Genomic DNA, 142,661 nt, shown 5'->3' with positions numbered 1-142,661 from the left:
CGTCCTTATGGTTTAGTTTCTCTAGGATAGTGGATAGGGTCTTTTCTAGTTTCTAATGCTAACTTTACTTTAGTAAGGAACTAAAGAGGAGCTAATATAGAGGTATACTAATAGATAAATATAGAAGAGTACTTTAGGCACAGTCTATTATAGGTAGTAGGTCGCTCTAGTTATCTTAGTAATAGGATACAAAAGGCCTTAGTCTCTAATTAATATACTTATTTATAATCTTAGTTTGTCTATTAGTTTGTTTATAGTAGGTAGTAGAGAGCTTAACTTTAGTGCCTATAATCTAATAGAACTTAGACTAGAAACTAGATATAAACTAAGGGCCTTAATTAGAAATAATAGTATCTAGAGTGTGTCTGAATTTGTACACCCACTAAACAAATAAGGTAGCTATACCTTAGGCGTCTATAGTTTTGTGGCAAGGGATAGTAATAGCTTGCTTTAATAGGCAATTAATAATAACTATAATCTAATTATAACCACGTTAATCCTAGGGAAAATCCTTAAAATTAATATACAAGTGTTGCATTAGTAGACTAGGGATAGGAAGGGGATAGAGTATGCCAGGGAGTTAGTGCTGTCTTAGGTGCCCTCTCCTGCATAGGATACAGTTCTAAACGTAGCGTTTACAGGTAGTCTCTATACCTTTCTAGTAGTAATGTTAGGCTAGAATCTAATAGGTTTTAGTGGCTAATAGGTAGGTAGTAGATACTTAATTATAAGCCTCACGAATTAGTCTAGTACATAGGACTAATCTAGTAGGCACGTAAAGTTAATCCTAGTAGAGAAAGAGTCTGTTTTCTATCTAATAGTGCTTAGGCAACTCTAATCTTTCTATTAGGAATAAGGACCTATTTTCTTAGAGAAGAGTTTTAATAAGTTCTAGGGATCTAAGAGTTATAGGGTTCTAAACTACTATAATTAAAGCTAGGATTAGTAAGGAACGCTTAGCTAGGTAGTCTTGCGCTAAGTTAGAGTTAATTTAGGGGTATAACCTATCTAGGGCGATTATTACTTATAAACAATTATCCCTCTAAGTAGTCTTAAGGTTAACTATATCCTGTTCCCTTCTACTTAGGATATTAGCTTAGGCGTTATAAGATCTAGGAGTATACTTAATTTAGAAGTTAAAGGGACTTATAAGCTCTAGCTATCTAGCTTGCCTAGCACTAAGGACTTTAGTAGATATAAAGTACTCTAGTGCTCTGTAGTCTGTGTATACTCTAATAAGGTGCTAAGTACTTATTAGGTTAGCACGCTATTTCTTAAAGGCGCAGATTATAGTAAATAATTCTTTGTTATAGATTTCCTAGTTAAGTTTAGAACTAGTAAGGGTCTAACTAAAGAAGGATACAGGGTACTATTTCCTATTAGGATGCTTCTATAAGAGGATAGCTACAATAACCCTATTAGAGGCGTCTATTACTAGTTTTCGAGGGTACTTAGGATAGAAGTAAGCTAAGCTTAGGATTGCTAGCAGGGCATTTCTAAGCTAGTTAAAGGCTTGTTAGCATTCTAAAGTCTATACAAATAGGGTAGCAGGGCTCTAGAGAGTGGTTAAGGGCTTAGCTATCTTAGTAAAATTTTCCACAAATTGCTAGTAGAATCTAGCAAATCCTAGGAAGGACTTTACTCTAGTTATTGTCTTAGGAGCAGACTAGTTTTAGAGTACTTTAACTTTATTAGGATCCACCTCTAAGCCTTTGTTAGTAAGGATATATCTAAGGTAATAGGTACAGGTTGTATAGAATTCGCTTTTCTTAATATTAGCCTATAATCTAGCAGAACAAAGACGCTTAAGGACTTTCTAAACATAGTCCTTATAAGTAGCAAGGTTTTTAGAGTAGATAAGGATATTATCTATATAGGCGATGCAGAAGCTATCTAAATAATCTATTAGTATATTATTTATATAACGCTAATAGGTTGCAGGTCTATTATATAGCCTAAATAGTAGGACTTTGTATTTATAGGCACTATACCTAGTGCAGAAAGTAGTGTACTCCTCTAAGTTAGGGTCTATTTAGATCTTATTAAAGGCAGCGCAAATATCTAGCTTAGTAAAGATTTTTACTTTAGCTAGCTAGGATAATAGATTATCTATGCGGGGTATTAGATACGCGTTCTTTTGCGTTAAGCTATTAAGCTTATAGTAATCTACACAGATCCTAAGGCCTCTATTTAGCTTCTTAACACACAGGATAGGAGAGGCAAATAGGCTCTAACTAGTCTTAATAAAACCTTTCTACAGGTGCTCTTGTATATATTCCTTAGTAGCCTAGAGTTCCTTAGTATTTTAATAATAGAGGGGACTCTAGTAGTTTAGAAGGGGTTCCTCTAGGACTATCTTATAGTTGTAAGGCTAGTAGATTAGAAGTTTGTTAGCCTTAGCCTTGTTAAAGACGTCCTAATAGGAGTTATAGTTAGATAGGAGCTTCTAATCTAACAAGCTATGTTTAAGAGTATCCTGTTTAGATAGGGTTTAGATCCTACGCTTAATCTTATACAGGCTAGTAGTAAAGAATTTATTAGAAGATTTTTTTATATTAAAATAGAAAGTATTTGTAGAAATAGTAGCAATTTAAAATTTTATAGGTAGGGTAATAGTTAGCAATTAGACTAGGGTAGGTAGCGTAATAGGTTTGGTAGCAGCCCTATAAGCAGCTAGAATTTTAAGTATACCACGTATCCTGTTAATTAAACTAGGACTATTTTAGTTCTAGTTCTCCTCTTGATCCTAAAGGGCGTCTCTTTGCAAGATGTCGTGGGTAACTAGAGTAGACAGCACTTCCTAGTAGAGTCGTACTAGAATAGGAGGTGCGGGGTTGTAGGTTAGAGGATATTTCTCTAGCTAGATTAGTCAAGATTTATCTATATTAATTAGGATTTAGAACTATTTTAGCTAGTGTTATCTAATAACACAATCCTAAGAACCTAAGTCTACTATTACAAAGGGGCAGTTATAAACCTTTTAGCTACTAACTATTATATAAAGCTAAATATAGTAGGCAACTAGGGAGGTAATCTAATCCTAGAACCCTTTAATAGTAAGCTTGTATAGTAGCTTTTAGATAGGTACCCTAAGCGTAGAAGAGATATTATAAGCAATTTTTAAATTAAGAAATAAGTAACCTTAGGCCCTAGTATCTACTAAAGCGTTTAGGCAAATACTAGATCTATTAAGGCATAGGGTTATACGTGCAAGTAAATAAGAACTAATAAATAATTTAGTTAAGGAAAGGTTTAATAGGTTATATTAAGTTAGGCCTAGGAAGGAGGATCCTCCTAGGCGTTATTATTTCCTGTCTAATAGCTATCTAAATTAGTTAATTTAGTGGCTTCTTCTTCCTTAGAATTCTTAACAACCTATTCTACATCTATAGCCTAAATCCTAGGGGGTTTAGGGTAGTTACTAGAGAAGTGCCTAGGCTTTCTATAATTATAGCAAGTTACTAGGGTTCCTGTTGTAGTAGCGCTAGGAGTGGCTAGAGTAGTAGATAGGGGTTAATTATTTTAAGGGGTAGTGCCTTATTATTGCAAGTGGGGTATATAAGGTTTAGCTATTAAAGGTCTATTATAGGGTTTCTAATTAGCATTTAAATAGGACTAGTTTCTAGAGTATTAGAAGGGGGTTAGTCCTTTTCTAGATAATAGAGTAGTCTAGGTAGGAGTAGATAAGGTAGGGTATAGGCAGCGTTCTATATTAAAAGCAGTAAGATAATCTACTATAGTCTTGAAATTATTATGCCAATTCTATTAGAAAGTGAGGTTTAGCATCCTTAGGGAAGGTGTAATCTTTATCTAGAGGTAGTAATACTACTCTAATTAGGGTACTTCTCCTCTAATAGCAAGACTCTAGAATTATAACTTAAAAGTAGGGAATATCTCTATATTAGTTATATACAGGCAGTTAAATATAGTCTAATTCTTAGCTATCTTATTTCTAGTAATAAAGTAAGTTTAAAGGAGGGTAATTATTTCCTTAGCTTTTTAGAATTAAAGACTTAGGGAATTAGATAGGTAACGTGGCTCTAAGTATTCTCTTGCTAGTCCTAAGCAGTGTCCCTAGACTAACGCTATCTAAGCTCTAGAAGAGGGGTAGTAATTAGTGTTAATCTCTAGCCTATCCTAAATAGATGCTTGCTATTATCTAAAAGTAGGGTTAGCACTATTACTAAGTATAGAGATATTTAGCGTCTTTTTAGATTATCTCTTAGCTTTTATAGCATATACTATAGGGTTTAATATAGAAGCTAAAGACTAGCTAGGTTAGATAGTACCCTATATCTCCTTATAGAGGGAGGTGTTGTACAACTAATTAGTAAGTTGCTTAACTTATTCCTCTAACCTCTCCTTTTTAGATAGGGTTAATATATATTTATCTTTAAGGGAGGTGTTGCTTTAAGATTTCCTAGAAGCATAAGGTACCTTAAGAGATAGATAGGAAGCGGGTCCTTTAAGGAGGGCGTTGTTAATCAAGTCTTCCTTATCTAATTTCTTTCTATTAGTAAATAGGCTTTTAAAAGTAGCTAAACTAGATACCCTTCCTTTGCCTTTGTCTAATATTTTATAGTTAATAAGAATAACAAATCTTTTCTTTAGGGGGGGTTTAGTTATAGGAGGATATTAGCTTTGCCTCTAATTCCTCTAGGCTTTTAGTAGTCTCTAGGTCTCTACCTTAACGCAATCTAACGCGATTTTTCTAAAGGTAATCTAGCACTACCTATAGGTCTAGAAGTCTAAGCCTATAGGCTTTAGTTATTAGAAGTTCTAATAGCTATTCTAACTATAGAGTTACAGGGTTAGGTAGCTACTAGAACTAAATTAGTAGCTTAAAATAACAATAAGTGCGATATTCTTGAATACTATTACTAGCTAGGATAATATTCTTCTTATAATATAATAACTTAGTGTAAAGGACTTGGGCTTAGGCCTAAGCCTAGGTCTAACACAAGACAGACCAAGTCTAACACCACTACTAAGTGAACACACTAGACACCTATAAAAAGGCGTAGAGGGCTTATCTCTCCTTTAAGATACTAAATACTATTATTAACGCTTATTACATTCTCCCTTAAGGCTAGTCTATAATATCTTAGTATCTTCTTCTAAATATACTATAATAGTAATAAGAGATAGACACGCTAGATGTTTAGAATAACTAGGTGCAACCTAATATAGTAGAAAGGCTAATATAACAGGTCTATAGTTTAATAGAATAATAGGCTTAAGACTCTGCTATAATAGCTATACTACGTTAATAGAACAAGGAAATACGCAATTAGATTCTATCCTAACCCTCCTCTAAGCCTGCTAGGTTTAATAACATGCTACCTCTACCCTCTCCTGCCTTATATTATAAACCCTTCCTAGTTAGCTTGCTATATAATAGCACTAAGGCAAACTTCTCCTCCTAGCAAATAACTATAGAGTTTAAACTGCGTGCAGACAAGGTCTTTATTAGGGATAAGGAGGCAAGGTTTATATATATTTAGTCCTAGTTATTGCCTGCAGTCTAGCGCGCTATAGCACTATACTTTAAGGATAGTGCACGCAAGCGTTAGGATATAAGCAGGTTTCTTAACTACCTAGCGTTCTATTATAGCAACTACTATAGGCAGGAGCGCGCCTAAGTCGCGTTAGAACACTTATATTAGGGCTAAAATTAGCCTTTTATAGAGTTCTTTATAAATTTTGTGCAGCTTCTTATATAGTTAGGAGGTTTACACTAGGACAATAAATAGAAGCTTTTATAACTTTAGCAATCTCTTAATAGCTATATACGCTTAGTTTCCCTTAATAGGGGAGTCTCTAGGACAAACTACAATATAGCTGTAGAGGAATACAAGATAATTATAGTAGATATTAAAATAGCCTCTCTAGAACTAGGGTTTCTTTAGGCTAGTAAGTCTAAGGAACCCTAGTAGAGGTCTACCTTAGATTAGGATAGCAATATAAATATAGTAGAAGTAGCAGCCTTATTAAGTGCACCTACTAAACTGCTAATATTACGTCCTAACTAGATCCTACAGGACCTATTTAATGCACAGAAACTAGCAAGGGTCTATACCTAGTGTAGATAGGGTGGTTATTTTATGCGTGCATGTCCTAATACCCTATTGCTATAACTAGTAGGTGTTAAGACAGTTATAGTATTAGCAAGTGGCCCTAATTTAGGAAACTAGCCGCCCCTAACCCTAGGCCAAGTTAGGGGTATAAGGAGGATACTATAATAGAGGAATTATTAATAGTAGAGGCTATTAAGTGTCCCCTAGATGTTAAGGCTAGGTTAAATAATCCTCCTTTCTTTATTCCCCTCCTCCTAGGTAGAGTAGAGAACGTGCAAGCGATAGTTAATTTAGGGTGCTAGTGTTTTAGTGTAGTTAAGGAAAAGTTAGCAAGATAGATTAGTAGGACCTTTATTAACATTCCCCCGCGACCCTTACAACATACCTAGGGAATTACTAAGGGTACAAGAATTGCATAGTTAGTAGTATTAGACTATAATTTAGATAGTTAGTGGTCTTAGCTTTTAGCTTATATAGTACCTTGTCTTTCCTATTAACTAATACTAGGCAGACTATAGCTTTACAGAGAGGGCGTTGTTATAGATATTCCACAAGGCGAATTAATAATTAGGAAGGCAGGAAATATAGTAGTATAAGAGAGCAGGAGACGCCTATATCCTACCTATATCTCTATTATCTTAGGTTTAGTTATAGCAGGGTTGCTAAATTAAGAACCCTAATAGGAAGATATATAGGTACAAATTTTTGCAATAAATATACTAGATATATTATAGGTAATATATAACTTGCGCCTAATAAAATATCTAGGAAGTATTAATAAGGGAAGTCCTATTAATATACACACTATCTATATTGCTAGTAACACGGTTTCCTATAAACCTAAGCATAAAACTAGAAAGATAAAGTTGCTACTAGAACTTTAAGAGTTTAAGGACCTGTTTAACAAAGAGTTAGCAAGCAGTTTGCTACCTTATTAAGGTAGTATAGATTACTATGTTTAGTTAACAACTCTCCTAGATAGAACGTAGCCTAACCCCCTGTGGGGTCCCCTGTACCCTATGTCGCGTAATTAATTGCTAGAACTAAGAACACAACTTACTAGATTAATAGACAAGGGCTAGATCTAAGCAAGCTCTTCTACAGCTAGAGCTCTAGTATTGCTAGTAAAGAAGCTATTAGGCAGTTAGCGTCTATGTGTGGACTACTAGATACTTAACAGCATAATAACCTTAGACTAATACCTACTACTACTTATTAAGGAAACTTTGCGCATACTATCTAGCGCAAATTAGTTTACAAAAGTAGATATTTACGCCGCCTTTTATAAAGTTAGAATAGTAGAAGGTTATAAGTCCTTAACTGCTTTCCGCACCTAGTTTAGGTTGTATAAATAGTTAGTATATCTATTTAGTCTTAGTAGTGCGCTATCTACTTTCTAACAATATATTAATGCCGCGCTTACAGAGTTACTTAGATTGTATGCAACGGCCTACCTTAATAATATCTTGATTGTTGCAGGAGGGATATTAACTGGATCACGGAGCATCTTGATCCCGATCAATCCCGATCAATCCTAGTCAATACCCCTGTATGACCCACTATCTGATCGACTGCTAGCTTACTGCCAAGTGCCTAACAAAAAGCAGGAGCTCTAGTAAGGAAGGTTTACTAATTATTTACCTTCTAGTAAGGGTAGCTGAAGCTCTATATATATAAGTCTGATTGTAGTAGATACAATCTAATAATCCATCTCCTAAATCATTCCTAACCTTAGTGATCTAAAATTTAATAGTTATAAGCCTGGTTCGCGCTTTACCTTATTAAAGATTGTTCTATCTATTTAAGCGTATTGTTTGACTTGGACACTAAGCTAGCAAAGCTTCACTCTTTCTTTATACCATTTCTTGAGCGAAAAGCTCACTTATTACTCTTCCACTATAAGCAACTAAATCCTAAAGGGGGATATCCTACTTACTAGATTAACTAACTAGCCTACCTAGTACATTTAATTTAGATACCATGCCCTAACTAAAGGGATCTAGGCAGAGGTAGACCCTAAGGCTTAGGATACTAAAAACCACTTTAAGAATAGACCTATTAAGCCTAACATGCTAACAGATATCGCGCTATCTAACAAAACAAGCGAGCAGTACAAACTTAAAATAGCTTAGTACTAAGCCTGCTTATTAGATTAGGCATTAAAGTTATTAGTAATCTAGAACCTTTTTATATAGGTTAATAATATAGTAGATTAAGGGATCCTTACCCTAGCCTATATAGAGCTTGTTAATTAAGGAAGAGTAACCCTCTAAGCACTTATCTAAGTACTCTGCAACAACCTAGCGCTAACTAATTTAAGCGCTGCAATACTAGCAAGATTGCAGTATAAAGCTTATCTTGCTAAGGTAAAGATAAGTAGATAAGACGCTAATTGCTAGCAGAAGGAGTGGACAATCCTATATACGCAAGCTAAGGTATACAACGTACCTAATATTAAAGGATAGCTTGTAGTATAGGATTATCTTAAAGCTCTATCTACTAGGATCTTACTAGATTAGGGTTAAACTATGTTTTAAAGAATTATTAAAAAGTTAGTAATAGGAGAGCTAACTTATAACCTCCCGCAGGTTACTAAGATCTATTTATTACTTCTCTAAGAAAACAATATAAGATTAAGCTCTAAGGGTCCTAGAGTATTTGTAATAATAGGAGCTCCACCTTCTAATTAACCTAAGAAGGAGTCTTTATACCTATGCGGTAGATCTTACCTATAGAAACCTCCTAAATATAAAAATATTATTAAAGCTTAGACTAATATAGGTAACAAGCTCACCACTACTTAATAATTAGAGATTAAGAAAAAGATTAATAGGAATCTGAAATTCAAAGAGTTAAGAAAAGCTCTAATTAAGTCCTATCCTATTAATTAAGATTATAGTAGTGAGGCAAGCACGATTACCTATCTAGGCAGTATCTAGGCGGCACTAATTAACCCTATGTTAATAGCGGAGAAAACAAACGGGATCTATTTAACTATAGACTTTGAAGCTTACGCTCTATTAAAGAGCACTATCTTTAACAATAGGGGTGTAGTGTACCTAGTTAATAATATAAGCTACCTAGAAGAAAGCTTGTTTAGATTAGTTAAATATAAGACGGTTAAAGCAGGAACTTAAGCTTTTCTAATCTTAGGTAGGGGGACTAGAGTAATCCCTAATACTCTTAATAGACTAAGAGGTCTAAAAACAGAAGATTTGGTGCTCACTAACGTGGTGTTAGTAGAAGGTTTTTATGTGAATATTATATTAGAAGCTTAATTGCTTAAAGCAGGAGTTTAGTTCCTTAGGCTAGATGCTACCTTATAGTTTAGATTATTAGGAAAGAGCGTTGTATTAGCCAAGTTACTACGCAAGTTTAACTTAACTTTCCTAGAATACAAGCCCTCTACCCCTTATTAAATAATCTAAAGCATAGTGCCTAAACAACCCTAGCAATCCTGGACGACTTACCTAAGACACGACAGTAAGGAGCTTTAGCACTAATAATTAGGCTATTTAGGACCTAAGGCGCTTAAAGCTCTAGTTAAGTTAGCAATAAACGTTAGGATTAAAGGAACTCCTAGGAGCAAATACAAGCACTGCGCTATTACACATGCCTAATAGGTTATATTAAGATAACTAAGGGAAAGATTACTACGTCTATACTACTAGGTATTATAGGATCTATTTAATATACTAATAGGTATAGCTTACAAGCAATAGATCTTGGTATTAAAGTGCGACTACTTAGGAAAGCTTTATACCTATCTACTACAAGCTAAAAACCTTAATAAGATTATACGGGTGTTTAAAAATTTTAAGAGCTTAATACTTAACTAATATAAGCTTAGCATAGTTAAGATTATACAAGACAACGACGTTGCAATGCTCCCTTAGCGTAGCAAATCTCGCTTTTAGATCTAGGCAGCTAATAATAGTATTAAAATTAAGAGCTTACCTGTATATACCTATAAACCTAATAGAGGAGTAGAAAGAGTAGGGCAGGAGATTATAACGAAATTAATTAAAATAAGGATTAGTGCTAACCTACTAATAAAGCTCTGGCCTAAAATTATTAAAGCAGCGACTTAGCTCTATAATATAAGCCTGTCCTATGCTTATAATATAATATTACCTAACAAAGTGCTAGATTGTTAGTTTACTAGATACTTTAGGTAGTAGCAACTAGAGCAGATAAGGGAGGCAACTACTAATCTCTGCCCTGATTGGAGCGGAATATACGCCTATAGCTATTAAGCTTACCCCCTTAACTAAGATTGAGCAGCTGGGCGTTACAAGAGGGTTTTTAAGGTAAACCCTTAGGGTTATATTAGATATCTAGTAGGATATAGAGCATCTAACATATATAGGATATAGATCCCCTTGCTTAATTAGATTATTATAACGCGGAACGTTACCTTTAATAAGGATCTTTTCTACAAAGAGAAAGATCTAGAGTAGCTTTAATAGTTAGAGGCTTAAAAGATAGTTAACGTTATTAGCAAAGATAAGATCTGTAATGTAGGAGAAGTATATAAAGAGCTTAATATCTTTAATTAGCTTTGTATTGTGGTAGAGCAACATAAGAAGTCTAGTAAGCAAGGAGGACTAAACCTAGCGTAGGAGCTAGGGGGTAGGGTAGAGCTAGAGGAGGTAGATAATTAGGCTAGCTAGCCTAGTGATTTACAACCCCCTAAGCAGACACCTCTAGCGTGGGTACTAAGTACAGCTAGCTTAGTATAAAGGATCTATATAAAGTCCCCTAAGTTAATAGGGCTCTAAACTCCTAAACTAACACTAGAACTAAACTTTAGTATAGGAGATAAAGGATCTATATAGGTTATAGATTAGGGTCTTACTACCTAAGATAGTAGTAATCTAACTTACTTTAACGCCACAATAGGTAGCTCCTAGGAAAGACCTAGAGGGGAGAGTGCTATTAGTAGGTCACTCTATAAGAGCACAGAGATAGGTAAGGGCACCCTATCTAGCTCTTATAGGGGTGGTAAGCAGAGCTCCTACCTACCTGCTTTAGGACTAGATTCTGTATCTCCTGCAGATCCCTTACAAGCGGCACCTAGAGCTCCTAGAAAAAGCAGAAAACCGCAAGTTAAAGGACTACTACTAACGTGTGTTAGTAAGCAATCTTAGGGATAGGACCCTAATAAACCACTAGGAGGCTCTATAAGTGCGGGGATATATATAGTAATAGATCTATTAGATATAGATCTAATTAGAAATCCCTTATATAATCTTTTAGTATATCCTAAACTAAACGCTATAATCCACGCTGTAATCGCAGCAGCGATAGGGAGCAAATCCCCTAAAAACCCTAAAAGAAATACGCACTAGGACGCTCTATAAAAAGAGCTAAAATAATAGAAGGATCTCTATAACCACTAAATAGGACAGCAATTTAGAGACGTAGCATATAAAGAAATTAATACTCTGCTAAAAGCTAGTACCTAGGAGGAGATTAATAGGCTAACTATAGGAGAGCGTCTACTCCTACTTAAATAGGTGTTTACATACAAGTTTAATTAGGATAGTTACCTAATTAAGTGTAAAGCAAGGATAGTAGTAAGAGGAGATCTATAGCTTACTAACTTAATTTATTTAACCTACGCAGCTACCCTAGCAGCTTAAACCTTTAGGACTATAATAGCTATTAGAGCTAAGTTTAACCTTAAGATATATTAATATAACGTTGTTAGAGCTTTCCTTAACGCCTTAAGGGATTATTACCCTATAGTTATCTGCGAGCTACCTAAAGGATATTAAATACCTAGGAAGTGCGTTAAGCTTAAACGAGCTCTATATAGACTAAAAGACTTACTATTATTATAGTATAATAAGCTCTTAACTACACTCTAAGAAAATAAGCTTATTGCTTCTAAAGAGGAGCTATGCCTGTTCTTTAATAGAGATTGTAGTATCTTGTTGATATTCTATATAGACGATATCCTATCGCTCTATTACTAAAACTACGCAAGCTAAGCTCACAAGGTTATCTAAGCTTTAAAGCAAAGATATACTATAGAAGAGAAGGGACCTGTAAGCTGGTTTCTAGGGGTAAGAGTGATCTAGGATAGAAAGAGACAGATAATAACGCTTATTTATAATAAATATATTAACAAGATTGCAAAGAAATTTAATCTAGTAGAGATAGGAAAATTCCCTGCTATACTACTATTAAGTAAAGATATTAAAAAGAGCACTAGAGAAGCTACTAAAAAGGAGATTAAGGACTATCAGGAGCGCGTTAGATTAATCCTTTACACCTTAATTATAGTGCGCCCTAATATTGCCTATGTAGCCTCCTAGCTCTCCTAATACCTTACTAACCTATCTAAACAACACTTTAATGCGGTTAATTAAGTGATTATCTATCTATACTAAACTTAATACTAATTAATCTAATATAGGAATAGGGATCCTAATAAGCTTATAATATGTAGTAATGCGTTATTTACTAATAATATTAATACTTAGCGATTATTATATAGATACCTAATCACGCTCTTTAGAGGACCTATTATTTAGAAGGCAGCTTAACAAGCAACTATTACTACTTTAACTACTAAGGCAGAGCTCCTTGCGCTTAAGCAAGTAAGCAAAGAAGCAATAGCGTTAAAACGCTTTTTAACTAAAATACACCTTACTTTAGATACTACCTAGATAATTAATTATAATAATTAATAAACTATTAGGTTAGTAGTAGGTAATAACAAAAGGATTACTACTAAGCTGCGCTATCTAGATATTTAAAATATATAGCTTAGATAAGAGTATAAAAAGAGATCTTTCTACATTACCTACCTACCTACTAGTAATATACTAGCTAATAGGCTTACTAAAAACCTAACTACACAATAATTTATAAGGTTTAGGGAGCACCTAAAGTTATATAATAGCAGAGTATATATTATATAGTATTAATTAAAGTAAGGTAGTATACAAGATCTATTAATATATAATACAAAAATAACTAACTATAGCCTACCTCTCTATTATTAACTAGGTAGCTTCCCTAAGGAGCTCTATCACGCGTGCAAAGCGTGCCTTAGAGTCTATAGGGGGCCACCTAGGTTACTCTACCCTAGGATCTATAGGGGGAACCTTAGAGGAGCTAGAGTCCTTATCTTCTAATAAGGAGCTCTAGGCGCCCTTAGCTGCAGAAGCAGCCTTGCGCGCAAGCTTAGCAGTAGTAGTAGTAGCTTTTACTAGCTCCTGCTGTTTAGCCTTGCTCTCCTTAAGGAGCACTAAGACCCTTTGCTTCTTATCCTTAAGAAGGTCTTAGCTCTTACCTACCTGCTTCCTTGCTAGGAAGGATAGCGTAGAGCGTTAGGCAAGCTTAGGGCTATTAATTAGTTTATTAGTATAAGATCTTACTAAAAAGTATTATAAAGGAAAAATTCTTGTATAGATTATATATATTAGGACATAGCTATACCTAGAGGAGTACTACTAGTACTAAGTCCCCCTACTAGAAGAGTTATAGCACTTGCTATTAGACTTGTTAAAGAGCGCTAAGTGCAGACAATTTAGACAAGTTTTAGCACGATAAATGCTAGGCTCTCTATAGTAGGAGGATCTTAGGGTCTCCTTAGGAGCTAGAGAGGGAGTAGGCGCAGGAGCGGGGGCCTTAGGCAGGGTCTAGGGGGGAGCGGGAGCTAGAGTTAGAGCTAGAGTAGTAGGAGCTAGAGTAGGAGCGCCTTTCCTTAGTTTCGCGATCTTAGCTATAGTAGTAGTAGCTACACGCTTAGCTGCTATATACTCTGCAATAGCCTTACGCTTAGTAGTAGCGCGCTCTTCTTTAGTAGTAGCGGCTTTAGCAACTATAGCTTTAGCTGCGTAGGAGGCAATAAGGGCAGCGTAGGTAGAGTAAGCGCAAGTAGCAGGTTTTAACTTTAACTAAGATATAGGTTAGCAGGAATATAAGTATAGTTTAAATCTTTAGGGTTATATAATCTTATAACTTAAGCTATAGTAAAAGATTATAGTTAGGTAGATAGAGTTATAGAGCTCTATCTAGACAATATCTACGCGCGTAAGCGCAGGCTAAATAAGGAAGGCGCGCTAGTTAGTATCTAAAGGGTAAGCTAATTTAACCCTTTAGATATACAACACTCTAATTAGCTACACTACCTACTAACTATAAGCGCAACTATAATAATAAAAGATCTACCTACACCTAGGGGGTATGTTGCAGGAGGGATATTAACTAGATTACAGAGCATCTTGATCCTAATTAATCCTAATTAATCCTAGTTAATACCCCTATATAACCTACTATCTAATTAACTGCTAGCTTACTACTAAGTGCCTAATAAAAAGCAGGAGCTCTAGTAAGGAAGGTTTACTAATTATTCACCTTCTAGTAAGGGTAGCTAAAGCTCTATATATATAAGTCTAATCATAGTAGATATAATCTAATAATCCATCTCCTAAATCATTCCTAACCTTAGTGATCTAAAATTTAACATTGATTTATTTAGGAGGAAACTAGTTTAACTATATAGAAAAAGTAAAGTATATACTTATACTATTAAAAGAAGTAGGACTACACCTAGACTTAGAGAAATGTGCTTTTAGTATTAAGGAGGTACGTGTGAAGGGCTTAGGCTTATGCCTAAGCCTAGGTCTAACACAAGACGGACCAAGTCTAACACTACTACTAAGCGAACACACTAGACACCTATAAAAAGGCGTAGAGGGCTTATCTCTCCTTTAAGATACTAAATACTATTATTAACGCTTATTGCATTCTCCCTTAAGGCTAGTCTATAATATTTTAGTATCTTCTTCTAAACATACCATAATAGTAATAAGAGATAGACGCGCTAGATGTTTAGAATAACTAGGTGTAACCTAATATAGTAGAAAGGCTAATATAATAGGTCTATAGATTAATAGAATAATAGGCTTAAGACTCTACTATAATAGCTGTACTACGTTAATAGAACGAGGAAATACGCAATTAGATTCTATCCTAACCCTCCTCTAAGCCCACTAGGTTTAATAACATGCTACCTCCGCCCTCCCCTACCTTATATTACAAACCCTTCCTAGTTAGCTTGCTATATAATAGCACTAAGGCAAACTTCTCCTCCTAGCAAATAACTATAGAGTTTAAACTGCGTGCAGACAAGGTCTTTATTAGGGATAAGGAGGCAAGATTTATATATATTTAGTCCTAGTTATTGCCTATAGTCTAGCGCGCTATAGCACTATACTTTAAGGATAGTGCACGTAAGCATTAGGATATAAGCAGGTTTCTAGACTACCTAGTGTTTTATTACAGCAACTATTATAGGTAGGAGCGCGCCTAAGTTATGTTAGAACACTTATATTAGGGCTAAAATTAGCCTTTTATAGAGTTCTTTGTAAATTTTGTGCAGCTCCTTATATAGTTAGGAGGTTTATACTAGGATAATAAATAGAAGCTTTTATAACTTTAGCAATCTCTTAATATTTACATGCGCTTAGTTTCCCTTAATAGGGGAGTCTCTAGGATAAACTATAACGCAGCTATAGAGGAATATAAGACAATTATGGTAGATATTAAAATTGCCTCTCTAGAACTAGGTTTTCTTTAGGCTAGTAAGTCTAAGGAACCCTAGTAGAAGTCTAACTTAGATTAGGACAGCAACACAAATATAGTAGAAGTAGCAGCCTTATTAAGTATACCTACTAAACTACTAACATTACGTCCTAACTAGATCCTACAGGACCTGTTTAATGTATAGAAACTAGCTAAGGTCTGCACCTAGTGTAGACAGGGCAGTTATTTTGTGCGTGCATGCCCTAATACCCTATTACTACAACTAGTAGGTGTTAAGATAGTTGCAGTATTAGCAAGCAGCCCTAATTTAGGAAACTAGCCGCCTCTAACTTTAGGCTAAGTTAGGGGTATAAGGAGGACACTATAATAGAGGAATTATTAATAGTAGAGGCTATTAAGTGTCCCCTAGATGTTAAGGCTAGGTTAAATAATCCTCCTTTCTTTATTCCCCTCCTCCTAGGTAGAGTAGAGAATGTGCAAGCAATAGTTAATTTAGGGTGCTAGTGTTTTAGTGTAGTTAAGGAAAAGTTAGCAAGATAGATTAGTAGGAACTTTATAGACATTCCCCCGCAACCCTTATAACATACCTAGGGAATTGCTAAGGGTATAAGAATTTTATAGTTAGTGGTATTAGACTATAATTTAGATAGTTAGCGGTCTTAGCTTTTAGCCTATATAGTACCTAGTCTCTCCTATTAACTAATACTAGGCGGACTATAGCTGTGCAGAGAGGGCGTTATTATAGATATTCTATAAGGCAAATTAATAATTAGGAAGGCAGGAAATATAGTAGTACAAGAGAGCAGGAGACGCTTGTATCCTACCTGTATCTCTATTATCTTAGGTTTAGTTATAGTAGGGTTGCTAAATTAAGGACCCTAATAGGAAGATATATAGGTACAAATTTTTGCAATAAATATACTAGATATTTTATAGGTAATATATAACTTGCGCCTAATAAAATATCTAGGAAGTGTTAATAAGGGAAGTCCTATTAACATACACACTATCTATGTTACTAATAGCACAGTTCCCTATAAGCCTAAGTATAAAACTAGAAAGATAAAGTTGCTACTAGAACTGTAAGAGTTTAAGGACCTGTTTAACAAAGAGTTGGCGAGCGGTTTGCCGCCCTATTAGGGCAGTATAGATTACTATGTTTAGTTAACAACTCTTCTAGACAGAACCTAGCCTAACCCTCTATAGGGTCCCCTGTACCCTATATCTTATAATTAATTGCTAGAACTAAGAACACAACTTACTAGATTAATAGACAAGGGCTAGATCTAAGCAAGCTCTTCTATAGCTAGAGCTCTAGTGTTGCTAGTAAAGAAGCTATTAGGCGGTTAGCGCCTTTGTGTGGATTACTAGATGCTTAACAGCATAATAATATTAGACTAATACCTACTACTACTTATTAAGGAAACTTTACGCACACTATCTAGCGCAAATTAGTTTACAAAAGTAGATATTCGCGCTGCCTTTTATAAAGTTAGAATAGTAGAAGGTTATAAGTCCTTAATAGCTTTCTGTACCTAGTTTAGGTTATATAAATAGTTAGTATATCTATTTAGTCTTAGTAGTGCGCTATCTACTTTCTAACAATATATTAATACTGCACTTGCAGAGTTACTTAGATTATATATAATAGCCTACCTTAATAATATCCTAATTTATTTAGGAGGAGACTAGTTTAACTATATAGAAAAAGTAAAGTGTGTACTTACACTATTAAAAGAAGTAGGACTATACCTAGACTTAGAGAAGTGTGCGTTCTATATTAAGGAGGTACGCTACCTAGGCTATATTATTAAGGCAGGCAAATTACTTAGACCTAACCCTAAAAAGCTTAGGGCAGTATAGGAATAGGAATCCCCTAGGAATATAAGAGAGGTAAGGAGTTTTCTAGGTTTTGCTAACTTCTACTATAATTTTATCGCGAAGTTTTCTAAAGTAGTAGCGCCTCTAAACTAACTAACTAGGAAGGACACCCTATTCTAATAAGGAGAGGAAGAATAAAGTACATTTAATACACTAAAAAAGGCATTTATATCTAGACTAGTACTAGCGTAATAGGACCTAGCTAAAGAAATGTTATTAGAAGCAGACTATTTAGGATGCGCTCTTAGGGGTTGCTTATTGCAAAAAGTTAGGGGCGTCTAGCGCCTAGTTGCTTACTACTCTATAGCACTAATACTAGAGAGATAAAACTACACTATATATAATAAGAAATTGCTAGCTATTATTAAGTGTCTTAAAAGTTAGTTAGTAGAGCTATAGAGCGTTTACAAGCTGTTTACAATATTTATAGACTATAAAAACCTAGAGTACTTTACTAGCCTCTAAAGCTTAAGCGAGTAATAGTGCTACTAGGTAGAGGAACTTTTAAAATACTAGTACATCCTATAGTATAGACCTAGCTATCTTGCAGGACAACCTAATACCTTAAGCAGGCGACTATAAGATTTAAACTCCTCTAAAGCAACACTATAGTTAGTAATGCGCCCTAAATTAATCTAGGTTATAGTGTTAGAAGTAGAGGAGGCGTCTAAGTTACTAAAGGGCGCTAGCCTCTTTACTAACCTGCATATATAGATACTATAGGACAAAGCAGTATTAGAAGATAAGATATACTAAGTGCGTCTTAATGCGGTTTAGAAAGGCGCTAGGTCTTTCCTAGTTCTAGCTAATATAAAGCAATAGATTAGGGACTATACAATTAGCGCACACAGCACTTTGCTTTAGAGGGGCGTTATTTAGTTGCTAATATAGGAACCCCTTATAACTACTATTATATAGTAAGCATATAAATTAGGTTTAGTAGGATATCTAGGAAAGAATATAATATTTTAAATATTGCGCCGTAACTATTATTAGGATAGAATGTTAGGAGATATTGCGCAGTATGTCTAGAACTGCTATTATTATAGTGCTTATATCTCCTAGAAACGCTAATAGGGTCTGTTATAACCTATACTAGTTGCGTTACAATACTAGTCCTAAATATCTATAGACTTTATAGTTAACCTACCTATAAAAGATAATAGCAAACCTTAGTTCCTATTAGTTATTACTAATAGATTGTCTAAATACGTTTAGCTTAAAGCAACAGTCTCTATAGTAGCTAATTATTGTGCAAGGATCTTCTAGGACAACTAGTAGTAGTTCTAGGGCTTCCTATCCTCTATTATTACTAACTAAGGCTCTAACTAGTTAGGATCTTTCTAGATAACATTGTGCTAGATAATAAAGATAAACTAGTTACTATCTACTGTATACCACCCTTAGATAGATAGCAGGATAGAGCGGGCAAACCAAGAAGTATAGGTGGTGCTGCGTATAATAGTATGCTTTAAGTAGACTAACTAGCCTAACTACCTGCTAGCCTGCTAACTTACACTTAATAATAGGGACTCTAGTATAACTAGTGTTAGCCTAAATCTTCTTTTAAATAGGTATACTACAGACACTCTATAAAAGCAAATATTACTACTAGTAAAGCCTAAGAATCCTTATAGAGAGGCTGTAGCGTTCTTATTGCACCTGCAGAGGGGTGCAGAGCTAGCGCAAGCTGCTATTACGTTCTAATAGTAATAATAATAGGAAGTAATAAACTAGTCCTAATAGCTAGCTAAAAAGTTCCTAAAAGGTAATATAGTTTAGTTTATAATACGTAATATAAAGATAAACTAACTAAGCAAAAAGTTTAACTAGCTATAGGTAAAGTATAGAGTAATAGAAGTCCCTACTCTACTTATAGTAGTATTAGACTTACTAGGGAACTTGTATAAGACCGTGCATGTAGATCTGCTAGAGAGAGCTACTAATAATCTGCTGCTAAGCTAGAAGCTTTAGGACTTACAACTAGGCCTTATAGTTACTCTAGAAAATAAAGACGCAATACTAGATAAATAGGAAGTAGAAGAGATCCTTTGTGCAAAGAATGCAAGAGGAAAAGGGAAGCGTTAAGTCCTAGTAAAGTAGAAGGGGTATGTTAATCTAATATAGCACCTACTAGAGGTAGTATAGGATACTAAGGCTCTAGATAGGTTTAAGGAATAGTATAGGGATATTGCGTATAATAATAGCCTAATACGCACAAAAGCTAGGAAGCAAGTGTAGAAGAAAACTAGAATAATAACTTAGACCTTTGTTATAATTAAGAAGTAGAAAGGTATTAGAGATATCTTTTATTTATCCTAACAACACTCTAAGCAAGTGCCCTACTACTAAAGTTTTATAATATAGCTAACAATTAGGTAGTAGTATCTATACTATTACTATCTATAACTAACCCCCTTCTAGCCCCCCCTAAACTATTGTTTATGTTATCCTAACGCCTCTATATCTCTTAGCGATAGCAGTAACGCTTGCGCGTAGCATAGGTAGGGGACGACTTAGTTAATAAGTATAAGCAGCAGCGGTAGTAGTAGCAGGAGGAGGGTAGTGCTTTAATAGTTTGCTAACGCGTAGCACCCTAGGCCTAAAGAAAGCTAACGTTAGAATATATACAAAGGGAATAAAGGAAAATTAATACTAATAATAAGAGTCTTAATACTATAGGTGGTGCGCTTAGCAGCGCTCTTAAGCTTATTAATTTAAAGGTTAGTTTAGGCCTAGGTCTTGTTTATATGCTAGTTAATACGCTAGAAGGCAACACTAGTAGCAGCGGCGAGCTGCATAATGTTGTTGTTGCTACAACTACTACGCGAAGGCGTAATAGTAGACTAAAGGGGAAATACTAAAGCACTAGTAGTAGATAGAATAATAGCACTAAGCTAATACTAATTATAGGCGCGCGAGTAGGTAGTAGGGGCGAGTAGAGTAATAGTATTATTAGTTTAAGCCCTTAACATAAGATCCTTAAAATAATAGCAGAGCTAGTAGAACTATAGCACAAACTAGTAGTAAGTGCCTTTAGTAGGTTTTCCTGCAAAGGTTCTAAGGGTCCCTTTCTTTGCAATATAGAGGTAATCCTCCTAGTAACTATAATAAAACTAAAGCTAGTTATAGAGGGCTTAGCGGACGTTAGGATTATTAGCAAGTATAGCCTCTAACCTAGTACAGGTCTTATAACCGCGATAACAAGACTTGTATAAACGCCCTAGACACAGTTAGAACTTACTATAAAGAAAATAAAAATTAAGGGGAACTTACTACTACCCTCCTAATAGTTACACTTGCTAAAAAGACAAAGCTAGTTAATATATTAATTGTAGGGAAGCGGCTTTACAAAGCTACTGTTATACTCTTTATTATCTAAGTTACTAGAAATAATAAAGCCGCTAAGCAGCCGTGTTTAGGGAGACGCGTACTAAGCAAGTTAGTGTAGGAAACATAGGGAGAATAGTAGAAGTACGCACCTTATTTTAGTAGGCCCAGCGTAGGGTCTAACTACCTTATAGTAGATCCCTACTACTAGCACTAGTAGTAGTAGACAAGGATATAATAGAGGCTAAATAGGCGGGATTAACACAAAGAGGGTAGAAAGAGGGCCAATTAGTAGAGAAAATCTGTTGTGTAACAAAGTAAGTTTAGGAAATTTATAGTAGGGTAGGATAGCTATGTTAGAACTTTTATAGTAGGGTGCTAAAACAAGCGCATAGACGCTACGCGCGCGTACCGCTTAATATATAGGCCTGTTACAAATTAGGAAGGAACACAAAGACATAACAATAAAACCAAAAAATATAGTAATAAAGCCTAATATAGATTATAGAGGATAGAGATATAACCCTAGACCCCTAGAAAGACAATTTTACGATAGTTTATAGGGAAGGTTAGGGGTATGTAAAGGGCTTAGGCTTATGCCTAAGCCTAGGTCTAACACAAGACAGACCAAGTCTAACACTACTACTAAGCGAACACACTAGACACCTATAAAAAGGCGTGGAGGGCTTATCTCTCCTTTAAGATACTAAATACTATTATCAACGCTTATTGCATTCTCCCTTAAGGCCAGTCTATAACAGTACGCTACCTAGGCTATATTGTTAAGGCGGGCAAATCACTTAGACCTAACCCTAAAAAGCTTAGGGCGGTATAGGAATAGGAATCCCCTAGGAATATAAGAGAGGTAAGGAGTTTTCTAGGTTTTGCTAACTTTTACTACAATTTTATTGCAAAGTTTTCTAAAGTAGTAGCAACTTTAAACTAACTAACTAGGAAGAACACCCTATTCTAATAGGGAGAGGAAGAACAAAGTATATTTAATACGCTAAAAAAGGCGTTTATATTAGGACTAGTATTAATATAATAGGACCTAGCTAAAGAAACATTATTAAAAGCAGACTATTTAGGATGCGCTCTTAGGGGTTGCTTGTCGCAAAAAGTTAGGGGCGTCTAGCGCCTAGTTGCTTACTACTCTATAGCACTAACGCTAGAGAGACAAAACTACACTATATATAATAAGGAATTACTCACTATTATTAAGTGTCTTAAAAGTTAGTTAGCAGAGTTATAGAGCGTTTACAAGCTATTTACAATATTCACAGACTATAAAAACTTAGAGTACTTTACTAGCCTTTAAAGCTTAAGTAAATAATAGTGCTACTAGGTAGAGGAACTTTTAAAATATTAGTACATCCTACAGTATAGACCTAGCTATCTTATAGGATAACCTAATACCTTAAGTAGATAACTATAAGATTTAAACTCCTCTAAAGTAATACTATAGTTAGTAATACGCCCTAAATTAATTTAGGTTGCAGTGTTAGAAGCAGAGGAGGCGTCTAAGTTACTAAAGGGCGCTAGCCTCTTTGCTAACCTGCATATATAGACACTATAGGACAAAGCAGTACTAGAAGATAAGATATACTAAGTATGTCTTAATGCAGTTTAGAAAGGCGCTAGGTCTTTCCTAGTTTTAGCTAATATAAAGCAATAGATTAGGGACTATGCAATTAGCGCACACGGCACTTTGCTCTAGAGGGGTGTTATTTAGTTACTAATATAGGAACCCCTTATAACTACTATTATATAGTAAGTATATAAATTAGGTTTAGTAGGACACCTAGGAAAGAATACAATATTTTAAATACTACGCCGCAACTATTATTAGGATAGAATATTAGGAGATGTTATATAGTATGTTTAAAACTACTATTATTATAGTGCTTATATCTCCTAGAAGCGCTAATAGGGTCTATTACAACCTATACTACTTGCGTTACAATACTAGTCCTAAATATCTATAGATTTTATAGTTAACCTACTAGTAAAAGAGGATAGCAAACCCTAGTACCTATTAGTTATTACTAATAGATTATCTAAATATGTTTAGCTTAAAGCAATAGTCTCTATAATAGCTAATTATTGTGCAAGAATCTTCTAGGATAACTAGTAGTAGTTTTAGGGCTTCCTATCCTCTATTATTACTAACTAAGGCTTAGACTAGTTAGGATCCTTCTAGATAATGTTATACTAGATAACAAAGATAAACTAGTTACTATCTACTACATACCACCCCTAGATAGATAGCAGGACAGAGCGGGCAAACTAAGAAGTGCAGGTAGTGCTGCGTATAATAGTATGCTTTAAGCAGACTAACTAGCCTAACTACCTTCTAGCCTGCTAACTTGCACTTAATAATAGGGACTCTAGCATAACTAGTGTTAGCCTAAATCTACTTTTAAATAGGTATACTGCAGACACGCTATAAAAGATAATATTACTACTAGTAAAGCCTAAGAATCCTTATAGAGAAGCTATAATATTCTTATTATACCTATAGAGGGGTGTAGAGCTAGCGTAAGCTACTATTACGTTCTAATAGTAATAATAATAGGAAGTAATAAACTAGTCTTAACGCCTAGCTAAAAAGTTCCTAAAAGGTAATATAGTTTAGTTTATAATATATAATATAAAGATAAACTAACTAAGTAAAAAGTTTAACTAGCTATAGGTAAAGTATAAAGTAATATAAGTTCCTACTCTACTTATAGTAGTATTAGACTTACTAGGGAGCTTATATAAGACTGTGTATGTAGATCTGCTAGAGAGAGCTACTAATAACCTACTACTAAGCTAGAAGCTTTAGGACTTATAACTAGGTCTAATAGTTACTCTAGAAAATAAAGATACAACACTAGATAAATAGGAAGTAGATAAGATCCTTTGTGTAAAGAATATAAGAGGAAAAGGAAAGTGTTAAGTCCTAGTAAAATAGAGGGGGTATATTAATCTAACATAGCACCTACTAGAGGTAGTATAGGATACTAAGGCTCTAGATAGGTTTAAGGAATAGTATAGGGATACCGCGTATAATAATAGCCTAATACGTATAAAAGCTAGGAAGTAAGGGTAAAAGAAGACTAGAATAATAACTTAGACCTTTATTACAATTAAGAAGTAGAAAGGTATTAGAGATATCTTTTATTTATCCTAATAACACTCTAAGCAAGTGCCCTACTACTAAAGTTTTATAATATAGCTAACAATTAGGTAGTAGTATCTATACTATTACTATCTATAACTAACCCCCTTCTAGCCCCCCCTAAACTATTATTTATATTATCCTAACGCCTCTACGTCTCTTAGCAATAGTAGTAACGCTTACGCGCAGCGTAGGTAGGGGATAACTTAGTTAACAAGTATAAATAATAGTAGTAGTAGTAGTAGGAGGAGGGTAGTGCTTTAATAGCTTGCTAACGCGTAGCACTCTAGGCCTAAAGAAAATAAACGTTAGAATAGATATAAAGGAAACAAGGGAAATTTAATACTAATAATAAGAGTCTTAATACCTTAGGTAGTGCGCTTAGCAGCGCTCTTAAGCCTATTAATATAAAGGTTAGTTTAGGCCTAGGTCTTGTTTATACGCTAGTTAATACGCTAGAAGGTAATACTAGTAGCAGTAGCAAGCTATATAATATTATTATTGCTATAACTACTATATAAGGGCGTAATAGTAGACTAAAGTAGAAACGCTAGAGTACTAGTAGCAGATAGAATAATAGCACTAAGCTAATACTAATTATAGGCGCGTAAGTATGTAGTAAGGGCGAGCAGAGTAATAGCGTTATTAGTTTAAGCCCTTAATATAAGATCCTTAAAATAATAGTAGAGCTAGTAGAACTTTAGTATAAACTAGTAATAGGTGCCTTTAGTAGGTTTCCCTATAAAAGTGCTAAGGGTCCCCTTCTTTATAATATAAAGGTAATCCTTTTAGTAACTATAATAAAACTAAAGCTAGTTATAGAGGGCTTAGCAAACGTTAGGGTTGTTAGCAAGGATAGCTTCTAACTAAGTGTAAGTCTTATAGCCATAACAATAGGACTTACATAAGCGCCCTAGACACAGTTAGAACTCTCTATAAAGAAAACAAAAATTAAGGGGAACTTACTACTACCCTCCTAATAGTCACACTTGCTAAAAAGATAAAGCTAGTTAATATACTAATTATAGGGAAGTAGCTTTATAAAGCTACTATTATACTCCTTATTATCTAAGTTACTAGAAATAATAAAGCTACTAAGCAGCCGTGTTTAGGGAGACGTGTGCTAAGCAAAAGTTAGTATAGGAAATATAGGGAGAATATTAGAAGTACGCACCTTATCTTAGTAGGCCTAGCGTAGGGTCTAACCGCCTTATAGTAGATCCCTACTACTAGTACTAGTAGTAGTAGATAGAGATATAATAGAGGCTATATAGGCTAGATTAATAGAAAAAGAGTAGAGATAAGACTAATTAGTTAGGAAAGTCTGCTGTATAACTAAGTAAGTTTAGGAAATTTATAGTAGGGTAGGATAGCTATATTAGAACTTTTATAGTAGGGTGCTAAAATAAGCGTATAGACACCACGCGCGCGTACTGCTTAATATACAGGCCTATTACAAATTAGGAAGGAACACAAAGATATAATAATAAAACTAAAAAATATAGTAACAAAGCCTAATACAGATTATAGAGGATAAAGATATAACCCTAGACCCCTAGAAAGACAATTTCACGATAGTTTGTAGGGGAAGGTGAGGGGTATATAAAGGACTTAGGCTTATGCCTAAGCCTAGGTCTAACATAAGACAGACCAAGTCTAACACCACTACTAAGCGAACACACTAGACACCTATAAAAAGGCGTGGAGGGCTTATCTCTCCTTTAAGATACTAAATACTATTATTAACGCTTATTGCATTCTCCCTTAAGGCTAGTCCATAACACTTAGGTAGGTAGGGTATCTAAAAGGTATCCTATACAACTTAAAGGCATATAGGAGTGCGCGTCTGTATAGAAAAGGATAAGATTCCTACACCTATAGGTCTTGTACAAAAGGACAAGAAGAACATGCCTATCCTAACTATAGGCGAGCTGTTCTCTATATACATTAGTAAGTCGGGCCTTTATTAGGCCTGACTTGGCATGGAACAATAGCCAGGCAATTCTGCCTTATTGTTACAGGTTACTCTTCCTTAATTAACAAGCTCTATATAGGCTAGGGTAAGGATCCCTTAATCTACTATATTATTAACCTATATAAAAAGGTTCTAGATTACTAATAACTTTAATACCTAATCTAATAAGCAGGCTTAGTACTAAGCTATTTTAAGTTTATACTGCTTGCTTGTTATGTTAGATAGCGCAATATCTGTTCGCATGTTAGGCTTAATAGGTTTATTCTTAAAGTGGTTTTTAGCATCCTAAGCCTTAGGGTCTACCTCTGCCTAGATCCCTTTAGTTAGGGCATAGTATCTAAATTAAATGTACTAGGTGGGCTAGTTAGTTAATCTAGTAAGTAGGATATCCCCCTTTAGGATTTAGTTACTTATAGTAGAAGAGTAATAAGTAAGCTTCTGCTTAAGAAATAGTATAAAGAAAGAGTGAAGCTTGCTAGCTTAGTGTCTAAGTCAAACAATACGCTTAAATAGATAGGACAATCTTTAATAAGGTAAAGCGCGACCTAGGCTTATAACTATAGAAATTTAGATTACTAAGGTTAGGAATAATTTAGGAGATAGATTATTAGATTATATCTACTACGATCGTACTTATATATATAGAGCTTTAGCTACCCTTACTAGAAGGTGAATAATTAGTAAACCTTCCTTACTAGAGCTCCTGCTTTTTGTTAGGCACTTGGCAGTAAGCTGGCAGTCGATCAGATAGTGGGTCATACAGGGGTATTGATCAGGGTTAATTGGATCAAGATGCTCCGTGATCTAGTTAATATCCCTCCTGCAACAGCTTATATATACTATCCTTAAAGTATAGTGCTATAGCACGCTAGACTATAGGTAATAACTAGGACAAAATATATATAAACCTTACCTCTTTATCCCTTATAAATACTTTATCTACACGCAGTTTAAATTCTATAGGTATTTACTAGAAGAAGAAGTTTACCTTAGTGCTATTATATAGCAAGCTAACTAGGAAAGGTTTATAATATAATGTAGAGAGGGGTAGAGGTAGTAGGTTATTAAAACTAGCAGGCTTAGAGGGGGGTTAGGATAGAATCTAATTACGTATTTCCTTATTCTACTAATATAGTATAGCTATTATAGTAGAGTCTTAAGCCTATTATTCTATTAATCTATAAACCTACTATAGTAGCCTTTTTACTATATTAGATTGCACCTAATTATTCTAAATATCTAGCGCGTCTATCTCTATTACTATTATAGTATATTTAGAAGAAGATACTAAATTATTATAGACTAGCCTTAAAGGAGAATATAATAAGCGTTAATAATAGTATTTAGTATCTTAAAAGAGAGGTAAGCCCTCTACGCCTTTTTATAGGTGTGTAGCGTGTTCGCTTAGTAGTAGTGTTAGACACTATCTATCTAATATTAGGCCTAGGCTTAGGCATAAGCCTAAGCCCTTTACATAGCTCTAGAGCAAATATTAGAGGAATTAGAGGATAGGTTATAGAATAAAGGCGTTGCTAAGGTATAGCATACGTTACACTTAGACAATAATATTAGATACGTAGTAAATAATATAGTAATATTAGATACACGTTAAATACGTAGTAAATAAGGTAATAATATTAGATACACGTTAAATACGAAGTAAATAAGGTAATAATATTAGAGCTAAATCTATAGAAAATCTTTAATACTACCTAATATATAAATACTGTTATAATTAACTATAATATTACACCTACTAGGTTAGCTTAACAAGCTTAATTTAATAATACTAATATTATAGCGTGCATGCTAGTAAAAATAGTCTAGAATAGGGTGTAGAGTCTAGGATAGTACACTATTAGTTTAAGCACAGGCTATACTTAGGCAAATAGCTAGCGCTAGTAACTAGAAAAAATCTATACACTAGAAAGAAATAACAACACCTAAAATCTACCTTACCTACCTACCTTCTACTATTAGCAATTTATAGTATTGCAAACTTTATTGTATACTTTAATTGTTGCAGGAGGGATAACAACCAGATTACGGAGAATCTTAATCCCGATTAATCCTAATTAACCCTAGTTAATACCCTTGTATAACCCAGTATCTAATTAACTGCTAGCTTACTGCCAAGTGCCTAATAAAAGAAGCAGCTATAATAAGGAAGGTTTACTAATTATACACCTTCTAGTAAGGATAGCTAAAGCTCTATATATATAAGTCTAATTATAGTAGAGATAATCTAATAATCTATCTTCTAAATTATTCCTAACCTTAGTAATCTAAATATTCTATAGTTATAAACCTAGGTCGCGCTTTACCTTATTAAAGATTATCCTATCTATTTAAGCGTACTACTTAACTTAATTACTAAGCTAGCAAGCTCTATCTTTTTATACTATTTCTTAAGTAGAAGCTTACTTAATACTCTTTTACTATAAGTAACTAAATTCTAAAGGGGGATATCCTACTTACTAGATTAACTAACTAGCCTACCTAGTGTAACAATAAGGCAGAATTGCCTGCCTATTGTTCTATGCCGAGTCAGGCCCAATAAAGGCCCGACTCACTAATATATATAGAGAACAGCTCGCCTATAGTTAGGATAGGCATGTTCTTCTTATCCTTTTATATAAGACCTATAGGTGTAGGAATCTTATCCTTTTCTATATAGACGCGCACTCCTATATACCTTTAAGTTGTATAGGATACCTTTTAGATGCCCTACCTACCTAAGTTATTATATTATAAGAAGAACATTATCCTAGCTAGTAATAGTATTTAAGAATATCGCACTTATTATTATTTTAAGCTACTAATTTAGTTCTAATAGCTATCTAACCCTGCAACTCTATAGTTAGAATAGCTATTAGAACTTCTAATAACTAAAGCCTATAGGCTTAGACTTCTAGACCTATAGGTAGTGCTAGATTACCTTTAGAAAAATCGCGTTAGATTGCGTTAAGGTAGAGACCTAGAGACTACTAAAAGCCTAGAGGAATTAGAGGCAAAGCTAATATCCTCCTATAACTAAACCCCCTAAAAAGAAAAGATTTGTTATTCTTATTAACTATAAAATATTAGACAAAGGTAAAGGAAGGGTATCTAGTTTAGCTACTTTTAAAAGCCTATTTACTAATAGAAAGAAATTAGATAAGGAAGACTTAATTAACAACGCCCTCCTTAAAGGACCTCCTTCCTATCCCTCTCTTAAGGTACCTTATGCTCCTAGGAAATCTTAAAGTAATACCTCCCTTAAAGATAAATATATATTAACCCTATCTAAAAAGGAGAGGTTAGAGGAATAAGTTAAGTAACTTACTAATTAGTTATACAACACCTCCCTCTATAAGGAGATATAGGGTACTACCTAACTAGGCTAGTCTTTAGCTTCTATATTAAACCCTATAGTATATACTATAAAAGCTAAGAGATAATCTAAAAAGACGCTAAATATCTCTACACTTAGTAATAGTGCTAATCCTACTTTTAGATAATAGCAAGCATCTTTTTAGGATAGGCTAGAGATTAACGCTAATTACTACCCCTCTTCTAGAGCTTAGATAGCGTTAGTCTAGGAACACTGCTTAGGACTAGCAAGAGAATACTTAGAGCTACGTTACCTATCTAATTCCCTAAGTCTTTAATTCTAAAAAGCTAAGGAAATAATTACCCTCCTTTAAACTTACTTTATTACTAGAAATAAGATAGCTAAGAGTTAGACTATATTTAACTGCCTATACATAACTAATATAGAGATATTCCCTGCTTTTAAGTTATAATTCTAGAGTCTTGCTATTAGAGGAGAAGTACCCTAATTAGAGTAGTATTACTACCTCTAGATAAAGATTACACCTTCCCTAAGGATACTAAACCTTGCTTTCTAATAGAATTAGCACAATAATTTTAAGACTATAGTAGATTATCTTACTACTTTTAATATAGAACGCCGCCTATACCCTACCTTATCTACTCCTACCTAGACTACTCTATTATCTAGAAAAGGACTAACCCCCTTCTAACACTTTAGAAACTAGTCCTATTTAGACTCTAATTAGAAACCCTATAATAGACTTTAATAGCTAAACCTTATATGCCCTACTTGTAATAATAAGGCACTACCCCTTAAAATAATTAACCCCTATCTGCTACGCTAGCTACTCCTAGCGCTACTATAATAGGAACCCTAGTAACTTGCTATAATTATAGAAAGCCTAGGCACTTCTCTAGTAACTACCCTAAACCCCCTAGGATTTAGGCTATAGATGTAGAATAGGTTATTAAGAATTCTAAGGAAGAAGAAACTGCTAAATTAACTAATTTAGATAGCTATTAGACAGGAAACAACAACGCCTAGGAGGATCCTCCTTCCTAGGCCTAACTTAATATAACCTATTAAACCTTTCCTTAACTAAATTATTTGTTAGTTCCTATTTACTTCCACGTATAACCCTGTGCCTTAATAGATCTAGTATTTGCCTAAACGCTTTAGTAGATACTAGGGCCTAAGGTTATTTATTTCTTAATTTAAAAATTGCTTATAATATCTCTTCTATACTTAGGGTACCTATCTAAAAGCTACTATACAAGCTTACTATTAAAGGGTTCTAGGATTAGATTACCTCCCTAGTTGCCTACTATATTTAGCTTTATATAATAGTTAGTAGCTAAAAGGTTTATAACTACCCCTTTATAATAGTAGACTTAGGTTCTTAGGATTGTATTATTAGATAACACTAGCTAAAACAGTTCTAAATCTTAATTAATACAGATAAATCTTAACTAATCTAGCTAGAGAAATATCCTCTAACCTATAACCCCGCACCTCTAATTCTAGTACAACTCTACTAGCAAGTGCTGTCTACTCTAGTTACCTACAATATCTTGCAAAGAGACGCCCTATAAGATTAAGAGGAGAACTAGAACTAAAATAGTCCTAGTTTAATTAATAGGATACGTAGTATACTTAAAATTCTAGCAACTTATAGGGCTGCTACTAAACCTATTACGCTACCTACCCTAGTCTAATCGCTAACTATTACCCTACCTGTAAAATTCTAAATTACTACTATTTCTGCTAATACTTTCTATTTTAATATAAAAAAATCTTCTAATAAATTCTTTACTACTAGCCTATATAAGATTAAGCGTAGGATCTAAACCCTATCTAAATAGGACACTCTAGACTATAGCCTATTAAATTAGAAGCTCCTATCTAATAATAACTCCTATTAGGACGTCTTTAATAAGGCTAAGGCTAACAAACTTCTAATCTACTAGCCTTATAACTATAAGATAGTCCTAGAGGAACCCCTTCTAAACTACTAGAGTCCCCTCTATTGTTAAAATACTAAGGAACTCTAGGCTACTAAGGAATATGTACAAGAGCACCTATAGAAAGGTTTTATTAAGACTAGTTAGAGCCTATTTGCCTCTCCTATCCTGTGTGTTAAGAAGCTAAATAGAGGCCTTAGGATCTGTGTAGATTACTGTAAGCTTAACAGCTTAACGCGAAAGGACGCGTATCTAATACCCTATATAGATAATCTATTATCCTAGCTAGCTAAAGTAAAAATCTTTACTAACTTAGATATTTGTGCTGCCTTTAATAAGATCTAAATAAACCCTAACTTAGAGGAGTACACTACTTTCTGCACTAGGTATAGTGCCTATAAATATAAAGTCCTACTATTTAGGCTATATAACAGACCTGCAACCTATTAGCGCTATATAAATAATATACTAATAGATTATTTAGACAACTTCTATATTACCTATCTAGATAATATCCTTATCTACTCTAAAAACCTTGCTACTTATAAGGACTATGTTTAGAAAGTCCTTAAGCGTCTTTGTTCTGCTAGATTATAGGCTAATATTAAGAAAAGCGAATTCTATACAACCTGTACCTATTACCTTAGATATATCCTTACTAACAAAGGCTTAGAGGTGGATCCTAATAAAGTTAAAGTACTCTAAAACTAGTCTGCTCCTAAGACAATAACTAGAGTAAAGTCCTTCCTAGGATTTGCTAGATTCTACTAGCAATTTGTGGAAAATTTTACTAAGATAGCTAAGCCCTTAACCACTCTCTAGAGCCCTGCTACCCTATTTGTATAGACTTTAGAATGCTAACAAGCCTTTAACTAGCTTAGAAATGCCCTGCTAGCAATCCTAAGCTTAGCTTACTTCTATCCTAAGTACCCTCTAAAACTAGAGATAGACGCCTCTAATAGAGTTATTGCATCTATCCTCTTACAGGAGTATCCTAATAGGAAATAGTACCCTATATCCTTCTTTAGTTAGACCCTAACTAGTTCTAAACTTAATTAGGAAATCTATAATAAAGAATTATTTGCAATAATCTGCGCCTTTAAGAAATAGCGTGCTAACCTAGTAAGTACTTAGCACCTTATTAAAGTCTACACAGACTACTAGGCACTAGAGTACTTTATATCTTCTAAAGTCCTTAGTGCTAGGCAAGCTAGATAGCTAGAGGTTATAAGTCCCTTTAACTTCTAAATTAAGTATACTCCTAGATCTTATAACGCCTAAGCTAATATCCTAAGTAGAAGGGAATAGGATATAATTAACCTTAAGACTACTTAAAGGGATAATTGCTTACAAGTAATAATTACCCTAGATAGGTTACACCCCTAAATTAACTCTAACTTAGCGCAAGACTACCTAGCTAAGTATTCCTTACTAATCCTTGCTTTAAATATAGTGGTTTAGAACCCTATAACTCTTAGATCCCTAGAACTTATTAAAACTCTTCTCTAAGAAAATAGGTCCTTATTCCTAATAGAAAGATTAGAGTTGCCTAAGCACTATTATATAGAAAACAGACTCTTTCTCTACTAGGATTAACTTTACGTGCCTACTAGATTAGTCCTATGTACTAGACTAATTCGTGAGGCTTATAATTAAGTATCTACTACCTACCTATTAGCCACTAAAACCTATTAGATTCTAGCCTAACATTACTACTAGAAAGGTATAGAGACTACCTATAAACGCTACGTTTAGAACTGTATCCTATGCAGGAGAGGGCACCTAAGACAGCACTAACTCCCTAGCATACTCTATCCCCTTCCTATCCCTAGTCTACTAATGCAACACTTGTATATTAATTTTAAGGATTTTCCCTAGGATTAACGTGGTTATAATTAGATTATAGTTATTATTAATTGCCTATTAAAGCAAGCTATTACTATCCCTTGCCACAAAACTATAGACGCCTAAGGTATAGCTACCTTATTTGTTTAGTGGGTGTACAAATTCAGACACACTCTAGATACTATTATTTCTAATTAAGGCCCTTAGTTTGTATCTAGTTTCTAGTCTAAGTTCTATTAGATTATAGGCACTAAAGTTAAGCTCTCTACTACCTACTATAAACAAACTAATAGACAAACTAAGATTATAAATAAGTATATTAATTAGAGACTAAGGCCTTTTGTATCCTATTACTAAGATAACTAGAGCGACCTACTACCTATAATAGACTGTGCCTAAAGTACTCTTCTATATTTATCTATTAGTATACCTCTATATTAGCTCCTCTTTAGTTCCTTACTAAAGTAAAGTTAGCATTAGAAACTAGAAAAGACCCTATCCACTATCCTAGAGAAACTAAACCATAAGGACGCCTTATCCCTTGCTACTTAGATGCACGACGCCTAGAAGATTGCTAAAGAAAATATAGAAAGAGCTTAAGACTAAATGCGCTCTACTACTAATTGCTATTACTATCTAGTTAACTAGAAGGTTAGTAACTATATTTATCTATCTACTACTAATCTTGCTATTTCACAACCTAGCTAAAAACTATCTAAATAATAGGAAGGTCCCTTTAAGGTATTAGAACAAGTAGGAAACGCGTATTGCCTCTAATTGCTACCTAGTTCTAAGATCTATAACGTTTTTTCTCCTAATGTACTATATAAAGATCCCTAAGACCTACTACCTAGATAAGAGGCTCTAAAACCCCCTAGTATCCCTATACAAGGTGTAGAGGAATAGGAGGTAGAAGAAATCCTAGCTAGCAAATTATATTAATCTAAGCTAAAATATAAGGTTAAGTAGGTTAGACACAATCCTAATCCTATTTAGTATCCTACCTCTAACTTTATAGGTGCTCCCTATAAATTACAGGCATTCTACTAATAGTATCTAAATTAGCTAGGTCCCCCACGCAGCTTACTAAAATAGATTTAAGCCTAGGAAAAAGGCAAAGAGGATCTAATATTACTTCACGACAATTATGCCTAATACTAGAACTAATTCACATCCTATTTAGCTACGCATTATCTATTAACTACTATCTATTACTATTATTCTTGTTACTATTTATTATTATATCCTATTTAGAATTAACCTAGAACCTTTAAGGTTCCTAAGATACTACCCCTAGGAAACCTCTTTATTCTATGTCTATCTCTCTATTAGAACCTAGTTTAGACTCTATATTAGCTAAGATAGCGCCTAGACTATCCTTCTTAGCTAGCTTCTAGACAACTAGTGCGGGAGCAGGCGCAGGAGCAGGGGTAGGAGCTAGGACTAATTTAGACTCCTTCTCGTGAAACGCTTTTATCTTAGCCTACACTAGGAAGGTTGCCTCCTAATTTAGTGCTAATTCCTCCTTAAGTTTGTTAATAGCCTTTATTAAGCCCCTAACTGCTAAGACTATCTTATAGATACTATTCTAAAGCTAACGTGAATTAGATATAGTAGTATAATAGGTAGCTATAAGGATTTTAGTAGCTTCTATGCCCTTAGTCTAAGTATTAGTAATAGTAACGCACTTAGCTAGGTTTTAGGCAGTTTCTTAAATAGTAGCCTTAAACTACTTAATATCCTTCTAATAAGTAACTACAGCTTCCTTATCCTTATCCCCTTTAGCAGGGTTTGCTACTAGGCTATAGTACTTATCTAGAGCACCCCTAAGGGTAGAGTACTCTTAGCTAATAAAAGAAGGAATCTGCTAGAATTAGTAAAGGAACCCTATTAGACTTAGATACTTACTAGATTGCAATACTTATTCTAGGAGATATAGTACTAGCACTTCTTAGAATTCTTTAACTTAAAATTAAAATTATTAAACCTGCCCCTAGCTAGAGCCCTAACTGCCCTTATATAGAGAGCGCGATAAGCAATAGGGAGGACTCCTAGTGGTACTAGTACTAGCATAGCTAAAGGTTCTAATTTAGATTAGTAACTATTTAATTATATAGATTAAATACTTACTAGATTTTAGATAGATTAGGTTAAATAATTAAAAAATAGGGGATATAGAAATAAGAAAGTTAGTAGGTAGAGGGCTAGTTATATGCAGGCCAGGATAGGGGTCTGTGCCCTAGGAAGAAGAAGTAAAGGTAAAGGTAGAGGTGAAGGTGGATTTATTTTGCAAAAAGCTCTTCTTTAATAAGGGATCTAAACCTAATCCTAAGGATAGGGACTATCCTTTCTCTATAGGAGGGGGTAGTGTAATAATAAGGTAGAATTGCCTGCCTATTGTTCTATACTAAGTTAGGCCTAATAAAGGCCTAACTTACTAATGTATATAGAGAACAGCTCGCCTATAGTTAGGATAGGCATGTTCTTCTTGTCCTTTTGTACAAGACCTATAGGTGTAGGAATCTTATCCTTTTCTGTATAGACGCGCACTCCCATATGCCTTTGAGTCGTATAGGATACCTTTTAGATGCCCTATCTACCTAAGTCGTTACACCTAGTATATTTAATTTAGATACTATGCTATAACTAAATAGATCTAGGTAGAGGTAGACCTTAATACTCTAGATACTAGAAACTACTTTAAGAATAGACCTATTAAGCCTAATATACTAATAGGTATCGTAGTATCTAATATAACAAGCTAGTAGTATAAACTTTAAATACCCTAGTGTCGCAATACAATATCTCATCAATATCCCACCATATATATCAACTTATCGGGGTGGGGTAACAGTGTTCACTTTTGCCCCATTCTCAGTTTGCGACACCTAGTATAGGGCTTGCTTATTAGATTAGGTATTAAAGTTATTAGTAATCTAGAATCTTTTTATATAAGTTAATAATATAGTAGATTAAGGGACCCTTACCCTAGCCTATATAGGGCTTATTAATTAAGGAAAAGTAATACTACAAGCACTAATCTAAGTGCTCTATAATAACGTAGCGCTAACTAATTTAAGCGCTATAATACTAGCAAGATTATAGTATAAAGCTTATCTTGCTAAGGCTAAGATAAGTAGCTAAGACGCTAATTACTAGTAAAAGGAGTAGGCAATCCTATACGCGTAAGCTAAGGTATATAACGTTCCTAATATTAAAGGATAGCTTATAGTATAGGACTATCTTAAAGCTCTATCTACTAGGATCTTACTAGATTAGGGTTAAACTATATTTTAAAAGATTATTAAAAGTTAGTAATAGAAGAGCTAACTTATAACCTTCTATAGGTTACTAAGATCTACTTATTACTACTCTAAGAGAATAATATAAGATTAAGCTCTAAAGGTCCTAGAGTGTTTGCAATAATAGGAGCTTTACCTTCTAATAATTAAACTAAGAAGGAGTTAGAATTATACCTATGCAGTAGATCCTACTAATAGAAACCTATTAAATATAGACACGTTATTAAACCTTAGACTAATATAAGTAATAAGCTTACTACTACTAGATAATTAGAGATTAAGAAAAGGATTACTAGGAATTAAAAATTCAAGGATCTTAGAAAAGCTCTAAGCAGGTCCTATCCTAGCAATTAAAATTATAGTAACAAGGCAAAAGAAAACGCGATTACCTATCTAGGTAGTATTTAGGCAACACTAATTAACTCTATATTAATAGTAGAAAAAACATATAAGATCTATTTAATTATAGACTTTAAAGCTTACGCTCTATTAAAGAGCACTATCTTTAATAACAGGGGTGTAATACACCTAGTTAATAATATAAGCTACCTAGAAGAAAGCTTATTTAAATTAGTTAAATATAAGATAGTTAAAGTAGGAACTTAAGCTTTCCTAATCTTAGGTAGAGGGACAAGAGTAATCCCTAATACTCTTAATAGACTAAGAGGTCTAAAGATAGAAGATTTAGTGCTTACTAACGTGGCGTTAGTTAAAGGTTTTTATATAAATATTATATTAGAAGCTTAATTACTTAAAGTAGGAGTTTAGTTCTTTAGGCTAGATACTACCTTATAGTTTAGATTAAGAGAAAAGAGCGTTATATTAGCTAAGTTACAGCGTAAGTTTAACTTAACCTTCCTAGAATATAAGCCCTTTATACCTTATCTAATAATTAAAGCATAGTGCCTAAATAACCCTAGTAATCCTAGATAACTTACCTAAGATATAATAGTAAGGAGCTTTAGCACTATTAATTAGGCTATTTAGGACCTAAGGCGCTTAAAGCTCTGGTTAAGTTAGTAATAAATATTAGGATTAAAGAAACTCCTAGGAGCTAATACAAGTACTACGCTATTATATATACCTAATAGATTATATTAAGATAACTAAGGGAAAAATCACTACGTCTATACTACTATATATTATAGGATCTATTTAACATGCCTATTGGTATAGCTTATAAGCAATAGATCTTAGTATTAAAGTATAACTACTTAGGAAAGCTTTATATTTATCTACTATAAGCTAAAAACCTTAATAAGATAATATAGGTGTTTAAAAGTTTTAACAGCTTAATACTTAACTAATATAAGCTTAGTATAGTTAAGATTATATAAGATAACAACGTTGCAACGCTCCCTTAGTAAGGTAAGTTATATTTTTAGATCTAGGTAGCTAATAATAGTATTAAGATTAAGAGCTTACCTATATATACCTATAAACCTAATAAAGGAGTAGAAAGAGTAAGGCAGGAGATTATAAGAAAATTAATTAAAATAAGGATTAGTACTAACCTACTAATAAAGCTCTAGCCTAAAATTATTAAAGTAGTAACTTAGCTCTATAATATAAGCCTGTCCTATACTTATAATATAATATTACCTAACAAAGAGCTAGATTATTAGTTTATAGGATACTTTAGGTAGTAGCAACTAGAGTAGATAAGAGAGGCAACTACTAATCTCTACCCTAATTAGAGTAGAATATACGCCTATAGCTATCAAGTCTACCCCCTTAATAGAGATTAAGTAGCTAGGCGTTATAAGAGGGTCTTTAAGGTAAACCCTAGGGGTTATATTAGATATCTAGTAGGATATAGAGCATCTAATATATATAGAATATAGATCCCCTTACTTAATTAGATTATTATAACATAGAATATTACCTTTAATAAAGATCTTTTCTATAAGGAGAAAAATCTAGAGTAGCTTTAATAGTTAGAAGCTTAAAAGATAGTTAATATTATTTGTAAAGATAAAATCTATAATATAAGAGAAGTATATAAAGAGCTTAATATCTTTAATTAGCTTTATATTATAGTAGAGTAATATAAGAAGTCTAGTAAGTAAAGAGGACTAAACCTAGCATAGGAGCTAGGGGGTAGAGTAGAGCTAGAGAAAGTAGATAATTAGGCTAGCTAGCCTAGTAATTTATAACCCCCTAAGTAGACACCTCTAGCGTAGGTACTAAGTATAGCTAGCTTAGTATAAAAGATCTATATAAAGTCCCCTAAGCTAATAGGGCTCTAAACTCCTAAACTAACACTAGAACTAAACTTTAGTATAGAAGATAAAGAATCTATATAGATTATAAATTAGGGTTTTACTACCTAAGATAGTACTAATCTAACTTACTTTAATACTATAATAGTTAGCTCCTAGAAAAGACCTAGAGAGAAGAGTGCTATTAGTAGGTTACTCTATAAGAGTATAGAGATAAGTAAGGGCACTCTATCTAGCTCTTATAGGGGTAGTAAGTAGAGCTCCTACCTACCTACTTTAGGACTAGATTCTATATCTCCTATAAATCCCTTATAAGCAGCACCTAAAGCTTCTAGAAAAAGTATAAAACTATAAGTTAAAGCACTACTACTAACGTATATTAGTAAGCAACCTTAGGGATAGGACCTTAATAAACTACTAGTGTACCGTTAGGGAGAGTAACCTATTCAAACAAGGAGAAGTGGGAGGGGCAAGGTTTAATAGTAGTGATCCTATAGCAGAGGATATAGGTTTAATGCAGAAACATAAGTAAAAAGATAATATTATAGAGTTAAAGTAAAGTCTTGCTAAGTTATGCTTATCCTATCCTCTAATCCTTTATACCTTTATACTATTCTTTCCACCTAACTTTTTAGGCTAAGCCTTGTTTTTCTCCTATACATCCCTTACTATAGCACAAACCTCCCCCTCCTTTAAGCTTAGCCCTATTAAGCTTAGCCCTTACTCTCCTCCTCCTAGTCTGTAACCCTAGTTCCTAGCTTGTTAAGCTTTAGGTGAGGGAGTAGGGGTATCTAGGGTCTCTAATCTTGAACCTAAACTTAACAAGACAGTTCTTCTCTATGCCCTTACTAGGCTTCCTAGATAGCCTAGCCCTAGGCGCCTAGATCCCTCCGCCTTTCGTTCCTCTTTAATAGCTCCTAGATACTTTTTAACTATATCTAGAGTCTCTAATTACTTAATCTGTCTATTATACCTCTACTACTCTCCTACCTTAGTAGGCTGTACCCCCTTTGTGCTAAAATAGGATTAGTCTAGTACCCTAGCTTCCTTATCCTTACTAAATACAAGCTTCTTATTCTTAATGTAGATAGCTTAATTCTTCTTTAACTCCTTTACTATCTTAACCTAACTCTTACTAATCTATACTCTTATCCTTTCTCTATTTAAATCTCCTATTAGGTACTTCTAGATCTCTGCCTTTACTAAAGGGTTATCCTATTAAACCTAACATATAAATGCCTTTAAGACCTAGGTTAGATAGGTAGCCTAGACATCTCTAGGAAATTGCTATTAGACTCTACTATATTTAACTAGGTACCCTAATAGAGTCTTTAGGGCCATACTTATCTATAGGTAGGCTAGTGCAATGTCTATATATATCCCTATCTCTAGTACCTCTATTATTATTATATTGTCCTACACTTTTATATACTATAGTAGAACTATACGCCGCGTTTAAGTAGTATGTCTAGTAGATCTATGCAGTATTACTAGGCTTATAATCCTTGCCTATTCTTTTTAATAGATTTCCTTCTCCTATCTTACTATAGGGCACTTCTCCTTTAGCTCTTTAGGCTAGTGCACCCTATCTTCCTATGCCTAGATATAGGCCCTCTTGTTCCTCCTTAACCCCCTATCTATCTAATTTACCTAATTCTTCTATACTTCTTTAAATCTAATTAGGAGCTTAGTGTAGTTATCTTAGTCCTTATTATTAAAAGAAACTAAGCCTTAGATTATCTTAAGCCCTTGTCCTAACTGCGCTACCTTAGAAAGGTTTACGTCCACGTAATAAAAGAATATCTAGTCTCCTGCCTAGGCGTACTTAGTGTAGTATAGGTATAAGATTAGGTTTATAGTTTCCTAGATTATAGTATATTAGAGCTAGTATCCTATATCCCCTTGCACTAGCTATTAAACAATAGAGTAGTATATAGTCCTGCACTACCCTAAATTAGCTACCTACTTTATCTCCCTTAAGTACTATTTATATATCTTAAAGCACTTATCTACTATCCTTACTAGTTCTAGGTCTTTATAGATCTAGGTAAAGGTGTCTAGGGTTATGCTTCCTTTCTATAAGAAGCCTTAGTAACTCTACTTAAATCTTATTAACTATTATAGTTAGGCCTAGTTAATTATTAGTGCTATCTTCTTTAGCTAGTAGTAATAAGCTTGCAAATCCTTAGAGGTGTAATCTTAGTTAAATAGCTTAGTAAAAGCTACTATAGTAACTAGGTTAGCTTATAAATTTCCCTATTCTCTAGGCTTATAGTATAGCACGTTTAGCTATCTATTACTTGCCTCTACGTTTAGAGTCTAAGTGTAGAGCCCTATCTTGCTAGTAATAAACTTTAAGTAGCTAAAGCATACCTAATTTAAATCCTGCACTATCCTCCCCTTAGCGTCCTAGATAGTGCTATAATTAGTAACTTTGTAGTACTATACTTTAACTAGCTTCCTTTGCTTAGTGTTATTAAGTGCGCTACTCCTAATCCTAGCGGCAATTAATTGTAGTGTAGAGCGTTAGTTTTTGCACTAATAGGGCGCTTTATTCTTAACTATAGTATGCTTATCTTTAGTAATACCCTCTTCTTCTAGTATTATTATCTTAGTGTCTAGAGTCTTGTTAAGTTCCTTAAGTAGTCTAGGTAAAGAGTTGCGTAATTTATTTATTACCTCTATATTAGTATCCTATAGTTATAGGCCTACTACTATATATTAGCTAATAATTCTAAACTCCTAGTAAATGTTCTCTCCTATCCTTTTTAAGAGCTAGGCAGCGTGTCTTCCTTAAGCTCTTGTTATCCTTTATATAGGCGATTCTGCTAGAGATTCTTCCTCTAAGATATAGGCGGCTAATTTAATTTCTCCTAGGGTAGTATCTAGTATATCCTCTATCCTCTTCTTATAACTCTATAACTGTTATGGACTGGCCTTAAGGGAGAATGCAATGAGCGTTGATAATAGTATTTAGTATCTTAAAGGAGAGGTAAGCTCTTAGCGCCTTTTTATGGGTGTGCAATGTGTTCGCTTAGTAGTAGTGTTAGACTTAGTCTATCTTGTGTTAGACCTAGGCTTAGGCATAAGCCTAAGCCCTTTACATACCCCTAACCTTCCCTATAAACTATCATGAAATTATCTTTCTAGGGGTCTAGGGTCATGTCTTTGTACCCTATAATCTGTTTTAGGCTTTATTTCTATATATTCTTAGGTTTTATTATTATATCTTTGTGTTTCTTCCTAATTTATAACAGGCCTGTATGTTAAGTAGTACGCGCGCGTAGCGTCTATGCGCTTGTTTTAGCACCCTACTATAAAAGTTCTAACATAGCTATCCTACCCTACTATAAATTTCCTAAACTTACTTTGTTATACAACAGATTTTCCCTACTAATTAGCCCTTTCTCTAATCTTTTTCTGTTAATCCTGCCCCTCTAGTTCCTATTATATCTTTGTATGCAGCTGCTAGTGCTAGTAGTAGGGATCTACTATAAGGCGGTTAGACCCCGCACTAGGCCTACTAGGATAAGGTGCGTACTTCTAGTATTCTCCCTATATTTCCTACACTAACTTTTGCTTAGCACACGCCTCCCTAAACACGGTTGCTTAGCGGCTTTATTATTTCTAGTAACTTAGATAATAAGGAGTATAATAGTAGCTTTATAAAGCTGCTTCCCTATAATTAGTATATTAACTAGCTTTATCTCTTTAGTAAGTATAACTATTAGGAAGGTAGTAGTAAGTTCCCCTTAATTTTTATTTTCTCTATAGTAAGTTCTAACTATGTCTAGGGCGCTTATGCAAGTCCTGCTATCGCAGCTATAAGACCTGTACTTAATTAGAAGCTATCCTTACTAATAATCCTAACGTTCGCTAAGCCCTTTATAACTAGCTTTAGTTTTATTATAGTTACTAGGAGGATTACCTCTATATTATAAAGAAGGGGACCCTTAGCACCTTTATAGGGAAACCTACTAAAGGCACCTATTACTAGTTTATACTATAGTTCTACTAGCTCTACTATTATTTTAAGGATCTTATATTAAGGGCTTAAACTAATAACACTGTTACTCTGCTTGCCCCTACTACCTACTTACGCGCCTATAATTAGTATTAGCTTAGTGCTATTATTCTATCTACTACTAATACTCTAGCATTTCTACTTTAGTCTACTATTACGCCTTTACATAGTAGTTATAGTAATAATAACGTTATATAGCTTACTACTACTACTAGTATTACCTTCTAGCGTATTAACTAGCGTATAAACAAGACCTAGGCCTAAACTAACCTTTGTATTAATAAGCTTAAGAGCGCTACTAAGCGCACTACCTATAGTATTAAGACCCTTATTATTAGTATTAATTTTCCCTTATTCCCTTTATATCTATTCTAACGTTTACTTCCTTTAGGCCTAGGGTACTGCGCGTTAGTAAGCTGTTAAAGCACTACCCTCCTCCTACTACCGCCACCGCTACTACTTATACTTGTTAACTAAGTCTTCCCCTACCCGCGACACGCGCAAGCGTTACTACTATTACTAAGAGATATAGAGGCGTTAGAATAACATAAATAATAGTTTAGGGGGGGCTAGAGGGGGGTTAGTTATAGATAGTAATAGTATAGACACTACCCCCTAATTATTAGCTATATTATAAAACTTTAGTAGTAGGGCACTTACTTAGAGTGTTATTAGGATAAATAAAAAGATGTCTCTAATACCTTTCTACTTCTTAATTATAACAAAGTTCTAAGTTATTATTCTAGTTTCCTTTTACCCTTACCTCCTAGCTTTTATACGTATTAGGCTATTATTATACGCGGCATCCCTATACTATTCCTTAAACCTATCTAGAGCCTTAGCATCCTATACTACCTCTAGCGGGTGCTATGTTAGATTAACATACCCCTTCTATTTTACTAGGACTTAACGCTTTCCTTTTCCTCTTGTATTCTTTGCACAAAGGATCTCTTCTACTTCTTATTTATCTAGTATTACATCTTTATTTTCTAGAGTAACTATTAGACCTAGTTATAAGTCCTAAAGCCTCTAGCTTAGCAGCGGGTTATTAGCAGCTCTCTCTAGCAGATCTATATGCACGGTCTTATATAAGTTCCCTAGTAAATCTAATACTACTATAAGTAGAGTAGGGATTTCTATTACTCTATACTTTACCTATAGCTAGTTAAACTCTTTACTTAGTTAGTTTATCTTTATATTACGCATTGCAAACTAAACTATATTGCCTTTTAGGAACTTTTTAGCTAGGTATTAGGACTAGTTTGTTGCTTCCTATTATTATTACTATTAGAATATAATAGTAGCTTGCGTTAGCTCTACACCCCTCTATAGGTGCAACAAGAACGCTATAGCCTCTCTACGAGGATTTATAGGCTTTACTAGTAGTAATATTATCTTTTATAGCGTGTCTATAGTATACCTATTTAAAAGCAGATTTAGGCTAATACTAGTTATACTAGAGTCCCTGTTATTAAGTGCAAGTTAGCAGGCTAGTAGGTAGTTAGGCTAGTTAGTCTGCTTAAAGCATACTATTATGTGCAGCACTACCTGCACCTCTTAGTTTGCCTGCTCTGTCCCGCCGTCTATCTAGGGGTGATATGCGGTGGATAGTAACTAGTTTATCTTTATTATCTAGCATAACGTTGTCTAGAAGGATCCTAACTAGTTAGAGCCTTAGTTAGTAATAATAGAGGATAGGAAGCCCTAGAACTGCCACTAGTTGTCCTAGAAGATCCTTGCACAATAATTAGCTGCTATAGAGACTATTGCTTTAAGCTAAATATATTTAGATAATCTATTAGTAATAACTAATAGGAACTAAGGTTTGCTATTATCTTTTATAGGTAGGTTAACTATAAAATCTATAGATATTTAGGACTAGTATTGTGACGTAACTAGTATAGGTTGTAACAGACCCTATTAGCGCTTCTAGGAGATATAAGTACTATAATAATAGCAGTTCTAAATATACTATGTAACGTCTCCTAACATTCTATCCTAATAATAGTCGCGGCGCAGTATTTAAAATATTATATTCTTTCCTAGATATCCTGCTAAACCTAATTTATATGCTTGCTATATAATAGTAGTTATAAGGGGTTCCTGTATTAGTAACTAAATAACGCCCCTCTAAAGCAAAGTGCCGTGTGCGCTAATTGTATAGTCCCTAATCTGTTACTTTGTGTTAGTAGAAACTAGGAAAGACCTAGCGCCTTTCTAAACTACATTAAGACGCACTTAGTATATCTTATCTTCTAATACTGCTTTGTCCTATAGTATCTACATATATAGGTTAGTAAAAAGGCTAGCGCCCTTTAGTAACTTAGACGCCTCCTCTACTTCTAACACTACAACCTAAATTAATTTAGGGCGCATTACTAACTATAGTGTTACTTTAGAGGAGTTTAAGTCTTATAGTTGCCTACTTAAGGTATTAGGTTGTCCTACAAGATAGCTAGGTCTATACTATAGGATGTACTAATATTTTAAAAGTTCCTCTACCTAGCAGCACTATTGCTTGCTTAAGCTTTAAAGGCTAGTAAAGTACTCTAGGTTTTTATAGTCCGTGAATATTGTAAACAGTTTGTAAACGCTCTATAACTCTGCTAACTAGCTTTTAAGACACTTAATAATAGCTAGCAATTCCTTATTATATATAGTGTAGTTTTATTTCTCTAGCGTTAGTGCTATAGAGTAATAAGTAACTAGGCGCTAGACGCCCCTAACTTTTTGCAACAAGCAACCCCTAAGAGCGTATCCTAAATAGTCTGCTTCTAATAATATTTCTTTAGCTAGGTCCTATTACGTTAGTACTAGTCTAGATATAAATGCCTTTTTTAGTGCATTAAATACACTCTATTCTTCCTCTCCCTATTAGAATAGGGTATCCTTCCTAGTTAGTTAGTTTAAAGGCGCTGCTACTTTAGAAAACTTTGCGATAAAATTGCGGTAGAAGTTAGCAAAACCTAGAAAACTCCTTACCTCTCTTATATTCCTAGGGGGTTCCTATTCCTATACTACCCTAAGCTTTTTAGGGTTAGGTCTAAGTAATTTGCCTACCTTAATAATATAGCCTAGGTAGCGTACCTCCTTAACACTAAACGCACACTTCTCTAAGTCTAGGTGTAGTCCTACTTCTTTTAATAGCAAAAGTATATACTTTACTTTTTCTATATAGTTAAACTAGTCTCCTCCTAAATAAATTAGGATATTATTAAGGTAGGCTATTGTATATAATCTAAGTAACTCTATAAGCGTAGTATTAATATATTGTTAGAAAGTGGATGGCGCACTACTAAGACTAAATAGACATACTAACTATTTATACAACCTAAACTAGGTACAGAAAGCTATTAAGGACTTATAACCTTCTACTATTCTAACTTTATAAAAGGCGGCGCAAATATCTACTTTTATAAACTAATTTACGCTAGATAGTGTACGTAAAGTTTCCTTAATAAGTAGTAGTAGGTATTAGTCTAATGTTATTATGCTATTAAGTATCTAGTAATCTATACAAAGGCGCTAACTGCCTAATAGCTTCTTTACTAGTAACACTAGAGCTCTAGCTATAGAAGAGCTTGCTTAGATCTAGCCCTTATCTATTAATCTAGTAAGTTGTGTTCTTAGTTCTAGCAATTAATTATAAGACATAGGGTATAGGGGACCCTATAGGGGGTTAGGCTAGGTTCTATCTAGGAGAGTTATTAACTAAACATAGTAATCTATACTACCCTAATAGGGTAGCAAACTACTTACTAACTCTTTGTTAAACAGGTCCCTAAACTCTTATAGTTCTAGTAGCAACTTTGTCTTTCTAGTTTTATGCTTAGGCTTATAGGGAACTATGCTATTAGTAATATAGATAGTGTGTATATTAATAGGACTTCCCTTATTAATACTTCCTAGATATTTTATTAGGCGTAAGTTATATATTACCTATAAAATATCTAGTATATTTATTGCAAAAATTTATACCTATATATCTTCCTATTAGGGTCCTTAATTTAGCAACCCTGCTATAACTAAACCTAAGATAATAGAGATATAGGTAGGATGTAGGCGTCTCTAACTCTCCTATACTACTATATTTCCTGCCTTCCTAATTATTAATTCGCCTTATAGAATGTCTATAACAACGCCCTCTCTGCATAGCTATAGTCTGCCTAGTATTAGTTAATAGGAGAGACTAGGTACCATATAGGCTAAAAGCTAAGACCACTAACTATCTAAATTATAGTCTAATGCTACTAACTATAAAATTCTTGTACCCTTAGCAATTCCCTAGGCATATTACAAGGGTCGTGGGGGAATATCTATAAAGTTCCTACTAATCTATCTTGCTAACTTTTCCTTAACTGCACTAAAACACTAGCACCCTAAATTAACTATCGCTTGCATATTCTCTACTCTACCTAGGATAAGGGGAATAAAGAAAGGAGGATTATTTAACCTAGCCTTAATATCTAGGGGATACTTAATAGCCTCTACTATTAATAATTCCTCTATTACAGTATCCTCCTTATACCCCTAACTTAGCCTAAAGTTAGGGGCGGCTAGTTTCCTAAATTAGAGCCGCTTGCTAATACTGTAACTGTCTTAACACCTACTAGTTGTAGTAATAAGGTATTAGGGCATACACGCATAAAATAACTGCCCTATCTACACTAGGTATAGACCTTTGCTAGTTTCTATATATTAAACAGGTCCTATAGGATCTAGTTAGGATATAATATTAGTAGTTTAGTAGGTGCACTTAATAAGGCTACTACTTCTACTATATTTATATTGCTGTCCTAATCCACGTTAGACTTCTACTAGGGTTCCTTAGACTTACTAGCCTAAAGAAAACCTAGTTCTAGAGAGGCTATTTTAATATCTACTATAATTATCTTATATTCCTCTATAGCTGCGTTATAGTTTATCCTAGAGACTCCCCTATTAAGGGAAACTAAGCGTATGCAACTATTAAGAGATTGCTAAAGTTATAAAAGCTTCTATTTATTATCCTAGTATAAACCTCCTAACTATATAAGGAGCTGCACAAAATTTACAAAGAACTCTATAAAAGGCTAATTTTAGCCCTAATATAAGTGTTCTAACGCGACTTAGGCGCGCTTCTACCTGTAATAGTTACTATAATAGAACACTAGGTAGTTAAGAAACCTACTTATATCCTAACGCTTACGTGCACTATCCTTAAAGTATAGTGCTATAGCGCGCTAGACTATAGGTAATAACTAGGACTAAATATATATAAACCTTACCTCCTTATCCCTAATAAAGACCTTGTCTGCACGCAGTTTAAACTCTATAGTTATTTGCTAGGAGGAGAAGTTTGCCTTAGTGCTATTATATAGCAAGCTAACTAGGAAGGGTTTGCAATGTAAGGCAGGAGAAGGTAGAGGCAGCATGTTATTAAACCTAGCGGGCTTAGAGGAGGGTTAGGATAGAATCTAATTGTGTATTTCTTTGTTCTGTTAACGTAGTATAGCTATTATAGCAGAGTCTTAAGCCTATTATTCTTTTAATCTATAGACCTATTGTATTAGCCTTTCTACTATATTAGGTTGCACCTAGTTATTCTAAATATCTAGCGTGTCTATCTCTTATTACTATTATAGTATGTTTAGAAGAAGATACTAAAATATTATAGACTAGCCTTAAGGGAGAATGCAATAAGCGTTAATAATAGTATTTAGTATCTTAAAGGAGAGGTAAGCCCTTAGCGCCTTTTTATGGGTGTGTAATGTGTTCGCTTAGTAGTAGTGTTAGACTTAGTCCGTCTTGTGTTAGACCTAGGCTTAGGCATAAGCCTAAGCCCTTTACACTATTGCGGATGCCCCTTATATAGATAGTAGTAGTATAGGAGAGCCAAATAATAGTAATAGTAATAATAGCGTCTAGGTTTATAGACAATTACAACGTAAGAGGGTCCTAACTATATAAGTTAAATAATATATATATATAATATTAGTATATATAAATAATATAATATAATATTACTATATATCCTACACTACACAAGCTTACTATATTATGCTACCCCTTTACTACTATATATAAAATAGTATATACAATAATATATATATATACCTAACTTTAAACTAATATACTACTAAAGAAACCCGTGATATATATAGTGTGAGTAACTAACTTGCCCTAGAATATTTATAACGTAGAGCATAATCTTTAGCAATACTACTACACTATAATATAGGAGTGTCGTTGCAATAGGCGCCTTTATAGAACTTACTAACCTATTATTATAGGATATTTTAGATTGTAATTTTATATACTAGGTATACTGCCTAGTCTCTTAGTTATTATTGCAGCGTACCTAGGCGGCGGTATGCTGCACGCCTATACCGCCTAGGTATCTACTAGTACTACTTCCCGCATGGTAACCCTACTAAATCATGCCTACCACGTGCCCTCTATCTACACTAAATTTTCCCCCTAGGTGCTATATATCTATCTACTATATAACCTATAATTAGGTATATTATATAAACTATGTTTAAATAGACGCTAAAGTTAATACATGTAATACTAATAATGCATAAACTAAAAAGTGGTTTACCTTTATAGAATACATAGTATAGTAAACCCTATTTAGGTTTACTTCTCGTACTTAAACTACTTCGTGGTCTACTTTAGATAAATATGGCTACTGTAAACCGGTTTTGTACCGTAGTGTAGGTTAGTAGTTCTACGTAGAGAGTTGTCTAATTTAATTCCTAGTTAGCGCAAGACTTATCTTTTTCTTCTTGTATAACTAAATCTTTTCTATACCTATCTAAGTTTTATCTAAATTAGAGCCTTACTTAGGTATTAAGTACTTCTAGCATCGCGCGTATATTGCTCTAACCTAGCGTGGGGTTCTTTACCTCTAGCTCCTCTAATTAGTTAACACATCTAAAGGGTGAAATTAGCGCACCCTTTGGATACCTATTTAGGACTAGCGCACTTTCTAGGCCCCCTAGCTCTGCCATGTTTACCCCGCTAAAGTAGTTATTATCTAGCAGAACTTAAGTCTAGGGTTCCTATAATAATATCTTAATTTATTTCTATAGATAATCTTGCTCTAGTAGGTTAGCTACTATAAAACCCTAGACTTCCTACCTAAGAAAAGTAGCTACTATTTAGTTTAGGCTTAGGCGTATTATTCCCTTAAGCTCTTTATTCTTTACTTCTTTAAACTATACTTTTCTTCTTATTATTAGCAGGTCCTAATTAGGCCCTAAATTCGCATAGCCTTTACCTATATTATCTAGTGGCTAGATTATCGCGAAGGGGTCTATATAGGCCTAGGCTAGGTATAGAATCTCTAGGGTCTCTTTAAGTTCTATCTCCTTACTTGCTCCCTCTTCTTAGTTTACTAGGTTTTGTGCTAGTCTTCCTTGCCTGCGCTTCTAGATTAATCCTATCCTTACTTCTTCTAAGACTTAGTCCCTTTGCTTTTCTTTCTCCCTTATAGAGGCGTGGATCCTAGGTGTATTCTTATCTACTAATCCTAGGATAATATATCTTAAGTCTATATAATCTAGCGTTATTACTACTAGGTCTTCCTTATTAGTTTATAGTATTTAATAGTTTAAGAACTACTTATATTCTTTTTAAGTATCTACTAGTTCTAATCCTTAATTCTAGGAAGATATCGTGTTAGCTCTCGCTCTTTTTGCTGCTAGGTAGTCTAGTCCTTAAGTCTGCCTCTACTACTAGCCTCTTAAATCTATTCTATTAAATAGTTCTAGCTTAACCTATAACGCTAGCTAGCTAAGGATATCCTTAGTAACTTTATAGTATTTACGCAACTTTTTCTTTATCTAGTAAAGAGTATAGTTCTATAGTACTAGCTTAGTAACCTGCCCTAGTCTTTTATATAATAGTCTATAGTAAAATATCCTAGTCCTTATTTCTAGATTCTAGGAAGTGCTTACCTACCCTAGCGCTATAAGTTCTAGCTAAGGGGGGTAGTCCCTTGCTAGGTAGGTTTCTAATCTATATATATTACAGTTAGGTAGTTTCTTGTTATACCCCCTATAACTCTATAGCCCTAGCTAAGTAGTTAACGTTTGCGTAGGGCCCTAGGTTCTTAGCTAGTTTATTAGTGACCCTCTAATTACTATAGTATTCTAACATATTCCTTACTCTATCCTAGTGTTAGTTATATATAAAATAAAGTAGAGCTAGTTTACTAGGCTTTTTAGTAGCAGGCCTATTATATAGTGTTCCTATAGCCTATTAGCCTTAGCTAAACTTATCTTTATTTTTCCTAGTGCCCTAATTAACTAGTCTATTTCTAGGTTAACGTTTAGTAGTAGTTAGGTAGTGGCTTGCTCCTTTTTAACGCCTTATACTACCTCTATAATTTCCTCCTTTATAGGTGTAGCTTTTACTAATTCTAATATCTAATATACCTACTAAGCATCTTCCTCTATTTAGCTAGCTAATATATATTTTATTCCCTCTCTTTGCTAATAGATTCTTTTAACGTAGGTATAGATCTTCTCTAGCTTATAGCTTGCTACCTTATTACTATTAAGCCCTCCTAGCATACTAAGCAAGACTAGCTCTTTATCTACCTAGGGTAACCCTCTAAAGAAGAAGAATCTAACTTTGCTTTTATATAGCTATTTAGATACTAGGTAGGTATTGCTATATACTACAAAATTAGTATAGTAGTCTAAGAGACCTAGGAAGTTTCTAGAGGCTTCTTATATATATATATCTAGGAAGGTTTAGGTACCTATCCTTTAGGCTATATCCTAGTCCCTCTAGTGCTCCTTTATAGCTTCCTGTAGCTCCTCCTAATCTTACTTCTAGTAGGGTCTAAGCTTCTTTACAAATATTCTATATATAGCATTATAGAAGTCTAGTAGAATTTTTAGCTAATCTACTTTATCTAGCCCCCTATTTTCTACCTAGTAGTTATAGTTATCTAGGAACTCTATAACCTCCCTTCCCTAGAACTAAAAGTTAGTTTTCCTAGGCCTTATAGGGACAAGGACTCTTCTTAGGGGTCTAGAGGTTTCTATTTTAGTTAACCCTAGGGTAATATTACTTTCTCTAGGTATTATTCCTAGCAAGAAGGATAGGCTTAGTTAAGATAGTAGGCTTCTATAAATATTAAAGGAGGTGTATAAACTAGTAATATTAATTAAAAATTATTAGACAAGTTAGTATCTACTTGCTTATATTACTTCCCCCCTTTCCTATCTCTTACTTTTATAGACTATATTTTGTTTTTAGTAGATTCTTATTATATTAGTAACTTTAGCCTAGCCCTATTTTCCTACTAATAGCGCACACTATCCTATAGCCTTTGCTGTAGCTTTTCTATTAGTAGCAATATTCTAGGTGTTCTAGTACTTCTAGTATTGCTAATGCTTCTTGTAGTTCTAATTATTCTAATAGTTCTAGTTATTCTAGTTCTAGTTATTCTAGTTCTAGTTATTCTAGTTCTAGTTATTCTAGTTCTAGTTATTCTAGTTATTCTAGTTCTAGTTGTTCTAGTTGTTCTAGTTCTAGTTATTCTAGTCGTTCTAGTTCTGGTTGTTCTAGTTCTAGTTATTCTAGTTCTAGTTATTCTAGCTCTGGTTGTTCTAGTTGTTCTAGTGTTTCTAGTTAGCCTCTTAGTGTTGTTACTCTGTTCCTACTAACGCGCATTAGCCACGTCCTAATATAGGCCTACTATTTTTGCCTTAACAATGTTAATTATTAACACTACCTATTTTTTTAAGTTTTCTCTGCCCTCCTTATACTTAGAGAAATGTCCTCTTAGTTACATGCTACTAGGCCCTCCCCTTTACTAAGATAAGATAAGTTCCCCTTAGGCTTTGCTATTTGTACTGTTAGGGAGAGTAACCTATTTAAACAAGGAGAAGTAGGAGGGGCAAGGTTTAATAGTAGTAATCCTATAGTAGAGGATATAGGTTTAATATAGAAATATAAGTAAAAAGATAATATTGTAGAGTTAAAGTAAAGTCTCGCTAAGTTATGCTTATCCTATCCTCTAATCCTTCATGCCTTTATACCATTCTTTCCGCCTAACTTTTTAGGCTAAGCCTTGTTTTTCTCCTATACATCCCTTACTATAGCACACTAGAAGGCTTTATAAATATAAGGATATATATAGTAATAGATCTATTAGATATAAATCTAATTAGAAATCCCTTATATAATCTTTTAGTATATCCTAAACTAAATACTATAATCTACGCTATAATTATAGTAGTAATAGAGAGTAAATCTCCTAAAAACTCTAAAAGGAATACGTACTAGGACGCTCTATAAAAGAAGCTAAAATAATAAAAGAATCTCTATAACTACTAAATAGGATAGCAATTTAGAGACGTAGTATATAAAAAAATTAATACTTTACTAAAAACTAGTACCTAAAAGGAGATTAATAGGCTAAATATAGAAAAGTATCTACTCCTACTTAAATAGGTGTTTATATACAAGCTTAATTAGGATAGTTACCTAATTAAGTATAAAGCAAGGATAGTAGTAAGAGAAGATCTATAGCTTACTAACTTAATTTATTTAACCTACGCAGCTACCCTAGTAGCTTAAACCTTTAGGACTATAATAGCTATTAGAGCTAAGTTTAACCTTAAGATATATTAATATAACATTATTAGAGCTTTCCTTAACACCTTAAGGGATTAACACCCTATAGTTATCTATAAGCTACCTAAAGGATATTAAATACCTAGGAAGTATATTAAGCTTAAACAAGCTCTATATAGATTAAAAGACTTACTATTATTATAATATAATAAGCTCTTAACTACACTCTAAGAAAATAAGCTTATTACTTCTAAAGAGGAGCTATACCTATTCTTTAATAAAGATTATAGTATCTTATTAATATTCTATATAGATAATATCCTATTGCTCTATTATCAAAACTACGCAAGCCAAGCTCACAAAGTTATCTAAGCTCTAAAGCAAAGATATACTATAGAAGAAAAGGGACCTGTAAGCTAGTTTCTAGGGGTAAGAGTAATCTAGGATAGAAAGAGATGGACAATAACACTTATTTATAATAAATATATTAACAAGATTATAAAGAATTTAATCTAGTAGAGATAGGAAAATTCCCTACTACACTACTATTAAGTAAAGATATTAAAAAGAGTATTAGAGAAGCTACTAAAAAGGAGATTAAGGACTATTAGAGCGTGTTAGATTAATCCTTTATACCTTAATTATAGTGTGCCCTAATATTGCCTATATAGCCTCCTAGCTCTGCTAATACCTTACTAACCTATCTAAATAACACTTTAATATAGTTAATTAAGTAATTATCTATCTATACTATACTTAATACTAATTAATCTAATATAAAAATAGAGATCCTAATATGCTTATAATATATAGTAATGCGTTATTTGCTAATAATATTTATACTTAGTAATTATTATATAGATACCTAATTACACTCTTTAGGGGACCTATTATTTAGAAGGCAGCTTAACAAGTAACTATTACTACTTTAACTACTTAAGTAGAGCTCCTTACGCTTAAGCAAGTAAGTAAAGAAGTAATAGTATTAAAATACTTTTTAACTAAAATACACCTTACTTTAAATACTATCTAGATAATTAATTGTAATAATTAATAAACTATTAGGTTAGTAGTAGGTAATTATAAAAGGATTACTACTAAGCTACACTATATAGATATTTAAAATATATAGCTTAGATAAGAATATATAAAGGGATCCTTTTATATTACTTATCTACCTACTAGTAAAATACTAGCTAATAGGCTTACTAAAAACCTAACTATATAATAATTTATAAGGTTTAGAAAGCACCTAAAGTTATATAATAGTAGAGTATATATTATAGAGCGTTAATTAAAGTAAAGGTAGTATATAAGATTTATTAATATATAATATAAGAGTAACTAACTATAGCCTACTTTTTTATTATTAACTAAGTAGCTTTTCTAAGAAGCTTTATTATACGTGTATAGCGTGCCTTAGAGCTTATAAGAAGCTACCTAGGTTATTCTTACTTAGAATCTATAAGGGGAACTTTAAAAGAGCTAGAGTCCTTATCTTTAAATAAAGAGCTTTAGGCGCCTTTAGCTATGGTAGTAGCCTTACACGTAAGCTTAATAGTAGTAGTAGTAGCTTTTACTAGCTTTTACTATTAAGCCTTACTTTTCTTAAGAAGTACTAAGATCTTTTTTTTTTATTTTTAAAAAGATTTTAGCTCTTACCTACCTATTTTTTTACTAGAAAGGATAGTGTAGAGTATTAGGCAAGCTTAGGGCTATTAGTTTATTAGTATAAATCTGTGGAAATTTGGATCACTAAGGTTAGGAATAATTTAGGAGATAGATTATTAGATTGTATCTACTACAATCGGACTCATATATATAGAGCTTTAGCTACCCTTACTAGAAGGTAAATAATTAGTAAACCTTCCTTACTAGAGCTCCTGCTTTTTGTTAGGCACTTAGTAGTAAGCTAGCAGTTAATTAGATAGTGGGTTATACAGGGGTATTAACTAGGATTAATTAGGATTAATTAGGATCAAGATGCTCCGTGATCCAGTTAATATCCCTCCTGCAACACACCCCCTAGGTATAGGTAGATCTTTTGTTGTTATAGTTGCGCTTATAGTTAGTAGGTAGTGTAGCTAATTAGAGCGTTGTATATCTAAAGGGTTAAATTAGCTTACCCTTTAGATACTAACTAGCGCGCCTTCCTTGTTTAGCCTGCGCTTACGCGCGTAGATATTATCTAGACTTAGCTCTATAACTCTATCTACCTAACTATAATCTTTACTATAGCTTAAGTTATAAGATTATGCAACCCTAAAGATCTAAACTATACCTGTATCCCTACTAACCTATATCTTAGTTAAAGTTAAAACCTGCTACTTACGCTTGCTCTACCTGCGCTACCCTTATCGCCTCCTACGCAGCTAAAGCTGTAGTCGCTAAAGCTACTACTACTAAAGAAGAGCGCGCTACTACTAAGCGTAAAGCTGTTGCAGAGTATACAGCAGCTAAGCGCGTAGCTACTACTACTATAGCTAAGATCGCGAAGCTAAGGAAGGGTGCTCCTACTCTAGCTCCTACCACTCTAGCTCTAACTCTAGCTCTAACTCTAGCTCCCGCTCCCCCCTAGACCCTGCCTAAGGCCCCCGCTCCCACGCCTGCTCCCGCTCCCTCTCTAGCTCCTAAGGAGACCCTAAGATCCTCCTACTATAGAGAGCCTAGTATTTATTATGCTAAAACTTATCTAAATTATCTATACTTAGCGCTCTTTAACAAGTTAAATAGCAAGTGCTATAACTCTTCTAGTAGGGGGACTTAGTGCTAGTAGTGCTCCTCTAGGTATAGCTATATCCTAATATATATAATCTATACAAGAATTTTTCCTTTATAGCGCTTAGTAAGATCTTATACTAATAAACTAATAGCCCTAAGCTTACCTAACGCTCTACGCTGTCCTTCCTAGCAAGGAAGTAGGTAGGTAAGAGCTAAGACCTTCTTAAGGATAAGAAGAGGAGGGTCTTAGTGCTCCTTAAGGAGAGCGAGGCTAAGCAGCAGGAGCTAGTAAAAGCTGCTGCTGCTGCTGCCAAGCTTGCGCGCAAGGCTGCTTCTGCAGCTAAGGGCGCCTAGAGCTCCTTATTAGAAGATAAGGACTCTAGCTCCTCTAAGGTTCCCCCTATAGATCCTAGGATAGGGCAACCTAGGCAGCTCCCTATAGACTCTAAGGCACGCTTTGCGCGCGTAATAGAGCTCCTTAGGGAAGCTACCTAGTTAATAATAGAGAGGTAGGCTATAGTTAGTTATTCTTATATTATATATTAATAGATCTTATATACTACCTTACTTTAATTAATATTATATAATCTATACTCTACTATTATATAACTTTAGGTGCTCCCTAAACCTTATAAATTATTATACTATTAGGTTTTTAGTAAGCCTATTAGCTAGTATATTACTAGTAGGTAGGTAGGCAATATAGAAAGATCCCTTTACATACTCTTGCCTAAGCTATATGTTTTAAATATCTATATAGCGCAGCTTAGTAGTGATCCTTTTATTATTACCTACTACTAACCTAATAGTTTGTTAATTATTATAATTAATTATCTAGGTAGTATCTAAAGTAAGGTGTATTTTAGTTAAAAAGCGTTTTAACGCTATTGCTTCTTTACTTACTTGCTTAAGCGCAAGGAGCTCTGCCTTAGTAGTTAAAGTGGTAATAGTTAATTGTCAAGCTACCTTCTAAATAATAGGTCCTCTAAAGAGCGTGATTAGGTATCTATGTAATAATCGCTAAGTATTAGTATTATTAGTAAATAACGCATCACTATATATTATAAGCTTATTAGGATCCCTATTCCTATATTAGATTAATTAGTATTAAGTTTAGTATAGATAGACGATTACTTAATTAACCGCATTAAAGTGTTGTTTAGATAGGTTAGTAAGGTATTAGGAGAGCTAGGAGGCTGCATAGGCAATATTAGGGCGCACTATAATTAAGGTGTAAAGGATTAATCTAACGCGCTCCTAATAGTCCTTGATCTCCTTTTTAGTAGCTTCTCTAGTGCTCTTTTTAATGTCTTCACTTAATAGTAGTGTAGCAGGGAATTTTCCTGTCTCTACTAGATTGAATTTCTTTGCAATCTTATTAATGTATTTATTATAAATAAGCGTTATTGTCTGTCTCTTTCTATCCTAGATTACTCCTACCCCTAGAAACCAGCTCACAGGTCCCTTCTCTTCTATAGTATATCTTTGCTTTAGAGCTTGGATAACTTTGTGAGCTTAGCTTGCGTAGTTTTAGTAATAGAGCAATAGGATATCGTCCACATAGAATATTAACAAGATACTGCAATCTCTATTAAAGAACAGGCATGGCTCCTCTTTAGAAGCAATAAGCTTATTTTCTTAGAGTTTAGTTAAGAGCTTATTATACTATAATAATAGTAAGTCTTTTAATCTATATAGAGCTCGTTTAAGCTTAACGCACTTTCTAGGTATTTAATATCCTTTAGGTAGCTCGCAGATAACTATAGGGTGTTAATCCCTTAAGGCGTTAAGGAAAGCTCTAACAACATTATATTAATATATCTTAAGGTTAAACTTAGCTCTAATAGCTATTATAGTCCTAAAGGTTTAAGCTGCTAGGGTAGCTGCGTAGGTTAAATAAATTAAGTTAGTAAGCTATAGATCTCCTCTTACTACTATCCTTGCTTTGCACTTAATTAGGTAACTATCCTAATCAAGCTTATATATAAATACCTATTTAAGTAGGAGTAGACACTCTCCTATATTTAGCCTATTAATCTCCTCCTAGGTACTAGCTTTTAGCAGAGTATTAATTTCTTTATATGCTGCGTCTCTAAATTGCTGTCCTATTTAGTGGTTATAGAGATCCTTCTATTATTTTAGCTCTTTTTGTAGAGCGTCCTAGTGCGTATTCCTTGTTAGGTTTTTAGGAGATTTGCTCCCTATTACTACTACGATCATAGCGTGGATTATAGCGTTTAGTTTAGGATATACTAAAAGATTATGCAAGGGATTTCTAATTAGATCTATATCTAATAGATCTATCACCATGTATATCCCTATACTTGTGGAGCCTCCTAGTGGTTTATTAGGGTCCTGTCCCTAAGCTTGCTTACTAACACACGTTAGTAGTAGTCCTTTAACTTGCAGTTTTCTGCGTCTTCTAGGAGCTCTAGGTGCCGCTTGTAAGGGATCTGCAGGAGATACAGAATCTAGTCCTAAAGCAGGTAGGTAGGAGCTCTACTTACCACCCCTATAAGAGCTAGATAGGGTGCCCTTACCCATCTCCGTGCTCTTATAGAGTGACCTACTAATAGCACTCTCTCCTCTAGGTCTTTCCTAGGAGCTACCTATTGTGGCGTTAAAGTAAGTTAGATTACTACTATCTTAGGTAGTAAGACCCTAATTTATAACCTGCATAGATCCTTTATCTCCTATACTAAAGTTTAGTTCTAGTGTTAGTTTAGGAGTTTAGAGCCCTATTAGCTTAGGGGACTTTGTATAGATCCTTTGTGCTAAGCTAGCTATGCTTAGTACCCACGCTAGAGGTGTCTGCTTAGGGGGTTGTGAATTACTAGGCTAGCTAGCCTAATTATCTACCTCCTCTAGCTCTACCCTACCCCCTAGCTCCTGCGCTAGGTTTAGTCCTTCTTGCTTACTAGACTCCTTATATTGCTCTACCGCAATATAAAGCTAATTAAAGATATTAAGCTCTTTATATACTTCTCCTGTATTATAGATCTTATCTTTGCTAATAATATTAACTATCTTTTAAGCCTCTAACTATTAAAGCTACTCTAGATCTTTCTCTTTATAGAAAAGATCCTTATTAAAGGTAACGTTCCGCGTTATAATAATTTAATTAAGCAAGGGGATCTATATCCTATATATATTAGATGCTCTATATCCTACTAGATATCTAATATAACCCTAAGGGTTTACCTTAAAAACCCTCTTGTAACGCCTAGCTACTTAATCTCTGTTAAGGGGGTAAGCTTAACAGCCATAGGCGTATATTCCGCTCTAATCAGGGCGGAGATTAGTAGTTACCTCCCTTATCTGCTCTAGTTGCCACTACCTAAAGTATCTAGTAAACTAACAATCTAGTACTTTGTTAGGTGATATTATATTATAAGCATAGGATAGGCTTATATTATAGAGCTAAGTCGCTACTTTAATAATTTTAGGCTAGAGCTTTATTAGTAGGTTAGCACTAATCCTTATTTTGATTAATTTCGTTATAATCTCCTGCCCTACTCTTTCTACTCCTCTATTAGGTTTATAGGTATATACAGGTAAGCTCTTAATTTTAATACTATTGTTAGCTGCCTAGACCTAAAAGCGAGATTCGCCACGCTAAGGGAGCGTTGCAACGTTATTATCTTGTATAATCTTAACTATGCTAAGCTTATATTAGTTAAGTATTAAGCTCTTAAAATTTTTAAACACCTATATAATCTTATTAAGGTTTTTAGCTTATAGTAGATAGGTATAAAGCTTTCCTAAGTAGTTGCACTTTAATACTAAGATCTATTACTTGTAAGCTATACCTGTTAGTATGTTAAATAGATCCTATAATACCTAGTAGTATAGACGTAGTAATCTTTCCCTTAGTCTTCTTAATATAACCTATTAGGCATGTGTAATAGCGTAGTGCTCGCATTTGCTCCTAGGAGTTCCTTTAATCCTAACGTTTATTACTAACTTAACTAGAGCTTTAAGCGCCTTAGGTCCTAAATAGCCTAATTATTAGTGCTAAAGCTCCTCACTGTCGTGTCTTAGGTGAGTTGTCTAGGATTGTTAGGGTTGTTTAGGCACTATGCTTTAGATTATTTAATAAGGGGTAGAGGGTTTATATTCTAGGAAAGTTAAGTTAAACTTGCGTAGTAACTTAGCTAATACAACGCTCTTTTCTAATAATCCAAACTACAAGGTAGCATCTAGCCTAAGGAACTAAACTCCTACTTTAAGCAATTAAGCTTCTAATATAATATTCACATAAAAACCTTCTACTAACACCACGTTAGTGAGCACTAAATCTTCTGTTTTTGGACCTCTTGGTCTATTAAGAGTATTAGGGATTACTCTTGTCCCTCTGCCTAAGATTAGAAAAGCTTAAGTTCCTGCTTTAACCGTCTTATATTTAACTAATCTAAATAAGCTTTCTTCTAGGTAGCTTATATTATTAACTAGGTGCACTGCACCCCTATTGTTAAAGATAGTGCTCTTTAATAGAGCGTAAGCTTTAAAGTCTATAGTTAAATAGATCCTGTTCGTTTTCTCCGCTATTAACATAAGGTTAATTAGTGCCGCCTAGATACTGCCTAGATAGGTAATCATGCTTGCCTTACTACTATAATCTTAATTAATAGGATAGGACTTAATTAGAGCTTTTCTTAACTCTTTAAATTTTGGATTCCTATTAATCTTTTTCTTAATCTCTAATTATTAAGTAGTAGTAAGCTTGTCACCTATATTAGTCTAAGCTTTAATAACGTTTTTGCATTTAGGAGGTTTCTATAGGTAGGATCTACTACATAGGCATAAAGACTCCTTCTTAGGTTAATTAGAAGGTAGAGCTCCTATTGTTGCAAATACTCCAGGACCCTTAGAGCTTAATCTTATATTGTTCTCTTAGAGCAGTAATAAATAGATCTTAGCAACCTGCGGGAGGTTATAAGTTAGCTCTCCTATTACTAACTTTTTAATAATCCTTTAAAACATGTTTTAACCCTAATCTAGTAAGATCCTAGTAGATAGAGCTTTAAGGTAATCCTATACTACAAGCTATCCTTTAATATTAGGAACGTTGTATACCTTAGCTTACGTATATAGGATTGTCTACTCCTTCTACTAGCAATTAGCGTCTTAGCTACTTATCTTTACCTTAGCAACATAAGCTTTATACTGCGATCTCGCTAGTGTTGCAGCGCTTAAGTTAGTTAGCGCTAGGTTGTTGCAGAGCACTTAGATTAGTGCTTAGAGGGTTACTCTTCCTTAATTAACAAGCTCTATATAGGCTAGGGTAAGGATCCCTTAATCTACTATATTGTTAACCTATATAAAGAGGTTCTAGATTGCTAATAACTTTAATACCTAATCTAATAAGCAAGCTTAGTACTACGCTATTTAGAGTTTGTACTGCTCGCTTGTTGTGTTAGATAGCGCGATATCTATTAGTATGCTAGGCTTGATTAGTTTATTCTTAAAGTGGTTCTTAGCATCTAGAGCCTTAGGGTCTACCTCTGCCTAGATCCCTTTAGTTAGGGCATAGTATCTGAATTGAATGTACTAGGTAGGCTAGTTAGTTAATCTAGTAAGTAGGATATCCCCCTTTAGGATTTAGTCGCTTATAGTAGAAGAGTAATAAGTAAGCTTCTACTTAAGAAATAGTATAAAGAGTAAAGCTTGCTAGCTTAGTGTCCAAGTTAAACAATACGCTTAAATAGATAGGACGATCTTTAATAAGGTAAAGCGCGAGCTAGGCTTATAACTATGGAAATTTAGATCACTAAGGTTAGGAATAATTTAGGAGATAGATTATTAGATTATATCTACTATGATTAGACTTATATATATAGAGCTTTAGCTACCCTTACTAGAAGGTAAATAATTAGTAAACCTTCCTTACTAGAGCTCCTGCTTTTTATTAGGCACTTGGCAGTGAGCTGGCAGTTAATTAGATAGTGGGTCATACAGGGGTATTAGCCAGGATTGATCGGGATTGATTAGGATCAAGATGCTCCGTGATCTAGTTGATATCCCTCCTGCAACAAAATCTTATTAAGTATTATAAAGGAAAAATTCTTATGTAGATTATATATATTAGGATATAGCTATACCTAGAGAAGTACTACTAGTACTAAGTCTTTTTACTAGAAAAGTTATAGTATTTACTATTAGACTTATTAAAAAGTATAAAATATAAACAGTTTAAATAAATTTTAGTATAATAAATACTAGGCTCTTTATAGTAAAAGGATTTTAAAGTCTTCTTAGAAGCTAGAAAAGGAGTAAAAGTAGAAGTAGGGGCCTTAATTAAGGTCTAAAAGGAAGTAGGAGCTAGGAAAAAAGTAGGTAACTAAAGTAGAGCTAGAGGAGTAAAAGCTAAAGTTAGGATATACTTTTTTCTTAGCCTCTTAATCTTATTTAAATATAACTATATATATTTTTATAAGTAGCTTTAATTAAAAACTTTTTAATAGTAGTAGTAGCTATAAGCTTAGTTACTATACGCTTTATAATAGCTTTACGCTTAGTAGCTATATACTTAGCCTCTTTAGTAGCTTTAGTAGTAGCTACTTTAGTAGCGTAGGAGGTATTAAGGGTAGTATAGGTAGTATAAGTATAAGTAGTAGATTTTAACTTTAACTAAGATATAGATTAGTAGGAATATAAGTATAGTTTAGATTTTTAATTATATAATCTTATAATTTAAGCTATAGTAAAGATTATAGTTAGGTAAATAAAGCCTAGAGCTTAGTTTAGATAATATTAGCGCGTAAGCACGTAGGGCTAATAAGAAAAGAGCGCTAGCCCTAATTTAGTATTTAAAAGGTAAGCTAATTTAACCCTTTAGATATATAATACTCTAATTAGCTATACTAACTACTAATTACGCGTAGATAACTGTTACAGGAGGGATATTAACTGGATCACGGAGCATCTTGATCCTAATCAATCCTAATTAATCCTGGTCAATACCCCTGTATAACCCACTATCTGATTAACTACCAGCTTACTGCCAAGTGACCAATAAAAAGCAGGAGCTCTAGTAAGGAAGGTTTACCAATTATTCACTTTCTAGTAAGGGTAGCTAAAGCTTAATATATATAAGTCCGATCGTAGTAGATATAATCTAATAATCTATCTCCTAAATTATTCCTAACCTTAGTAATCTAAATTTCCATAGTTATAAGCCTAGTTCGCGCTTTACCTTATTAAAGATCGTCCTATCTATTTAAGCGTATTGTTCAACTTAGACACTAAGATAGAAAGCTTTACTCTTTATACTATTTCTTAAGCAAAAGCTTACTTATTACTGTTCTACTATAAGTGACTAAATCCTAAAGGGGGATATCCTACTTACTAGATTAACCAACTAGCCCACCTAGTACATTTAATTTAGATACCATGCCCTAACTAAAGGGATCTAGGCAGAGGTAGACCCTAAGGCTCTAGATACTAAAAACTACTTTAAAAATAAACCTATTAAGCCTAACATGCCAATAGATATCGCGCTATCTAACACAACAAGCGAGCAGTACAAGCTCTAAATAGCTTAGTACCAAGCCCGCTTATTAGATTAGGTATTAAAGTTATTAGTAATCTAGAACCTCTTTACATAGGTTAACAATATAGTAGATTAAGGGATCCTTACCCTAGCCTATATAGAGCTTGTTAATTAAGGAAGAGTAACCCTCTAAGCACTTATCTAAGTGCTCTATAATAACCTAGCGCTAACTAACTTAAGCGCTGCAACACTAGCAAGATCGCAGTATAAAGCTTATCTTGCTAAGGCAAGAATAAGTAGCTAAGACGCTAATTACTAGCAGAAGGAGTAGATAATCCTATATACGCAAGCTAAGGTATATAACGTTCCTAATATTAAAGGATAGCTTGTAGTATAGGATTATCTTAAAGCTTTATCTACTAGGATCTTACTAGATTAGGGTTAAACTATGTTTTAAAGGATTATTAAAAAGTTAGTAATAGGAGAGCTAACTTACAACCTCCTACAGGTTACTAAGATCTATTTATTACTACTCTAAAAGAACAATATAAGATTAAGCTCTAAGGGTCCTAGAGTGTTTGCAACAATAGGAGCTCCACCTTCTAACTAACCTAAGAAGGAGTCTTTATGTCCATATAGTAGATCTTACCTATAGAAACCTCCTAAATGCAAAAACGTTATTAAAGCTTGGATTAATACAGGTAACAAGCTCACCACTACTTAATAATTAGAGATTAAGAAAAAGATTAATAGGAATCTAAAATTTAAAGAGTTAAGAAAAGCTCTAATTAAGTCCTATCCTATTAATCAAGATTATAGTAGTAAGGCAAGCACGATCACCTATCTAGGTAGTATCTAGGCGGCACTAATTAACCCTATATTAATAGCGGAGAAAACGAACAGGATCTATTTAACTATAGACTTTAAAGCTTACGCTCTATTAAAGAGCACTATCTTTAATAACAGGGGTGTAATACACCTAGTTAATAATATAAGGTACCTAGAAGAAAGCTTATTTAAATTAGTTAAATATAAGACAGTTAAAGCAGGAACTTAAGCTTTTCTAATCTTAGGCAGAGGGACTAGAGTGATCCCTAATGCTCTTAATAGACCAAGAGGTCTAAAAATAGAAGATTTGGTGCTTACTAACGTGGTGTTAGTAGAAGGTTTTTATGTGAATATTATATTAGAAGCTTAATTGCTTAAAGCAGGAGTTTAGTTCCTTAGGCTAGATGCCACCTTATAGTTTAGATTATTAGAAAAGAGCGTTGTATTAGCCAAGTTACTGCGCAAGTTTAACTTAACTTTCCTAGAATACAAGCCCTCTACCCCTTATTAAATAATCCAAAGCATGGTGCCTAAACAACCCTAACAATCCTAGACAACTCACCTAAGACACAACAGTAAGGAGCTTTAGCACTAATAATTAGGCTATCTAGGACCTAAGGCGCTTAAAGCTCTAGTTAAGTTAGCAATAAACATTAGGATTAAAGGAACTCCTAGGAGCAAATGCAAGCACTACGCTATTACACATGCCTAACAGGTTATATTAAGATAACTAAGGGAAAGATCACTACGTCTATACTACTAGGTATTATAGGATCTATTTAATATGCTAATAGATATAGCTTATAAGTAATAGATCTTAGTATTAAAATGCAACTACTTAGGAAAGCTTTATACCTATCTACTGCAAGCTAAAAACCTTAATAAGATTATGCAGGTGTTTAAAAATTTTAAGAGCTTAATACTTAACTAATACAAGCTTAGCATAGTTAAGATTATGCAAGATAACAACGTTGCAACGCTCCCCTAGCGTAGCAAATCTCGCTTTTAGATCTAGGTAGCTAATAATAGTATTAAAATTAAGAGCTTACCTGTATATACCTATAAACCTAATAGAGGAGCAGAAAGAGTAGGGCAGGAGATTATAACAAAATTAATTAAAATAAGGATTAGTGCTAACCTACTAATAAAGCTCTGGCCTAAAATTGTTAAAGTAGCAACTTGGCTCTATAATATAAGCCTGTCCTATGCTTATAATATAATATTACCTAACAAAGTGCTAGATTATTAGTTTACTAGATACTTTAGGTAGTGGCAACTAGAGCAGATAAGGGAGGCAACTACTAATCTCCGCCCTGATTAGAGCGGAATATACGCCTATAGCTGTCAAGCTTACCCCCTTAACTAAGATTAAGTAGCTAGGCGTTACAAGAGGGTTTTTAAGGTGAACCCTTAGGGTTATATTAGATATCTAGTAGGATACAGAGCATCTAATATATATAGGATATAGATCCCCTTGCTTAATTAAATTATTATAACGCGGAATGTTACCTTTAATAAGGATCTTTTCTATAAAGAGAAAGATCTAGAGTAGCTTTAATAGTTAGAGGCTTAAAAGATAGTTAATATTATTAGCAAAGATAAGATCTATAATACAGGAGAAGCATATAAAGAGCTTAATATCTTTAATTAGCTTTATATTGCGGTAGAGCAATATAAGGAGTCTAGTAAGCAAGAAGGACTAAACCTAGCGCAGGAGCTAGGGGGTAGGGTAGAGCTAGAGGAGGTAGATAATTAGGCTAGCTAGCCTAGTGATTCACAACCCCCTAAGCAGACACCTCTAGCGTGGGTACTAAGCATAGCTAGCTTAGCACAAAGGATCTATGCAAAGTCCCCTAAGCTAATAGGGCTCTAAACTCCTAAACTAACACTAGAACTAAACTTTAGTATAGGAGATAAAGGATCTATGCAGGTTATAGATTAGGGTCTTACTACCTAAGATAGTAGTAATCTAACTTACTTTAACGCCATAATAGGTAGCTCCTAGGAAAGACCTAGAGAGGAGAGTGCTATTAGTGGGTTACTCTATAAGAGCACGGAGATAGGTAAGGGTACCCTATCTAGCTCTTATAGGGGTGGTGAGCAGAGCTCCTACCTACCCGCTTTAGGACTAGATTCTGTATCTCCTGCAGATCCCTTACAAGTGGCACCTAGAGCTCCTAGAAAAAGTAGAAAACTACAAGTTAAAGGACTGCTACTAACGCGTGTTAGTAAGCAAGCTTAGGGACAGGACCCTAATAAACTACTAGGAGGCTCTATAAGTGCGGGGATATATATAGTAATAGATCTATTAGATATAGATCTAATTAGAAATCCCTTGCACAATCTTTTAGTATATCCTAAACTAAACGCTATAATCCACGCTGTGATTGCAGTAGTAATAGGGAGCAAATCTCCTAAAAACCCTAAAAGGAATACGCACTAGGATACTCTATAAAAAGAGCTAAAATAATAGAAGGATCTCTATAACTACTAAATAGGACAGTAATTTAGAGACGCAGTATATAAAGAAATTAATACTCTGCTAAAAGCTAGTACCTAGGAGGAGATTAATAGGCTAACTAAAGGAGAGCGTCTACTCCTACTTAAATAGGTGTTTATATATAAGCTTAATTAGGATAGTTACCTAATTAAGTGTAAAGTAAGGATAGTAGTAAGAGGAGATCTATAGCTTACTAACTTAATTTATTTAACCTACGTAGCTACCCTAGCAGCTTAAACCTTTAGGACTGTAATAGCTATTAGAGCTAAGTTTAACCTTAAGATATATTAATATAACGTTATTAGAGCTTTCCTTAACGCCTTAAGGGATTAACACCCTATAGTTATCTACAAGCTACCTAAAGGATATTAAATACCTAGGAAGTGCGTTAAGCTTAAATAAGCTCTATATAGATTAAAAGACTTACTATTATTATAGTATAACAAGCTCTTAACTACACTCTAAGAAAATAAGCTTATTACTTCTAAAGAGGAGCCATGCCTATTCTTTAATAGAGATTGTAGTATCTTGTTAATATTCTATATAGACAATATCCTATCGCTCTATTACTAAAACTACGCAAGCTAAGCTTATAAGGTTATCTAAGCTCTAAAGCAAAGATATACTATAGAAGAGAAGGGACCTGTAAGCTAGTTTCTAGGGGTAAGAGTAATCTAGGATAGAAAGAGACAGATAATAACGCTTGTTTATAATAAATATATTAACAAGATTACAAAGAAATTTAATCTAGTAGAGACAGGAAAATTCCCTACTACACTACTATTAAGTAAAGATATTAAAAAGAGCACTAGAGAAGCCACTAAAAAGGAGATTAAGGACTATTAGGAGCGCGTTAGATTAATCCTTTATACCTTAATTATAGTGCGCCCTAATATTACCTATATAGCCTCCTAGCTCTCCTAATACCTTACTAACCTATCTAAATAACACTTTAATACAGTTAATTAAGTAATTATCTATCTATACTAAACTTAATACTAATTAATCTAATATAGGAATAGGGATCCTAATAAGCTTATAATATATAGTAATGTGTTATTTGCTAATAATATTAATACTTAGTGATTATTATATAGATACCTAATTATGCTCTTTAGAGGACCTATTATTTAGAAGGTAGCTTAATAATTAACTGTTACTACTTTAACTACTAAGGCAGAGCTCCTTGCACTTAAGCAAGTAAGTAAAGAAGCAATAGCGTTAAAACGCTTTTTAACTAAAATACACCTTACTTTAGATACTACCTAGATAATTAATTGTAATAATTAATAAACTATTAGGTTAGTAGTAGGCAATAATAAAAGGATTACTACTAAGCTGCGCTATATAGATATTTAAAACATGTAGCTTAGGTAAGAGTATATAAAGGGATCTTTCTATATTACCTACCTACCTACTAGCAATATACTAGCTAATAGGCTTACTAAAAACCTAATAGTATAATAATTTATAAGGTTTAGGGAGCACCTAAAGTTATATAATAGTAGAGTATATATTATATAATATTAATTAAAGTAAGGTAGTATATAAGATCTATTAATATATAATATAAGAATAACTAACTATAGCCTACCTCTCTATTATTAACTAGGTAGCTTCCCTAAGGAGCTCTATTACGCGCGCAAAGCGTGCCTTAGAGTCTATAGGGAGCTACCTAGGTTACCCTATCCTAGGATCTATAGGGGGAACCTTAGAGGAGCTAGAGTCCTTATCTTCTAATAAGGAGCTCTAGGCGCCCTTAGCTGCAGAAGCAGCCTTGCGCGCAAGCTTAGCGGCAGCAGTAGTAGCTTTTACTAGCTCCTGCTACTTAGCCTCGCTCTCCTTAAGGAGCACTAAGACCCTCCTCTTCTTATCCTTAAGAAGGTCTTAGCTCTTACCTACCTACTTCCTTGCTAGGAAGGATAGCGTAGAGTGTTAGGTAAGCTTAGGGCTATTAGTTTATTAGTATAAGATCTTACTAAGTATTATAAAGGAAAAATTCTTATATAGATTATATATATTAGGATATAGCTATACCTAAAGGAGTACTACTAGCACTAAGTCCCTCTACTAGAAAAGTTATAGCACTTGCTATTAGACTTGTTAAAGAGCGCTAAGTATAGATAATTTAGATAAGTTTTAGTATAATAAATACTAGGCTCTCTATAGTAGGAGGATCTTAGTGTCTCCTTAGGAGCTAGAGAGGGAGCAGGAGTAGGAGCAGGGGCCTTAGGAGGGGTCTAGGGAGGAACAGGAGCTAGAGTTAGAGTTAGAGCTAGAGTAGTAGAAGCTAGAGTAGGAGCACCCTTCTTTAGCTTTATAATCTTAGCTATAGTAGTAGTAGCTACGCACTTAGCTACTACACACTCTGCTATAGCCTTACGCTTAGTAGTAGCGCGCTCTTCTTTAGTAGTAGCAGCTTTAGTAACTATAGCTTTAGCTACGTAGGAGGTAATAAGGGTAGCGTAGGTAGAGTAAGCATAAGTAGTAGGTTTTAACTTTAACTAAGATAGGTTAGTAGGGATATAAGTATAGTTTAGATCTTTAGAGTTAGATAATCTTATAACTTAAGCTATAGTAAAGATTATAGTTAGGTAGATAGAGTTATAGAGCTTTGTCTAGATAATATCTACGCGCGTAAGCGCAGGCTAAATAAGGAAGGCGCGCTAGTTAGTATCTAAAGGGTAAGCTAATTTAACCCTTTAGATATACAACGCTCTAATTAGCTACACTACCTACTAACTATAAGCGTAACTATAATAATAACAAAAGATCTACCTATACCTAGGGGGTATGTTGCAGGAGGGATATTAACTAGATTACAGAGTATCTTAATCCTAATTAATCCTAATTAATCCTAGTTAATACCCCTATATGACCCACTATCTAATTAACTGCTAGCTTACTGCTAAGTAACTAATAAAAAGCAGGAGCTCTAGTAAGGAAGGTTTACCAATTATTTACTTTCTAGTAAGGGTAGCTAAAGCTTAATATATATAAGTCCGATTGTAGTAGATACAATCTAATAATCCATCTCCTAAATCATTCCTAACCTTAGTGATCCAAATTTCCACAATAACTATAATAAAAGATTTACCTATACCTAGAGGGTATATTATAGGAGGGATAATAACTAGATTATAGAGTATCTTAATCTAATTAATCCTAATTAATCCTAATTAATCCTAATTAATCCTAATTAATTCTAGTTAATACCCCTATATAACCTACTATCTAATTAACTACTAGCTTACTAATAAGTGCCTAATAAAAAGCAGGAGCTCTAGTAAGAAAGGTTTACTAATTATACACCTTCTAGTAAGGGTAGCTGAAGCTCTATATATATAAGTCCGATCGTAGTAGATACAATCCAATAATCCATCTCCCAAATCATTCCTGACCTCAGTGATCCAAATTTCCACATAAGGCTTATAACTAGGACACTTTTCTTATTGCGACCTGGACGAATAACACTTGCCCTCTAGGGCCGGCAAAGCCCTGCGTCCTAACAATTATACTTGTGTATATCTTTTAACCTCCTACTTCATCCTATTTACACTTTTACGTACATCCTACCTGCACACCCATCCACGCATGCATAAAACCCCGCCCACCCACCTATCCACCATCACCCCAATCCTAACCTCTCAATCTCCCCACCTATATCTCTACATACATCTATCCATATACATCTATACATACATCTCCACACCCAAAATCTCCAACTTACAGTACAGTACAGTACAGTACAGTATAGTATCTAGTTTAATACTAATATAAGCTACTAGCTAGTGCATATGCTTTATTAGGTTGTCTGGGTCTGGGTGCGTGGGTGAGAAGGTTTAGATAGGGGGAATGGGAATATGGGAGGATAGAAGATGAGTACGGTGTGATGTGATATACTATAGTTAGATCAAGGTACGCTATGCTATACTATACTATGCTACGCTATGCTACGATGTCGCTGACGCTATGCTATGCTATGCTATACTGTGACATATTTTGTGCTGTTTCAATCTTCTGCCAAGTAATGACTGTACACGTATTCCCCCCCCCCCCCCCGCCTCCAAATACACCATTCCTCTCTTCTGCAATCCCACTTACGCCATTTACCAAAACTCCTACCATCACGACTTCCCCCCCTTTCCCCCTTCCCCTTCCACATCCCCAAGTACAACTACAACTAGCCCATAAGCCGCCTCCGCCGTCCACTATCCACACTAACCGTATTATCCGGCCCAATCGAAATACTCAAATTCGAACTGCGATCCTCACTCCCGCCTCTCCGCCGTCCAACCCCCATATTCTGACTCTTACTGCGCTCAGGCTGGATAACAAGCCAGGTGGCACCACCGCCGCCGCCACCACCGCCGCCAACGCCGTCTTCCTCGTGCTGCATGAGTTGCAACTGGGCACTGTTGCGGCCGCGGGGCTTGGGTGATTTCGGGGGCGGTGGCGGGGCGAAGAGGGAGGCGAAGCGGGTTATTTTGAGGGGGAGGGAGGTGAGGGAGGCGGGAAGGGGGAGTGTTTCGATGAGGGTGATTTTGGAGAGGGGAAGGGCGGTTAGGAGGGAGGCGGGGAGGTCGATGGCGGAGCAGCCGACGATGATGTGGCGGAGGTGGGTGTTTGAGGTGTAGAAGGAGAGGTTTTCTGTGTTGGATACGTGGTCAGCATGTTGGATGGGATGCATGAGTAGGACAACGAACCTCGAACTTTCCTCCCCGACCCGCCTTCCTTACCCACACCCGTATCAATCCAATCAAAGCTCGATATCCGGCCGCAAAAGCCTGTGGAAAAGGCTCTCAGCTGTCCGAGATTGCGGACCTTGTCCAGTCGAACAAGGTAGTTTGCCATGCCCTCGAGATTGGCATAGACGCGGACAACAATATCCAGTGCGTCGGCGTCTTCAAACTGGGGGCGCAGATACTCTCGTATTCGGATGAGGAGCTCGTCGGCTAGGGCTTCGCCGCCTTGGGCTTTCGCCGTGATGTATTTGTCTCGGAACTGGGGATTGGGATTAGTAGGCTGTCTTGGGGAGGTGGGTGGGACTTACGAGGAAGCCTTCGGCGTCGGCATCGATGAGGACCATTACAAAGGGTCGTTGTGACTGCAACTTGTTAGCTGGCTGTTAGACTTGTGGTGTTTTGTCTGGATGTCGACAAACCTGCTGCTGGACCAGGGCCGCCTCCTTCTTCTTCGCCTCCTCCACCTCGGCCTCCAACGTCTTCTTCGTCTCGGCCAGCTCCGTCTCCAACTTGGTCTTGGTTTCCGCCAACTCGGTGCCCAACTTGGTCTTGGTCTCCTCCAGCTCCGTCTCCAGCTTCCGCCGTGTGTCTGCTAGCTCGCCATATAGCTTATGTCTCGTGTCTGCGACCTCGGCCTGCAGCGTCCGCCGCACGCTCTGCTCCGAGTTGAGGTCGAGTTCGGTTTGTGAAAGACGGGATTCCGTCTTCTCCAGTTTCTCGAGGAGTTCCTGTGCACGCGTGCCAAACGTCAACCCGCCATGTTCATTTTGTCTTTGATCATCATTCCATGGCACAGGCTACGGGTACCGTAGTTGTTGTGTTTACAGGTATTTGTTGTTGCCTTACCTCGATAAGTTCCAACCTCTTCTCCTCCAGAATCCTAAACTGCGCCAATCTCTCCCGATATGACGTCGGCAGCACCATGGTAGGCGGAGGTGGTGGTGGAGGAGCAGCAGCAGCAGCGGTCGGAGGAGGCGGAGGCGGGGGCGGGGCAGTAGCCGAATCAGCCATCCTTTCAGAATCACAACATACACACACACACTCTCTCTCTCTCTCTCTCTCTCTCTTTCTCTACAAGGAATCCACGACAAGAACAACAAGGACGAGGATGACGAGGATGCTGATGATCAACCCAAAAAGCAAAACAGCAAAAAAAAACAAAAAGCAAAGTAACAAATCCGGGGATCCGCCTACATCTTAAAGGCCCAAGAAAAGCGGACGCGTTGTTTTATTTTTCCTTGGGCATCAAGGGCAGAAGTGGGAAGAGTGAGTGGGCCAGTCTGGCTGGTGGTCTGGCTGGCTGGCTAACGGCTAACTTGCTAACTGCTGGCCGGGGATGCAGCTGTGCCTACCAACGCATGCAAGTTGCATGTACATCGGTCTTACCGTGGCCGTCACTCAACGTAGCGGCGTGTGATTGGTGAAAGTAGGTGGAGTTGGCATTGCTGATTTGCTGCCTTGGGTTTAGACGACACCGGATGGGAGGGGTGGAGGGGTGGCATGGATGCGGCGTGAGTTGGCGGACACGAGCGAGAGAGAGCGTGTTTGAGGAAGGGTTTGAGGAAGGGGAGGACAGTTGGGATGCGGCGCGAGCCGTTGGTGGATTGGTGACGGGGATGGCGGGTGGGGAGGGGAGGACTCCTAGGAGTTCAGTGGGTTGGATTGTGGGCGGGAATGAGTGGATAACGAGACAAGGACTCGAAAGTATAGTGTGCCATATCGATCGGGAGAGTCAAAGCATGCAGGTGCATGTTGAATGGGTCGGGATGCAACCAAGTCCAACGTTTACTCTATCAACCATCCATCTAGAACAGTCTTGTTGCCTGGGCTTCGAAGACTTGGCCAACGCCAACGGCCGGTTCTTTGCCAACAGTGAAAGACATCATCAGCTAGCCCATCACTCAAAAATAGCCACGAGTACGGTACGCCAGCCATCTGCCACTCTCCCCATTCCAAACAACATCTCAACAACATGCAAAAAAGGACCCAGCTTCCCCTAAACAATACAAGAGAAACGAAAAATAGCAATAGGGATGAGTACGCCTGTCAATGGAGGGCGATTGTCATTCTTCTTGCTCTTCCTGTCCATGCTTGCGAAGAGAGTAGTACAAAAAACGGTGGACGCATAGACACACTGCTCGGCCCACCATCGCTAGCCTTCTCAATCACAACCTCCCCCGGCTTTCCCCAGCCCTCGGTTGCCCCATTGATCCAATCCCAAGACCCAGGTATAAGGGCGAATCAAAAATCAACGCCGTGAGCATGCTCTTCAACCAGAGAACGCCGGTTGCCCCAAATTCCAGTCCCCATCCCAATCTACAAGAACGCTCATGTACAGTACACACCATCCAAATCCCACAGGCTTCGTAGTCCTTCATCTTTCAAGACTTGCGCCCGTGTCTTTTTCCTTGTCCTTGTCCTTGCCCGTGTCCTCGATTCCTGCCTTGGCACCAGCCGTGGTGTTTGTGTCCTCCTCGTCACTTGCCTCCCTCGCCTGACCCCATTCGAAGCTCTTGCGACCGATCCTCCCGGGCCCCATGGGATCCCTCGGGCTCGCCAGTGGACTCGTGGGCGTCGCACGAATACTACTGATACTGTCAGTACGCCCATGTCCCAGCAGTCCACTGCGGACGCTCAGGCCATCCGTCGGCTTGTTCGCGTAGTAGCTGTTGCGTTCGCTGGGCAGGACCGGGGCGGTGACGCCCGAAGCCGAGTAGACGCTTGCGCGCTCGGCGTTGGCGAGACTGCCCACGTTGGTGGTCGCCCGTGTGGCAGGCGAGTAGATCGAGTCGGGATTTGCGGAGAGGACGCTGAGCGGGAGGGATTCGCGACTGCCGCCGTAGTGAGAGGAAGGCGCAAGGGCGCGCATCGAAGCATTGGTGTCGACCGAGTTGCGACGACGCCGTTTTGACGACGAGGCGAGCGTTAGGATGGAGGCGTTGTCTGTAAGGATGTTGTTTGCCGTGGCGCCCTGGTACGAGTTGGGCTGCTGCGTGGCAGGGGCGAGATGTGGCGGGATGGCCGAGGGGGGTGGGGAGGTGGGGAATTGGTGTGTAAAGACAATGGGCGTGCCGTTCAAAGCAGTCGCATTGTTGTTATTGTTGTTGTGGGCGCCATTGAGCACGTTGGAGGGCGCGCTAGACTGGATGGTGGTCAGGGTAGTGCTGAGGGACTGCTCAGAGCCATGCGGCGAGGAAAAGGTGCTGCCACCGGTGGCAAAGTTGCTGGTCCCCGTTTCTGCCTTGGAGCGCGTCGAGTTGACCGTCTCGGGATTCGTGGCCACCGTGGGCGCAGTACTCTTGTTGCTCTTGGCCAGGGCCTTGCGCTGTCCTGCCGCGCTCTCCTCGACCGACGTGAAGCTGCCGTTGGAGCGTGGCGTACCGGGTGTCGTCGACGATGAGACGTGGTCAGCCGTACGGGCGTTAACGGTGCCTGACTCGGGGTAAGGGTTGTTCTTTGCTGCCGCCTTCTTTGCCGCGCTGCTCTTCTTGCTGGGCGTATCGGATGATGAGGGTTTGAGGTTGGCGAGGCGCTTCATCCAGCCCGCAAAGGGTCGCTTGCGCGCATTGCGGTCTTTGGGAGCACTCGTCAGCATGCTGGTGAAGGGCCTAGTCATGTGCAGTCACGGAGGGGACGGGAGGGGGCGGGACAAGGTGGCGCGATGTGATGCGATGCGGCGGCGGCGGGCAAACGTTATGGGCCAGAGAGGCTGAGGAGGGGGGAGCGAGCGAGAGGCAATGGCTGTGCAGACAGACAGGTAGGCGGATAAGGCAGGTAGGCAAGCCAAAAGACAAGCAGACAGGACAGACGCAGGTAGGCAGTGCTAGGGCGGACGTACCATGGGGCCTCGACGCCGCAGCTTCGGCCGTGGTGGCCATGGTCGCTCAACCTATAATTCTATTATAAGGCGGCGCTCGAATATCGACGGCCAGCGGGATAAGGCTTGCGGGCTGCGAAAAAGAGGTCCGGGTGGGTTTCGGTGCGCTGGTCCAAGATTCACCGCAAGCCACGTGGTGTCAACTGTCCAGGGAGCCAGGCAGAGAGAATGGACGGGGCGCGCGGCTGACGATGAATGAATGGCAACCCAAATCCGACTTGCGAATTGGAATTGCGAGACTGCGATGTCTGCTAGGTAGGATAGGTAACAGGATGTAACCACTGTGTTGGGTTTTTTGGGGTGATGGGGGCAAGTCAGCGGTAAAGGGCAAGGTGTCGGAGGCTTGCTATCTATAGCCACGGACGGGGAAGGGGGGCATGGGGCAATGATGGGCCATGGGGCAATGATGGGCCATGGGGCAATGATGGGACATGGGATGGGGCAATGGGGGATGAATGTCGTGTTGTGTTCCTCTTTCGGTTGAGATGGACGCCTGGTCTTGGCCTCGATGACAAATCTTACAATACGCGGTAACATACGCGGTAACATTCACAGTACAGTCATCCATCACATCACATCACACCCTTGCCCCTCCTGTCCTTCATCAGTCGCAGATCTGAACAAGACCAAGACGGCCCGTCCTACATGACATTGTACTCTACGAGTGCATGCATCAACCACCCTATCTCGCTCCCCCCCCAAACTCTCCCCACAGCCACTAAACCCCTCTGTGCGCTCCAAAAACATGCCCTGTTCCCGTCGCGGGCCATTAGCGGGCGACCGGCTGGATTGACATTTGCAGCCGACAGCCACTACGTCATGACCCGGAGTCACAGTGTTCAACTTGCTTCAGAAAAAGAAAAAGAAAACGGAAACGGAAAATACACGGTTGCAGAGACAGATACACACTCCGCCAGATGCATTCTACCGCTCCCAGACGATGTCGCTGCCCAGGTCAAGTCGTCGACAGCCATAGTCTCGGTAAGCCATGTCGTCCTGGAACTGCTCAAGAACGCCCTCGACGCCAAAGCTACCAGAATTGAAGCCGCAGTCGACTTTGCACGAGGCGGATGTACAGTGGAAGACGATGGAGTTGGAATACCGCCAATCGAATTCCGTCACCAGGGAGGTCTGGGTAAGCTCTATTGTATGGCATCAGACAACCCTGTCCATCGTCAACACGGAATAATCACTGATAGAGACAGACACGTCCAAATACGCCGCTCAGGAAGCACAACTCGGCCGCAATGGCACCTTCCTCGCCTCCCTGGCTGCCATGTCCCTCTTGACCATCACCTCACATCACAAAGAGTACCTTTCGCACAATTCCATAACATTTCACCACTCCAAACCTGTCGAGCGACAGCTGCCAGCCCCTGCCAACAAACAGGTACACAGCAAGCATGGCACACGAGTGACTGTGCGCAACCTGTTTGGAAACCTGCCTGTCCGTGTAAAGCAACGGTCAGCAGCGTTGGATCAAAAAGCCGAACAAGACCGACTCTGGGACGCGTTGAAGCGAGACATCGTGGCACTATTTCTGAGCTGGCAGGGTTCCGTTTCGGTAAAGATTCGCAATGGCGATGGCAGAGCAATTATCAACCTCAACACGTCCAATTCGCCCAAGCCTACAGGTGACAAGTGTGACCACAACAGTAGGCAACCTCCTGTACGCCTTACTCCTATGCTCAACGTCTTGACACAGGCCGACTGCATCGCAGTAGACGAATGGCCAAGTTGGATACCAGTGTCAGCATCCACATCAGCCCTGTCTGTCAAAGGTGCCATATCTCTCGTACCAGCACCCAGCAAGCATGTCCAGTTCTTGTCGCTGGGTATACAACCTATACTGGCAGAGCACGGAAATAACGAGGTTTTTCACGAAATCAACCGACTGTTCTCGCTATCTAGCTTTGGCGTCAATCAAGACGACGGGGAAATGGACGAGCTCGAGAAGACACGTCGGCGAACGGACCAGAGGTTCAAGAGCGATGGGTACACAAATCGCCAATTGCAGTCTCGAAAAGGTGTCGACAGACATCCCATGTTTCATTTGCGCATTACTATGAAGCAAGTCTCCCCGGATTCCGCTGCAGATCAGCTTGGTGACGAAAGCACATTACAAGATGTATTAGAGGTTCTGGAAGCCATGATCACACACTGGCTTTCAGCACATCACTTTTGCCCACAGCAGCGTCGAAAAAAGCGTGGCAGGTCTGATACCACATCTTCAACACTCGATAGTTCCAGAGAGAACGGTACTCCAACTACGGGACCGCTGTCAGTATTGCTACAGCCGCGCATAGATCGGTCTCATACTAGTTCCAAGTCTCGCAAGAAGACTCAATCTAAACGCCCCCGTTCGCATGTCATATCAGATAAAACTGACAGTCAAGTCTTCGCCGACTGGTCTCGCATCAAGAGTGGAAATTCCGACTTCCATAAAAAGGTGCCTCAATTGGCCAGATTAAAGACACCGTCTGCTTCCTCAAAGCTTGCAGCTGGTCCAGAGACACCACAAAGCAGTTTCACGGCTGCTCAGAGGTTTGCGAACTTGGATGTTGAGCATGTCCAGCAAGGCGCTCTCAGTATGCAAGGAGCACATTCTGCTTCTGAAAACACGACTTCAGAAGTCCAGACGCTGCAGAATGCGAAAGATGATACGATACTATGGACTGATCCGGTGACTAAGAAGACGTGCTTACTAAACGCTCGTACGGGCTGTGTAGTATCAGACCTGCCGTCACAGCCAAACACTACTCCCGCCTCCAAAGACCTTGTCCTATCTCAAAAGACCATGAACAAATCGCTGCGACTTCCACAAAGGCCTCCAACAGCGGCAATCGCAGAAACTGCATGGCTGACAAATATATTGCAAAATTGGGAGAATCCAGTTTTTAACGTCAGCGAGAGGCGTATCCAGCAAGTCGACCTGCACGAGCCAGGACTCGAACACAGTGGCTACAGCCATTCCAGGCACAGGTGCTCGCGCATTGATATTGACAAGGCTTTCAGCCAAGTCGCCGCGGATACAAAGTCTGGCAAGCTGTCCAGGTATGGTCTGCAGCATGCACAAGTTATCTCCCAGGTTGACAAGAAATTCATTCTTGTAAAGATGAAGTCTTCACCCGCCGCAGTAGCTCCAAATACACAGGCTACAGAACTACTGGTCCTCATTGACCAACACGCCGCAGACGAACGCATCCAAGTCGAAGACCTCTTGCGTGGACTTTGCACCCCAGCCAACAACCAGACCCCTTCGGCCGGCTACCAATCCAAACTCGGCCACAAATCTCACGTCACATGCACACACCTCGAGAAGCCAGTGCAATACACAATCTCCCAGATGGAACGCACGTATTTCACCACGTACGCCTCACGCTTCGCAACTTGGGGCATCCTCTTCGACTTGCCCGACAACACAGCACCGAGTGCCTCTTTGCCCAACAAGGCCAAACTCCCGTGTCTACTCTCCGTCACCACGCTGCCCCCCGCCATCGCCGAACGATGTAAATCCGACCCAAAGCTGCTCATCACGCTTCTCCGCTCAACAGTGTGGAAGTACGTCGAGGATGGACATGTCCCTGACTTGACTCCGATGCCCTCTTCCTCCTCTTCCTCCTCTACCATGGACCCCAAGACACAATGGCCCCGCCATCTATCAACCTGTCCCCCCGGCCTCATCGACATGCTCAATTCGCGCGCCTGCCGGTCTGCCATTATGTTCAACGATGAATTGAGCGTGGGGCAGTGCGGGGAGCTTGTTCGTCGGTTGGCGGAATGCGTGTTTCCATTCAGGTGTGCGCATGGTCGGCCGAGTATGGTGCCGCTGGTTGATTTGGCGGGGTGGGTCGGGGATGGGGGGTGGAGTGGGGATAAAGGGGCGGGGTTGGATGTTTGGAAGGGGTGGGTGAGGGGGAGGGGGAGGGAAGGAGATGATAGAGAAGGAGAAGAAGAAGAAGAAGAAGAAGAAGGGTAGTTGTACTTGTGATTATAAGTACATCACTGCCCGATATTCAACCATACGATATATGACTGCAAGTATATATATATACAACTACCACTACACAATATATAGTACAAGTCCCAAGAGTACATAGATTCATACACGTATCAATGCTTTACATCATCATCTTTTTACTAGACATACATCCTGAGGCTGCTGGTCAACATTCCATTACCATTAGCGTGTCAATCGAGTCAAGAAGTGGACATGACGATATTTCCATCATGCAGATCTAAGTCACTCAACAGAGAGAATCGAGTTGAAGTTATGTATCCTTTTATTCAGAAGGTAATGTTACATCATTATTTGAGGCAAGCCCATTTTTGGGTTCTTGCATTTTGACATCATGTCATCCCGTCCCCGCTAGTGGGCAGCAAGCTTTCATTCTTATCCGCCGAAGATGAGAGTGCCCAAACACCTTGCGTCACTCAAGCGATGCGCTTAGTCGAAGGGGTTGGTGCGGGTTCCCCAGTAGGTGAGGAACATGCTGAGGCCGACAGTCTCGAGGACACGGGCGACGGCACCAATGGCGATGGTGTCAGCAGGGCGCTTCTCAGTGAGGACCTGGGAGACGATCTGGTAGATTGATTAGCCTTTGCACGGAATCAAGGGACCACTGGTGTGATGGAGACATACCGAGGGAGCAGCAGAAGCGAAGAAGATCAAAGAACCGAGGTAGGCGGCGCCCTTGTAGGTGAGGGTTCCGGTAGCGTTGATGAGAGCACCGACCCCGTATGCCTGGACAGCTGAGCCGACGATGGAGCTACCCCATGAGGCAGCAGCCGTGGCAGCCTCCTTGGTGTGGAAGTACTCCTCCTTGGAGTTAGCCTGCTGCGCGCGGCGGTAGGCATCACCGAAGACGGGACCCAGGACGGCCAGGGAGATGGCGTGGTTGAAGGCCGTGCCGAGAGCAATGGCAGAGGGCTTGACGGGGGGAAGGTCTGTGGGATGGAGTGTTAGTATAGAGTAGATTGAGTAGTATTTATTGTTAAGAGAGAGGTGGGGGGGGGGGGGGGGGAGGAGGAAGTGGCATGATGTAGAACATGTAAAACACTTCAAATGCCTGTGTTTCGAACTGTTTCCCCGCACCCAATTGCAGCGCCACAAGTCCCATACCTGCAGACACACACACAGAGAGAGAGACAGAGAGACAAAGGGAGGGCGGGCTTACAGTGAAGAGACGCCATTGTGATGAAGTGATGGGTGTATGTGTGTTGGTGATGGAGAAAGAAGTAGAGGAAGAGAGAGAGAGACAGAGAGAGAGAGAGAGAGAGAGAGGGAAGAGATGACAAGGACAGGTGACAAGAAGGTTCAATGGCTGGAAGGAAGGTCCCCAGGAATGCAACCGCTTTTGTACTCGGGGGCAGGCGTGGCTTCCTGACATGCCCGTGACGTCATGGCGCCAGAACCTGGCTTCACTCGTGCTTGTCTCGATGCGGCCAAGTCTGCGCCTGCCTTGACCAAACAGTCTTGGATTGGGGTGCGCCCGCTGCCATTCTCAGTTGACTAGAATTGCCCATCCTTTTCACTCTAGAGTACTAGAGCGCTCTAGTTTTCTGCTACCCTTCTTCCTCTTCCTTCTTCCTGTCACGTCACGCTGGTTGCCCGCTCGGATACGTCACCAGTTCTCCACGGATGGATTGAATCAAGATGATGGATGGGGAAAGAAGAGAGCTCGGGCCATGTTCCCACCTCATCATCATCATCTTCATCATCTTCTTCTTTTTTGGTATCCGTTTGGGTGCTGATTTGCTGATTTGCTGATTTGCTGAATTGCTGGCTAGAATGGTGTCAGTCATGCGTTTGTGCCGCCGTTTCTCTCGGTGCAAGACCGGGATTACTATGTCAATGAAGATCCTGCACACCAAGCGTTCAAAGTCGCCGCTGGAGCGGTGGTGGAAAAGACCATCGTCGTCGACTAGCAAGATGGTGTCTTCTTCGATGCGACGTGAAGGGCAAGTCCCTGTAATCCGACGAGCACAAGTGCCAACACAAGCCATAGGCACAAGACATACACGGTTGGGCAGGGCAACCTGGGTTGCATCTAATCTCTCCATTGTTCATTCATATATCTTCAAGTACACAATCTTGCATGGCAGCAACCTCTGAAGCTAAACTCGACAATCTTCCCTACCCAGCCTCCCTAGTCTCATATCTCAAAGCGAAAATCCCGCTATACGCCTCACGTAGATGTTCCTAGGCCAAAGGAACTAGTGCCCGAGCTCAGTCTTTGCTCCCTCTCGGTTCAACAGTGGAAGACGCCCAGTTCCACCTCGTTGTGCTAAGGGGCAGCTGTATCGCCCTTTGCCGTCTCGGTGTTCATGATAGTCGCACTTTTTAAAATTCCCAGTGCGATTTGCTTTCTGGTAGTAGGTAAACTTGTTCAATACCGCGACGAGAAAGCGTGGTGGCGGGCCCATGATGGTCATATCCCATTCCTCGCGTGAAGCCTGGCAATTCAGGTCAATAACGAACTGGGCACATTCCAGATTCGTCGGGCAGTTTCTCAAACGCTTCCGAGGTGATGGAAGGATCAGGCAAACGTCCCGCCCTGAACGTCATGACACTGTATAGCTCATCCATCACCGTGTGTCTTAGCTGGGGCACATCGTATTTGTCGCAGAAGATGTAAAGCCGTATAAGATTCCTCGTCTTCTTTCGAGAGCCTTTCTCGTCATCACAAGTCCACAAGTCCACAAGCGCGGCGTCGTCCCTGTCCTCTGGAAATCGTCCGTAGTAGAGCCAGTGAACGAAGAACTCGACAATTTCAGGTTTGGTATCCGCCAATACCACCTCCTTCGTCTCGGATTCCTCAAACTTCCCTGTCAAGGCAGCCCGGAAGAAGGGCGAATGATGGGTTAGAAGGTCTTGGTGTATGGTGAACTCCGCTTTATCGAAGCCAACAACGATTTTGGCAAACACGGCATTCTTCACACTACTATCAAGTCAGCGCTATGTCTCGAAGTGTGTAAACAGTGACCTACGAGATGCGAGGATTAGGGCGCCTTGCCCCAGAGCCCAGCATGGTGTTGCGGCAAGTGAAGTGGTCCTGGGACGTTGTGTGAACAGGATGGTAGCTAACGAGTCGTGGTGATCGAGGGGAAAATTCTGTTCTATCGAGCAAGAAGCGAGGCGGCAGATTTTGGCAAGATATCCTGCGCTGAGTTGAACGATGAACTTGACGATGAACAGTGAAGGTGCAGCTGGATTGGGTGATGAACAGGGAGGGCATATCACTCCAGATGACAGATAAACGCGAGGTTTTAGCGGCTAGGTCCCAGAATTTCACGGGCGCCTTTGAACACGTGGTATTGTACACATCTACCTCATCGGCTTGACTCCAACGGCTTCAAATCTGGTTCCCCAGTCGTCGCTTCCTCGGTCGCCATATTAGCCTCCTTCGCCTCCCGTGCAGGCACCTTGCCCAGTGCCGGATTACGCCTCCTCTTTGGTAGCCCGTTGGGTAGCTTGTAATCATCTGTCTCCTCCAAAAAGTGCATCTGTTTCCTCGGCAGCTCCTCTGGGTAGACTTTGTGTGGCGGCGGCAGCACTCTGTCATCCAAGCCCTCGCGGTGCTCCAAGCGCATTCGCTCAATCATGGCCTGTAGCGTTTCCACGCCATCTTTGCGGAATTGCGTCGCCTTCTTGACGTGCTCGGCCTGCTTAGGAGACAGTCTGCCAGGCTTGGAGCGTGCGAGCGTCTTTGCAGTCATGGCAAAGTGCAGGTCCTTGGGTCCGTCGAGAAGTTCGAGAATAGCCGACTCCGCCTGGTCTTCCTTCAGAGGCTCTATGCGGGAGACGCGTGTGTAGCCACCAGGTCGGTCTAGGTAGCGCTCTCGTATTGGGCCAAAGAGCTTGGGCACGACTTCATCCGGTTCCTAGCATAATCAGCATCCAGGCCGAAATCTCGAGCCTTTGTCTGTCGTACATAGAGTATCTGGCGTGCCCTTCGCCTTGTCGCGTCTGTGTTCTTCTTCCCCAATGAGATCACCTTCTCCGCCAACCGTTGCGCTTCCTTGGCCTTTTGCCATGTGGTCGCTATCGATTCATGCTTGATGAGAGATGTTACAAGGTTTCGCAGGAGCGCTTGACGATGTGCTGACGCCCGACTTAGATGGCGGTATCTGATGTGGCCGCCCGCCATGGTAGCAGGTAATTGACGCTTCTAAGAGCGTAGAGGTCGGATGTTGTGGGATGTAGTGGGGAAAGGAGAATTCGTACGGCTTCCTGGCTTGACTACATGGATTTACATATATCGGTCATGTTCATGTTGGAACACCGCCATCGATGCATTGGGTCCCCTCCCGTGAAAAGTTCGGGAGCCGGCGCCATGTTTCTCCGATGTTCCCTGACTCGCGGCTCCCCGGCCCCGCGAGCAATCAGTCGCGCCAAGCAAAAAGAGAGAGAGAAAAAGCACTTCGATTCCTAAGCTGGGCGCACGCGGAGGGCGCAGTTCATATAACCATGGAATTAGCGCTGCGTGAACTTGTATTTGGCATAGGGTTAGGCTGTGCCAAGCTCTACTAGCTAGCTAAGCAAGGTTAACTAAATATTATACTATAAGATTTTGTAACATATTCTAAACCTGTTCTAAATATATTCTATACTAGTAACACTATAAGCTACTACTGCTATACCTATTACTAATGCATCCCTCTTATCCTACGTAAGTAGATTAAAATATATTTAGAACATGTTCTTAATAGGTTATAGAAGCACTATTAATAGTACCTTACCCTTAGCCACGTCCTAGATAATATTAGGGTATAGCCTGTGGTTAGCCCTAATAGGGTAGTTAAGATAGAGAGTAGAGAGCGCTACTACTATACTAAGATTAATAATAAGGGCACCTTATATAGAGTAAGAATAGGTTCTAAATATATTCTAAATAGGTTCTAATATTCTTAGGCTATTCTAGGTACTAGGGGCACTCTATATACTTATACTAAAAAAGATTATAGGCTTAATATAGCCTACTATAAGGTTAGTAGGGTTAAGAAGACTAGCTAGCCCTCTATAATAGAGGTCTATAAGGTAAAAAGTAAATATATTATTAACCTATTCTTAACTTATTATACTAATATATATAGACTTCTATATAAAGGTTATATATAATTACTAGAATACTCCTTACTATAAGTTATTTAGAATATATTTAAAACTTGTTACTAATATATTTTATAGAAGTTCTCTAAGCCTAGCTAGTAGCTACTATAGGCCCCCTTATAAATACTAATACCCTCCTAAATATAATTTAGAAGAAGACTTATAGTAGCTATAATAGTAATAAGGTATAGCCTATAAGAACCTGTTAAAAACACGTTGCTAACTTGTTATAGCTTAACTTTGTTGCTATATCTACCCTACTAAGGATTTAAGGTTATTAGGTTCCTTATACTATCTACGCTTGCAATTATCCTAGCTATAGTAAGTTATTTATAATATATTATTAATCTATTCCTAACGTGTTTTAAGACTATTACTTTAATACTAGTGTAGACCTTACTAATTCCTACTAGAATACTACCTAGTTCTACTTGTAGTATGCTTTTGTAGAGCCTAGGGAGGATAGGGAGGATAGAGAAGATACTAGAGAGGGGGAGGGAGATAATAATAGTAACAAGTAGGAACACGTTAAGAATATATTAAGAACAGGTTCTAATAAATAATATATAATAGTATATAACCTAAAGGGGTAGTAGTAATTACTAAAATAAACTCTCTACTCTTCTCTTTTTTTTTCTATCTACTAAAAGTAAAGTACTATTTACTTTTATAGGGTCCTTTAATAGTATATAACTTTTTCTTTTAACTTTTATAGGTATTATAAAGCTCTAGTAGTCCCTTAGATTAAAGAAGAATCTAGTATTTATAGGTGTCTAGCTATAATATATTATTAATATATTCTAAATATATTTTAAGAGACTAGACTTATATCTCCTTTTTACTACTTTTGCTAAATATTATTTATAGTGTAAAGGGGAGTAACTATTTACTCCTCTTCTTTACTCTCTACTTCCTCTTTAGCCTCTACTCTAGCTACTACTTCTTATTATAGACTAGCTATCTTAGAGGGTTCTTAAACCTTAGAGGAGGCACTTAGTATAGTCTACTCTACTAGCAGAGAATATATTATTAATATATTTAGAACACGTTCTTAAGTATTTACTATTAAGCTCTTATAGAAGATCCTTGCTTCTACAATGCCTTATATTATAGTTCTGCTACAGTTTACTAAGGCTATTTAAACCTTAGGATAATACCTTTTAAGGTAGTAGATAAGATTACCTCTATTAGAGAAGTAACGCTAAAATAGTTATTAATATATTATAAATGTGTTCTAACTTGCATATATATATACTCTATAAAGTTCCTATACCCCTAATCTAGCCTAAATAGCCTAGTAGAAAAGCTTGCTAGGAAATACTATACACCTATTATTTAGGTAGGATATTGCAGGAGAGAATGCCCTAGTATTAGATAGAAGTAACTTAAGCTTAATATATTGCTAGTATAAATCCTACTTAGTGTTAGAATAAGTTTATAACGTGTTCCTAATATGTTCTATTATATACTAACTTTAAAAGATCTTTATAGACTATATTAACTAGTTATATCTAATAATATTAGGAAAGATAGATAGTAAAATAGTATTAAACTCTTAAATATAAAAAGTTCTTGTAGAGTGTAAGAAGAAAGAAGAAGAAAGAGAAGAAGAAAGAATATATATTTATCTACTTATATATGCTTACGTGATAGACTAGAATATATTAAGAACTAGTTAGGAACTAGTTACTATATTTATAGACTAACCCTACCTTATATAAAAAGTAGCTATCTCTTTCTTAAGTTTAAACTGTGCCTTTTGTAATTTAAATAGTGCCTTTTTCTATACAAGTTCTTCCTTATCTACCTCTAGCTTTTCTTTTCTCTCCTTTAAAGCCTAATTACTAAGAAGAGCCTTTTATTACAAAGTTTATAGTTATAGACTAATAATAAGTTAAGAACGTGTTATAAACGTGTTTCGCGAAGCATACCTTTAGGTTGCTATTAGTAGAGAAGAAGAGCCTAGTAGTAGAGAAGATAGAAAAGGGGCTAGTAAACTTCTTTCTAATACCGCTCTACTACTTGCCCTCTAGCTTTAGGCTTTTAAGCGTGCTCTTTTATTTCTTATTAGGACTAAGATATATCTAGTTAAGTTAGATATAGCAAGACTTACTTTATTATTATCTAGAGTGTTATTATTATTATAGGACGCGTTCTAAACACGTTCTAAACATGTTTTAATTAGTAAATATATATAACGCTAGTATAAGACTTACTTTCTCCCCTCTAAAGCTTTTTAAGGTACCTTTGCTTAAGCCTATTAGGAGTTCTATAGTTATAGCGTATTCTAAACTTGCTCTAGGCTTTAAACTCTTTTATATCCTATAGATCTATCTAGTGTGTACTATATAATATTACTTATACAATTCTAATAGGTTAAGAATAGGTTATAAACTTACTTCTAAGTAGCCTTAAGAATACTTACATGCTTACTAGTTTTATATCCTTTCTAGCCTGCTTGCTTAGCTATATTTAAATAAGATTCTAGTTTTTCCTATACCTCTTTTAATATTTTACTACAGTATTACACAATCCTAGTAGCAATTACTAGGTTTTTCTTATAGATTGCCTAGTTTTAGGCATCTTTAGAGGGTTTGTGTTCTAATTATATAAGAATAAGTTAGGAACACGTTTAGAACAGGTTTAGAATATGTTTACTTATATAAGAGGAGGTTAGCAAGCTAAAAGTATTCCTCTACTATTAATACCTGTAGTAATTCACTTAGACATAAAGAGGTAGTATTATCTAGCTCTCTTTTATATACTTTGTAAATACTTCTTTATAGATATACTTAATAAAATCTTATATAAGATTAAAGTTGCTAGCACTAGTTACGCTTATAGGGATTAATTAACTAGAGATAGCGCCTAAGTCCTAGAAACAAGTTAGAAACACGTTACAAACATATTATAGTGCGCTATAAAACTTGCCTATTATCTACTTATTATATATATTAATAGTAGTCCTATAGAATCCCTATAAGTAAATATACCTCTATAACACTTGTCTTTTTATAAGTGCTTTACACTTCTAAAAGAAGTTAGTAATAGTAACTTAATATATCTTAGTTATATCCTTATCTATAATAATTTAGCTAAGTGTAATAACTATAACGTGTTAGAAACGTGTTACAAACCTATTCTTAATACGTACGCTTCTTTTCCTGTAGGTAGAAGATTACTATTAGAATCTCTACCTATACCCTATATAACCTCTTATATAATATATCTATCTAGAATATATCTTAATCTAATAGAATTAATACCTACTCTTTAAAAAGGTAAATAATTAAGTTACCTAAGCTTAATGTAAAGATTTGCTGTATATACGCCTATAGTAACGTGTTAGTAATATATTCTAAACCTATTCTCTTACACTACGTATAGTTTTAGGATCCTAATACTTTATCCTCTACTTATAGTGTACTCCTCTAAGGCTACTCTTAAATAGGAACTATAGAAGCTTTTCACGCTTTATAATACGCAAGATTTTATCTTTATTTGTAAAGCTAATATGCATTTCTTTAATAGAATAGAAACCTTTAAGTTAGAGATAGGTTTAGAGCTAGGTTAAGTTTAGAAACTAGGCTATAATAAGTTAGGAATATATTTATAATAGGTTATAAACAACTTATATTATATAAGCTACAGAGTAAGCATAGGCTATAACACCTTTACTACTTCCTTAATATTACTATTAGATAGTGTTAAGGGAGGAGGAGGTATATATATATGTATACTAAAAGAAATAATAGTAAAAAAAGGTATTACTACTATATCTATTAGTATAATTACTTAGAAGGTAACTTTATATAGGATTTTAAATAGAGATCCTTGCCCTTATAGATAATTAATGCCTAGAATATATTAGGAATGTGTTAGGAATAGGTTGTAATATGCCTACCACACTTCTTTATCTAGCTTAACTGTGGCTTAACTATAGAATATAAAGCAGGACTACTAGAAAGATTTAATATCTCCCTAGTTAGAAGACCTTATAGATATATAGAGTCTACCTCTAGTAGTACCTAACTAAAATAATATTTTTTCCTAGTAGCAGATATTAGGCTATAGTTCTAATAGCTAATATATAGTTAAGCCTATTCTACAATTTACTAACTTGTTATTAATATATTTTAAACATGTTTAAGTTTCGCTCCCTACCTAATTTATTATAGTCCTTATTATAGGATAATAAGACACCTAGTAGTCCTTATAAATCCTTAAAGAGAAGCGCTTAATAAGGCTATAATAATAGCTTCTTGTTTATAGTTCTCTTTATAGAATTTTCTTAGGTACTACACTTTTTAAGGTTTAGATCTAATTATATAATATATTATTAACAACGTAATAAGAACATATTTATAACGTATTCTTAAGATACTTACACGCTTTTACCCTAGAGTATTAGTATTTATACTAGCTTGCTAGCTAGCTATTAAAGAATAGTAAAGTTGTAGGCCTATTAAGATAGACAGACTAGCAGGAGTATTATACCTGCTAGAATTAGAACAATTTAAGAACGTGTTCTTAACGTGTTACCTATATAGCCTGCACAAGCACCTCTTCTCTTATTAGGTAAGAGCTATCTTTATATTACTAAACTAGTATTATATACCTATACCCTTAGCTATATAATTAAGGGTATACTAGGAGAATAGCTATATACTTAATAATTACTAGTATAAGTAGTAGTCCTTAACTATTACTATAAGTAAGGTATATATTGTGCCCCTATAATATATTACTAACCTATTCTAAACTTATTCTATTTACTTTTACTTACTTCCTTAACACTACTACTACTATCCTCCTCTAGCACTTTATACAGTTGCCTAAATTTATCTCTAATATTACTATCTAGTTTAGATATATTATCTAGTACTGCTATACTAAACTCTAGTATAGTATTTAGGAACACCTATATATTATTAAGAATAGGTTTAGAACATATTTAAAAAAGATAGTAATAAAAACTACGTTTACTTGCTTAAATTACCCTAATTTATACTTAACTATAGGCTAGTTTATATAACTATAAAAATTTGCCGCTGTGACGTGGACTTGAACCTACAGGGATATTCTAACCACTCAGAGTAAAGCCCAAGTTGCCTGACGCTAAACCCATGGTCATATGACATGCCACCACGCGCACGCGTCAAGGCGCGTCTTAGTGTTTTCTAACGCGTCGTTGCTACTTCAACGAGCAAACCCCTCCCTGCTCTTCTACGACACACACACATACACTCTCTCTTTCTCTCTCTCACCCTCCCTATACCCAGAAGATACCTTTCTACAGTCCCTTCTGATCCAATATGTTTGTCTTCAAGCGTGGTAAGCACTCATTCCACCTGCATATATGGCTACAGTGATCCCTGTAGTGCATCTTGCATGTCGTTGGCAAGGCTAATGGCACGTCTAGATGGACGCAAGGAACGCGTGCAATTCGACAAGATCACCGCACGAGTATCGAGGTTGTGTTACGGACTTGACCCTGATCATGTCGATCCCGCTGCCATCACAATGAAGGTCATCTCTGGTGTATACCAGGGCGTGACCACGATCCAACTTGATGACTTGGTACGTCATCTACGCATCCCATACCCCTTCACTTGCTAATTCTCACTAGGCCGCTGAAACCGCTGCATACATGACCACCACACATCCAGACTACGCCATCCTCGCCGCCCGTATAGCCGTGTCAAATTTGCACAAGCAGACCAAGAAGCAATTCTCTGCTGTTGTGCACGACTTGTACAGCTATGTCAATCCCAAGAATGGCAAGAGCCAGCCCATGATCTCGGATAAGGTCTACAAGATCGTCATGGCTCACGCCGACGAGCTCAACTCGGCCGTCGTTTACGACCGTGACTTCAACTACCAATTCTTTGGATTCAAGACTCTGGAGCGCTCCTACCTCCTCCGCATCAATGGCAAGGTTGCCGAACGCCCACAACACATGATCATGCGTGTTGCGGTTGGCATCCACGGGGAGGATATCGAAAAGGCGATTGAGACATACGACTACATGTCGCAAAAGTACTTTACACACGCCTCGCCGACACTGTTCAACGCAGGCACTCCATCTCCCCAAATGTCATCCTGCTTCCTCATCGACATGAAGGAGGACAGTATCGATGGTATCTACGACACCCTCAAGACGTGTGCATTGATCTCCAAGACTGCTGGCGGCATTGGTCTCAATGTGCACCGCATTCGTGCTACTGGTTCATACATTGGTGGCACAAACGGTACTTCGAATGGTTTGATTCCTATGCTACGGGTCTACAACAACACGGCTCGCTACGTCGATCAGGGTGGCAATAAGCGTCCTGGTGCTTTTGCTATTTACCTTGAGCCCTGGCACGCCGATGTCTTTGGATTCTTGGATCTCCGCAAAAACCACGGCAAGGAAGAAGTTCGCGCCCGCGATCTCTTTTACGCACTATGGATCCCAGATCTATTCATGAAGCGCGTCCAAGAGAACGGCGAATGGACACTCATGTGCCCCAATGAATGCCCAGGCCTCGCTGATGTCTATGGGGATGAGTTTGAGGCACTCTATGAAAGCTATGAAAAGAAGGGCAAGGGTCGCGAGACCGTCCGCGCGCAGAAGCTCTGGTACGCCATTCTCGAGGCTCAGACTGAAACTGGTAACCCCTTCATGCTCTACAAGGATGCATGCAACCGCAAGAGCAACCAGAAGAACCTGGGAACCATCCGCAGCTCCAACTTGTGTACTGAAATTATCGAATACACCGCTCCTGATGAGGTCGCCGTGTGCAACTTGGCCTCGTTAGCGCTCCCATCATTCGTCGACTACAAGCGTGGCGAGTTCGATTTCAAGAAGCTCCACGAAGTCACTCAGGTGGTCACCCGCAACCTGAACAAGATCATTGAAGTGAACCACTACCCGGTTGAGGAGGCACGTCGCAGCAACTTCCGCCATCGTCCCATCGGTATGGGTGTCCAAGGTCTCGCCGATGCATTCCTTGCCCTCCGTCTGCCATTCGAATCACCTGAGGCCAAGAAGCTCAATATTCAGATATTTGAGACCATTTACCACGCTGCCCTCACTTCATCGTGTGATATTGCAAAGGAGCTTGGTCCATACGAAACATATGCGGGCTCGCCAGTCTCTCAAGGTATCCTCCAGTACGACATGTGGAATGTCACTCCCACGGACCTTTGGGACTGGGCTGCTCTGAAGGAGAAGATTGCTCAATACGGTGTTCGCAACTCACTTCTGATTGCACCCATGCCTACAGCATCCACTTCCCAGATTCTCGGCAACAATGAGTGCTTCGAGCCATACACATCCAACATCTACTCTCGCCGTGTGCTTGCTGGTGAGTTCCAGGTCGTGAACCCATGGTTGCTCAAGGATCTTGTCGACATGGGTCTGTGGTCTGAGAATATGAAGAACCGCATAATCGCCGAAGGTGGTTCCATTGCCAGGATCCCTAATATCCCCGAGGAGACCAAGACATTATACAAGACCGTCTGGGAGATCTCTCAGCGAACCATTATTCAAATGGCAGCCGACCGCGGTGCCTTCATCGACCAGTCCCAGTCCCTCAACATTCACATGAAGGAGCCGACCATGGGTAAGATCACCTCTATGCACTTCGCTGGATGGAAGCTTGGCCTCAAGACTGGCATGTACTACCTGCGCACCATGGCTGCATCCGCACCCATTCAGTTTACTGTCGACCAAGAGGCTCTCCAGGTCGCAGACACCAACGTTGCCCGTGCTCTACCAAAGGTCCGCAAGCAACCTGGTTTCCAAAACTCTCCCGTTACTGCCTCGCAAACACCATCTTCGGCACCACGGCCAATGTATGCGACCAAGGCACCGAACGGTGCTGCCGATGTGCCAACACCAGTTGCCACACCCCCTCCGACTGCCGAGGTGAGCAAGGGCGCACACGTCGAGAATGCTCTCGCGTCGAAGCCATTCAAGGCTGACGCAGAGGAGGCCGAGAGCCCAAAGGTGCTCGCAGCTGATGCTGCCAGCAAGCCAGACGACGAGGTCGCTGCAAAGGCCAAACAAGATGAGGATGCAGATGGTGATAGCGCCACACGGGACGGTGATATCTACGCTGATGCTGTCCTGGCTTGCTCGATAGAGGACCCAGAATCGTGCGTCATGTGCAGCGGTTAGGTGCCTTGTCAGCAACACTGTACATTGGCAAAACGATTCTCAACTATCGTTTAGTTATTGTTATCGGTTCACGGGCTCTGGGAATAGGAGCCGGCGTTTATGATGGGTTTTGTGCTCTGGATAGCTGTTGGAATCGCGACACGGAGGCATGAGTTGATGAGTTAGGACGCACATGTTCAGGGATTTGGATACGCACAACCGCAGTCATAATATGAACTATCGAATTGATGTACCTTTGACGATACCCGCCCGCTCATACTTTGATCTGAGGAATCATCTGGGGTACCCCGTGTCGTACTTGTCCTACTGTCGATGCATGTACCGTATGTACCCTTTGCAGTCCAAACCTGATTGGTGCAATCAATGCTCCGTCCAAGTAACCGCGGCTCAATTCCGATGGTCCCTTGCGAACACTGCTTCCCCACATGCGCCCTACACCAGAGTACATACACGCCTTCACAGTTGCAAGATTCCCCCTAGCCCTTACCGAGCCCGTCTTTGGACCTCAGCTCTCTCCAATTGCATCCCAAGACCCAATCCCCAAGAACCCTCTTTACCCGCTGCACCCACACCACACCTCTCCCGCTCCCCCAACGCCCGTCCCGCCTCCAATTCTCCCCTCCACACGACCCCACCTCCGGCCGTAATCCAGACACACACGCTAGTTTTGTGTGTATATATATAGCGATACATATATATATATATATATATATATATATATGCTCCTCCCGCGCTTCCTCCTCTTCCGTACACGCTTTCCATCGTCCATCCTACGCCTACGCACGACGCAACGCACTTCGCCTTTCATATTCGACGTATACCGCACCATGGCGACTGGATCTGCTCCGCTGCAGGAATGGCTCGTTATCATCCCGGATCATGTTGGTGCGCTGAACAAGCGGCTTGCGGCGCGGCCGAAGCATTTGGAGGGGTTGAAGAAGGATAGGGAGGATTTGTGGTTGTGGGGTGGTATGTTTGTATATTTTTGTTTACTCGTCACTTTGCAGGTCTTTGTTGGAGGGGTTCTGCTTTGGATATGTACCTGGTGCATTATTCCAGATTCTTCCTGAAATGCAATGCAAAGTTTATGGGAGTGTTGGAGATGGGCTGACGTGGATTTGTTGTAGGCGCTATGCTCGAGGAGCCTATCGAACCTGGGTCCACTGATCCGCCCAAGATGAAGGGTAGTGCCATGTTGATTGGTGCAAAGACAAAGGAGGAAGTCATCGAGAGGGTTAAGAAGGATGTTTATGTCGACGAGGGGGTGTGGGATCTCGAGAAGATACAGATTATTCCGTTTAAGAGCGCGCTGAGGAAGGCTTTGTAGAAGTGGTCACGGTACTTTGGCCTCGATGTCATATACTATAGATCTCAATGACAGACGGCATCATGCTGAAGCCAGATATTCAGTGGAACTTGGCACGTGCAATCAACCACTTGATTCCTGTGAAGCAGCTTCTAACAAGCCAGACACCGTCGTAACAACATACCCCCTCCTCTTCAACTCGGGCAAAACCTTCCTCAACATCGGCGCCGTCCAGCTCCGGCGATCATGACAAATAATAATACTCCCACTCCTCACCATACTCAACACATGCCTCGCATTCAGCCACGCATACCCTATCTGCGGATCATGCGGATACACACCGCCCAACACCATCCTGTACCCCATGCCCGCCACCACCTCCCTCATCCACGTGCTGAAAAACCCACTCCCCGGGCGAAAATACCGCGGCGGCCTCGACACGCCAACCGCCTCATACGTGCTGTTGATCAAGCGGTCTACGCTGCTAATCTGTGCCGCCAGATTCTCCGGCCCCAACCCCCTCGACGGCTCGTCCCGCATGGCATGATTCCCCAATTCCATGCCCCGTCCCACAAGCTCGGGCAGCACCTGCTCGCGACCAGCCACTTGTGCCCCGATGACGAAAAACGTGGCCCTGGCGTCGTGTTCGCGCAGTACGTTTGCTATTTCCAGGGTAAACTCCGAGGGCGCGTCGTCTATGGTTAGAGCGACGATTTTTTGCTTTCGCGCGGGTGAGGAGGCTGCTGGTCGTGGCGGGAGTGATACGTGCCAGAGGACGTCGGGCCAGCGGTGGGCAAAGTAGCGGATGAGTAGGTGTGGTGGCTTGTAGATGATGTAGAAGGGTGTGAGGAAGGTGAGGAGTGTGAGGAGGGCGAGGAGCATGGTTGCGAGGCGTTTTCGGCGGGCGCGCGTGGTGGGTAGGCGGAGGATGCGGAGGGAGGGGCGGGGCATGGTGGTGGTGTGGGTGTGTGAGGTTTGGGGGGATGTGGTTAGGGTGGGGAGGTTCATTGTCGGATTGTCATGTATATATATATATATATATATATATATATAATGTTCTTGCTCGGGGGATATCTGTCAATGGGTAGGTGATGGGATGATTTGTAGGATTGGGGTTTTAGTGTTTGTTTCGTTCGGGCGTAGATTGGGATGGGGGGGAGGGATTGAGCATGCTTGGATGAAGGAAGGTAGGCAGGCACACAAGTTGAGGATGTGGACGAAAGTGGGTTAGCGGCAGAAGCGGGGACCACCAGGGATGGTTGACTAGCGCAACACGTGTGCGCGCGCATCTCCTCTCGCGAATTTTCTTCCAAGATTGTTCCTGCGATCTCCGTCCCATCGTTCACAGCAGGTAGCATCAGTAGCAGCGAGAAGCCACGCATCTGTTCCATGCGTCTTACGACCGGTTACATGCCCATTGAATCGATGTAAATACGATCCATATTCACGTCAGGAACCAATTTGTCACGCTTATTCGAACCGTTTCCAACTTCGACATAAGCCCTCTAAGAATGTTCCAAGAACGACACCGTGAGCGTTGAATTGACCTGGCTGCCTCTTTTTGTGGCTACTCGGGTCTCATTGCGTTCATACAACTCCTCGCGTGATAGCCGGGCGTTTGCATACTGCTGTCACATACCGCCAGTCTAGCAACCAACCCGCATCGTAATCAAATGGAACTGAACTGTCCTGGTTTGGAATAGTCTTACAGTCGACAAATACTGTCTTCGATAGCTCCTCGTACCGTCTTCCAAGCGGTGGGACAGTAGAGCAGCTCCTCCCTTGGACGCAGAGACGGATGAAGAGATAAGTACGCATAACATGAGGACTAGGCTTTCCTTCAGGTGTTGCAGCATCGTTTGAAGGCCAACGATTCATGGGCTTGGGCTTGTGAGGGGGACTTTGAAGAGCACAGATTGTCACCTACTAGGATGTTGTTGAGTTTGTGGATGACGAGGCAAAAACACAGTAGCTAACAGTAGAGTACTGATAAGCATGTTATATCGTGCCAATCACGACAGCAAAAGAATACCAGGGCCGGCCATAATGCCGTGAGCCAGTTACAACACAATTACAACACAAGCCATCCCGTCCTTGGAAGTGAATGGTGGACATGGCTTGATCTAGTCAAGCAACAAAAAGAAAGTAGGGAAACTCCCCCGGGAAGGCTCGAACTTCCAACCTCTCGATTTGCCAGGGGTAACAGTCGAACGCGCTAGCCAATTGCGCCACGGAGGATCGTTAAGATCGGACGCGGTTTTGCGTCGTGGATTTGACTTTCGATGCAGAAATCGGCAAATTAGAAGGTTATATACTTGGTCAGCGTACATATCAGCAGTGCAGTCCTTATGTGAAGGCTCTTTTGCGGCAATCTCGTTGTTTCGAGATGGTGGGGTAGAGGGGCATGGTCTGACGGAGCGGGGCACAATTTATTCGTTGCCGGATCCATGCATTAGATTGCAAACGTCTACTCTAGGACACTAGAGTTGGCGCTAAGGGATATAGAAGTCATGATGATGTGGTTTTCATGTAGATATGGGGTGAAGCAACAATTCTTTTGTGTACACTTGACAGTTTCTCAGCTGAGCCTTCTAATGGCTAAAAATGAGCAGATGCTAGCGCCCTACACACCTTCTTTAGGAGTGGATGGAAAGTGGAACAATACAATTAGCTAGGCCCAGGGCTACTACACAAGTCTACCTACGTCACTACTTGCCGTTCAAGCAGAGCTCAAGGCCTGATTGTTTGTGATGGAAGATTGATAGGTACACAGCTAACAGTACAACTCCCAATGCTTGAGGCATCTCCTTAGATCTTTGACACTACACCAGGACCGGAATAATGCGACTGTTGCTATAATTAGGATATCTGTAATAATTGAACAAGTCTATACAATTTTTATTGACAAAAAGGAAAGATTCAAATCTGCCATTGACTTTGATCCCATATCATCGCATAGTGGCAGCCCAGCATCGCACGTACCCAGTTCCGGCGCACATCATTGAGAGATTAATGGGTGGGTTCGAGGTAATCTTACTAATCATAGGCCGGCCTAGTAATGAAGGACTTCCTTGAGCTTTTGTCGAACTTATTAATAAACCAATAGATTCCGGTATTTCGCTTGCAATAACCGATAGAAGAACTCCGGCTACCAAAATCCTATAAAGTCTACAGTGGAATTGAACCAATGAAAATACATGTTCGTTTATGGAAGCGGAGATTGAACTCTAGAATGAAAAACACGGAACAGACAGTTTACCTTCAATACTGAGGTATTCGTACATCTCGACATCACTTCACTCCAAGGAGGTTCGATAGTATAGTAACGATGCAACCCCGCGCATCGGAACATCGCCAAGCGAGCCATGCAGCAAGCATGACGATTCATGCACCTCACAATCTTTGGCGTCTTGGTCCCAGGTTTCGAGCTTCCTCTTGCGATACAGATTTGCAGTAACTTCAGCGGGGCATGATACCGCGACTGCATTTCATTGCAATACACTACGGTACAAAACCGGTTTACAGTAGCTATATTTATCTAGAGTAGACTAAGAAGTAGTTTAGGTAGAAGAAGTAAACCTAAATAGGGTTTACTATACTATGTATTCTACTTTTACTTCTACTTCTATTAATCTACTAGTATTACGTAGTAATAACTAGTTTCCTACTAACTATCTAAGTATTTTACCCCTCCTTTCTTTAATCTTCTTCACCACCTCCACCACCTCTACCACCTCTATCACCACCTCTACCACCTCTATCACCACCTCTACCACCTCTATCACCACCTCTACCACCACCTCTACCACCACCTCTACCACCACCTCTACCACCTCTATCACCACCTCTACCACCACCTCTATCACCACCTCTATTATCACCACCTCCTATTAGTAAAAATATCATGACTTATTATTATGTCATATGTACGTATAGCGTAAAGCTAATCTTCTCTACCCCTTTTAGTCTTAGTTAGGTATTATAGCGTATAATAGAAATAAAACTACTTTTATGCTTAATTTAAACCCCTACTATAAAGTAAACTACTACTTTAATAAAAGTAAACTACTACTTTAAACCTATTTATAGGTATACACAAGGTTAGTTTACACCTATATAGTAAACCCCTAGTGTACCATTCTACAGTAAACAATTTTTTACCGTAGTGATAGCGATACCGGTATCCTTTCCGACGTCGGCTTCCTCGCAAGATAGTCGGCAAATATACAACTAGGATGAAGAGTGGGATAGCGGAAATGGGGGGATGGGATCATATAAGCGAAGGATTGCTCTAGGTGTGAAGCCTGCTACTCCTAGCTGAGGTCTGCGAACCAAAGATGCTGCCAACATTTTGCACATTCGCACTCTGTGCAGTTCCACCCTTACGATCTGCAACTGCCTCGCCGATCCATACACATTATCCCCACGCCTTTCCAGACACGGCACAATGGCCATTGGCCAGAGTCGGGAAAGCACTGGAGCAACAGCTCCCCGGTGAAGATCTCCAAGCCATCATCTCGGAAATATCACAGGCAAACATCGAAGCCACCATCCGGAAGCTCGCATCCTTTGGCACGCGCCACACGCTGTCTAGCCAGACTGACCCCGAACGAGGCATTGGCGCAGCAAGAACATGGCTGACTGCAAAGTTCCAAGAGGCAGCAGATGCGAGCGAAGGAAGGATGACGGTTGATTGGAATAGTTTCATCAAATATCCTGGCGACAACGAGCGTATCATCTTTCCCGTCAACATAACGACTGTCGTGGCTACACTGAAAGGAAGCGAGGACCCAGAGCGGCTCTATGTTACAGGAGGTCATTATGATTCCAGAAACAGTAATCCCATTGACTATCAGGGTGATGCTCCGGGCGCTGTCGATGAGTGGGTTGAGAGCGCCGTGATAGCATCCAAAACGCATGCTTACAGGTTTCCAGTGCTTCTGGCGTCGCAGTCTCTCTCGAACTCGCACGCATCTTTGCTAGGTACAGGCCCAAAGCCTCCATTGCCTTCACCGCTTTTGCAGGGGAAGAGCAAGGCCTTCTCGGTGCAGAGCACCTGGCCCAAACCTACAAGAACAATTCAGCCAACGTCGCTGGAATGATCAACCTCGACATGGTAGGCAAGTACGTAATAGATTTATTCTCGGTTGCAGATTCTAGTGCTAATCTCATGCAAGTTCAAAGGCCGAAGATGGTACGTCTGACCCGAATAACATCAGACTGTTCTGCCAGGGCACTCCCCTGACCGAGGACGACACATCCGCCATCTCTCGTGTCAGCATTGGCGGCGAAAATGATAGCCCCGCGCGGAACTTGGGCCGACACATCTATGAAGTCGCCTCCAATGCCTTCACCGAAATGACAGTCCGTCTCGTATACCGTCTCGACCGCTACTCTCGCGGAGGTGACCACCGACCTTTTCTCGAAGCCGGGTACACCGGTGTACGCTTCGTCCAGCCCAACGAAGACTATACGCAACAGCACCAGAACGTCACTGTGCGCGCTGGCAAGCAATACGGCGACTTGGTGGAGTGGTTAGACTTTGAGTACAACACGCGCGCTGCAAAGGTCGTTGCAAGTACAATGTGGAGTCTTGCCAATGCGCCTGATATTCCCCGAAATGTCGGTAGCAATGTCACTACTAGCGACAATTTTAGTCAGTTCAAGTGGGAGGCGCCGGTAGGACTACCGCCCGAGGGGTATGAGATTGTGTATCGTGAGACGATTGAGCCGCATTGGACGAGTGTGATTGAGGTGGGCAATGTGCAGTGGTACAATCTGACAAGTGCAACGATTCACAAAGATAACGTGATATTCGGGGTCAGGAGCGTGGGAGCTGGAGGGTACAGAAGTCCTGCGGTATTGCCGTTCCCGTTCGGGTGCACAAGGAACTGCTAGAAGATGCTGGATAAACACTAAGCAGAAGATGAATGAAGCCAATCAGCCTACTTCATTCGACCATAATAGAAAAGGCGGTCAAGTCATCGACATGTCGGAAGGATCTCCAGAATGGTCAAGTCATCAAAATTGCGGAACGGTCTCCAGAATTCCCCAAAAAGCATAGCGACGTCGGTGACTGCGCCGCTAGTCGAATTATCACACCGAATGTCAGATGTAAGAAACCCGATTTCACATGTCATCCTACAAATGTCAAACCCACCATAGGGATTAGACTATTTCACCCAAGAAACCACAGATTGTCATTCGGAAACCATCCCTTATCGAGGGTTGCCAGACATGGATGATCTTCGAGTATCAAAATTGCAACCACAGCCCTGTAGGCAGACAAGCAGTTTCGTCTAACCACTAGCCTCCCACCTAGCCACAGAGTACCTGCATCTGCAAAACTATAAGTCTATTCGGTCTCTTCGCACCGATAAGCAGCTACTGGTACCGAAGGAGGGAATGCATGCTCGAATCTCGATAAGTATGCCCGCCGTCCAAAACTAGTGAAGAAGGTTTTTATACGACTCGTACAGTGCTCCTTTGTCATCGTACTAGGATCAAGTTAACAAACTGCTAACAAGTGTTTCGTCGCACGGAGACCGAGGCACTAGACACGACGCTAGTAGGGAACGTGTGGCTTACTGTGTAGACGAATGGTGGGTACAACAGCTCACTTCTCGTGTAAGACGCAGGAGAATGGATAATGAATAGGGTAAAGAATACATGGGCGGTATTGTGGCGTAGTCCTGTGGGCGTGTATGTGCCAGGCGCCAATCGTACGTAGTATACAGAGTTACGTTAGTCGCCGAAGACCTGGAGCCAAACGAACACTACTCCAATGGCGGCGCTACGCAACCAACTCCGAAACCAAGGATGCGCACATCCGCGGTAATTGCAAGAATTAGAGTTGGTTGCCCGATCAAGTGCCGTTCATGGCTTCACGACCCGAGGAACGCCCCGCACCGTCTCCTCTCGGTAATATGGTACCGTGGAGAGTACTCCCATTTCGGGGCGCAAAGCCGTATGTCGTATGTGAAGATCCTACTGTGGGGCATCTACGAGTTTGGATCAGCGGAGGTCGAAACACGCGAGAGTGTTTTCTTTTCCTGCATCTGTATCATGGACGCCACAATACGCTCAAGCTTCGATGCGCAGATGTTGGATGCTTGTAGTCTCGGTTGATCAACCCCAGAACCAGAATCTGATATCCGAGCCGCAACTATGTCTATACAAAGCAGTAAACTTTGCATTCCTGTCTCAGGTTCACACAATCACCGCGGGCAGTTTCTAGCGTTAGACATCAAGTCGAGCAAGATCTTGGACTGGGTTGTATGTCTCAGTTACGGGGACTACAGGATGACGTCGGTTTGGTGAAGGGGCATTAGGGCTGAGCGTTGCGTCGTTCAAACCTTCACATAGATTACCTAGCTGGTTCCTGACTAATCGTCTCTTCCGCGTAACTTCAAACATAAATGTGCCAAGAATGGGAGGCGAGATTGCCCGACTGCTCAGGGACAAGCGACGATGTACGATGGAAGTACAAGCGAGAGCTATGCGGTGGAGGCAAGACAGCTCAGCCCGTTGGTGTGCACGAACGGTGTTCACACAGGTCCCAGAAGCCCTCTTAGCGGGAGGACTACGAGCCGTCTTGTGTGGAAGAAGGTTTGCGACACCATCTCCACAGTGATGGGTTGTCTTTGTGTTCGTGGCGTTTATGCAGGTATACAACGCGAGGTGTTGGGTTGCTGTGTCCCAAGGTTCAGGTCCGCCGTGCCGTAGGCTGATCGAGGTCAAGATTAGGTTTCGCACATCGTATTATGCGCATGGTCCAGATCTTGAGATGTGTCGCGCCACTGTCTGGGCTCCACATCGAAATAGGGTTTAGCTCTGTGCACTGTGGCGGATTCCGGAAGAGGAATATGGTTCGTGAATGGTACGATGCTTGCAATGATGTACGATGAATGTATTCGATTGTGAGGTATCAGGCCATGCTATCATTCATACCAGGGACTTGCTCGAGAGCAGATGATCCGTACCAAGCCACAGCGGGGAGGGATTGAGGTGTTCTCTGCTTGGCACAATGTAGCCGATTACAGGCTGGCGTAGAGCATGTGCAAGCGGTCTTTAGAGATACACCGATCTTGATGTGGGCAATGAAGCATACCATTCCATCGATGCAGGGTCATCAAGGATGGAGTGAGTATTGATATTCCTGGCTCCAGTCATTTGCAGTCTGCAGACACACTTATCGGCTTGCTGCCAAATCGAGGAAGAGAATGTTCATACTCATATCTTACATGTATATATACTAGTACAGTGCCGTGAGCCTGGGAACTTACAGAATAGTCATCCAACGACCGTTTGTTCAGCATCACCTTGATTTGATGGAACTAGGGGTCCTCTTGATTTATCTTTGAGCAATCAACTTGAGGGTTGTTACGGGGCAGTTTTCTTTGGCTTCTTCTTGCCAATGTTGTATCCCCATCCTCTGAGTGTCTTGACGACTTTGGGAAGGACGGCCGCGGTCAATGGTACTCGGATGAAGATCAAGGACTTGTGTACTAAGTATGCCAGACCGAGCTGGGTCCAAATCGCTAGAATAGTGTTAACCATGACAGCTATACACATGTGAAAAAGACAACTTCTTACAAGCATCTGCGTTGGTCGGACGCACAAGGACACCGTCAGCGTTGACGTAGCCCTCTCTTGCACTGGCCTCGGCGGCCTTCTCCGCCTCCTTGGCAGCGATTTCTTCTGGCGTTTTTCTGCCTGCATTGGGAAATGCGAGTCGTACAACACTCCAGAATGCATTCTTGACTAAATCTTCGTAGTGTCCAATCCTCTCTGTGCCTAACAGCTGGACTGCCAGAAAGCAGACAGGGAAGTCAATGGCAGACAGGCCAAGATAGACGCCGACCGCAGTCCATCCGTACTCTTTGGATAGCTGCTTAAGACGCTGTGATATTGATAGTGCTGGTTCGGGGCTGCCTAGATGTGGCGTAGGGTCGACGTGATTCGACCTGGATTTGTCGCTTTTCCATCGTATGGACCGGAAGCGGCGGGCGAGAGCGGAGCACTGAAGGCGGAGGGGTAGAAGAGCGATGTGCGGGAGGCGCGGATGTCGGACTCTTGATCGAGTCAAAAGTTGCGTCGAGGTGAAGAAGTTGCGTAGCGAGGGTGTCGAGGGACGGGAAGCCGACTTTGCTGCGACAGGCCCGAGGAGAAACTGGTGACTATAGAGGCGTGCAAGGTGCGTCTTCATTGGCAATCGTCGTTATATTATAGGCCAGACCCGGTCTATGATTGCTCACGTGCAGATGGACGACGGCTTGTCTTGAGCAATTCGGACAGCTAGGACTTGTTCTATGTCTGGAGTTGTCTTTCGAAAGTGCCTAGACGTCAAAGTGTTGAATGATGTGCCATGTCCATCATTGCCAAGGCCGACAATCTCAGGGTCCAGCTCGGCCGAATGAAATTCCACTCCCGAGGTCCCCATGACTTTTTTTACTTCTCCCACCCTTCCACAGAATTGGCTTTTCGCAACCGCAACGTTTGCAAACCATCTGGAAAACCTTCCCCGTGTTCTTACTCTCACCGATCCTTCCTGGGTTCAACTTCGGCAATCCTCATGGAACAGGCTTGCCATGGTGAATCGCATATTGCGTGGGCCTGCTGGCTGTTTGCTGGCTTCACCACGCTTGTCGGCTTGTTAGGTACCTACCGTACCTACGCCAACATGGACAATCTTTGTTCAGGACGAGAATGGCACGGGCGAGCTGTGGTGCTTGCTTGCTTGCTTGATTGAGGCATCGACAGCAGTTCACCGACAGTCGGTACCTGCCCTGGTCAATCTGATGGCAATGCTGCGTTCATGGCCCAAGGCCTGCCAGGAACCCAAAAGCTTGGCCAAACGCAGCTGGCCTTCTTTCGATGGTCAGGCATATCTCGACTGCTTTTGCCCAAGTGGACGCCAATTTCCGGCTGTCGACGGGATCTGGGGGATTGGGGCTCGCACGCAGTGTGGCCCCACGATAGGTAGGTAGTGTGTGGCATGTGCCTGGGGCTTGGTGGTGCTAGGTGACGATCATCCACATTCTTCAACTCGGAATGTGAAGGCACGTCCATGGAAATTACCGACGAAAGCGTTAGGCTGCCGCCGACCGTTAAGTGGAAGCGCTTCCTCGAAAAGTCTCGAAGCGGGCTCCCAGGTACACAGTAACATTGTCGGTTTGTCGCAGGTTGCACACAGACAGGCATAGCCAGGCAACCAACCCCTGGTGGACAAGCCATATGGCAAGGCGGAACGTGGCTAGCATGCAATGATGCTCGGCACATGCTCAGTGTTTCCATTCGCTTGCAGCACATCAATCATACACTATGCCTACCCACATATGATCAGTACATGATGGCAGACTGTGTCTGAGCAACTGCCGTCTCGCGAGCCTCAGGCCCCTGGTGGAAGCTTGGGCTGGAGTGCTACTCGGTGCTGTCCATGTAGCATCATGGCCAAGCTCTTGACGCCTGCACAGTGCTTGGACGATCGCATGCCGATGCTCCATGTACCACTCTCGGGCCAGTATGTATGACCTGTATTCTATAAGGTGAATTCTAAACTACGGGGCACAGCGCGTACTTTTGTCCTTGACCGTGCAGATCCAACTCTCTGTATGCGATCCAATTTACCGGTACCGATGGCGCGGTTTTGTGGAATAGGAGGACGCTCTGTCACAGAATTCTGCAGAGTGCTCCCATCCCAAGGTCAGCGATGATCCTCTGCATCTTGCACCTGTCATTCCTACTATAGCATACGTACACGCATGATGAGCAGCTAGGTTGGCTACATCCTCGTGCGCGGGTTCTGGGATACAGGGGCGGGGTCTGATCATGAGAGCTTGCATGGGATACCTGGGCGTCAAAGACACCCATTTTCCACAGACCTAGTCAGTTAGCAACATCATCCAAACGTCTCACATTAGCCGGATTCGACCTGACACGGTTCCACACAAGCTCCACCGCATTTGGGGTTCTCGACTCAAGCGCCTGGGTCCGTTGCCTGCAAGTCTGTTTCCCGGCAACGCGTGCTGCGCTTCCCTTCCCCGGTACACGTTCCACTGCCGAACCCCGGGAGCATCGACAATGATCATATCAAGTCCCCAGCAATTCTTGACTGCGTGGCACCAGAATATGCACACCTGCCCATCTACCATCAAACGGCTCGCTCTAGCTCTGTGCTATCTGACTAACGCATTCGAGAGCCATATTCAACACACGGCTCGGCGCCTGGGCGGGGCCAGGTGGAGGTTTGCACAGCGCAAACAAAGTTTTCGGCGTTCCAACAACCCTGTAACGGCACCAGTCTCAAACTTTGAACTATGGGTGACGAGTTGACGAGTGGAGGAGAGCTCAGAGCACCATCTCCCCAGCCTTAATTGCACTTTTTCACGACCGCGTCAATCCCTGATTGGCCCGCGATAGCGATCAAACTTCCACGCTCTGACGTTCCAAGGACATCGGCAGGGCTTGCTCAGAACGGAAGCGTCGTGCTTCCTACCTTGCAACTCGGCTGAAATCTAGAGTCTATCATCCTCCCCTGTGAAGCTTGAGCTCGGCGCCGTTTGTGACTCCCTGGCGAGCCAGGATTCTGGCCTCGCGCAGTAGTCGATAGGAGACTCTGCGCTGTGGTGTCACACCCATTCCTTCGCTTCACAATTTGACAGCGCCCAAAGCGGCACACTCCCGGAGCCAGCTGTTTGAGGCTTTCGACTAAGCTCCCCTACCGTACACAGTCGCATGAGTTCTTGCTCAGGATCAGTCGGTCCCTCCACGTGGATATGGTCTCTTACCCACATGCCCATTCGTGCGCACTTTGTATATATACTACCTGCCCACCCTAACTCCTGGTCTCGTGCACCCTGCCGAACTAGCCGTCATTCTCCCTGCGAACTATTCTCGAGAGAGCTTCGCCTTTCCTATCTCTTTCCACACTACTTCCATCTTTTGCTCCTGCCTCTCCTGATCAGCCACCTTATTCCCGCAAATTACACTGCATCCATCGACATGGGTGGAAACACCGAATATATAGCAGGCCATGGCTACCTCTCCCTCGCTCAAGCCGTCCATGTTGCTCAGAACAGTGAAGGAGGTGTTGATCAACGACTCGCCCAATACCTAGAAAGACGACTAGCCGACGTATGGTCCAAACTCAACGCTCAACCTCACACATACATACTCCCGTCAGACGAATTCGCCTTGATAAACTACTACCGGACACGCTTTGGTGACAACGAAATCGTCAGAACCGCTACAATGCGCTTCTGGGACAATCACAAAGGCCCTCAATAAGCACATTGCTCGTCGGGGTTAATTATTTTTGGGTTCACAAGGTACACAATGGCTCCTACTTTGTTTTGCGTTCGCACGTGCTGATGAGCTGCAGACAGCAAACATACCTAATTTAGCGAGTCTTCTATTTTGGCGTTTAGCGACCTGCAACCTCTCCGGCCTTTCTCGCACGATACCTTTGATTACGGAGTCATCGGAGTTTCTTCGCGACAGAGCATTTCATTAGTCGGTCCGCCGTAAAGGGGCAAACGTTATATATTCATTGAGTAGCGAACGAGTTTTTGTCAAGCCTCAGTCGACGGGTTCACAGCAATGAAGATGGGCCAATTCCCCGAACCGGAGGCAGCTGCTAAAGCATCTTTACATTTTCTGACCATCTTGCTAATGTTGATCCCGCTTGCTCATACTACCGTCGCATCTCATATCGCTCAAAGAGACTTTGATAGCCACATGGATCCCTGGTCGAGCTTGGATGCGAACGACTCGTCTCCCTTAGAATGCCTGCAGGTCGCACCTCCAGTTTTGAGCCCAGCTGGGGGATGTCAGCAGACGCTGATGATCCACACTTTTGCTCAATCTTACGGACAGCCCTTCGTAGGCAAGTGATTTCATCCCACAGCATTTTGTGTGTCTTACGCAGTGTGTGATGCAGTAATATGATGCCATCCGTGGCAATGTGTTGGAAAGCTTCGCTAATTCCATTGCAGGCGAGTACAGTCCGCCTGCGTGCGGGTTCAATCGAATCACCATTAACTTCACCGTAACGTCTACAGGACGACAATTCGATAGACTCGCGCTGATGTATCTCGGCGACACCGAGGTTTTTCGTACATCAACTGCAGAGCCTACCAAGAATGGAATCATTTGGACCTATGTAAAAGACATGAGTGCTTATCTTTCCTTGTTCAGCTCGCCACAGAAAGTAATTTTCGATCTGGGAAACGCTGTCAATCAAAACTATACTGGCCTTTGGGATACCACGCTTACCGCAACGTTTTTCTCCGCCAAAGACGACATACACCCTGCTGATTTGATCGTCCCTGTTTCGGCTCGGCGATCCGCTGACAGCGCCGCAAGCGCGTTCATCATTCCTGAGACACGAGCAAGGAATACTTTCAGTCTCCCTCAAAACATGAAGAAAGCAGTATTTTCGGTATCAGCCTGTGGGCAAGCTGAAGAAGAGTTCTGGTGGGCCAATGTCCTTACTTCTGATCTCAATGCCTTTGGAAATGAAACTACGCTTTATGGTCACTCCGCGTTCAGAGAAATCCAAGTACTCATCGATGGACACTTGGCAGGCGTGGTGTGGCCTTTTCCCATCATTTTTACTGGGGGTGTTGTCCCCGGATTTTGGAGGCCCATTGTAGGAATTGACGCATTCGATCTCAAAGAGGATGAGATCGACATTACGCCCTTTATACCCATGTTAAGTGATGGCGAAGATCACTCGTTCGAGATCCTTGTCTTGGGCGTTGAAGACGATGGCTACAGTGATCCCACGGTACAAGCTGTTGTCGGAAGTAATTGGATAGTGACCGGCAAAATTTTTCTATGGCTGGACAGCGATTCTTCTACAGCATTTGGCAATCCTCCGATCATTTCAGCTCCTAAGCCCTCGATAAAACTACAATCAACGAGAAAATATGGCGCAAATGGAACAGTTAGCTCCTTAGACTACTCGATTAAGGTGAATCGCAACATATATATTGAGTCCACGATGGATATCCTGGCTGGTCCCGAGACCGTATACTGGAAACAAGATCTTGTCTTCGCAAACACCGCCACACTCAGCAATAAAGGCAACGACCAAATCGTAGAGCAAAGCACCAAAGGAACTGATACAGCGTCTTCAAGCTATGTCAGAACTTTCTCGTATCCCCTGCAAATCAACTCTTCATACAACGCTCCCGCTCACGGAAACGTGACTATTAACGGAAGCTTCGATAGGGCGAAGATCAGCCACCAGCTCAGCGATCTGGCTTTCCCCAATGACTATAAGACCTTTGACTATTACTATGCTCGCCCTGCTGTAGCATCGGTACCAAGGTTATCGGGCTCAAACGTCCACAATTGGCAGAAAGGCATGGCGAGGTATACTTCCGACCCTTCCGCGAACGTGAAGACGTCAGACAGTTTTGGTAGCACAGAACAGCGATGCACGTTGACAGGTGTTGGTGGTACCTCGATCGCCGTGGTCCAGGGTGATACAGGCGATGGTCGCACGACAAGTCTCGGCCAAACCGATGAGTTGTGGGAGAGGCACATGAAAGCCACCAATAGCACGATAGACTTCGATGAGCAGCGTTTCAGTGGTCAGGCTGAAGCGGAGAAATAGTGCCGTCGCATCCGTCTTTCGGTGAAACAATCGAGGCTGGTGGCTTGGTTGAATAACTCCAAGGAATGGGTGCGGGCACATTCGGGACAAGGGCCTTGGCAGGCAATCATCGGAATGGGGAGACAAGATGCAAAGGGCGGGCCTACCGGACGTATAGGCGGTGTGATACTATAGGTAACAGATATCGTGATGGTCGTGCTGTGCCACATTCATGTCAGACCGATTGAGCCAGCTACACATCACGTTGATCAGCCCCACACTGCTATTCTCCGTGATCTTACTGTTACACGTCTCCCCACATGACAGGGGCTTAACGTCTATGCAGCTGGTCAATCCAGTCCAGTTTCAGTTGAGAGTGTGGAGTCGTCAAAGGCGATGTGGTACAGCATAGCTGGACCTACCCAAATCTTCACTTCGACTTTCACGACATGTGTATCGTGGTAGCTGTCAGTCTACTTTCAGCAACTCGTTGACGCGTAGCAATGACGTGGCACAGCATCGAGACTCGTCAAAAGATGCCGCATCTGCAGCGAACTTTGCCGAACCCCTGAGCCGATGGTAAGCCTTATCTTCTTTACTGTAATGTACACCGTCAGCAAATCATCTTGTATGTCTGTTTGCTCCAACAAGCATACCCACGCACGCTTCCACGCTTCCATCACAGAGTATCAAGGTATTTTGAGGACTTCCAAAAACACTCTGTTTTGCTCACGTCTCTAAAAGAAAAGAAAAAGAAAAGGGGACGAACTTGTGGGATTTCAATCATCCGTCGGTTCCCCTCGCAAGTATGCTCTTTCACATGTGCCTGCCTGCACGATGGTCTTACCCCGCTCTATAGAGCGTGCAGTATAGTAACTATTCGAGTCGGCGGAAAGTCGAGGATCAATCTCAGTGATCTGCACATAGACGTTTCTCTCCGACGCAGCCCTCCCCTATCACGATCAATTCTGAGGGGCTTTTCTTCTTCTTTTGTGGACATGGATGTAGAGCACCCCATTGCTGATGCAAGCCTAGGTAATGTCATTTACTTTGCTAATAGTGCTATGGATGGAATTTCGGCGACGAGGTTGTCGAGCAATGGCGCCGGAGACCTGAGGACAAGGCAGAAGGACCGCCGGAGCGGGACCAAAGACTAACACAGCGTACTATGCCTCCACTTTGACCAGTATCAGGTGGGTGGGAAATCAGGGTACACATATTGTACTAGTAGTACAGGTGGTAAATCGGCTGGAGAAGATATCGAACGGTACCGGTATCGTGATCTTGGCAACTGCACCACCACACCACACACACGGCGCTTGGGTATGTCTACCTCTTGTGGGAATTTGTACATAGGTACCTACCTACGTGTCTAGGCCACACACCCACGAGCGCGCTTAATCAATCCATGCAACCCATCCATCCGCCTGTTCTTGGCTCCTTTTGCCGGTACTTTACCGGGCGTGCCGTTATCCGCTCGCGCATATAGGTAGCGGGAGATTTTCGCAACGATGCTGGCCGCGGCCTGCGGCGTTATTACATACCTACGGTAGTGGTGAAACTCGGCAAAAGTCAGGGGAAGAGGGGGAGGGGGAGAGGAACCACGGTCCCCAGACGTTGTTGATGCCTGAGGCCCAAGACGTGGAGTTGCGGGCGGCTGGCGAGTCATGGGGGGAGTGACGTGATGATTGATCATCCATCCAGTCTGTCGAGTTGGTGTCTTCGTGTCTTCGCCCTCTTTTCGCTCTGCCGCGCATGCTTGTCTCTCTGCTTCTTGTTCACAAGGTTTGATGGCGGGGTGAAGATGGGCCATGTGAGCTGCTTCCTACCTTGCCCAGCCTGTAGATCCCGCGTTTTGAGGAAAGGATATCTCCCCGAGACTTTGTTCATTAAGATTGAAGGCTCATCGGTCTTGACGTCTTTTCCGGACTACGGGCGTCAGCGACGGCTAGCATTGCTGGGTGGGTAGGCCTGAGAATGGCAGCAAGTGTCCATCTTGGATCTCGTGAGCACGCACTGCGTCCCTAGTCGTCGTTCGTCTGACATGGTGGTGGGCGTCCATGTGCCAGTCAGCCCTACAACCCAGTACGTAGGTGCAAGTCGGGGAAGCGAAGTCCTGGGTCGTCCCTGATTCTTGGTCTTTTCCGAGAGCCAGACTTTCTCGCTTGCTGATCCCATACCATGAATGGACTGGGGAACGGGCCCTACGGTATCGGTCTTGGACTGGAGGCCAAGTCTTTTGACATGCAATTGCTCGTACAGAAACTTTATTTGTGAACGCTGACTGATGCGGTGTCATACACTTGGCACGGCCGTTCATCTGCCGTTTTCGGTGCGATGTGGACGCGGCATTGAACCCTTTCGCTTGCATTCCACTGAATGCCTCCCTCGTGAGACGGAACATTGCGTTGAAGGTTTTCGGCGCATCTTCGAGAACATGGGGGCTGCTCTTGGCTGACAAGACAAGCGACGAAATCACCACAGGACAGGTCAGGGCGGCACGAACTACGGTAGGCCACGCCCATTAACTAAAATCGCTTCGAGGTTTGGGGAATTCCACCGAGTAGTAACCGCGTCAAGAAAAAAGACTCTTTGACGTGCATCCTCCCCTACCATGGCAGGACTTGCATGTTTCAACTGTCTCGTATCAAATCTCAAAATAGAGCAGTGTTGACTGCACATATTGTCACTCCCTGCACACTGGCCTTGTCGCTGTCGTCCTGGATTGGTCACGAGTACTGACAGGCCGAATTGCCCTTGCTATCAGTGGCTTTTCACGCTATTCCACTGACGATGGGGGCCCGTATTAGAAATCGCTCGTCTGTCTACTAGGTATGGTACCTATACCTACCTATATAACTGGTGTATATAGGAACACCCTAGTCCGATGGTATGTCTCGGATCTTTAGATGCTGATAGCCTCCGTGCGATAGCCAGCGCGATGTACTATTGATCGATATATCGATCTTATCTGGCATGCATGTGCTCTGACTTATTGAAGCTTCAAATCCTTCAAACAAAGTATGATGGTATGTACCGGTGTCAGAAGGCGGGAGAGTCGGCAGTGAAGACTGACTCGAGAGTGTGCTGTCATCGTATCTGTAGGCACATCGGTGATGACGTTGAAGAAACCGACCGAGTATTGGCATGTGTGAGGAGTTGAAAGAAGAGGCATTACATTTGTAGTCAGAGCTAGTCGTCTGGTTCCATAACTTGTCACGCCATAACGTGGGGCCCAGCGGTGAGTCCTGAACCTTGGGCCTGGCACACGGCTGTATCCATAGTGGTACCTCTGACTTGGGAAACCCCGGTCTCGTATTGCGGCAACTCCAAAGACATGGAGAACCATGAACTGTACTCGATAGAACTACTGTGTACAGAGGTTGCCAAAATTCTGCTCACCAGGGCGATGCATTATGGGAGACTTACCCAAGGTAGCATTGCGCCATGGCGACAGTGCGTACGCAGTGCATAGCCATACGACCGAGACACATGGTTAGCGGCTGGGTAGTCTTCAGGTATACCTACTCTATGGAGTAGATGTACACGTGGCTTCTACAAGATGTTATTAGATAGAGGTCTCCCCGCAATGCCTATAGTAGTATTCCTAACGCGAAGATGAGTATCTGCACAACATGGGATACCGCACCCTGTTTCTTTACAAACCCACATCCATGACCAGTGTAGTTGGCAAGTAAAGCCACTTCAGCATACCTACATGTTCACGTGCGGCTACATATTTCCAAACGAACCGGCGGAATGCCCAGATATTTCCATAGTCCAAGGCAGGAGGATATCCGAGGGCTAGCTACCTACCACGGATAAGCACAACGGAAGGCTTTATCAAGTATAGGACAGAATTCGGGATGAGGCCAACATTACCAAAATCTGCCAACTGTTCGCTTGATGCGCAGTGCGGGGTGTTAACGGTATCGCAGGTTGCCCATAGTAAACGTCATCACTTTTTTTATTGTCTTTTTTATGCCCACCACAACCCCAAGACATGCAAATTCAGATTGAAGGAAATGAAGCCCTGGGGAAGAGAAGTTCATGTCCTCTGAATGCTACCTCTATGATGTGGGCAGCAAGGCCAAGAATCAAGCGCCTTATGGGACCGTAATCCAACCGCCAAGCTCGCGAACCACTGGAGAACAATGGAGCAGTGGAGAGGCTGATAGTTGCGTGTGTGTGACTCGCCAGCCTCGAATTTGCCGCCTTCCTGATGCATGTGTAGCGCCCACCATGCCATCGCTTCAACACTGTCCATCTTCTCGTTCGCCTACCGTCCGTCATGTCTCAGTCAACGACACCTCCCCAGTTCCGAACGTTCATGATCAGCGATGACTTTGTCGCCGCTTTCAGACCCTATCAAAGACGATGACAAAGCCAACCGGCAGTCGACGTTGCACGGCCTTATCGCAGAAGATGCTGTTAAACCCGGTGGCGGGAAACCCGAAAATGCGCTGAGTGTTCATCGTGGGCCGATACGAGTGCCCTCCCCGGACCCGTCTGTGTTGTCAATGGATGATTCGAATAACATTCGCTATGCAAGGACTTTGAATGTCGAACCTTTGAGACAGGGGGGGTTCCAGGCTTTGCAGCATCGGGCCAAGGTGCGGACCTGGAGAGAAAGTGTCCATGGGTTTTGGCTAGCGAACAAGGGTCTGGCTCTTGTTTTGATATCACAGTTCTTTGGGACGCTGATGAATGTTACTGCGCGTATGCTGGAGATGGAGGGAAATAATGGTATGGGCAAAAGATCAGCCCGATGGAGAACACTTCATGTCTAACGATATCTATAGGCAAGGGCTACCATCCCTTTCAGATTCTCTTTGCTCGAATGAGCATCACCTCGATAGCCTCTTCATACTACATGTGGTACAAAAAGACGGAACACTTTCCCTTTGGCATGAGAGAAGTACGCTCGCTCCTTGTCGCTCGAGGTCTCCTTGGATTCTTTGGTGTCTTTGGGATGTACTGTAAGTCTGCCGCCATGGTGACTGTTTCACTGCACATAAACACCTTGAACAGAATCAAAAATCAAATGAGGTTCCGTCAGAACATTTTTACACTGCTACATAATCACCCCCCAATCTAACCCGTCCCAGACTCCCTCCTCTACCTCCCCCTCGCAGACGCAACCGTAATAACCTTCCTGGCCCCCTCGCTCGCCTGCTGGGCATGTTCCTACCTCATCGCCGAACCCTTTACCCGCATGGAGCAAATCGCCGCCTACATCTCCCTCTTCGGCGTCATCCTCATCGCCCGCCCCTTCTCCTTCTTCACCGCAATCTCCCACCCCATACCCTCCGCCAGCGAAGACGCCACCTCCCCCTCAAACACGACTGCAGTTCCACCCGACAGACTTGCAGCAGACTACGACGCCGTGACGCCCATGCAGCGCGCTACCGCAGTCGGCATAGCCATGCTCGGTGTTGTTGGGGCTGCGGGGGCATACACGACGATTCGCTGGATAGGCAAGAGGGCGCATCCGCTCATCTCGGTCAACTATTTTGCAGTGTGGTGTACACTCGTTAGTATCGTTGCCATGCTCAGTCTTCCAGGCGTGGGCTTCTTGCTCCCCCGCTCGCTGAAGGATTGGTGTTATCTCGTGTTTCTGGGTCTGTGTGGCTTCATCATGGTACGTTGATCTTTTTCTTGGGTTTCTCTTCTTCCTTTTTTGCTGTCTCGACTAGCCAATGGGAGATAGTGCGTCAAACAGCACAACGTATTTGATATGAACTACGCCCACTAACACACCACCCCCTTTCTTTTCCAGCAATTCCTCCTAGCCGCAGGCCTCCAGTACGAAAAATCCTCCCGTGCAACAAATATGGTGTACATGCAGATGCTCTTCGCCCTCACCTTTGACAAACTCATCTGGGGCACGACACCAGGTACGCTTTCCATCATCGGGTCCTCGCTGATCCTCGGGTCGGCAATCTACGTCGCTATGAATAAGGAGCAGCCGCGGGAGAAGGCGGAGGCGAGGCGTCGCGGGGATGCAGGTGGAGATGGGGATGAGGAAGTGGGGTTGATAGGTGGAGAAGAAGAAGAGGAGGAGGAGGGTGAGGAAATTGGCATGAGGCCGTTGACGTGATAGAGGAGGTGTTGGATATGTGTAGTTGGGCAACAGACGTGGTAGTCATAGAATATACAGTAGACAGCATCAACAAGATCATCGCAGTTCCTGGCTTCTATCGAGATGTAATCTTTGAGTACATCAACACAACCCCATGCATACATGCATTTACAACCAACACATCCAGCTAGTCGCATTGCATCGCATCAGAACATGAATATCATATCGAGTACCATGCATCGCACTTTGTCATCCCCTATGCCTCTGTACTCCGCCTATGCTCAGATCAAGTCAGACAGAACCATACCGACCACCATCTCACTATCCATCATATCCTCCACAGAAACTCCCCTCTGATTGATAACTCATCAATAATGCAGTGCTGTATATCTCCTCCAAGACAAAAGAATGCCTGACCAAGAGTGAAAAAAGAGTGTGAGAAAGAGAAATGGCCCCACAACACCCCCCATCCTATCTAACTGCACAAAAGCCTTCCTGCCACTGTCCTCTGTGGGTAGGGGAAGTTACTGAGCAAAAATAAAGACCAGATTGATTCATCTACCAGTCACGTATGAACACCAGACCAGAGCAATATCTTTGAAAACAGCCCATGTGGTGCGGAAGAAGGGAGAACCAGTGCTACTATTTCTTTGCTCTACATATTTCTGTACGTCGTTTTGTAAGTGTAGATACTTTATTGGAGGAGGAACTGGTCAACGTCCTCACCCTCAGACTCTCACTGTCTATCTATTCGTTAGCAAGCCAGTAGACAAGCAAGCAAGTCGTCACGAAGCCATAACCCAACAACCACGCACCACAGCAATCCGCTTGCACAACCTTATTTGCAGCACGAGACACAAGGCATCGCTATAACACCCACACGAGTAATAAGAGCCCGAAATATCTAAGCCTTTCCTTGCAACAGTATCGTAATTTTCTCTCTCTCCATCCCCCAAATTTTGCACATCAGAACCATATCCAGGCCGAGAAAGTTGAATCATGCCGTTGCATCCTGACCGTCCGGGACTCAAGTGCCATGTGTATTGCAATGGCTGGGCACTGGAAGAGTACGATGCGCCGGCGCATGACGCGGTGAAACCGTTGACGGTGGTCAAGTACATTGTTGCCCAAGAAGAGGTGGAGTACCTTGCTCACGTTGAATTCGTCGAGCCGTTCCCTCATAATACGGCCGTTACGGTTCGGACCTACGTTGACGGAAAGCCTTACTCGGGGACCGTGATAAACAAACCGGCGGGAAAATCGCTTTCTGCTCTCGGATTTGAGTGGTTTAACGGTGTTGTTTGGAAGTTACGGAGGTTCAGGTTCGCCAGAACATCTATTGCAGAAAACGGACCAAGGCACTTGTCACCCACTCTTCGCAAGCAACTAAATTCTGCCGGGACCATAAGAGTAAAGCTATCCTGGTTCAAGAAAACGGGAGAGTCCTCACCATCGTCCAAGGATGGGACGTTTGATCTCATGGGAGATTTACCCAAGAAGGCTATCCTCGAAGATTATAAAAGTCATCAAACTCTCCTGGGGGAACCTGAGAGGTCGACTAAAGGATGTAACTGCGTTTACCACGGTCATTCTTTCAAATGTGCAGTATTTGAGTTTAGATATCGCTCCCATTCCCAGATCTTGGCTCTTGTCGGAAATATTCAAGAACAACAATCTCGGCCTGGGTGGGTAAGTCGAGGCTTTGGCTCAACGTATCCCTGGCCGAAGTGCTAACAGTCTCTTAGGAGCTTGATCGAACTCAGCCTAACCTCACGCAAGCGCCCATCGTCAAGCAGGAGCCCAGGATCAAGCAAGAACCCATCGTCAAAGAAGAGCCAAGCGGAGATCTTGTAATCGACCTAGTCTCAGAAGATAAAGCGACAGAAGACCAGAATCCAAATGACAAAATCTTGGTGATTATCTCGTCAGATGAAGAGTCTAGTAGCGGCGAGGAAACCAACCTGAGCCAAGTGAAAGGGGCGAAGAAGAGCATCGTAGTGAAGCAGGAGCGGAGCAAGGACGTAGAGGAGGGTGACGATACCCGAGGGCGCCGGAGAAGCAAGCGGCTGGCGGCTGGAAATGCAGTTCAGACGTATTCCCAGACCCATCCATTATGCAAGACTGAATATGCGGTAGACACCTCGATCGAGACCCGTGGAGCTCATCTGGTCATGTCCAGTGTATACATGTCTTTGATGTTCCAAATGGTGTTCATTTCGCTCTTGTGATTTGTACTGCACGCGATACAGTGTTCTTTCTTCATGCGACCCTCAATTAGTGCCTGAGCAGGTAAAGTGGTGTCTCCGCCAGAAATAATTTCGCCATGTAATTGACTCCCATCGATCATGATCAGTCATTATATTTACCTTGCGGTGTTTCTGAAGCGACGGCGTAGCTCTGTCCAGTTGATTTCTGTTTGGGTAACTTTCGCAGCAACGTAGCATTTCCAGCTCCTAGTTTACCGCCTGCCTGAGTGCTTTCCATGATGATAGCAACACGCCCATGCAAGTCGCTCAGCAGGGGGTACTCACAATCCTCCTCGGACCATATACCTGGTTTTCCATGGGAGGGATCGATGACTCCGGTGTCGACGACCCGGTGGAGTATCAAGCGTTGACCGTCGGGCAACAAGCACCATGAATCGCCAAGGGCGTTTTGGATGGTGTGAATATCTTCCAGCGGGCTTGTATTCAAGTCGATGTAGCGGTCGTTGTTGGTGATTTTGGGCGCATGATCTAGGGGCCCGTTGGAGCTTCCGTACCAGCCCGCATCTTCCCATGGAGGCATATACTTGCGCGATCTGAGAAGCTGCACAAGCATGTCTGCCCCTGTTTTCGCCAATTGTGCTTCCAGCTCACGAGCTGTTGTGCCCGCTGGAACTTGAATTCCAGGAGAAGGTGTCTGTGCCAGCACGAGGCCCTGATCAAAATGCTCCGGATGCAGTGTCTGGACCGACACACCGGTGTATTCTCGTCTTCTTAGTATGGTATGCTGAATAGGCGCGGGACCTTTCAAGTCGGGAAGGAGGGAGGGGTGAAGATTCAGACCGCCAAACTTCGCCGAGGATAGGAGTCGCGATGGAACAAGCAGACCAAAAGATACGGCTATGATGAGGTTGATGGGTGTGGGAGGTGCCCAGCCCGTGAACGTGTCAAGCGCGTAGGTGGGAAGCTTGAGCTCTTCTTCTGCCACCTTTTGGATGGGGACTGGATATGAATCAGTTGGCGTTGCTTGCCTTTTTTTGGAGGTCAAATGACTTACCTTGTCTCAATTGCTTCAGACCACGACCTGTGGGCTTGGCTGGCCGGTGAACGACATTGAGACTTCCAATGAGCTCTGGTGCATCGCGGTGCACTGCAGTAAGAGCGCGTAAAGAGGCGATGCTGAACTCGTCCGAACCGCAGAAGAGTACCTTCAAGGCATCCGAAACGTTGGATGGAGAGGCGGTAGAACTGAACCTGTGTTGTGAAGACGGTGCCAGCAAGCGGTTAGAGACTGGCAGCCTCCAAGGCATGGTGTGGTGGAGTTTTGGGGAGGGGGAGGGAGCTTTGAAGAAATGTCAAGCGTCGTCCATTAGGTAGGTACAGTAGATAGGGATGGATGGATGGATGGATGGATGGATGGATGGATGGATGGAGGGATGGATGGATGGATGGATGGATGGAGGGGGTGGGGCAACAGTCCTCGAACCCCCCTCGGTGAAGCGGCGACATTGATTTGGAGTCTAGATGGCTCGCACCGTTTCAAATCGTCCAGAGTGTCGGGTTGCTGATCATCGAGTAGAAACTTACAAGTGTCAGTCATCGCGGTGCTTTACGGCACGTACGTGCTTTTGTTACCTACGGTACTGGTACAAGGAAGCAGGTCAACTGGCTATAGGAAAAATGGGTCCGTCTATAGACTAACGCAGGTTAGGAGGGCCAAGCTAGGTCTTAGTTCTACTAAGCAAGGCTAAGCGAGAACACGTTAGAAACGCGTTTCTAACATGTTTTTATATCCTTACCCTTACTATTTATAACTATAGTTTCTAAAACCCTCTCCTTTAATATAAGTATCTCTAAAATATATTTTAAACGTGTTACTAATATATTCTAGCTAGCTTACTACTAGTATATTAGCAAGTAAAGCGCCCTTTATAGCCTCTAGCTATTTAAGTATAACTATAATAAAAACCTTATTATTAATATTAGTAAGATCTTTTATTATTTTGCTATAAGTACTAGTATCTATAACGTACCTATAACAATAAGGCAGAATTGCCTGCCTATTGTCCTATGCCAAGTTAGGCCTAATAAAGGCCTAACTTACTAATGTATATAGAGAATAGCTTGCCTATAGTTAGGATAGGTATATTCTTCTTATCCTTTTATACAAGACCTATAGGTGTAGGAACCTTATTCTTTTCTATATAGACGCGCACTCCTATATACCTTTAAGTTATATAGGATACCTTTTAGATACCCTACCTACCTAAGTTATTATATTATAAGAAGAATATTATCCTAGCTAGTAATAGCATTTAAGAATATCGCACTTATTGTTATTTTAAGCTACTAATTTAGTTCTAGTAGCTATCTAACCCTATAACTCTATAGTTAGAATAGCTATTAGAACTTCTAATAACTAAAGCCTATAGGCTTAGACTTCTAGACCTATAGATAGTGCTAGATTACCTTTAGAAAAATCGCGTTAGATTACGTTAAGGTAGAGACCTAGAGACTACTAAAAGCCTAGAGGAATTAGAGGCAAAGCTAATATCCTCCTATAACTAAACCCCCTAAAAAGAAAAGATTTATTATTCTTATTAACTATAAAATATTAGATAAAGGTAAAGGAAGGGTATCTAGTTTAGCTACTTTTAAAAGCCTATTTACTAATAGAAAGAAATTAGATAAGGAAGACTTAATTAACAACGCCCTCCTAGAAGGACCTACTTCCTATCTATCCCTTAAGGTACCTTATGCTCCTAGGAAATCTTAAAGCAACACCTCCCTTAAAGATAAATATATATTAACCCTATCTAAAAAGGAGAGGTTAGAGGAATAAGTTAAGTAACTTACTAATTAGTTATACAACACCTCTCTCTATAAGGAGATATAGGGTACTACCTAACCTAGCTAGTCTTTAGCTTCTATATTAAACCCTATAGTGTATACTATAAAAGCTAAGAGATAATCTAAAAAGACGCTAAATATCTCTATACTTAGTAATAGTGCTAATCCTACTTTTAGATAATATTAAGCATCTATTTAAGATAGGCTAGAGATTAACGCTAATTACTACCCCTCTTCTAGAGCTTAGATAGCGTTAGTCTAGGGACACTGCTTAGGACTAGCAAGAGAATACTTAGAGCCACGTTACCTATCTAATTCCCTAAGTCTTTAATTCTAAAAAGCTAAGGAAATAATTACCCTCCTTTAAACTTACTTTATTACTAGAAATAAGATAGCTAAGAGTTAGACTATATTTAACTACCTATATATAACTAATATAAAGATGTTCCCTACTTTTAAGTTATAATTCTAGAGTCTTACTATTAGAGGAGAAGTACCCTAATTAAAGTAGTATTACTACCTCTAGATAAAGATTACACCTTCCCTAAGGATGCTAAACCTTGCTTTCTAATAGAATTAGCACAATAATTTTAAGACTATAGTAGATTATCTTACTACTTTTAATATAGAACGCTGCCTATACCCTACCTTATCTACTCCTACCTAGACTACTCTATTATCTAGAAAAGGACTAACCCCCTTCTAACACCCTAGAAACTAGTCCTATTTAGACGCTAATTAGAAGCTATATAATAGACCTTTAATAGCTAAACCTTATATACCCTACTTATAATAATAAGGCACTACCCCTTAAAATAATTAACCCCTATCTACTACGCTAGCTACTCCTAGCGCTACTATAATAGGAACCCTAGTAACTTGCTATAATTATAGAAAGCCTAGGCACTTCTCTAGTAACTACCCTAAACCCCCTAGGATTTAGGCTATAGATATAGAATAGGTTATTAAGAATTCTAAGGAAGAAGAAACTACTAAATTAACTAATTTAGATAGCTATTAGATAGGAAATAATAACACCTAGGAGGATCCTCCTTCCTAGGCCTAACTTAATATAACCTATTAAACCATTCCTTAACTAAATTATTTATTAGTTCTTATTTGCTTGCACGTATAACCCTATACCTTAATAGATCTAGTATTTATTTAAACGCTTTAGTAGATACTAGGGCCTAAGGTTATTTATTCCTTAATTTAAAAATTACTTATAATATCTCTTCTATACTTAGGGTACCTATTTAAAAGCTACTATACAAGCTTACTATTAAACAGTTCTAGGATTAGATTTCCTTACTAGTTACCTACTATATTTAGCTTTATATAATAGTTAGTAGCTAAAAGGTTTATAACTGCCCCTTTGTAATAGTAGACTTAGGTTCTTAGGATTGTATTATTAGATAACAATAGCTAAAATAGTTCTAAATCCTAATTAATATAGATAAGTCTTAACTAATCTAGCTAGAGAAATATCCTCTAACCTACAACCCCGCACCTCCTATTCTAGTATAACTCTACTAGCAAGGGCTATCTACTCTAGTTACCTATAATATCTTATAAAGAGACGCCCTTTAGGATTAAGAGGAGAACTAGAACTAAAATAGTCCTGGTTTAATTAATAGGATATATAGTATACTTAAAATTCTAGCTACTTATAGGGCTGCTACTAAACCTATTACACTACCTACCCTAGTCTAATTGCTAACTATTACCCTACCTGTAAAATTTTTAATTACTACTATTTCTGCTAATACTTTCTATTTTAATATAAAAAAATCTTCTAATAAATTCTTTACTACTAGCCTATATAAGATTAAGCGTAGGATCCAAACCCTATCTAAATAGGATACTCTTAACTATAGCTTATTAGATTAGAAGCTCCTATCTAACTATAACTCCTATTAGGACGTCTTTAATAAGGCTAAGGCTAATAAACTTCTAATCTACTAGCCTTATAACTATAAGATAGTCCTAGAGGAACCCCTTCTAAACTACTAGAGTCCCCTCTACTATTAAAATACTAAGGAACTCTAGGCTACTAAGGAATATATACAAGAGCACCTATAGAAAGGTTTTATTAAGACTAGTTAGAGCCTATTTGCCTCTCCTATCTTATACGTTAAGAAGCTAAATAGAGGCCTTAGGATCTGTATAGATTACTGTAAGCTTAATAGCTTAACGCGAAAGGACGCGTATCTAATACCCTATATAGATAATCTATTATCCTAGCTAGCTAAAGCAAAAATCTTTACTAAGCTAGATATTTGTGCTGCCTTTAATAAGATCTAAATAGACCCTAACTTAGAGGAGTATACTACTTTCTGCACTAGGTATAGTGCTAATAAATACAAAGTCCTACTATTTAGGCTATATAATAGACCTATAACCTATTAGCGCTATATAAATAATATACTAATAGATTATTTAGATAACTTCTATATTACCTATCTAGATAATATCCTTATCTACTCTAAAGACCTTGCTACTTATAAGGACTATATTTAAAAAGTCCTTAAGCGTCTTTATTCTACTAGATTATAGGCTAATATTAAGAAAAGCGAATTCTATATAACCTATACCTATTACCTTAGATATATCCTTACTAACAAAGGCTTAGAGGTAGATCCTAACAAAATTAAAGTACTCTAAAACTAGTCCGCTCCTAAGATAATAACTAGAGTAAAGTCCTTCCTAGGATTTACTAGATTCTACTAGCAATTTGTAGAAAACTTCTCTAAGATAGCTAAGCCCTTAACTACTCTCTAGAGCCCTGCTACCCTATTTGTATAGACTTTAGAATGCTAACAAGCCTTTAACTAGCTTAGGAATGCCCTGCTAGTAATCCTAAGCTTAGCTTACTTCTATCCTAAGTACTCTCTAAAACTAGAGACAGACGCCTCTAATAGAGTTATTGCAGCTGTCCTCTTACAGGAGCATCCTAATAGGAAATAGTACCCTGTATCCTTCTTTAGTTAGACCCTTACTAGTTCTAAACTTAACTAGGAAATCTATAACAAAGAATTATTTGTAATAATCTGCGCCTTTAAGAAATAGCGTGCTAACCTAATAAGTACTTAGTACCTTATTAGAGTATACACGGACTATAGAGCACTAGAGTACTTTATATCTACTAAAGTCCTTAGTGCTAGGCAAGCTAGATAGCTAGAGGTTATAAGTCCCTTTAACTTCTAAATTAAGTATACTCCTAGATCTTATAACGCCTAAGCTAATATCCTAAGTAGAAGGGAATAGGATATATTTAACCTTAAGACTACTTAAAGGGATAATTGCTTATAAGTAATAATTGCCCTAGATAGGTTACACCCCTAAATTAACTCTAACTTAGCGCAAGACTACCTAGCTAAGCGTTCCTTACTAATTATTGCTTTAATTATAGCAGGTTAGAACCCTATAACTCTTAGATCCCTAGAACTTATTAAAACTCTTCTCTAAGAAAATAGGTCCTTATTCCTAATAGAAAGATTAGAGTTGCCTAAGCACTATTAGATAAAAAATAGACTCCCTTCTCTACTAGGATTAACTTTACGTGCCTGCTAGATTAGTCCTATGTACTAGACTAATTTGTAAGGCTTATAATTAAGTATTAACTACCTACCTATTAGCTACTAAAACCTATTACATTCTAGCCTAATATTACTACTAGAAAGGTATAGAGACTACCTATAAACGCTATATTTAGAACTGTATCCTATACAGGAGAGGGCACCTAAGATAGCACTAACTCCTAGGCATACTCTACCCCCTTCCTATCCCTAGTCTACTAATACAGCACCTATATATTAATTTTAATAATTTCCCCTAGGATTAACTTAGTTACAATTAAATTATAGTTATTATTAGTCGCCTATTAAAGTAAGCTATTACTATCCCTTGCTACAAAACTATAGACGCCTAAGGTATAGCTACCTTATTTATATAGTAGGTATACTAATTTAGATATACTCTAGATACTATTATTTCTAATTAAGGCTCTTAGTTTATATCTAGTTTCTAGTCTAAGTTCTATTAGATTATAGGTACTAAAGTTAGGCTCTCTACTACCTACTACAAATAAACTAATAGACAAACTAAGATTATAAACAAGTATATTAATTAGAGACTAAGGCCTTTTATATCCTATTACTAGGATAACTAGAGCAAGCTACTACCTATAATAGACTATGCCTAAAGTACTCTTCTATATTTATCTATTAGCATAGCTCTATATTAGCTCCTTTTTAGCTCCCTACTAAAGCAAAGTTAGTATTAGAAACTAGAAAAGACCCTATCTACTATACTAGAGAAACTAAACCACAAGGACGCCTTATCCCTTGCTACATAGATACACAACGTATAGAAGATTACTAAAGAAAATATAGAAATAGCTTAGGACTAAATACGCTCTACTACTAATCGCTATTACTATCTAGTTAACTAGAAGGTTAGTAACTATGTTTATCTATCTACTACTAATCTTGCCCTTTTATAACCTAGCTAAAAACTATCTAAACACTAGGAAGGTCCCTTTAAGGTATTAGAATAAGTAGGAAACGTGTATTGCCTCTAATTGCTACCTAGTTCTAAGATCTATAATATTTTCTCTCCTAATATACTATACAAAGATCCCTAAGACCTATTACCTAGATAAGAGGCTCTAAAACCACCTAGTACCCCTATATAAGGTGTAGAGGAATAGGAGGTAGAAGAAATCCTAGCTAGCAAATTATATTAATCTAAGCTAAAATATAAGGTTAAGTAGGTTAGATATAATCCTAATCCTATTTAGTATCCTACCTATAACTTTATAGGTGCTCCCTATAAATTATAAGTATTCTACTAATAGTATCTAAATTAGCTAGGTCCCCTACGCAGCTTACTAAAATAGATTTAAGCCTAGGAAAAAGGTAAAGAGGATCTAATATTACTTTATAATAATTATACCTAATATTAGAACTAATTTATATCCTATTTAGCTATATATTATGCTATTAACTACTATCTATTACTATTATTCTTGTTACTATTTATTATTATATCCTATTTAGAACTATCCTAGAACCCTTAAGGTTCCTAGGACACTACCCCTAGGAAACCTCTTTATTCTATATCTATCTCTCTATTAGAACCTAGTTTAGACTCTATATTAGCTAAGATAGCGCCTAGACTACCTTTCTTAGCTAGCTTCTAGATAACTAGTGTAGCAGGTTTTAGAGCAGGTACAGGAGTAGGTGTGGGAGCTAGAACTAATTTAGATACCTTCTTGTTAAGCGCCTTTATCTTAGCCTACACTATAAAGGTTGCCTCCTAATTTAGTACTATTTCCTCCTTAAGTTTATTAATAGCCCTTATTAAGCCCCTAACTACTAAGACTATCTTATAAATACTATTCTAAAGCTAACGTAAATTAGATATAGTAGTATAATATATAGCTATAAGGATCTTAGTAGCTTCTATACCCTTAGTCTAAGTATTAGTAATAGTAACACACTTAGCTAGGTTTTAGGCAGCTTCTTAAATAGTAGCCTTAAACTACTTAATATCCTTCTAATAAGTAACTACAGCATCCTTATCCTTATCCCCTTTAGTAGGGTTTGCTACTAGGCTATAGGACTTATCTAGAGCACCCCTAAGGGCAGAGTACTCTAGGCTAACAAAAGAAGGAATCTACTAGAATTAGTAAAGGAACCCTATTAGACTTAGATACTTACTAGATTGCAATACTTATTCTAGGAGATATAGTACTAGCACTTCTTAGAATTCTTTAACTTAAAATTAAAATTATTAAACTTGCCCCTAGCTAGAGCCCTAACTGCCCTTATATAGAGAGCGCGATAAGTAATAGGGAGGACTCCTAGTAGTACTAGTACTAGCATAGCTAAAGGTTCTAATTTAGATTAGTAACTACTTAATTATATAGATTAAATACTTACTAGATTTTAGATAGATTAGGTTAAATAATTAAAAAATTAGGGATATAGGAATAAGAAAGTTAGTAGGTAGAGGGCTAGTTATAGGCAGGCTAGGGATAGGGGTCTGTGCCCTAGGAACAAGAAGTAAAGGTAAAGGCAGAGGTAAAGGTAGATTTATTTTGCAAAAGCTTTTTTTTAATAAGAGATCTAAACCTAATCCTAAGGATAGGGACTATCCTTTCTCTATAGGAGGGGGTAGTGTAATAATAAGGCAGAATTGCCTGCCTATTATCCTATGCCAAGTTAGGCCTAATAAAGGCCTAACTCACTAATATATATAGAGAACAGCTCGCCTATAGTTAGGATAGGCATATTCTTCTTATCCTTTTGTATAAGACCTATAGGTGTAGGAACCTTATTCTTTTCTATACAGACGCGCACTCCTATATGCCTTTAAGTCGTATAGGATACCTTTTGGATGCCCTACCTACCTAAGTTGTTACAGTACCCTATAGGTAAATAGTCTATGTAGGTAAATAGTCTACGCTACTAAGACTCTACTAAAACTCTACCTATCTGTATAATATCTTTATAATAATAATAACTATCACCTTCTAAGGATGCTTAAATATAGCTTGCGCTCTAGGCTCTTAAATAAGATATAGTATTCCCTATATAATAGGCTATTATAGGAGGCATAACAACTAGATCACAGAGCATCTTGATCTAATTAACTAGTCTAAATCCTAATTAATATCCCTAATCTATACCCCCAACTAATCTACTATCTAATTAACTACTAGCTTACTGCTAAGTACTTAATAGAAAAAGGAGCTCTAGTAAGGAAGGTTTACTAATCATATACCTTCTAGTAAGGGTAGTTAAAGATCTATTTATATAAGTCCTATTATAGTAGATATATTCTAATAATCTATTTCCTAAATTATTCCTAAGCTTAGTAATCTAAACTTTTATAGTTATAAGCCTAGTTTACACTTTACTAACTTTAATAAAGATTATCTTATCTATTTAAGTATACTACTTATTATAATTACTTAAGCTAGCAAGCTTAGTCTTTCTATACTATTTCTTAAGTAATAGCTTACTTAATACTCTTCTACTATAAGTAATTAATTCCTAAAGCAGGAAGTTCTTCTTAATAGATTAACTAATTAGCCTACTTAGTATATTTAATTTAGATACTGTACCCTAACTAAAGGGATCTAGGTAGAGGTAGATCCTAATACTTTAGTCGCTAAAAACTACTTTAAAAACTAACTAATTAAACCTAGTATACTAATAGATATTATAGGATCTAATATAATAAGTAAGTGTGGAAATTTAGATTACTAAGGTTACAAATAATTTAGGAGATAGAGTATTAGATTGTATCTACTATAATTAGACTTATATAAATAGCGCTTTAGCTACCCTTACTAGAAGGTGTATAATTAGTAAACCTTCCTTACTAGAGCTCCTGCTTTTATTAGGCACTTAGTAGTAAGCTAGTAGTTAATTAGATAGTAGGTTATATAGGGGTATTAATTAGGATTAATTAGGATTAATTAGATTAAGATACTCTATAATCTAGTTATTATCCCTCCTATAACACACCCCCTAGGTATAGGTAGATCATTTGTTATAGTTACCTACGTGCATAGTTAGTACCTAGTATAGCTAATTAGAGTGTTATATATCTAAAGGGTTAAATTAGTACACCCTTTAGATACTAGTTTAGAGCTAGCACGCCTTCCTTATTAGGCTTATACGCTTACGCGCTAAGATATTATCTTAAGTAAGCTCTAAGACTCTATCTATCTAACTATAATCTGTACTATAGCTTAAATTATAAGATTACATAACCCTAAAGATCTAACCTATACTTATATCCCTACTAACCTATATTTTAGTTAATATCTAAATCTACTACTTATACTTACTCTACCTATACTACCCTAAATACCTCCTATACTACTAAGGCTACTGTTACTACTAAGGCTAAGTGTACTACTACTAAAGCTAATAAAGAAGCTAAGTATATAGCTACTAAGCATAAGGCTATTACTAAGCGCGTGGTAGCTAAGTATATAGCTACTACTACTACTAAGGAGGCCCTAATTAATACTACTTATAAGAAGTATATATAGTTATATTTAGCTAAGATAAAGAAGGTAAGAAAGGGGTACATTATTACCCTAGCTCTATCTCCCTCTCTAGCGCTTACTCCCTCTCTAGCTCTTGTTCCTCCCTAGACCCTAACTAAGGCCCCTACTCCTACTCCTACTCCCTTTCTAGCTCCTAAGAAGACCCTAAGGTCCTCCTACTATAGGAAGCCTAGTATTTACTATACTAAAACTTATTTAAATTATCTACGCTCTACACTCTTTAATAAGTCTAATTACAAGTGCTATAATTCTTCTAGTAGGGGGACTTAGTACTAGTATTACTTCTCTAGGTATAGCTATATCCTAATATATATAATCTATATAAGAATTTTCTTTTATAATGCTTAGTAAGATTAATACTAATAAACTAATTAGCCCTAAGCTTACCTAATATTCTATACTATCCTTCCTAGTAAGGAAGTAGGTAAGTAAGAGCTAAGATCTTCTTAAGAATAAGAAGAGGAGGATCTTAGTGCTCCTTAAGGAGAGTAAGGCTAAATAGTAGGAGCTAGTAAAAGCTACTACTACAACTACTAAGCTTGCGCGCAAGGCTACTACTATAGCTAAGGGCGCCTAGAGCTCCTTATCTAAGGATAAAGACTCTAGCTTCTCTAAGGTTCCCCCTATAGATCCTAGGTAAGAATAAGCTAGGTAGCTCCTTATAGACTCTAAGGCACGCTATACACGCGTAATAGAACTACTTAAGGAAGGTACCTAGTTAATAATAAAGAGGTAGGCTATATTTATTTTTATATTATATATTAATTAATCTTATATACTACCTTTACTTTAATTAACGCTCTATAATATATACTCTACTATTATATAACTTTAGGTGCTCCCTAAACCTTATAAATTATTATATAGTTAGGTTTTTAGTAGGCCTATTAGCTAATATTTTACTAGTAGGTAGGTAAGTAATATAGAAAGATCCCTTTATATACTCTTATCTAAGCTATATATTTTAAATATCTATATAGTATAGCTTAGTAGTAATACTTTTATTATTACCTACTGTGCCGTGGTAAGGGATGTATAGGAGAAAAACAAGGCTTAGCCTAAAAGGTTAGGCGGATTAAATAATATAAAGGCATGAAGGATTAGAGGATAGAACAAGCATAACTCCTAGGGACTTTACTTTAACTCTACAATATTATCTTTTTACTTATATTTCTGTATTAAACCTATATCCTCTACTATAGGATTACTACTATTAAATCTTGCCCCTTCTACTTCTCCTTGTTTAAATAGGTTACTCTCCCTAATAGTTTAAATAGCGAAGCCTAAGGGGAACTTATCTTATCTTAGTAAAGGGGAGGGCCTAGCAGCATGCAACTAAGAGGACGTTTCTCTAAGTATAAGGAGGGCAGAGAAAAATTAAAAAATAGGTAGTGCTAATAATTAATATTATTAAGGCAAAAATAGTAGGCCTATATTAGGACGTGGCTAACGCGCGTTAGTAGGAACAGAGTAACAACACTAAGAGGCTAACTAGAAAATATTAGAAACACTAGAACAACTAGAATAACTAGAACTAGAACAACTAGAACTAGAATAACTAGAACTAGAATAACTAGAATAACTAGAACTAGAACAACTAGAATAACTAGAACTAGAACAACTAGAATAACTAGAACTAGAACAACTAGAATAACTAGAACTAGAACAACTAGAACTAGAATAACTAGAACTAGAACAACTAGAACTATTAGAATAATTAGAACTACAAGAAGCATTAGTAATACTAGAAGTGCTAGAATACCTAGAATATTGCTACTAATAGAAAAGCTATAGTAAAGGCTACAGGATAGTATACGCTGTTAGCAGGAAAATAGGGCTAGGCTAAAGTTACTAACGTAATAAGAATCTACTAAAAATAAATATAAGTGCTAGCACTATTTAGGAAGGGTATTAGGGATATAGCTACTAAGGAAGAGGAGGCAGTCTATAAAAGTAAGAGATAGGAAAGGGGGGAAGTAATATAAGTAAGTAGATACTAACTTATCTAATAATTTTAATTAATATTACTAGTTTATACACCTCCTTTAATATTTATAGAAGCCTACTACCTTAACTAAGCCTATTCTTTTTGCTAGGAATAATACCTAGAGAAAGTAATATTACCCTAGGGTTAACTAAAATAGAAACCTCTAGACCCCTAAGAAGAGTCCTTGTCCCTATAAGGCCTAGGAAAACTAACTTTTAGTTCTAGGGGAGGGAGGTTATAAAGTTCCTAGATAACTATAACTAGTAGGTAGAAAATAGGGGGCTAGATAAAGTAGATTAGCTAAAAATTCTACTAGACTTTTGTAATACTATATACAGAACATTTGTAAAGACGCTTAGACCCTACTAGAAGCAAGACTAGGAGGAGCTACAGGAAGCTATAAAGGAGCACTAGAGGGACTAGGATATAGCCTAAAGGATAGGTACCTAAACCTTCCTAGATACGTATATATAAGAAGCCTCTAGGAACTTCCTAGGTCTCTTAGACTACTATACTAATTTTGTAGTATATAGCAATGCCTGCCTAGTATCTAAATAGCTACATAAAAGCAAGGTTAGGTTCTTCTTCTTTAGAGGGTTACCCTAGGTAGATAAAGAGCTAGTCTTGCTTAGTATACTAGGAGGGCCTAATAGTAATAAGGTAGTAAGCTATAAGCTAGAGAAGATCTATACCTACGTTAAAAGAATCTATTAGTAAAGAGAAGGAATAAAACATATATTAGCTAGCTAAATAGAGGAAGATACTTAGCAGGCATATTAGATATTAGAATTAGCAAAAGCCACGCCTATAAAGGAGGATATTATAGAGGCAGTAAAAGGTGTTAGAAAGGAGCAAGCTACCACCTAACTACTACTAAACGTTAACCTAGAAATAGACTAGTTAATTAGGGTACTAGGAAAAATAAAGATAAGTTTAGCTAAGGCTAATAGGCTATAGGAACACTACGTAATAGGCCTACTACTAAAAAGCCTAGTAAACTAGCTCTACTTTATTTCACATATAACTAACGCTAGGATAGAGTAAGGAATATATTAGAATACTATAGTAATTAGGGGGTTACTAATAAACTAGCTAAGAACCTAGGGCCCTACGCAAACGTTAACTACTTAGCTAGGGCTATAGAGTTATAGGGGGTATAATAAGAAACTACCTACCTGTAATATATATAGATTAGAAACCTACCTAGTAAAGGACTGCCCCCCCTAGCTAGAACTTATAGCGCTAGGGTAGGTAAGCACTTCCTAGAATCTAGAAATAAGGACTAGGACATTTTACTATAGACTATTATATAAAAGACTAGGGTAGGTTACTAAGCTAGTACTATAGAACCTTACTCTTTACTAGATAAAGAAAAAGTTACGTAAATACTATAAAGTTACTAAGGATATCCTTAGCTAGCTAGCGTTATAGGTTAAGCTAGAACTATTTAATAGAATAGATTTAAGAGGCTAGTAGTAGAGGCAGACTTAAGGACTAGACTATCTAGCAGCAAAAAGAGCGGGAGCTAACGCGATATCTTCCTAGAATTAAGGATTAAAACTAGGAGATACTTAAAAAGAATATAAGTAGTTCTTAAACTATTAAATACTATAAACTAGTAAGGAAGACCTAGTAGTAATAACACTAGATTATGTAGACTTAAGATATATTATCCTAGGATTAGCAGATAAGAATATACCTAGGATCCACGCCTCTATAAGGGAGAAAGAAAAGCAAAGGGACTAAGTCTTAGAGGAAGTAAGGACAGGATCAATCTAGAAGCGCAGGCGAGGAAGACTAACACAAAACCTAGTAAACTAAGAAGAGGGGGTAAGTAAGGAGATAGAACTTAAAGAGACCCTAGAGATTCTATACCTAGCTTAGGCCTATACAGACCCCTTTGCAATAATCTAACTACTAGATAATATAGGTAAAGGCTATATAAATTTAGGGCCTAACTAGGACCTGCTAGTAATAAGAAGAAAAGTATAGTTTAAAGAAGTAAAGAATAAGGAGCTTAAGAGAATAATGCGCCTAAGCCTAAACTAAATAGTAGCTACTTTTCTTAGACAGGAAGTCTAGGGAATTATAGTAGCTAACCTACTAGGGCAAGATTATCTATAGGAATAAATTAAGACGTTATTACAAGAACCCTAGACTTAAGTCCCGCTAGATAATAACTTTAGTAGGGTAAATATAGTAGAGCTAGGGGGCCTAGAAAGTGCGCTAGTCCTAAATAGGTATCTAAAGGGTGCGCTAATTTTACCCTTTAGATGTGTTAACTAATTAGAGGAGCTAGAGGTAAAGGACCCTGCGCTAGGTTAGCGCAATATACGCGCAATGCTAGAAGTACTTAATACCTAAGTAAGGCTCTAATTTAGATAAAACTTAGATAGGTATAGAAAAGATTTAGTTATATAAGAAGAGAAAGATAAGTCTTACGCTAACTAGGAATTAAATTAGATAACTCTCTACGTAGAACTACTAACCTGCTAGACTAGTATAAGGGGGAACATAGTAAACTACCTAATTAATATAGGGGTATAAATAAATCTCTTAAGATTAAGTGCTATATAGGTATTATAGGTACCTATTAAGACACTAACCTAGACCCTAGGGTATACGTAGGGGGTAGTTATAGCTAATAGTAGGATAGACCTATTTATTAGAACTGCGTAGAATGTGCTAGTACGTATAGGGGAGGTAGAGACCCTAACTTATTTTAGGGTAATTATAAACCTAACCTGCTTAGCTATATTAGGAGGGCTATAGTGTACCTCTGCTAGGCTAGCTATTTAGTACAATGTCTATAGGAGGGTTACCTACTAGGTGCTATCCTTAGATAGGGAAAGGAATATAGTCTTTATAGCCTTAGATCTAAAGCTAGAAGATAGAGATAAAATAGAAGAGGAAGAAGAATTAGAAAACTAACAGCAGGACCCTTGCTTAGGAAAGAGATCCTGCAAAATTAATACCTAGGAGATAAATGCTGCATAGTAGAATATATAGCATATTTAAAATTTCTATAAGAGGTAGACTATATAGAGCTACAAGCAGGATTTAGTAAATATAGATAACTATTTACCCTAGAAGATAAAAAGATACTAGAAAAATAGGCAGCATAAACTATAGGATATAGGGTAGGGGCAAGCAAAGACCTGCAGGCTATCTAAGAGCTAAACCTAATATTAGTAATATACAAGCTAAATTAAGGTGCGTAATAAAAAGTAGCGCAAATAGTTACTAAGGTAAGCACTAAGTATAAAAAAGTTAGTAAGAAAATCTAACTAGTAGATAACCTAAAAGAGAAGGATAAGGATATAGAGTTTAGAAGGGAGGACTAGAAAATAGTAGCTAAGGAAAACTAGCTGCTAAAGCTTAGTATTTGCGAAAGAGTTAACCTTAGCCCTTTTAACTATCTTTTTAAGAAAAGATATATATTATTTCTAAGAGGGTCTAGGCTAACTACTAAGAGGATGCAAGAATAGAAATTTAGTCTAGACCTATTAGCAGTAGAAAGGACTCTATTTTAAGAAATAATTCTTAATAAAGAAGTAGCTATTACCTTTAACTTTAGAGAAAGTAGACGCATTACTTAAGACGTTAGCCTACCTTACTATATAAAGATAATCCTATATAAAGTATAGCAAATATATAGTTTCCTAGTAGCTAAGGCAGTAGAGGAAGAGTTTGTTTAGATATTAGAAGAGCGTCTAGATTAAGGAACACTTAAGAGGTGCAATAGTCTGTACTAGAACCTATATTTCTTAGTAGCAAAGAAAGATAGGAGGCACTAACTAGTCTAAAATGCTGTCTATATAAACAAGGTTAGCTAGAGGGACGCAAACCTACCTCTAACTATAGATAAATTCTCTAAGAAATTTGCTAGGTGCAAGATATTATCCCTAATAGATATATTTTTAGGATATAACTAGATTACCCTTTACCTAGATAGTAGAGACATAACTGCTATACACACCCCTATTAGCCTACTATAATCCTGCACTATAGTATAAGGAGCAACAAACTTAGTAGTAGCCTTTTAGAGAATTATAATAAAAATACTACGCAATTATTCCCCTTATATAATACTATTTATAGACGACGTAATAGTAGGTAGGCCTAAGACTAACTATAGGGGCAAAGAGGCGCTTCCTAGGGTCTAGAGATTTGTGCTTAAGCATATGCAGCAGCTTAACTAAGTCCTAGCAGATATTAAGCAAGTAGGGGGTACAGTTTTAGAAAAGAAATATTATTAGGGTATAGCTTATCTTAGTATTATAGGCTATAAGATTAGCTTTAAAGGAAGATACCCTAACTATATAAAGGTAGAAAAGATTGTAAAATAGCTAGAATATAGAAATATAAAGGAAGTCTAGATATTTATTAGGATCTGTGTCTACTACTAGATATAGGTTCCTAGCTTTGCTATCTAAGCAAAGCTATTATTTATACTCCTGCGAGGTAACACTAGGTAGATATAGGAAGAACTATAGAGGGTAGCAATAAAAGAGCTTAAGTATTTTATTACTATAGCACTATCCCTAATAACTATTAATTACAAGACTAGAGGGACTGTCTACCTTATAGTAGACGCTAGTAGGGAAGGCGTAGGAGCTTCCCTAGAACAAATAGGGCTAGATAGAAGGTAATATCTATGCTAGTTTAAAAGTACCGTGTGGTTAAAGTCTAAAGCAAAGTAGCACTCTACTAAGCTAGAGTGTAGAGTAGTGCTATAGGCCCTAAAAAAGTTTAGAGTTTAGCTCTATAGAACACTATTTATTATTAAGACAGATGCTTAAACCTTAATTGCTTAGCTTAATTAGTCCTTAAGTAAAATACTAGGAGGAGTAATAAATAGGTGGCTAGCTGCTATTTTAGCATAGGACTTTAAAATTTAACATGTTCTAGGCAAGAAGAATATAGTTGCAGATGCTCTATCACAATATCTAAAAGAGGATAGATAGGAACCCCCTAATAAAACTAAAGATAATATTAAAGACTTTATTAAGTATATAATTGCTAACGTTAAGTTATATAATCTAATAAAGGACAAAGTGCTACGTCCTAAATATAGCGCTAAATTAGAAGGAATTGCCTAGTTTCTAGTTAGGTTTAAAATCCTAGACGTTCTGCAGAAGGAGTTAAGGGCATAGAAGAAATAAGCGTTAAACTTCTTTGTAAGAGATAGGTTCCTCTTCTGCAAGATATCTTAAAATATAGCAGTAAGACAAGTAGTTAATAATAAAGATGTTAGGATTGCTACTATATAGGAAATATATTGCCTTATTAGTTATTATAGGGTAAATACTATCTTCTTAATAATAGCTTAGCGATATTAGTGGGAAAGGATATATAAGATAGTAAGGCTTACTCTACACATGTGTTATAAGTGTTAGAAAAGAAGTAGTAAGAAGAAGGTTAATATACTTACTAACACCTACTCCTATACACTATAGGAGATGGTAGCTATTAACGTAGTCTACATGCCTTATAATTCTAGAAAATAATTCCTAGTAATAGCCTAGGACTATTTAAGCAGGTGGCCTAAAGCACAAGTATTACTAAATAATAGATTAAAAACTATTGCTAAATTTATATACAAAGACATCCTATGCAGATAGAGTATAGCGCGAAGGATTGTAGTTAATAGGGGGCCTAACTTCTAAAAAGTTATTTGTGATTTAGCTACTATCTATAGCATACAAAGGGTTTAGATCTCTACCTATAACCCTTAGGCTAATACAAAAATTAAAGGAGGGTATAAACTAATTGTTAACGCACTTACAAAGCTCTAGGGGAGCTAGGTCTCTAATCTACTAATAGTACTCCTAGCTAACTAAATATCTATTTAAGAAAATACTAGATACTCTACATACTAGCTAGTTACTAGTTAGAACCTAGTGCTCCTAATTAAACTAGCTCTTCTAACATAGCAGACGCTTCCCTTTAGGCAGATAATAGATAGGGCTTAGCTACTAGTAGTAAGGGCTACCTAGGTTAACCTAAGAGATTAGTTTCTTAAAGATATAGTATTAAGGATTAAGAGACTACACTTATAGAAGAAAGAATATTAGGATAATTACAAGGAAATTTAAAGGGAGGAAATTAGCCCTAGCTTATTAGTACTGCTGTAGGATTTAGTCTGCTAGATAGATATATCTAGAGATAGGAAACTTAGTAATAAATAGCTAGGTCTATACCTAGTAGCGCAGAGCTTTCTAGAGTTAGGGACGTATTAGCTAAAAGATTTAGATAGAACTAAGTTTGCACATATAACGCTAGGCTAGAGGATAAAGATCTTCTACTAGAGAAGCTAGGATAAGGTAAACTAGGAAGACTAAGGGCTTATAAAGTTATAGTATAGGTCACTATAGGAAAATAGGCACATCTTCTAAGCGCTGCCTACGTAGTTTAATAAGTTAGGTATAGAGGGAAGAGAAGAAAATAAGGAAGTTAAATTAGAGAATTAGGACCAGGAAATCCTATAACTAGATGTAGGCGGTCCCACTCTTAAGATTAGGCCTAGGACGCTCTTAGACAAAGAATAAGCAGAGTACTAATATTTTAATATCTTAGATTCTAGCAAAAGTAATTAAGAGGAGGATAATTAATAATTAAGAGTTAATAGTATTAATACTTTAGTATTAAAACTTAGGAAAATATACGCTATAGGACAGGCGCAAGATTAGTAGGGGGAAGGTAGGAAGCGCGCTAGTCCTAAATAGGTATCTAAAGGGTGCGCTAATTTGACCCTTTGGATATACAACGCTCTAATTAGCCACACTATCCGCCTACCTGCGCGTGGATAAGCAATCACAATAGGGATAATAAGAAAGTAAAGGTAGAAGGACAATAAACAAGTAAAGGTGGAATAAAGTAAAGGTAGGAGAATAATAGGAAGGCGCAAGCACAATAGGAAGGCACGCGTGTTCCTACATATAACCTGCCTGCGCTGCTACTACTATAACAAACTATACTAAAAACTTTAGATATCTAATAAAACCACAAGTATCTAATAAAGCTACTACTAGAAGATCCTAAACAAAATAACAAGCCCTAAACAGTTATTAGAAGTCTAGAAAGGAAAATAGCTAGTAGTTAAGCTAAGTTTACTAGGATCCCTAATATTAATAGGTTCCCTATAGTCCCTAAGGTTAAGCCTACAACCTAAAGGGTTGCAGCTATAGCCTATAACACCTAGAAGTTTCGTACTAGACTATTAGCATATATTATAATAGAGGAGTCTTTTAGCTATTAAAAGGTTAGACTTAGTTTAGCCTAAAGAGTTTAACGCGTAGACCTAGGCACTTTATAAAGGTATCCCTCTTCTATAGAAAGGAGGTGCAACTATAGGTAGCTAGATTAACAAGATACATATAAGCACTATTACGTAATAGAGGAATATTACAGATAACTTTATAGGAGCACTAGGGGAGCACTTTAATAAAACTTTAGGATTAATAATAGTAGTAGGGAGCTTTATAGAGTCTAGCCTAGCACTTATATAGTTATATAGTAGTGTAGCTAATTTTAGGCTATAGTACCTATTTATAAAGGAAGCGCGCAATATATATAAGAAGCAACTTAATAAAATATACTTAGTAATATAGTATATCTACGCTAATTACGCTAAATTTAGTTAGAAATACCTAAGCTAGTTTACCCTGCAAGTTAGTTAGACATACTAAGGATACATAGACGTAAGGTACCTCCTATATCACGTAGGTCTAGACTAGCTTGCTAGCTTCCTAAACTTAGAGGTATACTATAGAATATAGGGTTAAAACTAGTTAAAAGATAATTTTGTTAACATTACTAACTAGCATAGGGTCTAGGTTATAATTACTAAGCTAATAGGAAAGGTAGATACTATCTTAAAGGCTAAGGAGGAACTAGAGGACTATTTCTTGCAACATGTTAGGGCAATTATTTATTACTGCGTAATAGGCCTGCATACCCTACCTAGACTAACGCTTAAAGGCATAAGCAACCTATAACAACTTAGGTAGGTAGGGCATCCAAAAGGTATTCTATACGACTCAAAGGCATATAGGAGTGCGCGTCTATATGGAAAAGGATAAGATTCCTACACCTATAGGTCTTGTACAAAAGGATAAGAAGAACATGCCTATCCTAACTATAGGCGAGCTGCTCTCTATATATATTAGTAAGTCAGGCCTTTGTTAGGCCTAACTTAGTATAGAGTAATAGGCAGGCAATTCTACCTTATTATTATACTACCCCCTCCTATAGAGAAAGGATAGTCCCTATCCTTAGGATTAGGTTTAGATCCCTTATTAAAGAAAAGTTCTTGCAAAATAAATCCACCTTTACCTCTGCCTTTACCTTTACTTCTTCTTTCTAGGGCACAGACCCCTATCCCTAGCCTGTATATAACTAGGCCTCTACCTACTAACTTTCTTATTCCTATATCCCTAAATTTTTAATTTTTTAACCTAATCTATCTAAAATCTAGTAAGTATTTAATCTATATAATTAAATAGTTGCTAATCTAAATTAGAACCTTTAGCTATACTAGTACTAGTACTACTAGGAGTCCTCCCTGTCACTTATCGCGCTCTCTGTATAAGAGTAGTTAGGGCTCTAGCTAGGGGCAGGTTTAATAATTTTAATTTTAAGTTAAAGAATTCTAAGAAGTGCTAGTACTGTATCTCCTAGAATAAGTATTACAATCTAGTAAGTATCTAAGTCTAATAGGGTTCTTTTACTAATCCTAGCAGATTCCTTCTTTTATTAGCTAAGAATACTCTGCCCTTAAGGGTGCTCTAGATAAGTACTATAGCCTAGTAGCTAACCCTTCTAAAGGGGATAAGGATAAGGAAGCTGTGGTCGCTTATTAGAAGGATATTAAGTAGTTTAAGGCCACTATTTAAGAAACTGCCTAAAACCTTGCTAAGTGCGTTACTATTACTAATGCTTAGACTAAGGGCATAGAAGCTGCTAAAATCCTTATAGCTACCTATTATACTGCTATATCTAATTTACGTTAGCTTTAGAACAGTATTTATAAGATAGTCTTAGTAGTTAGGGGCTTAACAAGGGCTATTAATAAACTTAAAGAGGAAACAGCGCTAAATTAGGAGGCAACCTTTATAGTATAGGCTAAGATAAAGGCGCTTAATAAGAAAGCGTCTAAATTAGTTCTAGCTCCTACACCTACTCCTGTACTAGCTCCCGCACTAGCTGCACTAGTTATCTAGAAGCTGGCTAAGAAAGATAGTTTAGGCGCTATCTTAGCTAATACAGAGTCTAAACTAGGTTCTAATAGAGAGATAGACATAGAATAAAGAGGTTTCCTAGGGGTAGTATCCTAGAAACCTTAAAGGTTCTAAATAGGATATAATAATAAATAGCAACAAGAATAATAGTAATAGATAGTAGTAGGTAGATAGTCTATAGCTAAATAGGATATAAATTAGTTCTAATATTAGATATAATTGTCGTGAAGTAATATTAGATCCTCCTTGCCCTTTTCCTAGGCTTAAATCTATTTTAGTAAGCTGCGTAGGGGACCTAGCTAATTTAGATACTATTAGTAGAATACCTATAATTTATAGGGAGCACCTATAAAGTTAGATATAGGATACTAAATAGGATTAGGATTATATCTAACCTACTTAACCTTATATTTTAGCTTAGATTAATATAATTTGCTAGCTAGGATTTCTTCTACCTCCTATTCCTCTACACCTTGTATAGGGGTACTAGGGGGTTTTAGAGCCTCTTGTCTAGGTAACAGGTCTTAGGGATCTTTATATAGTATATTAGGAGAGAAAACGTTATAGATCTTAGAACTAGGTAGCAATTAGAGGTAATACGCGTTTCCTACTTATTCTAATACCTTAAAGGGACCTTCCTATTATTTAGATAGTTTTTAGCTAGGTTATAAAATAGCAAGATTAGCAGTGGATAGATAAATATAGTTACTAACCTTCTAGTTAACTAGATAATAATAGTAATTAGTAGCAGAGCGTATTTAGTCTTAAGCTCTTTCTATATTTTCTTTAGTAATCTTCTAGGCGTCGTGCATCCAAGTAGCAAGGGATAAGGCGTCCTTGTGGTTTAGTTTCTCTAGGATAGTAGATAGGGTCTTTTCTAGCTTCTAATACTAACTTTGCTTTAGTAAGGAACCAAAGAGGAGCTAATATAGAGCTATGCTAATAGATAAATATAGAAGAGTACTTTAGGCACGATCTATTATAGGTAGCAGGTCGCTCTAGTTATCTTAGTAATAGGATACAAAAGGCCTTAGTCTCTAATTAATATACTTGTTTATAATCTTAGTTTGTCTATTAGTTTATTTATAGTAGGTAGTAGAGAGCTTAACTTTAGTGCCTATAATCTAATAGAACTTAGACTAGAAACTAGATACAAACTAAGGGCCTTAATTAGAAATAATAGTCTCTAGAGTGTGTCTAAATTAGTACACCCACTAAATAAATAAGGTAGCTATACCTTAGGCGTCTATAGTTTTATAGCAAGGGATAGTAATAGCTTGCTTTAATAGGCGATTAATAATAACTATAATCTAATTGTAACTACGTTAATCCTAGGGAAAATCCTTAAAATTAATGCATAGGTGTTGCATTAGTAGACTAGGGATAGGAAGGGGGTAGAGCATGCTAGGGAGTTAGTGCTATCTTAGGTGCCCTCTCCTGCATAGGATACAGTTTCGAACATAGCGTTTATAGGTAGTCTCTATACCTTTCTAGTAGTAATATTAGGTTAGAATCTAATAGGTTTTAGTAGCTAATAGGTAGGTAGTAGACACTTAATTATAAGCCTCACGAATTAGTCTAGTATATAGGACTAACCTAGCAGGCACGCAAAGTTAATCCTAGTAGAGAAGGAGTCCGTTTTCTATCTAATAGTGCTTAGGCAACTCTAATTTTTCTATTAGGAATAAGGACCTATTTTCTTAGAGAAGAGTTTTAATAAGTTCTAGGGATCTAAGAGTTATTAGGTTCTAAACTACTATAATTAAAGCAAGGATTAGTAAGGAACGCTTAGCTAGGTAGTCTTGCGCTAAGTTAGAGTTAATTCAGGGGTGTAACCTATCTAGGGCGATTATTACTTATAAGCAATTATCCCTTTAAGTAGTCTTAAGGTTAATTATATCCTGTTCCCTTCTACTTAGGATATTAGCTTAGGCGTTGTAGGATCTAGGAGTATACTTAATTTAGAAGTTAAAGGGACTTATAACCTCTAGCTATCTAGCTTGCCTAGCACTAAGGACTTTAGTAGATATAAAGTACTCTAGTGCTCTATAGTCCGTGTATACTCTAATAAGGTGCTAAGTACTTGTTAGGTTAGCACGCTATTTCTTAAAGGCGCAAATTATTACAAATAATTCTTTGTTATAGATTTCCTAGTTAAGTTTAGAACTAGTAAGGGTCTAACTAAAGAAGGATATAGGGTACTATTTCCTATTAGGATGCTCCTGTGAGAGGATAGCTGCAATAACTCTATTAGAGGCGTCTGTCTCTAGTTTTAGAGGGTACTTAGGATAGAAGTAAGCTAAGCTTAGGATTGCTAGTAGGGCATTCCTAAGCTAGTTAAAGGCTTGTTAGCATTCTAAAGTCTATACAAATAGGGTAGCAGGGCTCTAAAGAGTAGTTAAGGGCTTAGTTATCTTAGAGAAGTTTTCCACAAATTGCTAGTAGAATCTAGTAAATCCTAGGAAGGACTTTACTCTAGTTATTAACTTAGGAGCGGACTAGTTTTAGAGTACTTTAACTTTATTAGGGTCTACCTCTAAGCCTTTATTAGTTAGGATATATCCAAGGTAACAGGTACAGGTTGTATAGAATTTGCTTTTCTTAATATTAGCCTATAATCTAGCAGAACAAAGACGCTTAAGGACTTTTTAAACATGGTCCTTATAAGTAGCAAGGTTTTTAGAGTAGATAAGGATATTATCTAGATAGGCAATATAGAAGTTGTCTAAATAACCTATTAGTATATTATTTATATAGCGCTAATAGGTTACAGGTCTATTACATAGCCTAAATAGTAGGACTTTGTATTTATAGGCACTATATCTAGTGCGGAAAGTAGTGTACTCCTCTAAGTTAGGGGCTATTTAGATCTTATTAAAGGTAGCATAAATGTCTAGCTTAGTAAAGATTTTTACTTTAGCTAGCTAGGATAATAGATTGTCTATGCGGGGTATTAGATACGCGTCCTTTTGCGTTAAGCTGTTAAGCTTATAGTAATCTATATAGATCCTAAGGCCTCTATTTAGCTTCTTAATATATAGGATAGGAGAGGTAAATAAGCTCTAACTAGTCTTAATAAAACCTTTCTATAGGTGCTCTTGTATATATTCCTTAGTAGCCTAGAGTTCCTTAGTATTTTAATAGTAGAGGGGACTCTAGTAGTTTAGAAGGGGTTCCTCTAGGACTATCTTATAGTTATAAGGCTAGTAGATTAGAAGTTTATTAGCCTTAGCCTTATTAAAGACGTCCTAATAGGAGTTATAGTTAGATAGGAGCTTCTAATCTAACAAGCTATAGTTAAGAGCATCCTCTTTAGATAGGGTTTAGATCCTACGCTTGATCTTATACAGGCTAGTAGTAAAGAATTTATTAGAAGATTTTTTTATATTAAAATAGAAAGTATTAGCAGAAATAGTAGCAATTTAAAATTTTGCAGGTAGGGTAACAGTTAGCAATTAGACTAGGGTAGGTGGCGTAATAGGTTTAGTAGCAGCCCTATAAGTGGCTAGAATTTTAAGTATACTACGTATCCTGTTAATTAAACTAGGACTATTTTAGTTCTAGTTCTCCTCTTAATCCTAAAGGGCGTCTCTTCGCAAGATATTGTGGGTAACTAGAGTAG

At 38.9% G+C, this 142,661-nt stretch overlaps 23 protein-coding genes across 23 annotated transcripts; 9 read left to right on the top strand and 14 right to left on the bottom strand.

Moving 5' to 3' along the window:
• Positions 1-70,962: 70,962 nt before the first annotated feature.
• On the bottom strand, positions 70,963-72,448 carry IAQ61_000465 (uncharacterized protein; the record flags this gene model as incomplete). Its single annotated transcript, XM_066094685.1, has 5 exons — positions 70,963-71,429; positions 71,486-71,783; positions 71,833-71,886; positions 71,944-72,252; positions 72,371-72,448. The coding sequence occupies 5 exons, from the start codon at positions 72,446-72,448 to the stop codon at positions 70,963-70,965; spliced, it is 1,206 nt and encodes a 401-aa protein (XP_065955538.1).
• Positions 72,449-73,898: 1,450 nt separating this feature from the next.
• Positions 73,899-75,402, bottom strand: IAQ61_000464 (uncharacterized protein; the record flags this gene model as incomplete). The annotated part of the gene is made up of 2 exons (XM_066094684.1): positions 73,899-75,097; positions 75,363-75,402. 2 exons carry the CDS (start codon positions 75,400-75,402, stop codon positions 73,899-73,901), a joined length of 1,239 nt encoding a protein of 412 aa, XP_065955537.1.
• Positions 75,403-75,645: 243 nt separating this feature from the next.
• IAQ61_000463 (uncharacterized protein) lies at positions 75,646-79,374 on the top strand (the record flags this gene model as incomplete). The annotated part of the gene is made up of 3 exons (XM_066094683.1): positions 75,646-75,656; positions 75,962-76,536; positions 76,601-79,374. Coding segments are annotated over 3 exons (3,360 nt in total), but the record flags the coding sequence as incomplete, so codon positions are not given.
• A 474-nt stretch (positions 79,375-79,848) lies between these two features.
• On the bottom strand, positions 79,849-80,594 carry IAQ61_000462 (uncharacterized protein; the record flags this gene model as incomplete). Its single annotated transcript, XM_066094682.1, has 3 exons — positions 79,849-79,983; positions 80,044-80,348; positions 80,579-80,594. 3 exons carry the CDS (start codon positions 80,592-80,594, stop codon positions 79,849-79,851), a joined length of 456 nt encoding a protein of 151 aa, XP_065955535.1.
• A 1,276-nt stretch (positions 80,595-81,870) lies between these two features.
• Positions 81,871-82,432, bottom strand: IAQ61_000461 (uncharacterized protein; the record flags this gene model as incomplete). The annotated part of the gene is made up of 2 exons (XM_003835597.1): positions 81,871-82,342; positions 82,392-82,432. 2 exons carry the CDS (start codon positions 82,430-82,432, stop codon positions 81,871-81,873), a joined length of 513 nt encoding a protein of 170 aa, XP_003835645.1.
• Positions 82,433-82,733: 301 nt separating this feature from the next.
• On the bottom strand, positions 82,734-83,551 carry IAQ61_000460 (mitochondrial 54S ribosomal protein bL17m; the record flags this gene model as incomplete). Its single annotated transcript, XM_003835596.1, has 2 exons — positions 82,734-83,285; positions 83,336-83,551. 2 exons carry the CDS (start codon positions 83,549-83,551, stop codon positions 82,734-82,736), a joined length of 768 nt encoding a protein of 255 aa, XP_003835644.1.
• A 6,170-nt stretch (positions 83,552-89,721) lies between these two features.
• On the top strand, positions 89,722-92,872 carry RNR1 (ribonucleotide-diphosphate reductase subunit rnr1). The gene is made up of 3 exons (XM_003835595.2): positions 89,722-89,847; positions 89,936-90,093; positions 90,143-92,872. The coding sequence occupies exons 1-3, from the start codon at positions 89,829-89,831 to the stop codon at positions 92,675-92,677; spliced, it is 2,712 nt and encodes a 903-aa protein (XP_003835643.1). The 5' UTR covers positions 89,722-89,828; the 3' UTR covers positions 92,678-92,872.
• A 524-nt stretch (positions 92,873-93,396) lies between these two features.
• Positions 93,397-94,004, top strand: IAQ61_000458 (uncharacterized protein; the record flags this gene model as incomplete). Its single annotated transcript, XM_003835594.2, has 2 exons — positions 93,397-93,646; positions 93,805-94,004. The coding sequence occupies 2 exons, from the start codon at positions 93,397-93,399 to the stop codon at positions 94,002-94,004; spliced, it is 450 nt and encodes a 149-aa protein (XP_003835642.2).
• A 102-nt stretch (positions 94,005-94,106) lies between these two features.
• IAQ61_000457 (uncharacterized protein) lies at positions 94,107-94,934 on the bottom strand (the record flags this gene model as incomplete). The annotated part of the gene is made up of 1 exon (XM_003835593.2): positions 94,107-94,934. One exon carries the CDS (start codon positions 94,932-94,934, stop codon positions 94,107-94,109), a length of 828 nt encoding a protein of 275 aa, XP_003835641.2.
• Positions 94,935-98,286: 3,352 nt separating this feature from the next.
• Positions 98,287-99,881, top strand: IAQ61_000455 (uncharacterized protein; the record flags this gene model as incomplete). The annotated part of the gene is made up of 3 exons (XM_003835591.2): positions 98,287-98,865; positions 98,919-99,107; positions 99,161-99,881. The coding sequence occupies exons 1-3, from the start codon at positions 98,321-98,323 to the stop codon at positions 99,879-99,881; spliced, it is 1,455 nt and encodes a 484-aa protein (XP_003835639.2). The 5' UTR covers positions 98,287-98,320.
• Positions 99,882-99,913: 32 nt separating this feature from the next.
• On the top strand, positions 99,914-100,228 carry IAQ61_000454 (uncharacterized protein; the record flags this gene model as incomplete). The annotated part of the gene is made up of 1 exon (XM_066094681.1): positions 99,914-100,228. One exon carries the CDS (start codon positions 99,914-99,916, stop codon positions 100,226-100,228), a length of 315 nt encoding a protein of 104 aa, XP_065955534.1.
• A 110-nt stretch (positions 100,229-100,338) lies between these two features.
• Positions 100,339-100,654, bottom strand: IAQ61_000453 (uncharacterized protein; the record flags this gene model as incomplete). The annotated part of the gene is made up of 2 exons (XM_066094680.1): positions 100,339-100,480; positions 100,572-100,654. The coding sequence occupies 2 exons, from the start codon at positions 100,652-100,654 to the stop codon at positions 100,339-100,341; spliced, it is 225 nt and encodes a 74-aa protein (XP_065955533.1).
• A 330-nt stretch (positions 100,655-100,984) lies between these two features.
• On the bottom strand, positions 100,985-101,708 carry IAQ61_000452 (uncharacterized protein; the record flags this gene model as incomplete). The annotated part of the gene is made up of 2 exons (XM_003835590.2): positions 100,985-101,154; positions 101,354-101,708. Coding segments are annotated over 2 exons (525 nt in total), but the record flags the coding sequence as incomplete, so codon positions are not given.
• A 657-nt stretch (positions 101,709-102,365) lies between these two features.
• IAQ61_000451 (uncharacterized protein) lies at positions 102,366-103,191 on the bottom strand (the record flags this gene model as incomplete). Its single annotated transcript, XM_003835589.1, has 2 exons — positions 102,366-102,523; positions 102,579-103,191. The coding sequence occupies 2 exons, from the start codon at positions 103,189-103,191 to the stop codon at positions 102,366-102,368; spliced, it is 771 nt and encodes a 256-aa protein (XP_003835637.1).
• Positions 103,192-103,775: 584 nt separating this feature from the next.
• On the bottom strand, positions 103,776-104,054 carry IAQ61_000450 (uncharacterized protein; the record flags this gene model as incomplete). Its single annotated transcript, XM_066094679.1, has 1 exon — positions 103,776-104,054. One exon carries the CDS (start codon positions 104,052-104,054, stop codon positions 103,776-103,778), a length of 279 nt encoding a protein of 92 aa, XP_065955532.1.
• A 270-nt stretch (positions 104,055-104,324) lies between these two features.
• IAQ61_000449 (uncharacterized protein) lies at positions 104,325-104,748 on the bottom strand (the record flags this gene model as incomplete). The annotated part of the gene is made up of 4 exons (XM_066094678.1): positions 104,325-104,405; positions 104,493-104,516; positions 104,563-104,664; positions 104,743-104,748. 4 exons carry the CDS (start codon positions 104,746-104,748, stop codon positions 104,325-104,327), a joined length of 213 nt encoding a protein of 70 aa, XP_065955531.1.
• Positions 104,749-105,986: 1,238 nt separating this feature from the next.
• Positions 105,987-106,271, top strand: IAQ61_000448 (uncharacterized protein; the record flags this gene model as incomplete). The annotated part of the gene is made up of 1 exon (XM_003835585.2): positions 105,987-106,271. The coding sequence occupies one exon, from the start codon at positions 105,987-105,989 to the stop codon at positions 106,269-106,271; it is 285 nt and encodes a 94-aa protein (XP_003835633.2).
• A 318-nt stretch (positions 106,272-106,589) lies between these two features.
• On the top strand, positions 106,590-108,606 carry IAQ61_000447 (uncharacterized protein; the record flags this gene model as incomplete). Its single annotated transcript, XM_003835584.2, has 2 exons — positions 106,590-106,865; positions 106,984-108,606. 2 exons carry the CDS (start codon positions 106,590-106,592, stop codon positions 108,604-108,606), a joined length of 1,899 nt encoding a protein of 632 aa, XP_003835632.2.
• Positions 108,607-110,277: 1,671 nt separating this feature from the next.
• Positions 110,278-110,475, bottom strand: IAQ61_000446 (uncharacterized protein; the record flags this gene model as incomplete). Its single annotated transcript, XM_066094677.1, has 1 exon — positions 110,278-110,475. One exon carries the CDS (start codon positions 110,473-110,475, stop codon positions 110,278-110,280), a length of 198 nt encoding a protein of 65 aa, XP_065955530.1.
• A 989-nt stretch (positions 110,476-111,464) lies between these two features.
• IAQ61_000445 (uncharacterized protein) lies at positions 111,465-112,109 on the bottom strand (the record flags this gene model as incomplete). Its single annotated transcript, XM_066094676.1, has 3 exons — positions 112,015-112,109; positions 111,662-111,952; positions 111,465-111,488 (listed from the first exon to the last, which is right to left on the bottom strand). Exons 1-3 carry the CDS (start codon positions 112,024-112,026, stop codon positions 111,465-111,467), a joined length of 327 nt encoding a protein of 108 aa, XP_065955529.1. The 5' UTR covers positions 112,027-112,109.
• Positions 112,110-112,145: 36 nt separating this feature from the next.
• IAQ61_000444 (uncharacterized protein) lies at positions 112,146-114,779 on the top strand. The gene is made up of 4 exons (XM_003835580.2): positions 112,146-113,331; positions 113,388-113,564; positions 113,694-114,226; positions 114,365-114,779. The coding sequence occupies exons 1-4, from the start codon at positions 112,926-112,928 to the stop codon at positions 114,683-114,685; spliced, it is 1,437 nt and encodes a 478-aa protein (XP_003835628.2). The 5' UTR covers positions 112,146-112,925; the 3' UTR covers positions 114,686-114,779.
• An 887-nt stretch (positions 114,780-115,666) lies between these two features.
• Positions 115,667-116,895, top strand: IAQ61_000443 (uncharacterized protein; the record flags this gene model as incomplete). The annotated part of the gene is made up of 2 exons (XM_003835579.1): positions 115,667-116,356; positions 116,413-116,895. 2 exons carry the CDS (start codon positions 115,667-115,669, stop codon positions 116,893-116,895), a joined length of 1,173 nt encoding a protein of 390 aa, XP_003835627.1.
• A 121-nt stretch (positions 116,896-117,016) lies between these two features.
• On the bottom strand, positions 117,017-118,181 carry IAQ61_000442 (uncharacterized protein; the record flags this gene model as incomplete). The annotated part of the gene is made up of 2 exons (XM_003835578.1): positions 117,017-117,873; positions 117,929-118,181. The coding sequence occupies 2 exons, from the start codon at positions 118,179-118,181 to the stop codon at positions 117,017-117,019; spliced, it is 1,110 nt and encodes a 369-aa protein (XP_003835626.1).
• Positions 118,182-142,661: the final 24,480 nt, after the last annotated feature.

Source organism: Plenodomus lingam (genome assembly GCF_022343315.1).
Source record: "Plenodomus lingam strain CAN1 chromosome Unknown contig_1, whole genome shotgun sequence".
NCBI classification, from domain to species: domain Eukaryota; kingdom Fungi; phylum Ascomycota; class Dothideomycetes; order Pleosporales; family Leptosphaeriaceae; genus Plenodomus; species Plenodomus lingam.
The sequence above is the reverse complement of the archived record's forward strand: the minus strand, read 5'-3'. Positions and strand labels throughout refer to the sequence as shown.

Excerpts from the sequence above, each read along its gene's own strand:
- IAQ61_000444 (XM_003835580.2), top strand. The coding sequence starts at position 112,926 with ATGACTTTGTCGCCGCTTTCAGACCCTATCAAAGACGATGACAAAGCC. Across the intron at positions 113,332-113,387 it reads GGAGATGGAGGGAAATAATG|GCAAGGGCTACCATCCCTTT; the intron begins GTATGGGCAAAA and ends CGATATCTATAG. Across the intron at positions 113,565-113,693 it reads TGGTGTCTTTGGGATGTACT|ACTCCCTCCTCTACCTCCCC; the intron begins GTAAGTCTGCCG and ends AACCCGTCCCAG.
- RNR1 (XM_003835595.2), top strand. Across the intron at positions 90,094-90,142 it reads CGATCCAACTTGATGACTTG|GCCGCTGAAACCGCTGCATA; the intron begins GTACGTCATCTA and ends AATTCTCACTAG.